Source organism: Diplotaxodon limnothrissa, linkage group LG14 (genome assembly GCF_057381915.1).
Source record: "Diplotaxodon limnothrissa isolate DT_005_m linkage group LG14, D_limnothrissa_male_GT1.1, whole genome shotgun sequence".
Lineage (NCBI taxonomy): Eukaryota > Metazoa > Chordata > Actinopteri > Cichliformes > Cichlidae > Diplotaxodon > Diplotaxodon limnothrissa.
In genome coordinates this window covers 18376752-18499940 of record NC_140609.1, presented here as the reverse complement: position 1 = coordinate 18499940, position 123189 = coordinate 18376752, and the positions used below count along the sequence as shown (strand labels likewise).

Genomic DNA, 123189 nt, shown 5'->3' with positions numbered 1-123189 from the left:
ATTAATACATAATTTATTCATTAATGTGATTTTTATCATAATAATAATAATAATAATAATAATAATAATAATAATAATAATAATAAAAAGGACACGTTGAGATATATTTTTTCATTCCCAAAATATAATTTATCTAAAGCAATTAAGTGGGTTATATACTAAACTTAGAGGTTACAAACAACATAACACTAGCGTCAATCCCATACCAACGACAGCACTGGTATAATACCAGCGATCCACCCATCTCTTATGTATCTGGGGGGATGTTCTCTGGAGCAAAGTGGAATGAAAGCCAGTAGAAGCAAGACAGATTACATGTCCGAATGAGAATGAGGCGAGTGTAACTGTGAAGCTGTAGGAATAGAGATACTGAAGGCAGATGAGTTCTAATTCCTGGGGTCAACCATCTAAAACAACAGACAGTGCATAAGAGAGGTCAAGAAAAGTACAGGAAATGTGGAATGGGTGGAGACAAGTGTCAGTGGAGATTTGTGGCAAGAGGATTTCAGCAAGCGAGGAAAGTAAAGGTTTGTAAATTGGAAGTGAGACCTGCTATGATGTATGGTTTGGAGATGGGGGTACTGACAAAAAGTTGATGTTAAGACTTTCATTGGGCGTGACCAGGGCGGACAGGATTAGAAATGAGTTCATCAGAGGAACAGCTCAGGCTGGAAGCTTTGGAGACAATGTGAAAAAAAGCTAGGCTGAGGTAGTTTGGACATATACAGAGATAGTGGAGGTAAGAGCTGAAATGGAGGCAGATGAACCAACCTGCCATTTATTAAAAATGTAATAAAAACAAGCATATATATATATATATATATATATATATATATATATATAAATTCCCTGCTCACCCCCTTCAAGCTCAGGTCCTCTATCAGAGGCCTGGGAGCTTGAGGGTCCTGCGCAGTATCTTAGCTGTTCCTAGGACTGCGCTCTTCTGGACAGAGATCCCCGTATAATTGGTCTAATCCCTGCCTATAGGGTGAAAAAGAGTGACAAGCTGTGACATCTGCATGTCTGTCTCTCTCTCTCTCTCTCTCTCTCTCTCTCTATATATATATATATATATATATAATAAAAAAAAACACCCAGCACGCCCCTGCGGGCGGTTTATCCTTCAAGCTCGGGTCCTCTACCAGAGGCCTGGGAGCTTGAGGGTCCTGCGCAGTATCTTAGCTGTTCCCAGGACTGCGCTCTTCTGGACAGAGATTTCCGATGTTGTTCCCGGGATCTGCTGGAGCCACTCGCCTAGCTTGGGAGTCACCGCACCTAGTGCTCCGATTACCACGGGGACCACCGTTACCTTCACCCTCCACATCCTCTCGAGCTCTTCTCTGAGCCCTTGGTATTTCTCCAGCTTCTCGTGTTCCTTCTTCCTGATATTGCTGTCATTCGGAACCGCTACATCGATCACTACGGCCGCCTTCTTCTGTTTGTCTACCACCACTATGTCCGGTTGGTTAGCCACCACCATTTTGTCCGTCTGTATCTGGAAGTCCCACAGGATCTTAGCTCGGTCATTCTCCACCACCCTTGGGGGCATCTCCCATTTTGACCTCGGGACTTCCAGGTTGTACTCAGCACAGATGTTCCTGTACACTATGCCGGCCACTTGGTTATGGCGTTCCATGTATGCCTTGCCTGCTAGCATCTTGCACCCTGCTGTTATGTGCTGGATTGTCTCTGGGGCATCTTTACACAGCCTGCACCTGGGGTCTTGCCTGGTGTGATAGACCCCAGCCTCTATGGATCTTGTGCTCAGAGCTTGTTCTTGTGCTGCCATGATTAGTGCCTCTGTGCTGTCTTTCAGTCCAGCTTTGTCCAGCCACTGGTAGGATTTCTGGATATCAGCCACCTCCTCTATCTGCCGGTGGTACATACCGTGCAGGGGCCTGTCCTTCCATGATGGTTCCTCGTCTCCCTCCTCTTTCTTGGGTTTCTGCTGCCTGAGGTATTCACTGAGCACTCGGTCAGTTGAGGCCATCTTCCCAATGTATTCTTGGATGTTCCTTGTCTCATCCTGGACTGTGGTGCTGACACTCACCAGTCCCCGGCCCCCTTCCTTCCGCTTATCGTACAGCCTCAGGGTGCTGGACTTGGGGTGAAACCCTCCATGCATGGTAAGGAGCTTTCTTGTCTTTATGTCAGTGGTTTCTATCTCCTCCTTTGGCCAGCTTATTACCCCAGCAGGGTACCTGATCACGGGCAGGGCGTATGTGTTGATGGCCCGGATCTTGTTCTTACCATTCAGCTGACTCCTCAGGACTTGCCTGACCCTCTGCAGGTACTTGGTGGTTGCAGCCTTTCTAGCGGCCTCTTCATGATTCCCATTTGCCTGCGGGATCCCCAGGTACTTGTAACTGTCCTCTATGTCTGCAATGTTGCCTTCTGGTAGTTCAATCCCCTCAGTTCTGACTACCTTCCCTCTCTTTGTTACCATCCGACTACACTTCTCCAGTCCGAACGACATTCCAATGTCATTGCTGTATAGCCTGGTAGTGTGGATCAGTGAATCGATGTCTCGTTCACTCTTGGCATACAGCTTGATGTCATCCATGTACAGGAGGTGGCTGACAACTGCTCCGTTCCGTAGTCGGTATCCGTAGCCAGTCTTGTTAATGATCTCACTGAGGGGGTTCAGGCCTATGCAGAACAGCAGTGGGGACAGAGCATCTCCTATATATATATATATATATATATATATATATATATATATATATATATATATTAGGGGTGCAACGATATTCGTATCGATATTGAACCGTTCGATACAGTGCTTTCGGTTCGGTACGCATATGTATCGAACAATACAACATTTGTAATTTATTTTATCAACTTTCCTTCTGACGATGCTGTCTGTGTGGAGCGCTCAGTGAATCTGTGTTCGACTACTCCGCCTAGGCTGCACTGTCGAGCGCAGATCCACTGAGCGCTCAACACAGACAGCATAGTCAGAAGGAAGAGCACAGGGCAAGCTAGCGAGACAGAAGTTAAGCTCTCCTTACAACAGGCAAATTGAACGTCATTCAGATCTGGCGTTTGGAATTATTTTGGTTTTCATGTGACGTATGACCCTGAAGGTAAGCGAGTCATGGACTAAAGTAAAACAGTATGTTGGATGTGCCATGCAATGCTCAATTACATTGGTGTGAACTAGTGTGTTAGCGCAGTTAGCTCGTTAACGTGTTGGCCGTCTAGCCCCATGCACGGAGCGATCGGCGGTAGCTCGTTAACGGAGATTTGCCGTGTTGTGGCGTTAAGGTCATTTCAACGAGATTAACCTGAAAGCACTAGCGGGAACACAACGAATATGACTGCACATTTACGCCGACATCATCGTAGTGCAAAGACAAGTGGAAGCAGACAAAAAAAAGCAAGCATGCTACTAACTTTAGCCGAGTCATTTAGACAGCTGTTAGCACATGATTCTCCTTATGCTGCTGAGAATATAGCCCAGAAGAAGCGGATAGTATAGCTTTTATTTTGGAAAGAGACATTTCTCTGTAATAAACTCTCTTTTCCAAAGATGAGTGATTCCTCAATCAGATACAGGGCTTGCAATATCGCTAGCCCGACGTCCCGGAGCTAGCGATTTTTTCAGTCGGGCTACCAAAATCTATCTCTGCCCTGCCCGTCGGGCTATTGTAGGAAGGAAAAATATATGTCAATGCTTTTGCATTCTTTCGGAAATGTAGCTGGGTAATTATGTCATTGGCATCGGTGAGCCACTGTCAATATGTGACATATTGAAGTCGCGTTTGAATTTGCGCTTGTTTTTTTGCTTTCACTTTGCAATCGTGTGAACTGTGTATAGAGAGCGACAGCACTGATCTGTGAGTGATGATAATTTGTGCACCAATTCCTCTGACATCGTCTTATTAATCGTTAGCTTACTATGCAAACATGACAAGTGAAATCTCCCGCAGCTTACACATGTGAGAGGTTGATCGCGCAGAGAATCGCTGAGCTTATGTGAGTGAGCGTGTAAAAGCATTTCAGTTCTGCTGAGCCAAATAAGACAGGTCAGGGTGAAGAAGTGACAGCCAAAGAAAAGCTTACCACAAAACGGAGAAGTTATGACAAATCAGACTATAAGGCAAAAAGAAAGTGCAGCTTTATGGTTTCATGGACAAAAGAATTTCTGTGGCTGCAATATGATGAGCTAAATAACCAGGGCTGCACATAAGTGGTCCGCAGGTGCGCATTCGCTGTCAAAATAAAAAACACGCACAAGGGTTAGGGTTAAATTTAAAAACTGTACTTTTGAGTTAAAATATATATTTATAATTTTAATAAATGACAAATTAAAAAGGCATGAACATTTTTTTTTGTATCGAAAAAATATCGAACCGTGACACCAAAGTATCGAACCGAACCGAACCGTGAATTTTGTGTATCGTTGCACCCCTAATATATACTTACCACCCAGCACGCCCCTGCGGGCGGTTTATCCTTCAAGCTCGGGTCCTCTACCAGAGGCCTGGGAGCTTGAGGGTCCTGCGCAGTATCTTAGCTGTTCCCAGGACTGCGCTCTTCTGGACAGAGATCTCCGATGTTGTTCCCGGGATCTGCTGGAGCCACTCGCCTATCTTGGGAGTCACCGCACCTAGTGCTCCGATTACCACGGGGACCACCGTTACCTTCACCCTCCACATCCTCTCGAGCTCTTCTCTGAGCCCTTGGTATTTCTCCAGCTTCTCGTGTTCCTTCTTCCTGATATTGCTGTCATTCGGAACCGCTACATCGATCACTACGGCCGTCTTCTTCTGTTTGTCTACCACCACTATGTCCGGTTGGTTAGCCACCACCATTTTGTCCGTCTGTATCTGGAAGTCCCACAGGATCTTAGCTCGGTCATTCTCCACCACCCTTGGGGGCATCTCCCATTTTGACCTCGGGACTTCCAGGTTATACTCCGCACAGATGTTCCTGTACACTATGCCGGCCACTTGGTTATGGCGTTCCATGTATGCCTTGCCTGCTAGCATCTTGCACCCTGCTGTTATGTGCTGGATTGTCTCTGGGGCATCTTTACACAGCCTGCACCTGGGGTCTTGCCTGGTGTGATAGACCCCAGCCTCTATGGATCTTGTGCTCAGAGCTTGTTCTTGTGCTGCCATGATTAGTGCCTCTGTGCTGTCTTTCAGTCCAGCTTTGTCCAGCCACTGGTAGGATTTCTGGATATCAGCCACCTCCTCTATCTGCCGGTGGTACATACCGTGCAGGGCTCTGTCCTTCCATGATGGTTCCTCGTCTCCCTCCTCTTTCTTGGGTTTCTGCTGCCTGAGGTATTCACTGAGCACTCGGTCAGTTGGGGCCATCTTCCCAATGTATTCTTGGATGTTCCTTGTCTCATCCTGGACTGTGGTGCTGACACTCACCAGTCCCCGGCCCCCTTCCTTCCGCTTAGCGTACAGCCTCAGGGTGCTGGACTTGGGGTGAAACCCTCCATGCATGGTAAGGAGCTTTCTTGTCTTTATGTCAGTGGCTTCTATCTCCTCCTTTGGCCAGCCTATTACCCCAGCAGGGTACCTGATCACGGGCAGGGCGTACGTGTTGATGGCCCGGATCTTGTTCTTACCATTCAGCTGACTCCTCAGGACTTGCCTGACCCTCTGCAGGTACTTGGTGGTTGCAGCTTTTCTAGCGGCCTCTTCATGGTTCCCATTCGCCTGCGGGATCCCCAAGTACTTGTAACTGTCCTCTATGTCTGCAATGTTGCCTTCTGGTAGTTCAATCCCCTCAGTTCTGACTACCTTCCCTCTCTTTGTTACCATCCGACTACACTTCTCCAGTCCGAACGACATTCCAATGTCATTGCTGTATAGCCTGGTAGTGTGGATCAGTGAATCGATGTCTCGTTCACTCTTGGCATACAGCTTGATGTCATCCATGTACAGGAGGTGGCTGACAACTGCTCCGTTCCGTAGTCTGTATCCGTAGCCAGTCTTGTTAATGATCTCACTGAGGGGGTTCAGGCCTATGCAGAACAGCAGTGGGGACAGAGCATCTCCTTGGTAGATCCCGCACTTGATGGTGACTTGTGCTATGGGCTTGGAGTTGGCCTCTAGTGTTGTACGCCACATCCCCATTGAGTTCCTGATGAAGGCTCTTAGGGTCCCATTGATCTTGTACAATTCTAGGCATTCCAGTATCCAGCTGTGGGGCATTGAGTCATAGGCCTTCTTGTAATCAATCCAGGCAGTGCACAGGTTGGTCAGTCTGGTCTTGCAGTCTCGGCTGACTGTTCTGTCTACCAGTAGCTGGTGTTTTGCGCCTCTGGTATTCTTGCCAATTCCTTTCTGTGTCCCGCTCATGTATTGACCCATGTGCCTGTTCATCTTAGCCGATATGATGCCTGACAGGAGCTTCCATGTAGTACTGAGGCAGGTTATTGGTCGGTATATATATATATATGTATGTATATATATATATATATATATATATATATATATATATATATATATATATATATATATATATATATATATATATATATATATATATCAGCTGGATAGCAAGTTCGATTCCTGCCTGGGGCGTCTGTATCCAGTAAGGGTCCTAAGGCTAGACCCCCTATGCTAAGCAAGCCTACCGCAGACATGAGCGAGACAGATAAATATGAAGGCATGCCGGCTCGGACGTCGCCCGGATCAACAAGGTCCGCGTCAGGTGTTGAGGAACCAGGGCACCCTGACGAAAAGTGGGCTACTGGAACAAGAAGGCATCGGTGGGCAAGGGACGAAAACAGGGCGTTGTTGGAATGCTACTACGCAAGTAACCCCGGCGGAAGGGGCTACATGAATAGGATGAGGGACCTATGGATTCTTCGATACCCAACATCCACAATGACGGCGAAACAACTAGTAGCTCAGTGTTCCAACATTCGAAAGAAGGGACTGCTCTCACAGCTAGAGATTGACGAGGTACAACACAAATGCTACGGCAAGGAGGAGTCAGGACGCCAGGTCAGGGGGGAGATATCATCACCCCCACCCGAGATTGGGTACATAGCCCCAAGTGCGATAGGAGAAGGATCGTTGAGTGCGAGAGGAACTGACCTGAAAAATAGGATCATAGCCAAGCTTGAAACCTGGATCCCGCGTAGCCGGTTACCAAGATTACGTGAAGTTCCCTCAGAAGGTCTGCTAGATGATGTTAATGCAGCACTACGGACAATACCTACAACCACGATTACCGACACTAACAAGCTGATCTACAATACGGCAACAGTGATCAGTGAGATGCTTGGCTACAAGTTGAACAGCGACAAGGGGCAGTACCCTCCATGGAGAAGGAGGCTAGAGGGCAAGATCAAAGTAGCACGGAGGGAGGTTAGCCAACTAACGGAGTTGCAGAAAGGTGCGACAAATAAGGTGCCTAAGAAATACAGCAAGCTGTCCATACCTGAGGCCTTGGAAACTGCCAAGCAAAGACTCACAGCCTTGGCCAGCCGCTTGAGGAGGTACACCAGAGAGATAGAAGGCAGGAGAATAAACCAGCTGTTCTCCACAGAACCAGCAAAGGTGTACTCTCAGTGGCAAGGGAACAATAAGAGAACAGCACCACCAAGGCTGGAGACGGAGCAATACTGGAAGAGCATATGGGAGAAGGATGCAACCCATAACGGCAATGCTCAGTGGCTAGAGGATCTGAGGGCTGACCACAGCGACCTCCCTGAACAGGGTCCAGTAACCATCACAGTGGCAGATATCCAAGAAAGGGTCTCCAGTATGAAGAGTTGGACAGCACCAGGGCCCGACATGGTTCACGCCTACTGGCTGAAGAAGCTGACTGCACTCCACGAGCGTCTGGCAGCACAAATGAACCAGCTGCTAGTTAACGAGAGACACCCGGAATGGCTAACTGAAGGCCGGACGGTCCTGATCCCCAAGGACCCCAAGAAGGGACCGGTCCCCTCCAACTACCGACCAATAACCTGCCTCAGTACTACATGGAAGCTCCTGTCAGGCATCATATCGGCTAAGATGAACAGGCACATGGGTCAATACATGAGCGGGACACAGAAAGGAATTGGCAAGAATACCAGAGGCGCAAAACACCAGCTACTGGTAGACAGAACAGTCAGCCGAGACTGCAAGACCAGACTGACCAACCTGTGCACTGCCTGGATTGATTACAAGAAGGCCTATGACTCAATGCCCCACAGCTGGATACTGGAATGCCTAGAATTGTACAAGATCAATGGGACCCTAAGAGCCTTCATCAGGAACTCAATGGGGATGTGGCGTACAACACTAGAGGCCAACTCCAAGCCCATAGCACAAGTCACCATCAAGTGCGGGATCTACCAAGGAGATGCTCTGTCCCCACTGCTGTTCTGCATAGGCCTGAACCCCCTCAGTGAGATCATTAACAAGACTGGCTACGGATACAGACTACGGAACGGAGCAGTTGTCAGCCACCTCCTGTACATGGATGACATCAAGCTGTATGCCAAGAGTGAACGAGACATCGATTCACTGATCCACACTACCAGGCTATACAGCAATGACATTGGAATGTCGTTCGGACTGGAGAAGTGTAGTCGGATGGTAACAAAGAGAGGGAAGGTAGTCAGAACTGAGGGGATTGAACTACCAGAAGGCAACATTGCAGACATAGAGGACAGTTACAAGTACTTGGGGATCCCGCAGGCGAATGGGAACCATGAAGAGGCCGCTAGAAAAGCTGCAACCACCAAGTACCTGCAGAGGGTCAGGCAAGTCCTGAGGAGTCAGCTGAATGGTAAGAACAAGATCCGGGCCATCAACACGTACGCCCTGCCCGTGATCAGGTACCCTGCTGGGGTAATAGGCTGGCCAAAGGAGGAGATAGAAGCCACTGACATAAAGACAAGAAAGCTCCTTACCATGCATGGAGGGTTTCACCCCAAGTCCAGCACCCTGAGGCTGTACGCTAAGCGGAAGGAAGGGGGCCGGGGACTGGTGAGTGTCAGCACCACAGTCCAGGATGAGACAAGGAACATCCAAGAATACATTGGGAAGATGGCCCCAACTGACCGAGTGCTCAGTGAATACCTCAGGCAGCAGAAACCCAAGAAAGAGGAGGGAGACGAGGAACCATCATGGAAGGACAGAGCCCTGCACGGTATGTACCACCGGCAGATAGAGGAGGTGGCTGATATCCAGAAATCCTACCAGTGGCTGGACAAAGCTGGACTGAAAGACAGCACAGAGGCACTAATCATGGCAGCACAAGAACAAGCTCTGAGCACAAGATCCATAGAGGCTGGGGTCTATCACACCAGGCAAGACCCCAGGTGCAGGCTGTGTAAAGATGCCCCAGAGACAATCCAGCACATAACAGCAGGGTGCAAGATGCTAGCAGGCAAGGCATACATGGAACGCCATAACCAAGTGGCCGGCATAGTGTACAGGAACATCTGTGCGGAGTATAACCTGGAAGTCCCGAGGTCAAAATGGGAGATGCCCCCAAGGGTGGTGGAGAATGACCGAGCTAAGATCCTGTGGGACTTCCAGATACAGACGGACAAAATGGTGGTGGCTAACCAACCGGACATAGTGGTGGTAGACAAACAGAAGAAGACGGCCGTAGTGATCGATGTAGCGGTTCCGAATGACAGCAATATCAGGAAGAAGGAACACGAGAAGCTGGAGAAATACCAAGGGCTCAGAGAAGAGCTCGAGAGGATGTGGAGGGTGAAGGTAACGGTGGTCCCCGTGGTAATCGGAGCACTAGGTGCGGTGACTCCCAAGATAGGCGAGTGGCTCCAGCAGATCCCGGGAACAACATCGGAGATCTCTGTCCAGAAGAGCGCAGTCCTGGGAACAGCTAAGATACTGCGCAGGACCCTCAAGCTCCCAGGCCTCTGGTAGAGGACCCGAGCTTGAAGGATAAACCGCCCGCAGGGGCGTGCTGGGTGGTAAGTATATATTAGGGGTGCAACGATACACAAAATTCACGGTTCGGTTCGGTTCGATACTTTGGTGTCACGGTTCGATATTTTTTCGATACAAAAAAAAATGTTCATGCCTTTTTAATTTGTCATTTATTAAAATTATAAATATATATTTTAACTCAAAAGTACAGTTTTTAAATTTAACCCTAACCCTTGTGCGTGTTTTTTATTTTGACAGCGAATGCGCACCTGCGGACCACTTATGTGCAGCCCTGGTTATTTAGCTCATCATATTGCAGCCACAGAAATTCTTTTGTCCATGAAACCATAAAGCTGCACTTTCTTTTTGCCTTATAGTCTGATTTGTCATAACTTCTCCGTTTTGTGGTAAGCTTTTCTTTGGCTGTCACTTCTTCACCCTGACCTGTCTTATTTGGCTCAGCAGAACTGAAATGCTTTTACACGCTCACTCACATAAGCTCAGCGATTCTCTGCGCGATCAACCTCTCACATGTGTAAGCTGCGGGAGATTTCACTTGTCATGTTTGCATAGTAAGCTAACGATTAATAAGACGATGTCAGAGGAATTGGTGCACAAATTATCATCACTCACAGATCAGTGCTGTCGCTCTCTATACACAGTTCACACGATTGCAAAGTGAAAGCAAAAAAACAAGCGCAAATTCAAACGCGACTTCAATATGTCACATATTGACAGTGGCTCACCGATGCCAATGACATAATTACCCAGCTACATTTCCGAAAGAATGCAAAAGCATTGACATATATTTTTCCTTCCTACAATAGCCCGACGGGCAGGGCAGAGATAGATTTTGGTAGCCCGACTGAAAAAATCGCTAGCTCCGGGACGTCGGGCTAGCGATATTGCAAGCCCTGTATCTGATTGAGGAATCACTCATCTTTGGAAAAGAGAGTTTATTACAGAGAAATGTCTCTTTCCAAAATAAAAGCTATACTATCCGCTTCTTCTGGGCTATATTCTCAGCAGCATAAGGAGAATCATGTGCTAACAGCTGTCTAAATGACTCGGCTAAAGTTAGTAGCATGCTTGCTTTTTTTTGTCTGCTTCCACTTGTCTTTGCACTACGATGATGTCGGCGTAAATGTGCAGTCATATTCGTTGTGTTCCCGCTAGTGCTTTCAGGTTAATCTCGTTGAAATGACCTTAACGCCACAACACGGCAAATCTCCGTTAACGAGCTACCGCCGATCGCTCCGTGCATGGGGCTAGACGGCCAACACGTTAACGAGCTAACTGCGCTAACACACTAGTTCACACCAATGTAATTGAGCATTGCATGGCACATCCAACATACTGTTTTACTTTAGTCCATGACTCGCTTACCTTCAGGGTCATACGTCACATGAAAACCAAAATAATTCCAAACGCCAGATCTGAATGACGTTCAATTTGCCTGTTGTAAGGAGAGCTTAACTTCTGTCTCGCTAGCTTGCCCTGTGCTCTTCCTTCTGACTATGCTGTCTGTGTTGAGCGCTCAGTGGATCTGCGCTCGACAGTGCAGCCTAGGCGGAGTAGTCGAACACAGATTCACTGAGCGCTCCACACAGACAGCATCGTCAGAAGGAAAGTTGATAAAATAAATTACAAATGTTGTATTGTTCGATACATATGCGTACCGAACCGAAAGCACTGTATCGAACGGTTCAATATCGATACGAATATCGTTGCACCCCTAATATATATATATATATATATATATATATATATATATATATATATATATATATATATATATATATATATATATATATATAGGAGATGCTCTGTCCCCACTGCTGTTCTGCATAGGCCTGAACCCCCTCAGTGAGATCATTAACAAGACTGGCTACGGATACCGACTACGGAACGGAGCAGTTGTCAGCCACCTCCTGTACATGGATGACATCAAGCTGTATGCCAAGAGTGAACGAGACATCGATTCACTGATCCACACTACCAGGCTATACAGCAATGACATTGGAATGTCGTTCGGACTGGAGAAGTGTAGTCGGATGGTAACAAAGAGAGGGAAGGTAGTCAGAACTGAGGGGATTGAACTACCAGAAGGCAACATTGCAGACATAGAGGACAGTTACAAGTACCTGGGGATCCCGCAGGCAAATGGGAATCATGAAGAGGCCGCTAGAAAGGCTGCAACCACCAAGTACCTGCAGAGGGTCAGGCAAGTCCTGAGGAGTCAGCTGAATGGTAAGAACAAGATCCGGGCCATCAACACATACGCCCTGCCCGTGATCAGGTACCCTGCTGGGGTAATAAGCTGGCCAAAGGAGGAGATAGAAACCACTGACATAAAGACAAGAAAGCTCCTTACCATGCATGGAGGGTTTCACCCCAAGTCCAGCACCCTGAGGCTGTACGATAAGCGGAAGGAAGGGGGCCGGGGACTGGTGAGTGTCAGCACCACAGTCCAGGATGAGACAAGGAACATCCAAGAATACATTGGGAAGATGGCCCCAACTGACCGAGTGCTCAGTGAATACCTCAGGCAGCAGAAACCCAAGAAAGAGGAGGGAGACGAGGAACCATCATGGAAGGACAGGCCCCTGCACGGTATGTACCACCGGCAGATAGAGGAGGTGGCTGATATCCAGAAATCCTACCAGTGGCTGGACAAAGCTGGACTGAAAGACAGCACAGAGGCACTAATCATGGCAGCACAAGAACAAGCTCTGAGCACAAGATCCATAGAGGCTGGGGTCTATCACACCAGGCAAGACCCCAGGTGCAGGCTGTGTAAAGATGCCCCAGAGACAATCCAGCACATAACAGCAGGGTGCAAGATGCTAGCAGGCAAGGCATACATGGAACGCCATAACCAAGTGGCCGGCATAGTGTACAGGAACATCTGTGCTGAGTACAACCTGGAAGTCCCGAGGTCAAAATGGGAGATGCCCCCAAGGGTGGTGGAGAATGACCGAGCTAAGATCCTGTGGGACTTCCAGATACAGACGGACAAAATGGTGGTGGCTAACCAACCGGACATAGTGGTGGTAGACAAACAGAAGAAGGCGGCCGTAGTGATCGATGTAGCGGTTCCGAATGACAGCAATATCAGGAAGAAGGAACACGAGAAGCTGGAGAAATACCAAGGGCTCAGAGAAGAGCTCGAGAGGATGTGGAGGGTGAAGGTAACGGTGGTCCCCGTGGTAATCGGAGCACTAGGTGCGGTGACTCCCAAGCTAGGCGAGTGGCTCCAGCAGATCCCGGGAACAACATCGGAAATCTCTGTCCAGAAGAGCGCAGTCCTGGGAACAGCTAAGATACTGCGCAGGACCCTCAAGCTCCCAGGCCTCTGGTAGAGGACCCGAGCTTGAAGGATAAACCGTCCGCAGGGGCGTGCTGGGTGTTAGATTTATATATATATATATATATATATATATATATATATATATATATATATATGAACAACTGATGGTACAGACAAGCAGACATACGACAAAAAGAGAAACAAAAAAAGTAAATATGAAACCACCAAGAGGAAACAGCTGGGTTAAGTTAACCAGCAAAAATTCCCCTACAGTTCCCTGAGTACTCAGTATAAGCTACTACCTAAAGAGAAATTTCAGGTAAATAATTGTGTTATTTGATAGTAATAATATAGGCCGAAGACAGGACAATTAAAATCTAAGCTAATCTAAGTCCAATTAAAGAAAAAGTCCTCAAATTAAGGTCCAGAAGTATTATTGTTTTATAATATTTTCGGTTATTACAAAGTAACACATAATTCAATATAATATATATTGAGGTAGCCTAATAGTTGTATCAGTGTCTGTATGTAGTCAAACAACAGGCTCTCAAATAAAAGAAAAAACATTCAGTTAAATAATACTTTGCACTATGCTTATTATTTCACCATGAACTCGAGAATTCTATAATAATAGAATAATAATAAAATTGAACAATGTTCTTTTACATTCAAAATTAAAATAAATGAGCTTTTGTCATAAAAAATGTTTCATTTAAAAAGGGAAAGAGAAGTTTCTTCATCTTCTTTATCCTCAGTCACATCAAGAATTATTAAGAACAGCTTTTACCGACCGCTTTTCTCTCTCTGTTGCTTTTACTTTTGTCTTTGGACTTCTGCGTTTCATCTCCTCTCAGACTTCTCTGTTTGCACACACACGTGTTCGCAGGGTTGCACTGAAGAAACTAAATGATTGGCTGAGTAGCTTCATGTGTGATGAGTTACAATGCACGTGATTGGTCTGTATGTTTCCTATGTGCATACATGTAGTACTACAAACTGTACTGTAAATATACAAGAAAACTGTTTCTCTACAGGTTCTAGGGCCTAGGAAATTATATGCTGTTGATGGCGATAGAAATTAAACCTTCACCCATTTCCCAGTTTAACACAGTGTAGTAAAAATACTAAATAGACAAGATAGTGCTGGCTCATCCTTTTTATCTGTCTTTCTTCTCCTTATTCTTTATCTCTTCTATCTATCAGTGTGGGTGTTTGTGAGATACCAACACTTGTGATTCAGTCCATCACACTACTTTTTTTTTTGGCCTTACCTGTTTTCGCTGTTTCCAGATTCCTGGATCTCCTGATGTGCATAACTAATAAAGAGAGTTTTATCTGTGGAGATAAATTTTCTGGATTTGGAAAAATTGTGAGTAATACAAAATTTTTGCTGATTTTCACATTAGGTGTGAACTTGACCAGATTTCAACAAAAATTAAATCAGGTGGAACTGTTATTGGTATCTACCATCAAAGAAAAAAAAAAGAAAATAATGAAAATAATGGATGCTAGACTGCTAACAGACAGACAGAACTGATTACAAACTCCATTTCCAGGGGAGATTAACCAAACCAAAGCAACTATTTTACTGACTGAAACTCTGAAACATGTATAGATGTGTAATGATGAGTTACTTTGCTTTTTAAAATCTTTAAAATCTTTTTTCTTTTTAGTTTTTACTGGCTAGCTATTACCATATTTTTTCAGTTACTTTAAATGATTAGAGAATTCATGTTCTGGGACTTGAGACAACCCAAAAATGCCAATATCCTTAAAGTGTAACAAAAGGTGGCATAGCAGAAGGGAAAAAAGTGTGAAAGCTCATGCCTCTGAGGGGCAAAAAAGTACATGGTATCATTTTGCAGTGGTTGCTATGCGGGCAGATGCACGAAACCCGCCCACCTCTGGTGCACTCATATGGACCCTGCTACTCAAATTTTAATAGACCAATTATACTGAAATTTTCCCACACTTCAAAAATGCTGAAATGTGGGAAAAGCCCAAATGAGGGTTCCCCCCCACCACAATTAACATAGTACAGGACTTTTTTTCATAAATAACGTGTGTGTGTTGGGGGGGGGGGGGGGGGGGGTTGAGGCTTACTGTCACCCCAAACTTCCTCTTGTTTAAATATATAACAGTGGTTTTATTAACTTCCTTCATGGTGAAGCTGGAAATGCAAACCATAGTAACACATGGATTACAGAAATAGATTTGTGGACATGGTTAGGCCTATTAACATTTCCCACCTTGTCTTCATGCTTCCCACTTCATTTTGTTCTTTATGAGATCAGTTTTTTCTATCATATTGTTTAAAAAAAAGCAAAATATTTTTTTTTGACAAATGTCAGTTTACAGCGATGAATAAGGTGATCAGTGAAGTCTGACAGTTTTTGCATTTGAAATTCGACTGCACATGCAGAGACATCCCTTCCAGCAGTCTCTAACTTCCTCATTTTATGGTGATATCAGTGACTTTCTCTTTGCTGCTATTGTGTGAGTTAGCTTTTCGGCTACAGCCTCGGGTTGCGATGTTTTTAAAGAGTGGAGAAATTGGATTTTTAGAAGCTCCCACCGATGGAATTCAACACTATCTATTTATCTATCACTATCTATATCTATTTGTCAGAAGTACTTTGGATACGATTTGAACAACCATGACGACCTCAGCAACATGCACGGTAAGTAAAAAGTTCTGGTCACTTCTTTCAGTGTAAATCTGATCAGAATCCTTTTGAGGATTTGTTTGTGCACGTGTGACAAAAATATCTACTGTTATTCACACGATTTTTCATAAGTTGTGTGGAATGTCAGGAAATCTTTATACTTAAAAAGAAAAACAAATCGACCTTAAAATCTTTTTGTTTCCTTTAGGTTGGTTCCAGAAACTCTTGAAATCGAGAGGATCTTTATCAAAGCAACACAATAAAGAAGCCACAAAAGGTTCAGTGTCTTCTGTTAGTGGTGCATTAACATCATCCTCATCTACATTACCATCGTGCTCTTCGTCGTCGCTGTCATCATCACCCGGGGGGACCCCCTCGAAACCACGGCAGCTGCCTACTGTTCTCAGTTGTGAGTTGAGATGGAAAAGAAAGTATGACCTATTTGTTTGTCACAGCAGCGCCCAAAGTGACATTGAAGAGGCCACACGCCTGGTCTCCTTCCTTGAGGATTCGCCCCGCAGCCTCAGATGCTTTCTGTGGCAGAGGGACGCCTGTCCAGGAGGTGCAGTTTGCACCGAGTTTTGTCAGGCAGTGGAGAACAGTCACTTACGAGCTCTGCTTATCACTCCTAATTTTGTTCAGGATGATTGGTGTAATTATATGATGCACCAGGTACTGACAGAGGGACCCATGTCCAATAGGATGATTCCTCTGCTTCACAGCCTGTCCCACTCTCAGTACCCTAAGGAGCTGAAGTTCTACTACTACATTGACCTGAGCAGGAACCCCATCCAAGCCTATACGCTTGTCAACAGGACGGTACTCCAGTGTAAGTAATGAGAAGAGAGTGATATGAACACGAGCTGAGATCAGTCATGCCATTTTTAAAATGATATTTGTTTAAATCAGCTGGGAATCACAGACTGATTTAACACATCACAAATCAAAGTGATGTGCTGTGATAAACTCCTCATCCTGATTCTCATACTTAAATGTTTCAGATCATCAAATATTAGATAAAGATAATCCAAATTAATAGAAAATACAATTCTTAAGTGATTCTGTCATTTATCAAAGGTACAGCGATGACCTTTTCTAGGTTATTATTTAGAAAAAATGTTCTCCTCATAAATATATATTGATTAGTGTTTGACTACAGCTTCTAAAAGATTGATGCGTTTTCATAAACTTCAAATGAATTTATTAAAAATGCACAGGAGCGTGCTCAAGTTTGTGGAAGCCTTCATGTTTGTTTTACCCAACACTTTACTTGTAAATCTTCTTTTATATCCAACTAGCAAAAAAAGAGAAAAGAAATAAAAGGGTCATCTGCATGAATCAGTTCTCTGGGTGAGATAATATCTTTAAAAACATTCCTTTGTTCTTTCTTCAGACCTGGAGGACCTGGTTAAAAAAGAGGTGACTCATAATTTCCAGATGAGTGGCTCTAGCAGTGGATTAGATGGAGCAGACAGCTCAAAAGAAGACAAGCTGATGTCCCAGCACAGCCCTGCTGGGACTGCTATTCCACTGGAAGTGATGCGAAAGAGCCATAAACACTTTAGTGGCATTTCCTGTGATCATCATCAGCAGCAATTAAAGAATATGACGCAGGAAGGGAGAAACTTAGCTACTGACTGACCTCCGTTTTAGTGTTCCTTTTATCACAGCGTGCGGTTATTGCTTTTTTAACACTGGATATGTGGCAGAACAATAAAAATGATCAGCATGGGAATTCAATTTTCCTGTCACAGCTTGTGAACTATAGTGTGAGTGCGCAAGATATTTAAATGTAAACATTAAAGGCGTTTGTGTTTGTAGTCTCAGCTTTGTAATGAGAGGAGGTTGTCTTTTCCACTAGGTGGTGTATTCTACTGCAAATTCCAACAATAGAGAGTACCAGTGAGGAAACATGAATGGGTCATATCATGAGGTCTGTGTGTGGGTTGTGTATGAGAAAGGGAAATACCCACCCATTACAAACTGCTGACAGTGGTATGACATTTGAACTGGGCTTCGAGTGATAACACAGGGAATGTAATTCCTTTTTAGGAAAAAAAAAACACACTTCTTTCTTCATTTTAAATTAAATATTTCTTTAGACTTATCATCTTTTGCTGTTAGTATTTCTGCCAACCATTGTTTCTTGTTTGGAATTGCAGTGCATGGGTGTATTTGAACGTGTGTTGTCCAGACTGTATCTTCCTGACACTTGGACAGTGTCAGACAGCACCAGGTCCGGTCCAACTATAACTAATGAATAAATAGTTGAAACAAAGTCTGATCAAGTTGAAAATTTGTTGTGAACCCCTATCGTCCTTCCAAGGGAGCTTTCACTTCTCCTTGGCAGACTTCACTATTCATTAAGCATAGTAACAAACAACAGGTTTTAGATAGCTGACATTAAGTTTAGTCCACTCATCGTGGAATATGAAGTATTCACAGTATCAAGTGGAGAACAATGTGTGATGTTTTTTTTTTTTTTTTCCAAAAAGCAGACAGGGCTTATATTCCCTTTACAAGGAATCGTTTGCACTGAAGATGTACTACTGTGTTCTGTTCCTCACTCTTCCCCAACCTCCTAAACAACAGCAGACATTTAGCGCTGCAAACAGAGATCCCTTATAATCGGCTATTTCGTGCCAAGCCAACGTTGCAACATAAAAATTGAGACTAATCTCTAAAAGGAACAGATGTTCTATGAAGCCTTTGTTGTTACCAAATCCTTGAGCATGCGCATGTGTACGCACACACACACACACACACATTCAGATGTAGTTATGTGAATGGCTGTTAACGTCAGACAAAACACGTGTCACATTTCACATACGTAATGTAAAAAGCAAGCTAAACTAACGAACTGTGGCCCTATAAATGGTCTGATCACGATCGCTAATGAATGCCAGCAAATTGCAGAATGTAAGCTGAATTCTGTTTTCTCATGCTGTGCTCTGCTGTGCCGTGTTAGCTAACGTTAAGGCACAGCATTGTTGGACTTGGACATGAATTCTCAATTAATGTGAGAATTTAATCAAGCTGTTTATCAGAGAGGAAGCATATTTGAGCGCTAGCCTAACATTAGCTGCCATAATGTTAGCTTATAGCCACCTGTTGCTGTTTAGCTGCTTCATTGTCAGGATTCCAGATGTCTAATCTTCTGACACTAAGTAATTGTGACAATATTCTGAATACATAAGCATTTTAATGTATCCTTTTGTGTGTAAGAGCCCTGACTTCGGTTCAGGTAATGGCACTTGAAGCGAGTAGTATATTTATGAGTACAGTATTCTTTTTTTTTTTCAGCTCAGGAGGCAGAGCAGATCATCTACCAATCGGTTGGTGGTTTGATCCCTGCCTGCTCCTGTCTACATGCCAAATATCATTGGGCAAGATAATAAACCGAAGTAGCTCTGTGATGCATCCATCAGGGTATGAATGTGTGTGAATGTTAGATAGCAAGCAGTTCTGCATAGAAATAGTGCTTGTATAACTGGCTGTGAATAGGTGAATTAAGCATGTTGTTTATAAAGCACCTTGCTTCAGGACAGTATAAATGTTCCATATATCAATCAGTGTTAGACTAAAATCTGCCAAAATATAAAAGGTTTCCTTTGTTTATAAAGACAAAACATGATTTGATTAGATTGACATGTGACACTGCAAGGCAGTGGTTTATATTGTTGCCTCACAGATATGTGTACCCTGTGTTCTAATCCACTAGACCTATTTTAGGCTCACTAAAATTTGACAGCTTAAAATAGGATCATATTTGCCTGTGTGTTCTTACTGGGAGTGTGCATGGTTTCACTGTGCCTTTGTGAGTTTATAGGTGCGATTGTGAGTGGAAACAGTTATCTGTGTTAGCCCCACACAGGATGTACCCCATCTCTTTCATGATTAGAGCTGGGATAGATTCAACATGTCATATCCCTCACCTCGAACTGACCTTGAATTGGGTAAGTGGAAGGAAATGTTTTTGGTTTTCGATGAATAATACTGATAAATGACTAAAATGCTCATCCACTTGTCTAAAGACTAAAACTGAAAACAGTGACTGTGGTTTGGTGTGGAAAAGCCCCCGAACATGCAAGTTGAGTGTCATCATCCCACAAATTTCAACACCAAGAAAGATGTAAAGGAGAGCGCAGAGTTTAGGTCTCTTAATAGCAAGCAGTGTGTTTTAGATCACTATCGTTGGGAGAGCGTTGAGCTTTAAGTCCCCTTGGTGGTCTGTACAGTGTGCGGTGGCACTGACCTGGATCTTTCTGCCTGTGATGAGTGAGTTCAGCTGGCTGTGCTACAGCGATGAAGCAGCTGGGTTACAGATAAACATTTTCGTGGTTTCAGTGAGACTGGTGAGCATACTGAGCCATAAGAAATGAGAATCACTTACAGTACAGTAGCTTTATAGACAAAATAAAAGACGGAAGTCTTTCCTTCCTTACCATTGTTGCCAAGATGCCTGCTCAAAGGGGGAAGGGGGACGTATGATTTTTGGAGTTTACTGTGGAGTCTTTACCACCATGAGGCAACTGTTGTGATTTGATGCTACATAAAAAATGTTATTGAATTGAATTAAAGCCACATAATAAACACCGTTATTCATTAACTTATCTGCCACTGTTTTTTTAATTGTTTTACCAGCAGCATTAAGTTTATAACATGAACATCTAGTTTTATTGCACTTTGGCCTATTTCTGTGTTTATGATTTCACTATACCCTCTCCCCAGTGTGAAACAAGGAAGAAAGATAAAGCTTCTTTGCAGCTACTTCTACATAACATTTAAAAGTCTAATTCAGGATCCCGTTTGCTATTGTATTCTTGGGCATTGTTGGGAAAATAATTCTGACATCCACTTAAGAAAGACTGCACACAATCTATCTTATACTGAGTCAGACATGATTAATGACGAGCTAAACTTGATGATGGAACTGGACAAATAAAGTCGTAAAGGAGCGACGCTTTCGTTTAAAGAACCCAATGAATGTTCGTTGCCAAGAGATATAGAAGATGTTCAGACTGTGGTTTCTCAAATCTACATAATTAAACATCTATGTTCTAAAATCAAACAAAGAATTATGAGTTTTCTAAGGAAAAACTAGTATAAACCAACCAGTAACCGTCGTGGGGCGACCGTGGTTTGTGGGGCGACCGTGGTTCAGGGGGTTGGGAAGCTCATCTTGTAACTGGAAGGTTACTGGTTTGATCCTCTGCTCTGTCTGTCTTGGTCTTTGTGTCCTTGGGCAAAACACTTCACCTACCGATGGCGTGATATGGCAGCCTCGCTTCTGTCAGTTTGCCCCAGGGCAGCTGTGGCTACGACTATAGCTTGCCTCCACCAGTGTGTGAATGCAAGAGTGAATGAATAGCGGAATTGTAAAGCGCTTTGAGTGTTTCGAAAAGCGCTATATAAATGCAATCCATTATTATTAACCCAACAGAAGCGCTGATCTTTTCTTTTTTATGTTTTAGTCTGTTACTTATGGCAGACTACACCATGCTGTTACTTACAGATAAAAAATATGTCTCTCTAAATGTTGGTACCTGTACAAAAAATGTAAAGACGAGTTCATCAGGTACCCTTCAACAGTAACTCCATCTAATTCACCCCACAGGCGGGATCAACCTGTATAGAATATATGAGGCTATTTCAGCTTCTTTTGGTGAGAGTGAGAATCAAATGTCCTACTACTTGAACAAAACAATTTCAAAAGATAGTGGCTGTCATTGTATTATGTAATATTTCCCCAGTATTTGCTTGGTATCTCTTTCAAGGAAACAACAAATATCTGGCATCAGATCTTTGACTCATCTGAGTTATGTCTAGCTGATATAAGATTATTTGTGTTACTAATTAACTTATTTCCAGATGTTGTTGTGAGAACAAGAAGCGCAGAGGAAGGGACATTGCAACATAAGAAACATTATTTGTCTTGCCACAGAGTAACCTCCCTTGGTGACTCTGTATCTGGGTGTGTCTTTTGTCGCTACTAAACAACTTCCTAGGAATACATGGTACAAGGGATAGGTTATTCTCCATGAATGATTACCATTACGAACTCTAGCTTCTGCCAGTACAGTTTCACGTGAAATTGTATTTCATATCACAAAGTAGTTAACAATGTCTCATAAAAAGTGTGTTTATAACTGTGTGCAGTGTGCGTCAGCATAGAGGGTTGGAAATATTGAATTGAATCATTGGGCATTCATGAATCCGTGGTATTTGGATGTGTCTGAAACTGCCTGGATTAATGCTCATTATTAATGAACTGCAAAGGCAGCCAAGACTCAAAACTTTCCACTGACACGCTCCTGATTGTGTTAAAAAAAGAAACAAGACGATGCTCACTGAAAGCAGAAATGTAGGCTTAAGGACAAAGCTTGACACAAACTGGTGTTTCTTGCTCTGATAGTAAAGATGGGAAAAGTGAACTGAAATTTAAGTTTGGTCAGAATACACTATTATGTAGTGTGACTGAGAGCAACATGCTAATTATCCAAAACCAAGAGTTAATGTTTGACAGATCAAAGTAAAACTCATTATGATTTGATGAGACATCTATAGAATAAGCTAAGCTAAGCTAAGCTAAGCTAAGCTAAACTAAGCTAAGCTAAGATAAGATAAGACTTTATTGATCCCACGACGGGGAAATTTTTTGCGTTACAGATATCAGAAGGAAATACAAAAATACAAAAAAGTACAATCAATGAAAAAAAAAGTAAGATAATACACTGTATACAATGGTAGCATACACAGTATGTGATGATGGATATGGTTGGAAATATGCAAGACATAAACTATATAGCTTGACATAGAATAGAATAGCCTTTATTGTCATTGTACAGAGTACAACGAAATTGGAGTGCCACTCCCTTGGTGCAAGTTTCAATAATAAATATAAATGTTTTTGTTTGGTTTTTTTTGTTTTTTTTGCCTGTCCCGTTTGGCTCTTTTGCCATCAGAATTGTTGTCTAAAGGCAAAGAAAGATGCCCAACGGATTTACTTTACCAAATTGACCATCCCAGCCTTGCCATAATGGTCCATTTGATTCACCTTTTATTGTTTATTTTATTTTCACTTACTGAATATAGGACAGACTTGACTGGGGGAAAGAAGGGGAGAAAGAAAGAGGGAAAGAGAAACAGCTGAGAAGAGGGACGGGGGAGAAGGGCAAAAACCAAAAACCAACAGAATGAGCAGAAAAAGAAAAAAAGAAGAAAAAAAGAAAAAAAATGCATATATCAATCACCTGGGTCACCTGCTGAGAAAGAAAAAAGAAAACAAGCAGAAGAGAACAAGAGTAATAGAATAAACAACATCACAATGAGGTCATCAGATATCTGCACGCCCAGAAACCTCATGGAGTGTACCCTCTCCACACAGTTCCCGTGAATGTAAAGTGGGGCCGGGTCTGCTCTGCCCTTCCTGAAGTCCAAGATAAGTTCTTTAGCTTTCGTGGTGTTCAGTTGGAGGTTGTTAACTGAACACCACTCAGTCAGTCTGTTGACCTCATCTCTGTAGTCCGACTCATCCCCCCCTTGAGATGAGTCCAACCACTGTGGTGTCATCCGCGAACTTTATGATGGTGTTTGAGAGATGGGTAGGGGAGCAGTCGGATGTGTAGAGCGTAAACAGGAGGGGACTCAAAACACATCCTTGTGGAGATCCGGTGCTGAGTGTGATGGTGCTGGACAGGTGGGGGCCGAGTCTGACAGACTGTGGTCTATTTGTCAGGAAGTCCTTGATCCAGAGGCAGATGGGGGTGGAGAGTCCCAGGTGAGACAGTTTCTGGACCAGGATCTCCGGGATGATATGATTGAATGCTGAGCTGTGAAGTCCAGAAAGAGCATTCTCACATAGCTTCCTCGGTGCTCCAGGTGACTCAGCGCAGTGTGGAGCGCTATGGTGATAGCGTCCTCGGTGGATCGATTTGTCCTGTAGGCAAATTGGTGGGGGTCCAGAGTGGGAGGCAGACCGGCCCTGATGTGCTGACAGACCAGTCTCTCAAAACACTTCATCACTACAGGCGTAAGTGCAACAGGCCTGTAGTCATTTGGGCTGGCCACAGCTGTCTTCTTGGCGATGGGGATGATGGTGGAGGTTTTGAGGCAGGGCGGGACGGTGTTTGATGACAAGGAAAGGTTGAAGATTTTAGTGAAGACTCCGGTCAGTTTGTCAGCACATGCTCTGAGAACCTAGCTATTGTACCACTACTATTCCTATGTATAGACATGTACACACTAAATATACATATGTATACATATACATACATATATACCTTCACATGTCCATACACATGGAAGGTCCATTATGCATGAAGTGGTGACCGTGGATGTTCACACAGTGTCCAGTGACTTATGACATCGTGAATGAGAAGTTATAGAGTCTAACTGCTGTTAGGATGAATGATCTGCGAAAGCGCTCCTTCCTGCAGCGAAGGTGTTTCAGTCTCTGACTAAAGGAGCTGCTCAGCCCACTCACATACTCATGCAGTGGGTGATGTGGGTTGATCATGATGGATGTCAGCTTTACTAACATCCTCCTCTCGCCAACCACCTCCACAGACTCCAGGGGACATCCCAGCACGGAGCTAGACCTCGGCACCAGTTTGTCAATCCTGCTCCTGTCCCTGTCCGTGCATCCACTCCCCCAGCAGGCCACTGCATAGAAAAGGGCAGATGCTACCACAGTGTCATAGAATGTCCTTAACAGAGTCCTGCAGACTCCGAAGGACCTCAGTCTCCTCAGCAGGTGGAGTCGACTCTGGCCCTTCTTATACAGGACGTCTGCATTTGTAGTCCAGTCCAGTTTATTGTTGAGGTGAACACCCAGGTACTTATAAGAGTCCACTATCTCAATGTGGACTCTTATGTGCACATGAGCAAAGTTTTGATGTTGGAGCCTACTTTTACCTCGGTAATTCAATTTTTTGTAAACTACCTGATAGTCTATCTAGTGCATTTATAGCACCTATTTTCTTTTAAAATTCGTTCCTAAAAGACTGCGCAAAGAATCAGTGCCATTAATTAATTATTGAGAGACTCTCTCTACTTGTAAGGTTAGGCTTTCATAGGGTTCATCATTAGAGCTGGATTAGGTGACCCTGAACCATCCCTTAGTTACACTGTAATAAGTTTCAGCCGGTGGGAAATTCCCATGATGCACTGAGCACCTTTTTCAGCCATTTCCTTAAACCTTCTGTGTGCGTATACATCAATAATGCAATTAATCATTATACATAATTAAATATTGATCCTCCCTGAGCCTGCTGTGGGAGGTTTGTCCTAAGAGGGAGCTCTTCTTCCCCACTGTCGCCAAACGCTTGCTTATTGTAGGGTCTTGACAGCATAAAGTGCCTTGTGGCAGCTGTTGTTGTGAATTAGCCCTATCAATAAAAGTGAAATATCTCCGAAGACAAATGAGTTGAATATTTGTGAAGAATTTAACTCTACCGAAAGCAGCTATCCTTTGTAATTTACGTTTTTTTTTACATTTTCAATATTTCAAGAAAAGAAAAAAAAAACAGCTCAGAATTCACTTCATGTGTCAGCTGCATTTAGAGTTTTCTTTTTGTTTTTTTTAATCTCAGCCAGCTGCAAAGCCTTTCCAGATGTTGCTCCGTCTGCAATATAGTCCAGTTTGAGCCGGATTTATGAGGCATAGGTCAAATGATCGTGATGAGCTGTAGATTTTGAACGGGGCACTTTGAGAAGTCCTGCTTGCTGCTACGCCCGTACACAAGTTTTAACTTGCCCGGTTTTCGCAGTCAGTGAAACCTCTCTAGCGGCCAGTGCGCATACCCCACATTGCGCATGCGTTGCTGCACAGTGTGTGTGTGTGGGGGGAGGGGGGGAAGAAGGGGTGTCCGCTGTTAAAAGCGCTATGTTAACCGCTATGTCAGAGCGACTTCATAGCAGGCAGAAGAGATAAACTCTGTGGTATTGCGCGTCCGGTGGAGCGTTACATCGTCACATGAGCGTTAACGCCCTCATTGCTTCTGTCGGCGTGCCTTAGCGGTGGGCTGACAGGGTTTGTTGGTTTCAAATGCACGGAATGGCACCAAAAGCAACGTGAACTTGGTTGCAGTTCTGAACAGAGTCGCTCCCCGCCGATTTAACGTCATCTGTCCGACAGCGCTGCTGGTAAGTGAGGCCGTTTAGGCCCCCCTTTTGGGCAAGCGAGCTATGTGTGTGTATTTGTGTGAATTTTGTTAGTCTTAAAAATACCCCAGACCTATTGGAGCCGAGTTATTATGGATCACAAGATTTAATTTGGCTGGCACAAGTCATCTCTGTGTGATGCTGTCCTTTTAGTGCTGGCAGCACGCTAGATGTAGACAGGAAACCCTTGAGTGCACGAGAATGACATGTCTCACATATATTCCCTGCAATCAGTGACATTGAATCTAACTTGAAATGGAATTTAAGTTTGGCAAGTATATCAAGAGCCCTGATTCTTGGTGGAAAAAACAAAAGCAGGCAGCGACAGATATACTTTTGGTCGGAGCTGATAAATTCAGATCGTGGAGATCGACGTCTCCTGATTATCTGCCTCCCTGTTTGAGCTTGTTTTAGACGTGTAGCTCCACAGTAATATTACAGCCATGCAAACTTTCAAAGCAAAGTCGTAGTGTGTGTTTTTTTGTTCTTGTCTGTTTCACTCATTGATGACACGTAATCTTTTTTTTAGATGCGAATGCCTGTTTTGTCCTTTGTGGTGATCACTCTGGTCACTTAGTCATTGACTGGGACAACAAACAGACTTTTGTGATGATCAGCGTGATCAAAGTCCTATTGACCTATTTTTTGGGTTGCTGATGTGAAGAGGCCGCTTGTGGATTTTGGATCAGTAGCAAAAAAGAAGAACACACTGGAAAATATTTTAAGAATCGGCATTAATATAAGAGCAATTAGCACGACTGTGTTGAACTGGAAGATGTAAGTAAGTAAGAACGTAAAATAGATTCTTATAACACTTTTCAAACAGCATGCAACAAATAAATATACAAATACAAAAAGACAACGGTAATATCCGCTGGTTGAGAGCAGGCCTAAACAAATACAGTGGGGCAAAAAAGTATTTAGTCAGCCACCGATTGTGCAAGTTCCCCCACTTAAAATGATGACAGAGGTCAGTAATTTGCACCAGAGGTACACTTCAACTGTGAGAGACAGAATGTGAAAAAAAAATCCATGAATTCACATGGTAGGATTTGTAAAGAATTTATTCGTAAATTAGGGTGGAAAATAAGTATTTGGTCACCTCAAACAAGGAAAATCTCTGGCTCTCACAGACCTGTAACGTCTTCTGTAAGAAGCTTTTCCGTCCCCCACTCGTTACCTGTATGAATGGCACCTGTTTGAACTCATCATCTGTATAAAAGACACCTGTCCACAGCCTCAAACAGTCAGACTCCAAACTCTGCCATGGCCAAGACCAAAGAGCTTTCGAAGGACACCAGGAAAAGTATTGTAGACCTGCACCAGACTGGGAAGAGTGAATCTACAATAGGCAAGCAGCTTGGTGTGAAAAAATCAACTGTGGGAGCAATCATCAGAAAATGGAAGACATACAAGACCACTGATAATCTCCCTCGATCTGGGGCTCCACGCAAGATCTCATCCCGTGGGGTCAAAATGATCATGAGAACGGTGAGCAAAGATCCCAGAACCACACGGGGGGACCTGGTGAATGACCTGCAGAGAGCTGGGACCAAAGTAACAAAGGTCACCATCAGTAACACACTACAACGGCAGGGAATCAAATCCCGCAGTGCCAGACGTGTTCCGCTGCTGAAGCCAGTGCATGTCCAGGCCCGTCTGAAGTTTGCCAGAGAGCACATGGATGATGCAGCAGAGGATTGGGAGAATGTCATGTGGTCAGATGAAACCAAAGTAGAACTTTTTGGTATAAACTCAACTCGTCGTGTTTGGAGGAAGAAGAATACTGAGTTGCATCCCAAGAACACCATACCTACTGTGAAGCATGGGGGTGGAAACATCATGCTATGGGGCTGTTTTTCTGCCAAGGGGACAGGACGACTGATCCGTGTTAAGGACAGAATGAATGGGGCCATGTATCGTGAGATTTTGAGCCAAAACCTCCTTCTCATCAGTGAGAACTTTGAAGATGAAACGAGGCTGGGTCTTCCAACATGACAATGATCCAAAACACACCGCCCGGGCAACAAAGGAGTGGCTCCGTAAGAAGCATTTGAAAGTCCTGGAGTGGCCTAGCCAGTCTCCAGACCTCAACCCCATAGAAAATCTGTGGCGGGAGTTGAAAGTCCGTGTTACTCGGCGACAGCCCCAAAACATCACTGCTCTCGAGAAGATCTGCATGGAGGAATGGGCCAAAATACCAGCTACTGTGTGTGCAAACCTGGTAAAGACCTATAGTAAACGTTTGACCTCTGTTATTGCCAACAAAGGTTATGTTACAAAGTATTGAGTTGTATTTTTGTTATTGACCAAATACTTATTTTCCACCCTGATTTACGAATAAATTCTTTACAAATCCTACCATGTGGATTCATGGATTTTTTTTCCACATTCTGTCTCTCACAGTTGAAGTGTACCTCTGGTGCAAATTACTGACCTCTGTCATCATTTTAGGTGGGGGAACTTGCACAATCGGTGGCTGACTAAATACTTTTTTGCCCCACTGTAAGTCTTGAGCTTCCCCGTTTAAAAGAGCCGCTCATGATGACTCAAGTAGAGTACAAATTCTCCTGAAATCTTAACATCAGAATATCAGTCTGCATTAGAGTTGCACACCTCTCTTTTGACGACATCCTTGTTCCCACTTGCTGTTGTCCAGGGCAGTAAATGTCATGCTGTAAAAGTTGCAATGATGAATGAATGAATGATTGAAAGACGCTTTTGAAGATGTACCTGCATTCATACTCCTTAATATTTGCCATAATAACCTTGGACTCTAAGGTTTATTATACACTTATATGGGATTTTACGAACTAAATTCCCTTGGAGCTTGCGTCATGTTGAGCTACACACCTTTGCAACTTCTGTGACTAAGAGAACAGGCGAGAGTAGCTTTAAATGGATTACTAATCCATTCCTGTTACACTTCCCTTTTTCATTTTTTCCCTGTTCTGTTTCCTTGGTAGTTTAGGCATGGCTGAATTTTAGATCAGGATGGCTGTGGAGTCTCCAATGTCAACCATCTGAAAGAGTATGTAGGATTAGATGGGAATGGAAAATGTATTTACAAAGCATATTTTATTATATGCAAACTCAAAGTGCAGTGTCCTTTTTCTGTGTTTAGTCTCCTTCATGGCAGTGACTTTAGTTTTTTCTTCTTCTACAGATATCATATATAATCGAGATTAATGATATGAAGTGTGTGGCAACTTGAAGGTAATCATTAAATATGGTCTCTGCAGTACTGACTCATTTCTGCTTGAATCAATTAGCTGGGCTCAAAGCTGGGCTCAAAAAATATTATAAACACACATCTGTCCCCAAAACATTGATGTCAGGCAAACCTAATCATTCCCTGACCCTGCAAGCACACTGGAAAGCTTGAGGAGCTTTTCACAGATTTTATTTTATTTTTTATTCACAACGGAACAAAATGAAGCTGGGATGGAACTGGGAAAAGCCTGTGTAAGCAGTGCCCACAGGACTCTTGTGTACTTTGGTCAATTGCGCGTTAGATATGTCTCTGTTAAAAAAGCCGTACCAGAGACGATAGAGAAGGACGTTCGCAGAACACTTGTTTTACTTTGGGGTTTTTTTTTTAATGTTGCTTCTTTATTCCAGTGGTTGTAGGAGAAACATCAGATTAAATACCTCATTAATTACAGCATATCTTGGTTCGCTTTCAGATCGAATATTTTCCATTTACTCCTCAACACTCAGATTAAGTCTCCCACGTTGCCCTTCCAAACACTGTACACTATCCCAGGGTCAACACACGAAAAACGTAAACAAATCAGACATGAATTTAGAGCTCCGAGCTTATGAAATTTTGTAAGTCATTCTTATGCAAGTCTAAATGAAGGCCTACTTTTACGCAGCTGCTTCCTTTTGTCTGATCTGGTATCTCTTTACCTTCTTGATGGAATTAATTTTGTTGTTTGTGTACGACACTTAGTAGCCATGTCACCATGGAAATCCTTTTTTTTTTGTATACGTGCAGAAGGGTGCAGCGTGCAGATGCCTTCATGTCTGTTCTTCACACGGTGGAGATAATATGTGTAGATAATTGCCTGCAGATGTCAAACTGTGTAGTGAATGAGAGATTGGATGGTCAATGAGGCTGGAAATGGACAGCTGCTGCCAGAAATAAAACTTAAACAAATTGGATCTTTTAATAAAACAATAAAAACCTAATTCATTTCCAAAAGTACACACACAAACACACGCACACACATACATGGTGTTTACAGCATATCGATTACTCTAATTTTGAGCAATGTGTCAGTTTTTTCGTGTCATAACCCATAATTGTTTTTTTTTTCTGTGTGAGGAAGTTAAGAAGACTGTCTTGTGGCATCGTTAAGTACTGCAAATTTGTATTTTGTATAATTAAGATTTGATTTCCTCGATGTGAGCCATCATGCAGCCTTGAAGAAGTTCCTGTTATGGAGGTACTTCCTCATGTTCCAAGAGTACAACACACTGACAAACATGGGAAAACACCCAAGTATTTACTTCCAATATTCCTTTATGCCATTGCTGTTATAGCAACAGATTGAAACTGAATACTTTAGGTCTTTTGAAATATGTTGCCACTTGAAACAACTAGAAAAAAAGATGTACACAGCAAAATCTCCAGTGTTAAATTAACACTGGAGAGTGTCTATATGGGTCCACACCTCTGAGTGTTAAATACAACACTGTTGAGTGTTAAATTAACACTTTTGACAGTGTTATATGTTTAAAAGTAACCTAGTCAGTTTTGAAGATTAACAATGGCTAACACTGAGCAGTGCTGATTTTCTAACGCTGGAAAATAACTCAAAATGTTAGAAATATTCCAGTGTTAGAAAATCAGCACTGTTCCTTGGGTGTTCGTCTTGTAATCGGAAGGTTGCCGGTTCGAGCCCTGGCTCGGACAGTCTCGGTCGTTGTGTCCTTGGGCAAGACACTCCATCTACCGCCTACTGGTGATGGCCAGAGGGGCCGATGGCGCGATATGGCAGCCTCGCCTCTGTCAGTCTGCCTCAGGGCAGCTGTGGCTACAACTGTAGCTTGCCTTCACCAGTGTATGAATGTGAGAGTGAATGAATAGTGGTATTATAAAGCACTTTGAGGGGTCCTGAAAAGCGCTATATAAATGCAATCCATTACGGTATTATTAGAGGTTGAGGGAAACAACCTGTTATTTGAAAAGGATTTTAGAGGAAAAAGGCCATTTTGGACAATTTTTTATCTTCCCGCTGACCGTGTTGGTCCCATAATTACCATAAATATTGCGTCAGGGAGGCCTGGTATTCAAGAATTACTGTTAAATTGTCCATTTCGCATAATATATAGTTACAATTTACTGTCTTGTAATTTATGCATATGATTAGGTCTAGCAGCCAAGCTACTGAAATTGAAACTTTAAAATGGAAGCTTGCAACTCTTTAATTTTGGGTTTGCCTAACAATGTGCCAACCTAGGGCGTCACCAGCTGGAGGGGTGGCAAAGAGGAGGAAGATGAAGAAATGTTTTATTTTCTTTCCTGCATATATTCTCTAGTCTGTTACTAATATTCACTGAATCTCATATATTTTTTAAAGACTTTGCTCAAGCTGCTGTAAACATAAAATCAAGGGAGTGTATGGAGAGGCTAGAGAGGCTATGTTTACAAGGCTATAAGAGCTGACTCTCACATAATAATTTTTACAAGCACAGGGGAGATGATAAAAATTTGAGGCAACAATGGTAACCATGAAAACAGAGCCACCACAGGAAAGGGCAACAAAGATCTCAGTGATTCTTGAGGGACAAAACATGTCCGCCAGATAAAACCCAATTTTGGGGTAAAAAATATGCATATAAGTGTTAACTCAACTGACTAAAAGACAAACCAAGGCAATGAGTATAAAACAAAAGTATGATTTTGCATTTTATCATACATATATATTTATTTTTAATGGTACAATACATTACCAGTACCTTAAAAATCCATTGTCCAGAAGCAGGTGTGATCATATTAAAATACAGAAAAAAAACTAAAAGTTATGTAAAATTAAACATCATGGCTCTCGTCACGAAGTATTTAAGTCAATAACTTATATAATATCAAAATATGCAATTGAAAATTTGTTTTTACATATTTTTTAAGTGATTAAAATTGTGTCCAGAGTTTTTGTCAACACCATCAGATTTTTTTAAAAGTACAAAAAAATCAGGAATTATTGTGGGTAGCTTACACTCTGAGGACCCCTTTACCACTTCCTGTTTGATACACATGCCATGAGGTCACTGCTGTGATAAGTTTTTTAAATTTTTATTTCATTTATGGCATACCTTTCTGTAACAACAATGCGTCAACACCAAAGTCGATGAAATGCAAGATTTAATTTTTTTTTTTTGTAAAAAAAGCTTCATTTAGGTGGATTGTAGAGGTCATAAGCAACTGATGAAAAACAAGATGGCTTCTGTCAGAAAAAGATGTGTTATGAGCAGTGTTGGGTAAGTTACTTTAAAATAGTAACTTAGTTACATTACTAGTTACTTCTCTCAAAAGTAACTCAGTTACTTCAAGTTACTCGTTACTTTCAAAGTAACTAGTTACTAGGGAAAGTAACTTTGGTTTTACTCAGAATTTTCTTGTTAATGTGTTGCTTCCATAACTTTGCCAGTCTTCTAGCTTGCTTACTTGCCACAAGTGCACTGTGCCACCGACAAATAGAAAGGAAAAGATAATGTGCATATTTCCACGAGAGAAATCCCACGCCTGGACCGTCATTGACTGCTGCCATGATTCTAGCCTACGTCACAGCGTCATGTGCGCCTTTTACATCCAACACAAAAACTGCAGTCGTGGTGCTTTGATTGTACTCAGAACTCGGAAATTCTGCCTTCTGAATAGGAAGATGTAGGCAACACCAGACTGCAGATGAGCTGCATACAGAGCTGGACTGGGACAAAAAAATCGTCCTGGGCATTTTGACTAGAGACCGCCCACCATTATAGGAAAAATCATAAAGCCTTTGAATGAAAACAAACGCTGTTGTGACAGTGATGTACACTGTTTTGATGGTATATATGCATCAATCTATCAATCGTTTGTTGTAAGATTCAGATAATTATTTTTTAAAAGCTAGACATTTTAAATGAGAATAAGAAAGAAAAGTATTTCTTTGTGCCCCCCTTTCCCTGTTAATGCCCTACCTGGCCCCCCTGGCAACACTTTGCTAGATCCGCCCCTGCACAGTTACCAGCTGTCAGCTACCTAAAAAGGGATCCTGGGGTTATTTGTCTCTCAGAAACAGTTCATAACTTCCCTTCAACTCATTCATGTCACCTAAAAGGTAAACCTGTTTCTCCATCACCTGTTCAGCTCTGATGATCCAGTAAGGACATCTCCTGGTTTCATCTTCATGTTTCCCTCTCACCAGATAACCAAACCATATCATGACCAGCAGCTTTTTTGCAGCTGTGGCTCCAGCAAACATCAGCTGATACTAGAAATTAATATTAAATAAATTCTAACGATAGCTGATCAAGCTTAAACGTGCTGCTGTTGTTTAGCGCAACATCCGCTGGTTTCCTCTTTCGGCGCAAAGTGAGCGATAAACAAACAAGAGAGAAAAGCCGATCAGCTGATCATTGATCAGGTTTCATGATTGAAGTAGAAACGGGAGAGGGAGGGGGAGAGAATGAGAGGCAGCTGTGCAGCGTAAACACAGAATAACTCCAGCTTTGTGCCTTTTTCATTGTAGCTGAAGTCCGGGACAAACTGTTCCTTTTCACCTCAATAAGAAACGCGTAATATTTTCTCTGAATACCAGACGGGACAGTTGGCAACTCTAATAACTTATGAACAAAATAAAGTTCAACATCATTAACTTCATAGCACCACCCAGCTGTATAGAAACTCCGTCATGCTAGCTAGCACGCAGTACGGAAAAAGTCAGAATAACGAAAATAAACTCCACCTAAACTTGGTTCATATCTGACCCAGAGAGACTGCAGGTCATAACTTCTTACCTGAAGTTCAGTTCACACTTGGACCGGCGGCCGCCTCGGGTCTCTTTTCCTTCTGCGTCCCTTTTCCTTCATCCACCCGCTGGCCTCCACCACTTGCTAATGTTATTGAATCTGTGGAAGCTCCGCGATGCCACCACACGAAGTAACGAGTAACGACCCTATCTAAATCCCAGTAACGAGTAACGCGTTCCTAGTTTTGGCATAATAACTAGTTACCGTGCTCGTTACCACAATAATAACGTAGTTACTGTAACGCATTACTTAATAACGCGTTAGTCCCAACACTGGTTATGAGAGAAAGTAGGGTATTTTGTCAGCACCATCGGATGTCAACACCATCAGGATTTTTGTCTGACGGTGTTGACCCTTTTTCTAATGGTGTTGACAAATGCCACAAAAGTGTGCTATTCATCAATTAAATTAAGTTATTTTTTATTAATATTTCAGTCATATTACTTCCTGTGTATTTTACTGATATTTCTGCTTTACAGGTGTGTCGAATATTATCGAATTTGCCTTATCTTGAATCTCATTGTTTATGTATACATTATTAATCCTGTAGGAAAATGCTTAGTCCTCTGCATTTAACCCACTCACTCAGTGATGCAGTAGGCAGCTACAAATCCAGGATAACCGCTGTTCTTTGGATTTGAACGCCCAACCTTCCGATTATGTGGCGTCTACTGAGCTATCTCTGCCCCGAGAGCTGGGCCCTGTTTCAGGAAGCCGGTTTAGAAAACTCAGAGTGAAAAACGATACGCAGGGTTGAGTAACCCCGAACTGTCCAACTCGGAATATTCGGTTTCAGAAAGGCTGATAACAAGTAGTTCAGTCAACGCGGAGTTGCTTTAACCCCAAGTGAAGCGCGCGGACGAGGATACATAAAGCCCTGATCAGTGGAGCACAGATTAAGCGAGTCACCATGGAGACGGAGGGAAAGAAGGCGCGGTCAATGTATTTTACAGCGCTTGAGGCCGAAATTCTGATGGCAGCATATGCCGATAACATGCAAATTCCGCGGAAAAAAGTAACACAGCGACAGCTGCAAAAGAAAGTGAGCATGCATGGCAAAACATAGCCGACAGAGTCAATGCGTGAGTGTTAATTTAAACATTGATCTAGGGATTTCCACCCATTTAACACGTTATTTTATCATATGTTATTTTATCATATGTTATTTTATTTGTTATTTTATACATTTTATTTTGTGACGTGATGTGAGCGCAGGTGCAACCCAACAGGCCCCAAACGTTCCTGGCAGCAAGTAAAAATGAAATATAAAAATATAGTCCAAACAGGTAAGGTGTAATTGTATTATGAGCCATAGTGCTTGGTCTGTTTGTCCGATGTAAATCAATTGCAGTTAGAGGCTACATTAATTTTCTGTCTGTAAGCACTTATTGAAATTATCTGAGCACATTACAAGTACATATTTGCTTACTCTGTATGCTCAAATGTGACCCGTTATAGCCAACAGAAAAAAAGCGGAGGCCCGAAAAACAGGTGGGGGTCCTCCACCACCACCACCACTCACAGAGGCTGAGCAGTTGGCCCTCAGCCAAAACAGTGGGCGCCCTGTGGCCGAAGGCATCTCTGCGGGGACATCCTCTGAGTCAATAACCCCGCAAGACACAAGTGCCTACATAGGGGGTAAATTCAAAATAATACATGATGTGCATACATCCTTTCTTCACAGTCACCTTTGCAGTGCTACTCATTCATTTGATAAACTCTTTACCATAATGGATTATTTTGTAGTGAAGTTATTTTCCTACTGATTTTGCCTTCCCTCAGTCTTGGTTGTCTTTGAGAGCATAATGACAATGAAGTGTAAGGTGATTGGTATGTTTGTTAATTGCCATTTGGTCCCTTGTAAGTTATAAGTGACCTGTATAAACCTCATATTCTATCAGTTGATGGTGATGGTGTACTGCATCTGGTGCAGCCTCCTGTTGAGCCAGACCAACATGCAGTTGTGAGTAATACTCCACAGATTATATGAGTTTACAGTAGAACAGCAATGTTGTTTATTTCTTTACTACAGGAAAATAATGAAGAAACATTGACAGCTGTTACAGAGGAGGAAGCAACAGAGACACTTTATGAGGTTTACATCTTTTAATACTTTGTGTACAGAAAATACAGGTGACCAATAAAGCCAGTTGAACAAAAAATCTGTTTATTCTTCTTTCAACATGTTGAGGTGATGGGTCAAAAGAAATGATTGTGACATATGGTGTCTCTGACTGCTCTTCCATCTTGTATGTCCGTGGGAGGGTCAGGATGTTCATGGTTTGGATCACTGCTGTTTGGTTCAGAAGGACAGTGTTCTCCTCTAATTGTGGCAATGTTGTGAAGAATCACACATGCCACAATAATGTCACATGCCCTTTCTGGGGTGACCCTGAGTCTTTGCAGGCACTGGAACCGGGCCTTAAGCATTCCGATAGTCATTTCAACTCTGGCTCTTGTCCTGCAATTAGCCAGATTATATCGCTGCTGTGGGCCCGGTTCAGGGTCAGAGTAAGGGGTAAGCAAATAGGGTAAACATGGATACCCCCTATCACCAAGCAAGTAGCCAGTGAACTCTCCTAAGACAGAAGGATACACTTCAGTTCAAATGTCCCTGAAGCAATTGGTCTTTATATATTTTAAAGTATTTTCAACTCACCATGTCCAAATTTTGTGCTCAGTGTACATTCACGGAATATTTGTGAGTCATGGACAGAGCCTGGCCACTTGGCTTCCACATTTGTGATAATGTTGGCAGCATCACATATGATCTTCACAGTGCAGAGAACACAAATTAGCATCCATTACTATGATGAAATAATTTGTTAGTTTGAAATGCTACAGGGAACTATGTACCTGTACATTAATGCTGTGGAAAGACTTCCTGTTCACATAGTCTCCTTCATTTACTGAAGGAGCAATGATTGGAATGTGAGTACCATCTATACAGCCAATCACGCCTGGGAACCCTGAAAATAAATGTAAAATTTAAGTAGTAGTTCAAGTATCACCACATCATAAATTAAGTTTTGGTCATCCTGATACCTGCAATTTTGTGGCATCCCTCTTTGATGAATCTTGTGGGTCTATGACCGGGTGTTGGGGGAAAACTCTGTAAAAGACCCAGGAGAAATAAAGACACAATGAGACAAAGTTACTTTCTTTATCAAACGTGTACACGGGTGAGCTGCTAAGAACAACTCACACCATGCACAGTGGCTTGGTAATTTTTATAGGAAAGACAGTGAGAACAGGATAAGAAAATACAAAACAAATAAAATAAACAACTCCATATGTGGCGCTAGTCTCGTCAGCAGAGAGCTGGGAGAAGGCTGTGAGAGATAAAACAATCTAAAACAATATGTCCCAAAACAGTATGTCTTTGCTGAGAAAGCCTAAAAAGATAATTCTAAACTAATCTAACCATAGACAAAAGGGCATGCTTGCACATTTAAAAGAAGGTAAAGAAACATAGAATCATTTTTCCTGTAACATTCCCTCCTGTTTTAACTTGTTTTAAATGTATACAACAATTGTCTGTGAAGGTTATTTATTAAGTATCTTAAACAATTTTTTAATTTTTCAAAATGTCAGCATAGCAGAAATGGCAGTCATTTGGTCTAAAGAATAAAACAAAAGAAAATAATACAAAGAAAAACATAGTAAATGAAATAAAAAAAATAATAAAACTAAAACTACAAAAAATAAAAGGGTGAAAAGTAAAATGAAAACTTTATATTTAAAAATGATGAAAACCTAATATGTAAAATAATGAAAACTTCAAAAAAAATACAAGGATGGAAACCTTATATTATAAAATGAAAACTTCAAAAAAACAAGCATGAAACCTTATACTTAAAACGATGCAAACCTTAAATTGAAAACTTTATATTTAAAACTGAAGACTTCAAAAAAATAAAAGCATAAAAACTTTATATTTAAAATGAAAAACTTTGTTTAAAACTCAAGACTTCAAAAAAATAAAAGCATGAAAACTTGCATAACCTACTAATGTTTTAATCAGTGCATGATCACTTGACAAGTCATTTTTAATCACCACGTCATTTATTAGCAGCTATTACAAGTTCTCCTCTAACAGAATTGCAACGGGATGTTGTTCTTCTTCAGGCACGGCAACATAAGCAGTCATTGTAGTTGTTATCATCTTTGAAATCATTACTCTTAGGCATGGCAACACACACAACACTAATATGAGCAGTGCTATCATGATGAGACCTAGAAGGAAAAATGGCTTTGCTACAGCAGCCAGCCATGAACCGCTGAACAGCCAGTCCAGCCAGCTTTGTGCTGTAGCTGCTCCAGGTGTGTGGTCAGTGACATATTTTTGCAGAGCGGTCAAATTCTGCAAAGCTTCATAAATGTCTCCTCCAGTTTCGTATCCATCAGGGATAAAAGTGCAACATGTTTCCCCGATCAGCTTGCAAACTCCTCCTTGTGATGCTGTTAGCAGGTCTAGTGTCAGTCTGTTCTGCAGCACCATCGTTCTGATGGCCTGCTGTTCTCCTGCTAAGGCCGTTCCCAGGGCCTTAGTTAAGTTGATGTGTCGTAGCAGAGCATATCGGTTGATTTCCACGTGATCCCGCACCTCGGCAACTCCAATGCCGGGGATCAAGCTCTGTAAGAATTTCACTCCTCCTCAGATGCGAAACTCTGGTTCCTTTACTGCTTGGTGCCGTCCGTGCACATCCTGTCTGGTAATGAGTCTTTGTTTGTAGTATCATTCGGTAGCTGTAGTTGGAGCGACAGTTGAGGCTCATCAGTGTCGCGTTACTGGCACAGGTTTCGTTGAGTGAACAGTCCATACACTTCCTCTCGTTCCTTGGTGGGCAGAAAGTGTATATGTATTTGCATAGCAGTCAGTTTTATTATTCAAGTAAGCTGTAGTGTTCATAAACTGCCACCAGAAATTAGTGGCATAGCCATGGGGAAACTTGGTGTACTTTCCTTTGTCATACAGTGTCTGCCTTTTCTCCATATAGCGTGACTTATTGTCCCTCACGGAAGCAAAGATGAGGAGCCCGGCCATGGTCAGGGCCGCTGCAGTTATTAAGAGCCACCACCTCATGACGACGGGACACACCCTCCTGTCGCGAGTAGACCCCCCGGCCAGGAAAGCTGACCCCTCCACCGGGCGAGATCACAACAAGTAGGCAAGCCTGCCGTCAGCTGTGTTTAGATGGCTTCACTGACTCGCCTGCAGTGACTCTGATGGATCCAGGATGGTCGTTCCGCAATTTTGCAAGCTCCAGTTTTTCCTTTGGAGCACTTTGATCAGAACCCAGTCACCGGGCTGTGATCTGCAAGACACTTGATAGACATCATTACATTCTTCGTCATTTACAATCATCTCTTTATTTTCCTACAACTTAGACATACATTTTGCTACTGAAATTGTATCTGCCTTTTTCACTGGGTAGATTTCTGGCCACTTTGAGAATACATCTATAACCACTAGGGCGTATTTTTACCCTTGGCATTCATTTAGCTCAATAAAGTCCATGTGGATTGTGTGGTCTCAGGTTTTCCTGAGCATTATATTTTTGACACGTCATGCACGTTCTGACAAATTGTTTTGCTGAGGTTTCAAAATTTACAGTGTAGAATTTACCTGTTTTCCTGTAACACCGGGGAACACCACAAACGTGTACAGGAGACGTTTCAGTGCAACTGTAACATTCCTGACTGCCCGACAGACGGTAGCCTTGGAAACGTGCTCAGCGTCACCAATATTATACAGAAAGCTCGCGTTTGCAAAAAACCGAAGTGCAATACAAATAATATGTACAGAACTGGGACAATGTCCACGATGTGTCACATGCGTAATATATGGCCTGAGGATGTTATCCAAATAAATTATAGATTGTGCTGAGAAACGGTAACGTTTGCACAGACAATCATCAGGAAATGATAAAATGTCCAAACGCGCTCTGATCACTCTCTCCCGGCGGAGAGCTCTGCGGAGAATTTGGGCTTCACGATCTACTGGCTCTTCAAGGAAGGGACACGCCATGTCTGACACTTCCTACTGTCAGGTTTCCGACAAAGGGGCGGAGACAGTCAGGGTTAGTTGTAGTAAACCTGCTAGGGGGCAGGTTAGCTTCACGGCGTGTGTCGTCATAGTGTCTCACTCAGGCTTCAGCTGAACTCGCTTTGTGAAACCGAAAACCCAGAGTTTTCGTTAACTCAGGGTATACTTACTCAGTTTTTCCACTAAACCGGCTTCCTGAAACAGGGCCCTGGGGCCTGTTCTTCGTACCTCGCTAAGTAAGTTAGCTGGATTAGATTGTTGACGATTTTGCGTGATCCTGGATCGTTCGGTTCCCCGAAGCTCATCCGGGACTTGCTGTCATAGCAACAGAGCCGTAAGCGTAAACCTGCTCTGGAGCAGGTTTACTTTATGTAAACAGGATTAGATCGCGGCCACGCAGGTATGTCCACTTCATTTATACGAAAGCAACAGCGATATTCCACCACTGTTTCACCATAAATAAATAACATCAATGTAACTAAAGATAATGCAGCACTTGATCCTTTTATTGATGTCACACAGATACATACAGGTCATTTCCTAAAAAAGGGAAATGTACTATTAACATTCTATTACATGTATGTGATTATTACAGATGTAATTCATATTTCAGAGTAGTAATTGTAAATTACTTCGTGTAATCAAGATGAGAGACCACGGCTATAAAAGCGAAGGTGGATTTGGGAAGCCTGTCGCAGCCATGTCCTGTCCGTATACGCGAGCCACCCATTGCGGAAGGTGCAAGATTGATAAGGAGAGTCCTCAGAATTCAGCGTATATTACAGGATAGACAGGATCCTTTAGCTCAGCGCGACAGTGTGCTCATTGAGAGATATCGATATTCCCGTGAGGGTATTATTTACATAACCAACTTGTTGACGAGGGGGTGCAGGACCACCACCTGTCTTTTTTTCCTCTGCCCTTTTCTTGGTTGCTGTTATGAACAAACTAACAGAGTATTACAGGCCAGTATTACCTTGCCAAGAGACGAAAAGCAATCTAAGAGATAAATATTACCATTCTGTAGAATACTCCTGTATTCCACTTTTACTTGTTCCCATGTTCTTGTGGGTCCTGCTGTGGCTCTAATGTGAAAGGGGATATAATATAACATATTATAATATAATATAATGCCATATGATATTGGACAATATAGTGTCATATGATAGATCTACCCTACCGCCTACTGGTGTTGGCCAGAGGGGCCGATGGCGCGATATGGCAGCCTGGCTACAACCGTAGCTGCCTCCACCAGTGTGTGAATGTGGGAGTGAATGAATAGTGGTATCGTAAAGCGCTTTGGGTGCCTTGGAAAGCGCTATATGAACCCAATCCATTATTATTAGTATTATTATTAAATTACCTACGAGTTTGATTTGTCAGCAACTTTCTGCCAGCCCTCTCTCCTTGCTTCTGCAGCCTTTGCAGTTTTCTCTTGCGTTTTAATTAAACTCTGAAACTCCTGAAATCCCTCACTCATGAGTTCTTGCTCTGCTGCCGGAAAATACCGAGCGCGCCCCTTCGACATTTTCGCCGACCAATCAGCGGGTTGCCGATCAATGTTTCTACTATCGATGCGTAGCCCCTTTTACGACACCCAGTGATGTCACATTACTGCGTCCAGCTGTACTAATCGTCAACAGCAGGCGTGTTCGGGGAACCGGATTAGCGAGCTCACGGTTAGCGCGATGGTTTGGTCTTGGATGTGTCATTTGATCTTGGATGTAGTAAGCGACGTACGAAGAACGGGCCCTTGGTCTTTAAGTGATGATGTCGACTTTTGTTTTTCTCCCTCCCTCACGCTCACACACACACAGCGGGAGGGGCGGTCCCACACGTTTTCCCTGCAGCAAGGACTACACCGCCCATGAGGCTACAGTCTTAAAGGGCCATGCCTGTAACACTATGCTGTCGTTTAAATCATTTTTCGTATAACAATTTAAAAAAAATATTTCTTCACATCAATATGCGGCCGCAAATAGAGGTGATGTGGGCCACAAATGGTCTGCGGGCCGCGAGTTTGAGGCCCCTGGTTTAGAGCAGGGCGATATGGCCAAAAATATTTATCACGATATATTAGAGCTGGGCGATAGAACGATAACGATATGTATCGCGATATAACTTTGACTCGATAGAGAAATTAAGCTATCGCGATAGACCTCGCCGCTCTTGTCCTCAAGAAAAAAGAAAAAAAAAAAGGTCAGCCAATCCAAATTAAGTAGCGCAGAGCCGAACCAATCACAGCCGCAGCATCACGTCGCGTGACTTGTTACGTACAGCACAAGTGCCAAGCCGCACGTGTGTTTGTTTGGGAAGCAGCCAGCGGGTAATGGAGCCAGCGCGTAATGGAGGAAATGAGTGTGCCGACTAGAAAAATCAACCGAGCGTGACCGAAGAGAAAACAGATGATGGTTCCAATGCCGGAGAGATTGTCGAACGGAAGAGCCATAGAAGTTCCGTAGTGTGAAGGTATTTCGGCTATTTCAAGTCTGACAAAAAACAGAGTAGCGTGCACTGTAAATTGTGCCGAAAGCAAGTCGGGAAATACAATAAACTGGTGCATGCGTCACACTGTGCGCCACGTTATTGTTTCGGTGAAATGAATTTCTACAATACTGTTACTGTTAATTCTACTCTCTGCAGTGTTTAAATGCTTACATATACACAAAGTTACTGTCCCTCCACACATACGACTCGGTTCTGCTTCTATGCCCCAGCTTTGTTTACTTTTTCCCACCGAGGCTTCTAGACTTCTGATTGGCCAACATTTCGGCACGGTTAGGAATCTAGCGCCACCTGCTGCTTTGGCATGTTCATAGCAGCGTTTTCCTTCATTTCTGCCTTTATGTGTGGACGGGATTATTTTTTAAAACGAAAACGGAAAATCTCCGTTTTCAAAAATACCCGTGTACGTGTGGACGTAGCCTCAGTCTCTGACTGGAAGCGCTAATTCGTCATTCGGCTTTTGTCAGACTAAAGTAACTGTTAAAACTGTTTGAAAAGCTAAGCTATACAACAAGGAGAGATTGAGAATTTCCTTTTAGTTCTCAGTTTATTTGATATTGACAAAAGTTAGTCAGTTTTGTCTGTTCTTCTGTAAAACAAACTAAGATTTATTTTTAGAATTAATATTTTGTTTCTAAGTGGAATTGACAATTTAGTCTGTTTCGTTTGTTCTATTTTGAAACTTAAACGCTTTAGTGGCTGCCTTTTGTGTAGTTTGCAATATTTGCCTTTATTTATCTGAAAAAGTCTCATGTTCCTTAAGTACATCTACCCTGTTGAACTTATTATGGGAAATAAATATTTAAATAAAAACAAGCTGCTGATTATTTCACATTTTACTTGTGAGCAACGGCACATTTAAATCTTACAAATATAGTTATTTGGCTTATATCGTGATAGATATCGTTATCGCCTGAAATGAAAAAAACATATCGTGATATGAAAAAATCTCATATCGCCCAGCTCTACGATATATATTTGAAAATTTGCGATAACGATATAACTGACAATATAATTGATGCGAGACAAAATACAACTCCACAACATTACTAGCGCAAAAAGACAACCTTCCATTTATTTTCACTTAAACAAGAAGCTGGTTTTTATGTACATTAAAGCTTTATAAAAATGTAACAATGCAAATGCAAATTCCTTGCTGAAAGTTTAACCAAAAGGCATTTCCAGTAGAAATGGGCTGACATATCCTGAGCATAACTATGTATAATATCCACTGAAGTTAAAAAGAGGTGCTTTGCAACATTAAACTGCAGTGTGCAGTACGTATTTTTTGGTGCACGGGATTATAACGCACATTAAGCGAAACAAAGCAGTCAGATAAATCAAACTTTATTAAACTCATTCTTCTTGCTTCCTCCACTTCTGTACCATTGATTCATTAATGTTGAATTCTCTGGCAGCTGCTCTATTCCCATGTTGTTGCAGTATATTAATGACTAACCTTGTATTGTGGATGGATTATCTTAGTTGTTCTCCTGACTGAAGTTTGGTCCGTTTACAGCATCCTGCCATGCGATTGCATTTGTCTCTAACCATGAGGAACCTTCGCGTTAACTTTTATAAGTGGAAAAGTGTTAGTGTTCGTCCTCCAGCTTCACTGTTTATGTTATGCTAACATAGCTGTGTCGCCAGCGATCACGTAGCACATCATTATATACCAGCTAGCCCAACTTCAGTAACCCTACAAACGTCACTGCTGTTTAGTTTCCTGTCTTCATTTATGTTGGAAGTGATAGCAGAGCTGTACGTTTGAATTTTTTCAGAAATCTCTGTCAGAACATGCTATATCATGCTTAGGTAACTAGCGAAACTAGCGAGCTAACTTCCGCTAGCTTCCTGCTAACTTCTAACTTCGTTAAATGTAATAAATTTTGTTTTCATGGATGCCTGGAAGTTAAACTTCATAGTTACACCTGGTAAAGCAGCAATGCTGATCGTTTTATTAAAGATGAAAGAATTTAGACAGTTTTGAACACTCAGTGATGCTGCAGTGTTCGTTTGACCTGAAGTATACGGAGTTTAGGACCCAGATTACTCCAAGACTTAAGAGCATCTTAGTCCGACAAATACGACAATAACGATAGCCGCTTGCATGTTCTGCAAAAACATGTGCTTTGTCGTGTATCTGACGGACAAACACCAAACCAGTTCCACATCACTGAAGTTGCACCATTTTTACAAACCAATTCTGGTTCATCTGTTTCACTCAACAATCGGCCATGTGCGTATGAAAACAAAGGCACTGCGCATGCGCGTTTTACTCATATTCTATCGCGATATTTCATTTTCCTATCGTTGCCTAACATTATACCGGTATTACTGTGAACGGTATAATATGGCCCAGCCCTACCCTGGTTTATGTTACGCTAACATAGCTGTGTCGCTAGCGATCAACTAGCACATCATTATATACCAGCTAGTCCAACTTCAGTAACCTGACAAAAGTCACTGCTGTTTAGTTTTCTGTCTTCATTTATGTTGGAATGTAGGTGGAAACCAGCTAGCTAACTTCTAACTCAGCCACACTGATCGTTTTATTAAAGATGAAAGAATTTAGATAGTTTGTAACTCGCAGTGATGCTGCTGAGTTCCTTTGACTTTGGGATATGCAGCGGAGTTTGGACCTGGAAACGGCTAATGACATCAGACTTAAAGACCGGATAGCATTTCTATTGCTTAATACATAATTGTGTTGTGAATATTGATCCTTAATCTGTATAAATGCATATGGTTCAGAAAAATTATAGTAATTACAAAATGGTACATTTCAGGCTAGAATGGCTAAGGGGAACCTGTCAGTAATGGAATGAAAGAGGAGGAGCAGGGAGTATCAAAAAAGGAGAAAAAAAATTAACAGCCACCCTGAGTTGAAGGAAGAGTTTTTCATAAAGGAAAGGCACAAAAGCCCTGTACTTCTCCAGCAAAAACCATAAATTATTAAAAAATGTTACACCTGGGAGATTGGACCAAAACTTGGTGAGACAGCCAAACTTTGTACAACAATTATATTTAAATATATTTTTGAAAAATCAAAAAATATATTTTAGAAAATTAAAGCCTGTTTTGTCCCTAATCTCAGGAATCACTGATCTACTGTACATTCTGAAATTATGATAATGTCACTGATGTGGCAACTTAGCCAATCCAGACAATTTGATATTTTATCATCTATCACTCAAAATGCTTACTCTACAGTGAGCATAAAAGACCCTTAAGTATGCTTATTGCTGCCAGAGGTATACAGATAGCGTGCTTCTAGCTGTTTGTAGGAGTCTTTCCTCAGGGTGTTTTAAAATACTTGTTGACTTTTGTGGATTCCAACTATTGCATTAAAAACTGTTGCTCTCTGTTTTTTGCCTAACAGTTTGACACGACATGATGGTAAAATTACAATATTTATTTTAATTGTCAGATCCAGTTACATTATGTAAGTTTACTGTAGTTATTGTGATCTGTTTGCTAAAGTATGAAAATGACAAACCCAATTGAATCTGCCCGGGGTACAAGGATATCATGGTGATGTCTGTACGAAGACATGTTCTCACACTGGTTCAAAATGAATGAACAGGGCAAACACGAGTGAGTGAAATTACCATTGATCATATTCTTACTCACAAGGCCTGTAACACAGTAATATAAAAATAATAATGGATTGCATTTATATAGCGCTTTTCTAGACACTCAAAGCGCTTTACAGTTCCACTATTCATTCACTCTCACATTCACACACTGGTGGAGGCAAACCACAGCTGTAGCCACAGCTGCCCTGGGGCAGACTGACAGAAGCAAGGCTGCCATATCGCACCATCGGCCCCTCAGGCCAACACCAGTAGGCGGTAGGGTGAAGTGTCTTGCCCAAGGACACAACGACCAGGACAGACAGACCCGGGGATCAAACCGGCAACCTTCTGGTTACAAGATGAGCTTCCCAACCCCTTGAATACCTTAACTAACCTTAAATACAGAGCACATATGTTGCAGTTATCTTAACCAGTGATCACATTAGCTTAAGTATTAATGATAAGTATTGCTTTGCCAGCCCTGACTTTCCTTGAGAATTTTGGTGGAAACAGTTTAAACCAATACATCACTGACAACAAATTTCCCATGGAGTACTGTTGCTGGAATTACTTCCCCTGTGCTTTTCCGTGGTAGCTGCCTGACTCATCTATAATCACTGCAGTCTGTGACTGGCCTCTTAAGTGGTCTGTCTGGATTTCTTTCCTGATCCATGATTAGACTTACAGTGATACTTTAAGGAGCATCTGTGGTGAAGGGCATTTCTGATAGGACTAAACCTTCATCTGGCTCTGCTCTGTTTGCCCTTAACATCCTGTGGAAGTTTTATTTCAGTACCAGTCAGCCTATTTCTCCACTCTGCCATCGCTCCACCCTTCCTCTAGACTGTATCTCACGCAGACAGCTATTGTGCATCTATAGTTCATTCATCCCACAGCAATACAGTAATTTGCTATCCATGTTTCTTATTTAGTTTGCTTACTTTCTCTTCATAGCTGGAATTTTGACATGGTTCTTTAGTTAGTTTGGAGACGAGGAGAAAAGGATATCAAAGTTAATATGTTTACTGTGCAGGCTTTCTCTGTTTGCCTTTATATGACTGATCGCAGTTTCATTTTACTGCAGGGAAAATCCCAGACTGATTACATAGGAACAACTGAGGACCCAGCCTTTTGAAATGAAAGAAGAAAAAGGTAAGATGTCCTGTTTGTTTGTTTTAAACCACTGGTTGGTTCCTGAGGAGCTTTGTTTCATTTAGTGATCAGTGTGCAAGTGTTAATAAAGACGTTTGTTAGGAGAATGTGTAATTATGGTGCATTAAAAAGTCTTAAAACGGTCTTGCATACCCAACCAAATTTCTGTTAATGTTCCGTACAGCAGTATTTCCATTTTTGAATGTAGAAGTGTGAAAAATGTCACTGTATCACTGAAAATGTCACTTAAGTGGCAATTTAGCTGATCTGGACAATTTGATCTCAAGAAATTATCAATAAAAATGTTTCATTTGCGGTGAGCACAAAAGTAGCATGATTCTAGCTGTTTGTAGGAGTTTTTAAGAGAGTTTTGTGGATTTTTTAAGATTGCACAAAAGCTGTACGTCTCTGTTTTGAGCACCAGAACATACCATTAGCCAGAACATAACAGTAAATCACAATATGTATTCCATCCTCTTGTAGTGGCGGGTGAGGCTCCAGTAATGCTCACTACCCACAGCAGTTGCTTGCGGCAAGATACGTTGCAGTTGCCGTGTCAGATAGTGATGTAGCTGGCCTGAATGCTCTTGATGGTGCTTGTGTAGGATGTGGTGAGGTTGGGAGAAGGGAAGCTTCCTTCCTTCAGCTGTATCACAAAGTTCACTCTCTGCTGAGATATCTTTGATAAGGAGTTCTTCAGTTATGTGCAAGGAAGTTGGTGGTCCAAACCATCTCCACAGCAGAGCCGTTGATGATGAGCGAGGGTGGGATGTATGCTGACTCATCATTGCTGCTTATCATGTCCTGCACAGTTGTGTCATCAGCGTACTTCATGATGTGGTTGAGGTTGTGTGACTTAGCACAGTCATGAGTCAGCAGAGTGAAAAGCAGAGGTGTTAACACACGGCCCTGTGGAGCGCTCTGTCAGAAAGTCCACAGTGAACGTAACACATAGGGCTCTTACAGTTACAGTTATCTCCTCTCTGTCTGCGATGTCAACAGCAAAAACTCAGGAATGGCATCACATAAACATCAGGTTAATCAGCTTAGTAGGATAGTGCAGAGCCCAAAAGTGTGAGGTTGTGAGTTGAACGCTTTAGTTTGTCTCCTTTTATGCTAAAACAATTCTTGAACTTTGTATTGCTAGAAAGTCTAACAGTGACATCCGGGCAGTGTTTAGGAAGTACTTCGATCTGACATCATTGTAATGTCTGCAAGATCTGTTCAATTTTAACTCTTAAGTCTTTTTTTTTTTAAACTATGGCTCGACTGCCAAACAAACTGTTGAAATAGTTGCAGGGTTAGCAAAGGAAACGGGGAAGCAGCTTTTAGTTCATGTCTGAACTAACAAATCAATTTGTTCAGAGAGTAACTGAGTTTATTTAAGTGAAACATCTGAAGCAAACAAATGGCTCCACAACAGTCCAGCACAACAATGAGTACAAGCGTAGAACATGTTCATCCTGTAATTCTGTGGACAGCAGGAGACCACAGTGAGGTGGAGAGGAGAAAACAAAATAACTGTGTTTTATCAAAGAAAATACAGTTGCGTTACAAGCGTGCGCCTGTCCACATTCTTCAGTTCTTTTGTGTTTTCCTGAACAATAACACAGGATCTGGAGCTGGATAGGAAGCTGGCTTCATATCCCCACACACACACACACACACACACACACACACACACACACACACACACACACACACACACACACACACACACACACACACACACGGCGTTACCCATATATAACTCGTCCCTGATTCAGTTGGCAGCAGCATTATATTAAATTTCATGTTGGGAGATAACCATTTTTTTTACTGTAGGTGCCCTGACTGGCCTACAGTCTATTCCAGAAGTACAATCTGCAGAGCAACCCTGTGGTAGTGTTAAGAAATTTGTACCAGTATTATATTACTGTTAATGTAGCAAATGCATGTGCACTCATGTGTATCCTAAAATAGACGTTCTGCTTTGCACTCCTTCCGCTGATTCTGAAGCATGGGCAGGCATGCTAAACTGTTTCTGAAGGACTCTGGCTTCTGTCACAAATCAGATAATAGATAAGATGTGCATTACTGAACCAAGCACAGAGTGCTAAAAATGACACTATATCCTTTCGTTCAGTGACCAGTTTATTATGAATCCGACATGGTCCAATTATAGTTTTTACTAGTTTTGTATACTTTCTTATCTTGGTTGTGTGCTTCAAGTCATTGTCCTATTGCAAAATGAACCTTTATCACACTCTGAGATCCAGAGCACTGTAGAGCAGGTTATCATCAAGGATGTCTCTGTACATTGTTGCATTCATTTTTCCATTTACCCCCACTATTGTCCTAGTTCCTGGTGCTGCAAAACATCCCCAGAGCATGATGCTATGCTTTACTGTAGGGATGGCATTTCCGCAGTGATGAACAGTGCCTGGTTTTCCCCAGACCCGAGCATTCTCTTTCCTAGCGTGTGACATACCGGCAATTTGTCATGTCCCGAGGCATCTCATAGCAATGCGAAAGGTACCCTTTGGCGTCCTTATGATACGCTCCAGATTCTCAGTTGAATCCAATAGAATGCTGCTCGCAGCGGTAACACACGCTCCAGCCCTTACCCTAACCTTAACCCTAACCATAACCTTAACCCAGTCAGATAGTGTTTTCCAAAGCAATTCATGATCAGAGAGTAAAACACATTTGCATGTATAGATTCATTCCAAACGGCTCTCATGCCTCTGAATGCGTAACATCCTGACGATTTATCTTATCGCATGGGTATGTGACGAGTTGGGATGAGAACATGTTGTCTAGACATGATGCTTGGCATCCAGACCAAAGACTTTAATCTTTGTTTCATCAAACCAAAGAATTTTGTTTCTCATGGTCTGAAAGTCCTTCAGATGCCTTTTAATAAAAGTATAAAAAAAATTGTAAAAATGCTTAACTGTATAACTTTCAGAACTGCTTGGAGAGTGGTGAGAATGACGTTTCTGATGTAAGAAATTACATCTAAACATTACTAAAGCAACTGAGAAAAAATGCAAGGAAATAAAGTATCTACAGTTCTGACTGACAAAAGTACAAGCTGTTTTGATGAGTTGTGAGATTCAAGTAAGAAGTGCATCAGCATAATTACAAATATATTTAGTTGTGAAGTATATGTAGATAAAAATAATGAGAAATGCAATTGAGTGGGGAGAAAAGTGTTTCTGATTTGAGAACTGCATTAAGAGTAGTGAGACAACTTCTGGATGTGAGAACTGCATCAAAGTGATTGACGTTATGTAATTTTTCACAGCCTCTTCTTTGGTTTTAGGCAAGGCAAGGCAAGGCAAGTTTATTTGTATAGCACAATTCAACAACAAGGTGATTCAAAGTGCTTTACAGAGACATTAGAAACAAGAACAAATAAAAAGCATGATTTAAAATTGAATAAAACAAGCAAATAAACTAACTAACTAATTAACAAACAAACAAACAACAGTATATAAAATCAAAACAGATAAAATCAGAACAGTAGATAAAATCAGTAGTTAAATGTAAGTTTTGAAATTTAAGCTTAAAGTGTGGATTTGGTGCTTTATTCAAATGCAGCTGAGAACAGGTGAGTCTTCAACCTGGATTTAAATAAACTGAGTGTTTCAGCTGATCTGAGGCTTTCTGGGAGTTTGTTCCAGATATAAGGAGCATAAAAGCTGAATGCAGCTTCTCCGTGTCTGGTTCTGACTCTGGGAACTGATAAAAGACCGGATCCAGATGACCTGAGGGATCTGGATGGTTCATACTGGGTCAGGAGGTCATTGATGTATTTTGGTCCTAAACCATTCAGAGCTTTATAGGCCAGCATCAGAACTTTAAAGTCTATCCTCTGACGGACAGGCAGCCAGTGTAAGGACCTCAGAGCTGGACTGATGTGGTCCACTTTTTTGGTCTTAGTGAGGACTCGAGCAGCAGAGTTCTGAATGAGCTGTAGTTGTCTGACTGATTTTTTTAGGTAGACCTGTAAAGATGCTGTTACAGTAATCAAGCCTACTAAAGATGAATGCATGGACTAGTTTTTCCAGGTCCTGTTGAGACATCAGATCTTTTATCCTTGATATATTCTTGAGGTGATAGTAAGCTGACTTTGTTATTGTCTTAATGTGTTTTTCTAAGTTTAGGTCTGCATCCATCACTACACCCAAATTTCTCGCCTGGTTTGTGGTTTTTAGATGTATAGATTGAAGTTCTCTGGTGACCTGTAATCGTTTTTCTTTGGCGCCAAAGACTATTACCTCAGTTTTGTTTTTGTTTAGCTGGAGAAAATTGTGGCACAACCAGTCATTGATTTCCTCAATGCATTTACCAAGAGCCTGTACAGGGCCTCGGTCTCCTGGTGACATTGTGATATATATTTGTGTGTCATCTGCATAGCTGTGATAGTTTATTTTGTTGTTGTTTATAATCTGTGCCAGTGGGAGCATGTAGATGTTAAACAGAAGGGGTCCCAAGATGGAACCTTGGGGAACTCCACATGTGATACTTGTCTGCTCAGATGTGAAGTTACCTATTGATACAAAGTATTTCCTGTTTTCTAAGTATGTTTTGAACCAGTTTAGTACAGTTCCTGAAAGACCTGTCCAGTTCTCCAGTCGTTTGAGTAATATGTTGTGGTCAACTGTATCAAATGCTGCACTGAGATCCAGTAAAACTAGGACTGACATTTTTCCACTGTCTGTATTCAGACATATGTCATTAAACACTTTTGTCAGAGCGGTTTCAGTGCTGTGGTTCTGTCTAAAACCTGACTGGAAGGCATCGTAGCAATTATTCTGTTTTAAGAAGTAACTGAGCTGTTGGGAAACTGCTTTTTCAATGATCTTACTTAAAAACGGGAGATTTGAGATCGGCCTGTAGTTGTTCATTTGTGTCTTGTCAAGATTGTCCTTTTTCAGTATAGGTTTGATTACAGCAGTTTTTAGTGATTCTGGAAACACACCTGATAATAAAGAAAAGTTGACGATCTGTAACAGGTCTGACTCTAAAGTCTTTGAGACCTTTTTGAAAAAACTTGTTGGCAGGACATCTAAACAGCAGGAGGAGGAGTTCAGTTGACCTAAGATGTCCTCCAGGTCTTTGCTGTTAATAGGTTGAAACTGTTTCATGGTGTTTAAACAGTTTTTTGGTGGACACAGTACATATCCTGGATCTGCTGTTGATGTACCAATTGCTTGTCTAATTTTTTGGATTTTTTCAGTGAAGAATTTGGCAAAGTCATTGCAGGCCATGGTCGAATGAAGTTCAGCTGCCACTGACACAGGAGGGTTTGTTAGCCTGTCAACTGTAGAAAATAAGACCCGAGCATTATGGCTGTTTTTAGTGATGATGTCAGAGAAGTAGGACCTCCTTGCATTCCTCAGTTGTAAATTATAATTGTGAAGTTTCTCTTTATAAATGTCATAATGAACCTGGAGGTTTGTTTTTCTCCATCTGCGCTCAGCTTTCCTACACTCTCTTTTTTCATTTTTCACCAGTGTGGAGTTTCTCCATGGAGACTTTTTCCTTCCAGAGATAACCTTCACCTTAATGGGAGCAATAGTGTCCATTACATTTAACATGTTAGCATTGAAGCTATTGACGAGCTCATTGACTGACCCTCTGGGCAGGTCAGGTGTTAATGGGAAGACCTGGTTAAAAATTGCACTACTGTGTTCAGTTATACACCGTTTTGTGATCACTGTTGTTGATATATTTATGTGGGCTGAGATTTTACTTTCAAAGAAAACACAGTAATGATCAGACACGCCCACATCAGACACAGTAACCTTTGAAATGCTCAGGCCTTTGGAGATCAGTAGGTCAAGAGTGTGTCCTCTATTATGTGTGGCCTCTGTTACATGCTGAGTCAGCCCAAAGTTGCCCAGAGTGTTACTCAGGTCTTTAGTCCCTTTGTCCTGAGGGTTGTCCACATGAATGTTAAAATCCCCAGCAATAATTACACAGTCAAAATCAACACAGATCACAGACAGCAGTTCACTGAGGTCATTAAAAAAGTCTGTGCAGTATTTGGGAGGCCTGTAAACATTAAGAAACACAACTTTGGATGGGGCCTTCAGCTGTAAAGCCACATATTCAAAAGACTGAAAACTTCCAGGAGATAGCTGCTTACATTGAAATGATTCATTAAATAAGACAGCAACCCCTCCTCCTCTCCTGCTCGCCCTGACCTCACTGATAAAACTGTAGTTAGGAGGGGTCGTCTCGATGAGAACAGCTCCACTGTTACTTTGGTCCAACCAAGTTTCAGTTAAAAACATAAAATCAAGGCTGTGCTCAGTGATTAAATCATTAATTAAAAATGTTTTCCCAGCTAGAGATCTAATGTTTAATAAAGCCAACTTAAGTGTTTTAGAGGTATTACTTGTCCCCTCATGTTTGGGAGCAGTCTGTGGCACACAAGGTATGTTTACTATGTTTAAAGATCTTTTAGAGTGCAGCTCTCTGTGTTTTGACCAGGCCACATGTCTCCTGTCACCTAAAAGTACAGAAATTTTAAAACCTTCTAGTAAACAGGGTCCCAGCTTCTCCTGGGAAAAGTCATCACTGCCATAATCCTCACAGCCCGGACCCTTCACACATCACGCATCAGACTGCGGAGACAGGGCATGAAGAGGAACTAAGGGGGGCGAGGCTGGGCAATGTGACTTCGATTGCTCTGTTGAGGGTGGGGCTCGATGGCGAACCTTTGGCCGCTCTGGTGGGGGGTTTATGGGGGACAAAAAGGGATTGGGACGGGGGGTAGATCTGAGCCCAGCATTGACCCGCTCCATCATCTCCTCAGTGAATTTCAGGTGTGGGGAGGAGGGAGAAAGGGAGGGGGAGGAGGGTGATGGCCTGTCAGGGGTTTGGGGGACTGGGGAAGGTCGTGGTCCCTTGTCCTGGTCGTTGGTGTTGTTGAGAGAGTTGGAGGCAAATAGGGACCCCTCTTCTTGCCTTAGATGTCTCTCCTTTCTGAGGCTCTTCCTCAGATGCCATGGATGTCTCTCCTTTCTGAGGCTCTTCCCGGGTGGGGGCAAATGGAGCTCCTCCTCAAGGTTTCTGCTGGGCTTTGTCTGTTCTTATCAAAACCTTTGTAACTCCTACATCCATACAGTACATACAGGTCATTTTGGTCTTTCACCCTAAACCTCTTGGTGGTTCACTTTGTTCTAGACTGAAAACTAAAACAGATTATGAGCTTTGAGCTTGTGAACTACGGAATGCACTATTAGAGTTATTAAAGTTTTATATTTTCTAACGAGTCTTTCCAAGGTCTAATTTTATACTTATTTTAGTGAATTAAAATGGTTTTTTTGTGATTAGTTTTTAGTTTAGTTTCAGCTAATTACAATAACCTTGTGCACTACTAATACATTTGAAATCTCTGGACTTTATTGAAAGTTTTAAAGAGCGCTTCAAGGCTTATTTGTATAGGTTTGCTTTTAGCTAGTGCACACTGTTGTGTGTTTTAATTTTAACTTAGAGTATTTTTAGCTGTTGCTTGTAGTTGTGAAACGCGTTGTGATCCTTCTTTTTTTAAATGCTTTGAACACATTTACATATGTGTGCAAAATGCTCTACATCTTAGTTTTCATGTCATTTGACTTTCAGATCACATTTTCAGTTGTTTTTTGTTTTGTTTTTTTACAGTAAAGGCAGTGTCATATGTGCAAATATTTGAGCTTTCTTATTCCTGTACCTACTATCAGGGTGACCACATATTGTGAAGTCATGAGAGGCTCAGCGAGCATGTGAAGATGTCCCAGAAGGCAACTAAAAGTAAGCCTTTTTGCTGTCTGTGATTGTTTTTTTTTTTTTTTGATGCTGTTGTTGTATTTTCATTGCATTTTTTTAACTTATTGTCTTAAGATCTTTTTTATGATTTTCTCTGTGTGAACAGCAAATTTGAGGATTGGGATTTTTAACATGCCCTAAATTCACTGTTGTTTAATGTGAGATACTGAGAGGTCAAACTGGACTTCTTGAATATTGTAGAACTTATCAGTACTATCACTTATCATCAGAACAATTTGGTTACCAGTGAGTCTTTGTCAAACAGTAACCATAATTCTGTTTAAGCCAGCATACAGATCGTGTTAGTTAAAGCAGTCCAGGCCTTGTTATTTGAATGATTCAACAGGTCTGCCAGTAATCAGGCCTGAGTGTGTTTAGTGAAACTGAACTCAGCTTTACAAAAAACCTGTTTAATCACAGTTAATTCATGATTTAACAAGGGGGCAGGGTTAATTACTTTTTCACACAAGACCAGATAGGTTTTGATAACTTTTTTCACTTAAAAACTACATTTTGTTTTGACTCAGCTTATCTTATATTATCTAATATTACCGTTTGTTTAATTATCTGAAACATATAAGTGTGTGACAAATATGCAAAAAAATAGGGAATTTAAGACGGGGGGGAAACACTTTTTCGAACCACTGTAAAATGTTACCAAAGGCTGTTGCTGGCTTTTCTCTTTACACTTTAAAAACTTTAGCGTTAAATGAATTTTGTAGCAATTTCCATGTATTCCGTGTATAATTTATTGCATGTATTTTTGCACATAAACCACTCATAACACTACAACGTATTCTTTTAAACTTGCATCAGGCTAAGTCAGGCTAAGTATATTTATCTGTTTTCAAACACCGTGCAGCACTTACTGGCTGTAATTTATTATTGAATGGAGTCCTTATCTAACTGTCAGAAAGACAGTGGTTAAAATTACCTTCCAAACTCTCTTTTTAATGGTCCTTGGGTTTATTGTTCAATGCCTTGTTATAGATGAAGCTTAAAATATTTAATCACACCTTAAATTGCCCCAAACTTCCCGCTATTAGTCCAGTTAGCAGGAAAAAACCTTTATTTACTGTACAGTGTAGCTTTACCACTGAACCTGATGAGAAGAAAGTCCAAGCACAGCAATCTTTGGAGCAGGGGTAGGCAACCTTTTTGATGGCGAGTGCCATTTAAAATTTCCTCAGAAGTCAGTGTACCATATGATTGTATTAGCAATAAATTTAATAATGCTCTATATTAACAGTTACACACTATATAGAACCACTTTATAGAATTATATTTGTTTGCAGATGTTGGCAGCTATCAGCGAATAGTTATCAGCTATTTTGAAACAAAAAAAGACACTTTTTATCCATAACAAGAACTCTATAACAGCAAATTAACTGTACAACAAAAAATACAAATGCTATTTATGGTCTCCTCACAACAATGATAAGAAAAATAAACTGGGCCAATATGGCATGTTTGTTAATACACATATTAATCTGATCTCTGGTCTCCCACTCAGAGACACAGGTCTCCGAGTGTCCAGCATTCAGACAGCTACCCGAGGACACTCATTAGAGATGGACCGATCCAATATTACGTATCGGTATCGGTCCGATACTGACGTAAATTACTGGATCGGATATCGGAGAGAAATAAAAAATGTAATCCGATCCATTAAATATCAAAAAAGCACCTCACAAAACTTGCGACACGGCGTAACTCGGCCCATAACCGTTGCACTTCGGAGCAGTGTGCTCACATGATAGAGCGGCTGTGTGTATTTGGAGCCTCACTACCAAACTCAGAGGAAGTTATCCAAGAGAGAAGTTAAGCAAGTGTGTAAGTTCATCTCTGAATGTTTGTAAAGCATTCCTGCGTTAAGCTTAACAACCAATATATGGAGCGACTGCCTCTCTCTCCTTCTCTCTCCTGCTGCTACTTCAAACGTGAAACTGATTAATGATCAGCTGATCGGCTTTCCTGTCGCGACTCCGTCTCTCTTGTTTGTTTTTGGCACACATTCGCGCCAGAAAGAGGAAACCAGCAGCTGAACAACAGCAGCACGTTTAAGCTTGATAAGCTGTTGTTAGAATTTATTTAATATTACTTTCTACACCAGGATCTTTTTCTACGTAGCTGACGGCTGGTAACTGTGCAGGGGCGGATCTAGCAAAGTTTAGCCAGGGGGGCCGATAGGGCATTAACAGGGAAAATGGGGCACAAAGACATACTTTTCTTTCTTATTCTCATTTAAAATGTGTAGCTTTTAATAAATAATTATCTGAATCTTACACCCAAAGTTTTAATCTGATGTAAAATGTATAGAAGTCCATTACTGTATATAGTAACTGTTAAGTCTAATATACCCTAGTAAGCTATAGTACTTTTTCCTTTGGGAAGATACCATCTGTGCAGTCTGCAGTTCTGTTGAAGAAAGATGTTGAATCTATTTAATTATTCTTGAAAAATAATTTAATTCTGTGCATTTTTGTTTTCACACTGCATCAAATTAAAGTTGATTACGTTGATTAAGCATCATGAGGTGGAGGGTGGGGGGTGGTTTCCTTTTTTTTTTTTGCTGGGAGTTTGCAACCCTATTAGTTAGGTTGCTTAATATTTCTGCTAAGTGCTCTTTAAAATACCAGAATAGGAAGGATTGTGTAGGTTTAAGTTTATTAGATTTATCAGTATTGCTGAACTATGAAATATTTTGGATGCAGTGTATTTTTTACATACAGGTATAACGGAATAGCTTTAGTGTTGTTGTTTATTTAAACTTGAGTATGAACTTATAAAAAATGCAGCAAGATATTAAAAAACAGTTTTATTGATTAAAAAATACACTATATCGGATTCATATCGGTATTGGCAGATATACAAATTTATGATATCGGTAGCGGACATAAAAAAGTGGTATCGTGCCATCTCTAACACTCATGTGAGAGAAAATCTGCTCACACAGATATGTGGAGCCAAATACTGTCAATAAGGCCTCTGCAATGTTGTGAAGACAGTTAAACTTGTCAGGTAGTGATGTCCAGCTGGTGAAAATGCAAGCTCCATGAACACGCGCAGCTGTGGATTCCAGCTGCTTCGATGTTGCATTAACTGGTATTAACTCAGCCAGTTAATGCGAGACAAATCCAGCTGCTCATTAAAGATTTCTGGTTTGATCAGAAAAGAAAACATTGGTCCATACACCTGAAAGTCCCAAAAACGCATTGTGTCTCGAGTCTACGGATGTATCCGTGTATTTCCATGGTGCTGACGCTGCGCTGAGCGGACAGCTCCTCAGTTTCCTCTTTCTGGCGCAAAGTGGGCGATAAACAAACAAGAGAGAAAAGCCAATCAGCTGATCATTGATCAGTTTCATGATTAAAGTAGCAACAGGAGAGAGAGAATGAGAGAAGAGGCAGCTGTGCAGCGTAAAGACAGAATAACTCCACCTTTGTGTCTTTTTCCATTCTAGCTGAAGTCCGGGACAAACTGCGTCCCTTCTCAGCTCAACACGAAATGCGTAATAATTTCTCTGAATGCGGGACAGTTGGCAACTCTACTAACTAACCTTATAAATAAAATAAAGTTCACTATCAGTAACATCATAGCACCCACCCAGCTGTATAGAAACTCCGTCATGCTAGCTAGCACGCAGTACGAGTTATTGTAACTGACTGTAAAAAGTCAGCACAATGAAAATAAACTCCACCTAAACTTGGTTTATATCTGACCCAGATGGACTGTAGTCATAACTTCTTACCTGAAGTTCAGTTCACACTCAGACCAGTGGCCGCCTCGGGTTTCTCCTCCTCCTGCCTCCCCTCTCCCTCGTCCACCTGCCAGCCTCCACCACTTGTTAATTTTACTGAATCTGTGGAAGCTACGCCATAGCCACCACCAAACAACTGAGTTATTTTTACACACCGGCCAGCAACTGGCCAATCCACCACCTTTCATTTATACCGTTACAAAAAAAAAATCATCGGCCCACCGAGCAAATGCCTGGTATGCCTGATGGCCAGTCCAGCTATGGTCGTGCCATCAGTTAACCCTTCACGTGACACAGTTGGCACGCGTGCCTAGGGTTGCCGACCCCTGCTTTAGAGTAATTTCATGGAGATGTTGTTAAAAAAAAAAGAAAAAGAAAACTTTTGATGCTCCCAAATGCACATTAACATAAGTCCAGTATATCAAATGATACTCATATACAACCCTCATTCCATACATGTGCTATGTAAAATTTAAATAAAAAGAGAATGCAATGAACCCATATTTCATTCACAATAGAACATAGAAAACATATTGAATGTTGAAACTTAGAAATTTGCCATTTTATGAACAAAATAAGTCATTTTGAATTTGGTGGCAGCAGCACGTTCAAAAAAGTTGGGTAACAGCTGTGTTTACCACTGTGTAGTATCCTTGTTTCTCTTCTTCTTTGACTTCGTTGTATTTTTGGTTTCATGATGTATCAACTGTTTTCAGTTGATGAAAGGTTTGGAGTGCTGTTCAGCACATGGTCAAAGGAGCTTGCAAAGAAAAGCGTCTGGACTTCTTTAAGTTACTTGAAGACGTTTCACCTCTCATCCGAGAAGCTTCTTCAGTTCTAAGGTCAAATGGTGGGGAGTCCCTGATTTAAACCTAGTGGGAGTGTCCCCCCGCAGAGGGACAAAAGGACCCCCTGATGATCCTCTAATCGCCTGAGCCAAGGTGTGAAACTGGGTGTGGGTCCCAATCAGCCAGGGTTTCGGGTGAGCTCATTGTGAAACCTGGCCCCACCTTATCATGCGAATTCCTGAGGTCAGATGGCCCAGGGTGTGAGTGGGCGTTAAGGCGTCTGGGGAGGTAACTCAAAACTGGATTATAGATGGCAGACACCGCCTCTGTTCAAAGATGGTCGCTCACAGTGGACATAGATGGCTTCTTTCACTCCTCTTTCAAACCATCTGTCCTCTCTGTCCAAAATTTGAACATTGACATCCTCAAAAGGGGATGCCAATGTTCACATGTTTGACCTTAGAACTGAAGAAGCTTCTCGGATGAGAGGTGAAATGTCTTCAAGCAACTTAAAGAAGTCCAGACTCTTTTCTTTGCAAGCTCCTTTGACTACAGTGACCTGGATGACTGAGAACCTTCACAGACATACTGTTCAGCACATGTACTTTTCTGCTATGAAACTGCTGTAACAGAGGTGGTATGTGGTTTAGCATCGTCTTGCTAAAATATGTGCAACCTTTCCTGAAAGACACATTTTCTGGATTGGAGCATATGTTGATCTTAAACCTGTATTTACACTTTCAAATTTCAGAAATGGTTTGTAGACAGATTTGTTTGCAGATTGATGAACCTCTGCCCAGCTTTACTTCTGTCAAACTGCCTCTCTAAGGTGCTCTTGTTATTCCCAATCATGTAACTAACATGTAGTCAACTAACCAAATTAGTTGCAAAATGTTCCCCTAGCTGTTTCTTTTTAGCACCACTGACTTTTTGAGCCCTTTGTTGCCATCGTTTTCTAATATTTTTCATGAAAAAGTAGAATATCTCAGTTTAAACATTTGTTATGTGTTCTGTTGTGAATAAAATATGTGTTTATGAGATTTGCAAGTTTTTTCAGTGTATTTAAAGAATTCAAACCATTTTTGAGAACATCGTATCGTAATTTGTGATCTTCACTCTTTGCTGTTAAAAATAAATCCTAGCAGATGGACAGTTTCCTATAAGCCTTTGCATTTGTCTTAATTTGGAAAGTGATATTTGAATGAAAATCAGTTTCATTGGCATTGCCCGTACACCTGTTTCAAAATGGCACGTCAGAAAAAGCAAACATCATAATTTGCATAGAAGAAGACTGAGCATTGTCTCTCAGGTGACTCTACTTTTATACCCTGATATGTTTGCTTCTGTTTTTGTCTTTGTCTGCTCCAGTATGGTGGCCTAGGCTTCTCCCAGTTCTCCTGTTCTTCGTCACCTTTGTCATGTTCTACTGTTCGTATGCCTTGATTCAGAGGTAATCTCACACAAAGACACACTCTAACACAAACATGTCTGTCTTTCTTTCTTTCTTTCTTTCTTTCTTTCTTTCTTTCTTTCTTTCTTTCTTTCTTTCTTTCTTAATTTCTCTGGTATTGAGTCACAGAATCACAGTAATACCCATTTCGCAGGATTTCTGGCCAGCGCTGAGTCACTAAAATCTGAGAAGACAGCCTATTCACAAAGTGGTCTGAGCTGCTAGTCAACCAAAGCCTCACACATAGCAATTTTTGCACTTTTTGAGCATTTTGGACTAAATTACTGGCACTTTCCATTTTCACTGATTCAGCAGTAGTTTTCATGCCATCTGTGGCAACTGTCTTTCAGCTATGGAGGCACCAGCAAGTCTCCCAGCAGTAGCAAGTCGCTGTGTGGTGGCTGGCTAACCCAGAAGAAATGGGAGAGCCTTAACTTTAAGTGAGTAATGGCATGTCTGTGTGTTCTTTTTTCTTTTTTTCTTTTTTTTGGGGAAACTGACTTATTAAAGGAGTGGTGTATAGCAGTGTTTTTATTTGAACATAAAGTGCCGAGTTCCTTGAAACTGGACTGCTCTGTACCAGTCATGACAGAAAAGCATATTTTACAGAGAAGAAGAGTTATGTTTAAAAGAAGAGTTTCCATCTAAATAATGGTTACAGTAAGTTTCAGTCATTCCAGTGGAATGTCTTGATAAAAAGCCAGAGAGGGGGAGTTAATGTGAAAAACTAATTTTGGCTAACAATGTCTTCATGACATATACATATTTTTTTTATAACTTGATAATGTCTAGCCCGTTTTGTTAACTAATCCCTGTTTCACATTCTCTAACATGCTCACAGTTATCTATCTTTTAGTCTCTTTATCAGTTTATCGACCTGTATATTTACTCACCTTTATTCTTGGCTCTGCTCTATTAGTAAAAGGGAATGTGTGGTTTGGCCAAACCTCATCCAAGGTCACTGTTTATTTATTTAGCCCAGTTGACCTTCCACCGCCTGCCCTTTAACATTTGCAACAGTTAAGATGTGTAGCTGAAAAAGAGTTCAGTTCAGAGTTACCAGTCCGTTGTTCTTGGATTTTTAACATGAGTCAGTCACAGGGAAGCCTGCGAGGCAGTTACAATGACATTTCTCTAATTAGACTCCCTGCCCGGAGATTTATCCTGATCTCCTACAGAGGGCTAGCTGGCACACAAGAGTAATAAATGCCTGAGAGACTTACTGTCAAAGACAGTAGGTTATAAACAGCTGGAGTGAGTGAGCACAGAAGAGCAACTGTTTCACATATTACAACCTGCCACATTTGTCTCACTCCACAGGCTCTGTGAGCATTATTGTTTTCTTTCCCCTCTCCATGGCGAGGGAATGTCAGCGGAGAATTTTAATGAAGGAAATTGCTATTGAATGGCATCATATAAATAGGTGATTTTCTTATAACGAGGTTGGCTTACCTGCTTAATGGGTACCAGAACATTTGGTAACGCTAGTGCATCAGTTAAGATTACAAAGCAGTTTTTTTTTCTTTTTTATGTGCTAGCTTGAACACTGTACTGCTTGGCAGAACAGATGGTATTGTCTATTGTGTGGGTTGATTATTTTAGACAAAAAACTTGAAGCAGTTTTCTTTGCTCTCCCGGCCACAAAGCCTCTGGCAGCATAACTCATCTGTACACTGAAACTGTGTGGTATCATCTTATAAACCCTGCTTTGACATTTCTCATGCAGCATTAGCAGACGGACGCAGCTCTTTATGAAAATGGAGGATTTCTTTTGGCGGCAGCATCTGTCAGATCTGGCATTACCTTATGGCATTAAGGGCAGTGGTATGTTGACCTTGCATTTTAAATTAATCCCCACTCTTCCCACTCACTTTTAGCAAATTTGTCTCATTTTGACTGGGACCAGGACTGGGGATTAAATAGATGACATCTTAAACTGTTAATACAGCTGAAACCCAGGACTGTAGCTTTTTCACCAATTCAAGCTCTGTGTTCGGCGTGAACTTTTGAACTTCTCCATTTCTCACTTTTCATCCCAGAGCTGCTGCTACTGAAAGTGCTTGCTGTAACTACAAATTATCACGTGCCAGCCAACATTGAAAAGTAAGTTTGAGCACACTTTAGCAAACTTGGCCAACAGTAGTAAAGCGAATTAGTTTAATATTGCAATCATGGATAACGATTTGCTTTTTTAGACCATCTTACAATTTATTTATTTACAAGAATATTAATCTGCACTTTTCTAATTATTCTAAATATTCTTAACTATTTAAAAATTTTTCAGTATCCTGCTCTGTTTACCAATTCAAGCCATCATGCTCAAAATAGAGTAGGCCAAGATCGGTGCCAACAAATACACACTATGCAGTCCTGTGAAAAACACCCTATGATTCAACAGCTTGTTGCGCCGCCTTTAGCAGCAATAACTTGAAATCTGTCACATCGTTGTGGAGGAATTTTGGTCCATTTTTCTTTACAACATGGAGGTTTGCAGGCACTGGTTTTTGCCAAATGTAGCACTCTGCATTATGGCCAAACATCTCCACGTTGTTCTCGTCTGCCCATAGGATTGTTCCAGAGCTCCTGTGGTTGTTTAAATGCAGCTTTGCAAACCTAAGCTGTGCTGCCACGTTCTTTTTAGAAAGACGAGGCCTTCTCTTGGCAAACGTTCCAAACAAGCCACACTTGTTCCATCTTTTTTTAATTGTGCTGTCACGAACTTTAACGTTTAACATGCTAACTGTGGCCTTGTACTTGATTTTTAACATGGTTGCAAAGAGTTCTGTGAAAACGCTCTCTGTAACTGTTCCCTATAACTGTTCCCTATGTCCTCGCGTGCTGTTCCAGTAGTGATGATAGGTTTTTGCCTCCAGAGAGCCATTTTGTTTGTAACTGAACAAAACATGTTCATTTTAAGACCGATGAGAAACCTTGATAAAGAAAAATTTGCCACATTTAATTCATAATGTGAACCTGTGTTGTTTTTCTCCACAGCCTTGAGTGCAGAACTTGTGTAGTCATAGGTAATGGCTTTGCCATTAAAAACAGCTCCCTGGGAAGCATCATCAATAAATACGATGTGGTCATTCGGTAAGCAATAATCATACTCCACACAACAGTGAAATCATTTTTCCTGATTATGGTATTAAAATGAAATGATATGCTCTACTGTGCAATAATAGTGGGGTTAAAGTGTGTTTGAAAGTGTCTGCCATATATTTAAATCCAATTATTTAGATGGATGCTTGGATTTAAAATGTTCAAAGTTGCAAACAATGAAGTCAGTATATGGCTTAAATGTCTTTAAGCCAGAAGCTCAGACTTCAGACTGCTCTAAATAGTTGATTGCTGACAGTCTTCAGCCCCTCAGCCTGAAAGGCTTGGGGTAATGTCATCACCTCGCCTGGTGGACAGCCAGGTTGGGTGGATACCCAAGTTTGCGAGCGCAATAACTCGTGAATTAAGGGATGTAGGACTTTCAAATATAGGTGCATGTACAAGCAGGTTGAGGGATAGAGCTGTTGGCGATATCATTAGTGAGGTCATCTACACTTTTTGTTGTAGGGATTGAAACCCAACCAACCTGCTGTTCTGCCCTTCTGTTTATCAAGCACAGCCAATCAGAAAAAATCATGTCCAAGGTTGATTTAAAAGGAGAGCAGTTAAACTTCCATGTTTCAAGGCAGTTAGGACTCATTGCTATTGCATTTTAAAAAAGAGAATGTGTTGATTTCTTTTACCCTCAGCCTCTCTAAATAGGGTTTAATTCACTTAGCTGTAGACTGTATAAGCATGTGACTCTGACACAGAGCCGTCCTCTCAGGCTAAGTTTGGGTCAAATCAGGTTCTTTAAAAGCAGAAAAGAAAGCATTGAGTTTACTCAGGGACAAAGGCATCTAGCAGATCTGACTCTACAGCCTTGGAATGAGCGACCGCATTCTGAGTTTTTTTAAGCCTCTTTCAAACAGCCAGAATTAGGCCTGGCAGCAATGCACCCCCCCCCCCCCCCCCAACCCCCCTCTTTCCCTCCCCTCACGTCTCTCGCTCTCTTCTAATTATTTTCCAGCCAAGTCAGGTTATTGACACTCAGAATTCAATGCATGCCTGAGATTTTGACGTCATCTGGCTTTTTTCCTGCCATGGAAACACTGCTTGACTTCTTAAAAGCCTGTTGAGAATTAAGTTCTCAAAGTGCTTGCTAATAATTTAATGTTCTCAGTCTGTGCTATTGAATTTGTCAACTATAGAGTTATATTGTATTTTTTTGTTAAGTGATGAAACACAGATGTTTTTTTATTTCACAGAGTGAACAAGGTTTCGAATTTCAGGCTGTGTACAGCGTAGTGTGAGTTAGTCATCCTGTTCTGAGGCAACTTTTTAACTTTTATTAATTTTTTCCCCCCAGCTCTTAATCGTGTGATAGATAATATCTGTCAGTAGACGACATATCTGGGTGCAACTTTACACATACACCAAAATTAATGCTGCTGCAACTTCTTAGTATTCATAAGACTGATTGCGGTGTGACATGTTGGTAAATCGTGTTTTATTTGCCATCACAGAAGTGCGTTTTCTCCAGTTTTATTTTTACAGTGATTGCATCTCTGCTGAGTAAACCTTGACCAGAAAAAGAGTGTTGCAAGTTGTCCTTGTTGCACATTAATGTGTCAGAAACTAAAGAGATGGTCATGGACTATCTGTGCAATAAAGGATGTAGCTGTTGAGTTTGTGCATCAGCATAAAGTTCTGTAAAAAAAACATATGCATACTTGAGTTCATTGCACCACCCCTCCCCTGCAGCTCAGCCAGGGACCACAACTCTGCCACATGTACTTATTCAGGTTGTCCGTGTATAGTTTATTGATCTGCAACATGTAAGTGTGAAAAATCTGCAAAAACACAAGAAATCAAGAATTGTCAACTTCGGGCTGAAGGACCCATGAGCTTATGTGATTTACAAGAATTGTTACTCCTCTTAGAGTATTATCAGATTTCAGTGAACATTGCATGCAAAGATCACCTAATGGATCTTTACCTAAACTATGCTCAAGGCCGAGGTCATGTTACCTCCAGTGTCTTTAAGCATGCGATCAGACCTTAAATCATTTATGTAAAAACTGAATCGGTTGAAGCCCCAGGTCTTGTATGGAAGCCCCAGGTCTTGTAGCTTGGCCACCAGTCCTTCCACACAAACTGGTGGCCAAGCTACAAGACCTGGGGCTTCCAGACAGCACCTGCATGTGGATCAACAGCTTCCTCTCGGGCCGTAGACAGAGAGTCAGAGTTGGCCATCACACATCCTCAGCCCTGAGTCTCAGCACTGGCTCACCCCAGGGCTGTGTGCTCAGTCCACTGCTCTACTCTCTCTACACACACGACTGCACTCCTCGCCACCACAGCAACATCTTTGTGAAATTTGCAGATGACACCACAGTGGTGGGGCTCATTTCCAAGGGAGACGAGTCTACGTACAGAGACGAGGTGGAGCAGCTGACGTCATGGTGTAAGGCCAATAACCTCCTCCTCAACACTTCAAAAACCAAAGAACTCATAATAGACTTCAGAAGGAAAAAGGCAGAGATCCAACCACTATTCATAAATGGGGACTGTGTAGAAAGGGTGGCAAGCTTCCGCTTCCTGGGAGTCAATATAGAGGAGAACCTTTCCTGGAGTGTGAACACCTCCGAGCTGCTGAAAAAGGCCCAACAGAGACTGTACTTCCTGAGAATTCTCAGGAGGAATAACATCACACAGAGACTGCTGGTGTCCTTCTACAGAGCCACCATTGAGAGTGTTCTAACTTACTGCATATGCATCTGGTACACTAGCTGCACAGGGGCTCAGAGGAAAGCACTCCAAGGGATCATTAACACCGCCCAAAAGATCACTGGCTGCCCTCTCCCCACACTGGAAGTTCTACACAACGCCCACTGTTTTAAAAAGGCCCAAAACATCATAAAAGACACCTCACATCCTGGCCACTCCCTGTTCGAACTGTTGCCCTCAGGCAGACGGTACAGGGCAATCAGAGCAAGGACTAATAGACTCAAACACAGCTGTTATCCAACTGCAATAACACATCTGAATACTACAAAAAAAATGTCCATCACGCCACTCTTGTGTTAATCTATGCACGGTCTGAAGCATGTGTGTGGGAATGTATGTGAATGTTTTACTGTTATATCTTATTAGTATTTTAAGTATTCTATCTATTTTATTTATTGAATTTTATTGTTTTATTTATATTTTGATATTGCTAGGGATGATGCAATGATCGGGGACCATTCTTCATTTCGTTGTTCTCATGACAATGACAATAAAGTTTTCTGATCTGATCTGATGAAGCTCTGAGAGGCTAGCTGCAGGTGGGGAGTGCAGTATTTCACGATCCACTGAATAATGGTTATTCAATGCTCATTTACATCAACTTTTTTCTAATTGCAAAAATTGAAATCCTGACTAAAACAGCTCTGAAAATCCTTTTTTAAATTTCTTTACATATTTTATTCCTGCCTCAGGTTGAATGATGCCCCGGTAAGAGGCTATGAGGAAGACGTGGGGAACAAGACCACCATGAGGTTCTTCTACCCTGAGTCAGCCTTCTACAACCCTGGACTGGACAATGAGCCTGACACCCTTATGGTCCTGGTGCCTTTCAAACAGCAAGATCTACGGTGGCTCAAAGAGATCCTCTACAATGAGAAGAGGGTACTGGATGTGTGTGAGAATGCACTCTCCCACATGCAAACACAGACTCTCTTATGCACACACAGTCATCTCCCTTTCTTTCGTTCTTTCCTCTCTCTGCCTCAACTGAACACATTCTCTTTACTTTTCAAGCTTGTCTGTCTTGCATATCAGGAACAACTACTTAAGAGGTTCCACTTGAGCAGTGCCAGCACTCTCCAGAGTTAAATGTTGTTTCCATTGCAGGCATCGTTCACTCCGTATCCCACGGCACCTCCGGCCTCCTGCTGCTAATAGTTGCAGGGTCATTACCCGCTAATTTGCACATCGATTTAGTGTCCTCCAAACATGGAGATTTACATGCGTCTCTCCTTGCATGCATCCATTCTGCCAAATAAAGGGCAATTCGTGGCCGTTTTCACTCTCAGTCTGTAAACACCCTGTCTGTTTTTTTGTCTTTGCCAGGTCAGGAAAGGCTTTTGGAAGCCCCCTCCTCAAATTTGGTTGGGTGATGCCAGTAAAGTTAGAGTGCTGGACCCACACTTCTTGCATCAGACTGCAGTCAAGCTGCTAAAGATCAATTTTCACCCCAAGAGCAAACAGGTGAGTGATCACTTTCACTTAAGTGTTTTTTGTTTGGTTTTTTTGCAGTCGTGACTGTGTGATCTCAATTTGTGGTAGTAGAAGTTTCAGTTCAGATCGAAACCAAACTGTCTTTATTCCTTATTCAAATCAGTCCCATTTCTTACTTAATCATAAGTTTTTGCTCTGTAATTGTGGTGGGGATGTTGCAATACCAAGAATTTCTGGCATCCTCTGCAGCAGACTTTTCTTCCTCTTCTGTGCTCTTTTTCCTATGTTTCTGTTCTTCTTTTCTGGCCTTTCACTGCTTCCCACATGAATGTTAACAAGGGTGGACGGAGCCTCTGCTGATTAGGCACTGCTCCTCAGAATGATCCGTCATGACCTTTGTGGTAAACAGTTTATTGTAAGAGGCGTTTCTGCTGAAATCTAGTTGGTGATTACTGTGAATTTGGTGACAATTAGCTTCTGCTTGGCGTCCTGGTATCTCACTGTAAGATAACTGTCTCATGTCTTTAACGATAAATCGGTGGTTCCCTGGGAAATAATTGGCTTATTTCATTTTTTGGGGATAAGAAAAGCCAAAATATTGTTTTCTTATTGTATGTCTTTAAAGGTAAAAGGCAGTTCCCAGTGTGCTTATCTGTGATGCGGATTATTGCTTTTGTACTGTGGCCTTCACTAACTTTTAACTCGATTTTAATGTTTAGTTGGTTTTCACTGAGCATATCCTTTGACATTTTAAAGTAGAAGGCAAATGAAACGCAAGATGGCTGAATCAAAACACGAAAAGTAAAAGTGAAAGCATTGCTCTAAACCCATAAACTCGAGGAAAAACAGCAGTTGCGCAATGAAGATCCAGAGTGCATGACATTTCTTTTTTTTCCCCTGCTGATCAGATTTTGAAACACCACGAGATCCCTCTTGGACTGAAACTGGTGTATTACAGCATTTTTTATTGGCCCATAGCATCTCATCTTCCAAGTGTGGCTTTCTGTGTGTTTGGTGGGGATCGTCGTCGATGTGGATCTTCAGCCAAGTTTTGTTTTGGTTCTGCTTGTTCCCACTGAGACCTTTTTGTCAAAGACTTGACAATGGGTGTAACCATTTCAGATTGCGGTATAAACACAGTTGGTTCACTGCAAGACGAGAGTGAGGAGCGGGAAGGCAGAGATCCTGCAGGCAATCAGCGGGCTCACTCGACAGGAGCTCTGTACCATCTGTGCAGCTTGTACGGGAATGGCTGGGGGGCAGCAGTAGGAGAGGTGGGATGAAGTGGTGGGAGAACTGGGGCCTGCAGGCAGTAAAGTTTTCAAGTAACACCTGAATTATGTTTATTCGGGGCTGTAAGCATGACATTTTTTACACATTACTGAACACGATGGAAATGTGCATCTGGCACGCCCTCACTCTGTGTTGTTGTTGGATACATTTTGTCTCATTTTGGAACTCCTGTGCTTTGGCATCATCAGTTTCCCTCAGGTTACCGATTATGCTCTGTGCAGCGGCAAAAACTCTGTTTCAGATTCTTGACAAGGCTACTCAAACAAATTGTTATCTCTGTTGCTATAACCAACTGCACATTTGTTTAGACACACATTTTGCAAAAAATTAACCCTGAGGATACAAAAGCTCAACGACTCACGCAAATGAACACTTACTGTCATCTACATGCCGGTGTGTTGTGTGTAGGCTTTCTTTTAAACATCTCCTGAAAAAGGCAGAAGTAGAGTTATCAGCACACATTGAGGAGCTGTGCTGATCATTCACTGAGTACCGGATGCCAGCCTGACCTGTTGCTAAACTATAAAAAAAACCACACTTGAGCCCTACTGTACCTCTGAATAAACTTTTAAAATAGCACTTCCCCTGAGGTTTCACACTTCAACGTGGGTTTCAAAAACCTCCACTGAGACAACGTCCACACCAGCCCAGATAAATTTGAAAACGGCGTTTTCATCTGAAACTGAAAGCAACAGCTAGTTTCACAGGCTGTGCTGCCAGATCTGTTATTCAAATATAGATGTGTGGCATCACTGAAATATCAGAATCTTAGCTAAAGCTCACAAAACCATTTCCATGACCACCAAACACAGCTAAAACAACAAATCTGACAGCATGTACACGGACAATGTCTCTGTTGAAAGCACAGATCTCACCGAGTCCAAAAGTGCAAGTTTCATCACGACCCAACCAAAAATTCACTAAGCCAGCAGCAAAAGGAGACCAAAATTTCGCTTCAAGTGTGACAAACATTAGCATCAGTTCTGTCTTACCTGTGCTGTATTGTTACCAAAAAAATCCACTTTGATGCAATCACATTTCCTGCACAGCTCCATTTCGCAGTGTGTTTCAACAGCAGTTTCCTGTCATAAATTCCTACTTTCTGCCTTATTTGATTCTTTACGCGCGGATGCATTACGCACCAGTCCATAATATTTTAGAGTATGTTTATTGATTTGTTTTGCGAAATTGACCTCCAGCAAGAAAGCCAAATTTCTGCTTTTCAATGCTGAAGAAATATCAGCTCTCACAGATGGTGCCAAATTTTTTTAATTTGCAAAATCAAACCTCTGTAACTTTGCTCTGTTTCACTTCAGCAGCATTGATCTTTCCACGGGTAATGTCCATCTGTTGACTCATGGTTTTCTTCAGTTTTTGATCTACTGCAGCACAGGTTCATGCTGTAAAAGACACACAAAAAATTAGGCCAAGAAAAAAATCTGTGTTCCATCCTCAGTTACTTTGACACAATGACGTCTGTTGTGATACTTACACCTGTGATGTGATTAAGGCTCACTTATATGTTAACTTTATTTTGATATCAGGATCTTTTACACAGAGTTTTTTCCAAAACAAGAGGTTGCAGATGCTGTGTTGACATTTCACTAAATAAGTTTAAATACTTTTTCATTGTTAACATTTGATGAGGAACAGTGGGGTGTTAACTTTTTCTGACTCCTGAAGGGAGGCACGCCAGAAAAAAAGTTTGAGATCTATTGGTTTTGACATTCAGTAAGCCCCGTAACTAGAAGAGAACATACTGGAAGTAGGCTAATATAAACACCGGTGCATTTACCGATGGAGCATTGCACAGGAAAAAAACACAAAACACAGATGATGATTTGGAAAGATGAAGAATAAAAGGTTTTTGTTAAAGTGGGTTTTAATTTGAAAAGTGAATGAGAGTTTCTTTTGTCTTCAGGTCATATGGAAATAATTCTTCTTCTTGCCTATGTGAGCACGCGTAATCATAATCAGTCATATAGGGAGTGGCAAACAGCACAGGGGAATTTCTGTGGACAGAAAGAGCCAGCCAGGAATAACACAACAAACATGTCTCCTCTCATTAAATCTCACATTACCTTGAGTTCTAGTTTTTCCTTAAAGAAGCAAAAATAAAATATCAGCCAGAAGGTTTTGCTTCCTGCATGTTCTTTTGTCATTGTTTTTAGGCAGAAGCCAATTAAGGAATGTGACATGCACAAAATGTGAAGGGAAATGTATATCACCGCTGTTTGTGGGCTGTTTTTCCCTCGGGATATACAGGAAAAATTGTAGTGTGGAATCGAATTGTAGGAATTAGTCTGTGTCCTCTTTACAGACGTAGTCCACCTGGATTTCATCACACCAGACCAGCTTTCAGCCAAATCTTGAGTTTTTTATGTCTCTGTAACTAACTTGCAGCCACACTAAAACCTTTGCAGGTTAGTGTGTGTGCACCTGTACATTAGTGATAAGGCCAGCATTTTCACTTGCAGGACTACGTATGTATCTGTCACAATGACTTTAGACAATAAACTCATCCTTTACCATGGCACACCCATTTTTACTCTGCTTACATGGTGCACCCATGCTTACTCTGCATATGTCCACTTTTTTTTAACAACATAATTGCTAACCATACCATTAAGTCATGGCAGAGGCTTTATATGTGTAGTAACCATCAATTTTTCACACACCTTTCCTTTCCTTCCTCTCGATTACTGTGAAAAAGACTAATTTACTGTAATCGAGGGGAAGGAAAGGAAAGGCAGAGGGCTTAAATGCTTTGAATCACTGTGTTTGAAAAAGCAGCTGTACTTTGCTTGAGAACAGCAGTCTCAGAGCTGCAAATGAATTTCAAAATAAAATGTCAAAATACTCAAGTTTTTCTGTTTTTAAGAGTTTAAGTTAATTGTTGTTCACAACGTTTAAATTCTGTTGGAACAGTAGGTGGTTGAAATAAAAAGCATAGAAACAAAACTGTGTTTGCATAAGCCATGTGGGTGAGGTTATGAGAGCGAATACTGCAGATAGAAATGCTTGTGCAAATGAACCGCATATAAAGCTGCAGTTTTCCTCTATCGCCATCTAGTGGTGAAATGAGGGGCTTCTTTTAGGGTTTCAGTTCCAAAGCCATCTGGAGATTGTTTTTACATCATAAGCTCTTTTGCACAACCAGCAAAGCTCAGCATGTACATTTTTAAGTAACTCTCCTTCTATAAAGTTAATTTGATTTATACAAACCTTTTTTTGTTTGTTTTTTTTTTTTTTATCTGTTTTTACTCAGGTGTGCAAGGTAAAAATCTTTCAGTTCTTTATTTGGGGGTATCTACTAATATTTGCTAATTTTAGAAATAATAAATCATGAAAACAAGAAGAAGTGCAGTGGGCTGTCATGATCTCTTGCTTGTTGCAGATCCCAGTGCATCCCACCACGGGTATACTTGCCATTTTTGTTGCTCTCAACTACTGTGACGTGGTCCACGTTGCTGGATTCGGATACCCTCGCTCAAAGAGCCAACAGCAGCAGCCGATCCATTACTATGGATATGCCACCATGAAGTCTATGAAGGTGCGCGGCCACCTGTAGTGATGTACTTTTTGTTTTAACACGCTCACTGGCAAAGCTTCATATTCCTTGAATACTAATGCTCCTCCACTCTGTTACAGAATTCTTACCACGACCTTAATCATGAAGCTGAAGCCTTAAAAAGACTGGAGGATTCGGGAGCCATTCTCTACCTGCATCCACATTTATGATACAGATCCATCTCCATTTTTCGTGGGGTCATCTGTCTCAGCTCTTAATGTGCCTTCTGTGGTTGGATATTTGATTTTTTCTGAACGTGACAATCCTGGCACCTTATGTGTGTTTTTTTCCTAAAGTGAAATAATAGAGCGATTTAACCGCTTTTCAAATGTTTTTCTTTGGCGATGTGGTTCAGCATTTTTTTCTAAAGAATCTTCAACTCTGTAGATAAAGAAATTAATTAATAAAATTCTGAAATAGAAAAAATGTTGGGCATCAATGCTAAGTGTAGCGACCCAGCTGTTTGTGACAAGATAGCTGCAGTAAACTGGTTTCATCAGTAGATGTCCAGTCTTGGTGCTTGTTGTTTTTCGGTTCTTGTGATGAACTGAGTTGATGGAATGAAAACATCTGACATGCGCAGTTTTCACTTGTCTGGACTTTTCACGTATATCGTTAAGATGTAAGCCTGATGCGAGTGGTTTATCGAGTTTAGAATGAAATTTGTTAATTCTTTTGAACTCTGATTCTTTATCTTTAAAGTATGGAACTGTGTTCAAGTTAATGTTTTTTTAAAAAAATCTAATGACAATTTTGCTCATTTGTTATACTTTGACTACGGTGATTGTTTCATTATTTATTTCATGGTTTTTTTTCAGATACAAATGGTACCACTGGATATTTTGTAATGTACAGAATAAAATACATTCGTAAATTAAAGGTGATCAAAACTGATCATAATTGATTTTACAGTTGCTTTGCCCTTTCTTAATGTTTTATTTTATTTGAATATTGCTGTTGTTACCACTAGATGGCAGTATGTCTCCATTGCATGCATAATATACAGTATATCCAGTCTACTGCACTGCACATGGTGCAATCATGCAGCAGCCCCCCCACCCCACGTGCCCCAAAGTGCCTGGAGTAATGGAAACACTAAACCTAGCATTAGTGCATGTGCTAGTGAACGTGTGCGGTATGAACGTCTGGGAAACCAAAAACCTAAAAACTTGGAAGGACTAAGATACAATTGCTGCAGGTGACATACCAGCGATGATGGTCTGCTCTCTGCTCTCTGTAGACACCAAACCTTCTATTAATGTTAACGTGAATGGAGCCTGGCCCTTGGCGCTTGAGCTGTGCTCATTCACAGAGTGGTACATCCTCAGCAGTGACAGTGACTGCCTCATCTGCTTATGTCAGTTTAATGGCAGACATATGCTGCGTTTTCAATTACCCCAGCAAATGCTGTGATACAGCCACTGCTACAACTTTGACTAATAGTAAAAGCACACTCACACTGTAGTTTCTCCAGATGTGAATGTGGTCTGTGGAGCTAGAGCGATATCACACCTGAGTGTAGTGTTGTGCCTTCTGAGCAGCAATGCAGACATTCTCCTGAAGGTCACACTGGAAGCGGGATACCTTTAAGCTGCAAATATGATTTACTGCGCCTGCATAATAGCAGAACCCACCACATGACCATGAATGGATACTACAAACTCGGTATATTTGCTGTGTGGCTCACGTCCACATGTTTTGCCTGCATATCACCCGTAAGGAGGACAGTCCTTTTTTTCAATAGAGTAGAAACAAACGTCATACACCCCTTACACTCAAATTGACAGTTGCTAACTGACACATTTGCAAATGAATCTAAAAGCAAAAACACATTTACAGTATAATCAGATTTGACTCATCCATTGTTTTGTGGATGGCTTTAACTTGCAAGGTAAACAAACATCTACCACCGGCTCATTTCATATGTGCACTGTTGCCATAATTAAGAACATCCTGTCTCAGGATGATGCAGAAAAACTAGTCTGTGCATTTATGTATTTTATGCTAGACTGCTCTCATTCCTTACAATTGGGTTTTCCTAAAAGCTCACTGAAAAGCTTGATCCAAAATGCTAATGCATGAGTACAAACAGGAACAAGAAAGGGAGGTTATATTTGTCTAACATTAGCTTCTCTTCGACTTCAGTAAATTTAGAATTCAGTTTAAAATTCTCTATTCTCACATATAAAACCTTGAATGATCAGGCCCCATTATATCTTAAAAAAACTCATAGAGCACTTCTCTGTCAGACAGCGTGCTTGCGGTTCTTAGTTACCAAAAGAAGAATGGGAGACAGACTCCTGTCCTGTGGAGCATGCTCACAGTTTGGGTTTTGGAGACAGACATCTTCTTTACTTTCAAAATTAAAGTTAAAACTTTCCTCTTCTTATAAAACTTTTATCAGCAATTTATCAGCTGACCCTGAATCATCCCTTAGCTTCCATGGTTCCATGATCACGATGCTTTTACATTCCAGTATGTCAACAACCATTCTCCTCTCTCTTCTGTAGTTTTCCTTGTGAATGGTGCTACTTGCTGTTTGTTATCTCCCTTTGCTCCACTTTTTTTTTTAAAAATCTCCTCTTTCCTCCCTCTGTCCAACTACTTGTGACAGATGGCTACCCTTTCCTGAGCTCAGGACTTTGAGTGTTTAAAGGAAGCCCTTCTTTCCCATCACTGACAAGTGTTTTTCCTCATAGGTTATCATCAGAAGTTACAGAGTGAATAGAGCACATCATCCTTCATCCTTCACCCTTAGATTTGCTCAAACCAACTCACATTCATGATTGTTTACATAATTACACACCATATGTTTAATCTCAAATGCAGAAGAACTTTTTCACATGTAACTGCTTCACATGGATCTGTTTATTTTGAGAATAAACAGATATCTGTTTGAATTAATGCTTTTCACAGAATTTCAGAGTTCATTAAAGAATGAGCCCCATCACACTCGATGGGGTATGCATGCTTACACAACAGGGGGTTACATAACTGAACAAGGTTTGTGTGACTCCTTGTGTGCGGGCTGTTTATATGACAGCTGCAAATCAGGTCAGACTTTTCATGAGACTGTATACGATGAACACTTTTAAACATCCGGTGCCACAGTGTATTACACATACAGTGAGTTAGTAAACTTTTTTGCATGACGTAAACTCCTAACCCTGTTACTAATGACACTGCGCCGCACCAACTGAGCCCTGCAAGCTCACCTGTGCATGTAATGTTGACCTAATGAACCCAAAAGTTGTACTAAACTAACAAAATGCATGTACAATGCACAGCTTTGAACTTTCATGCAGACTCCCAGGACATCTTGATCACAAATGCATTAACTTGTAGTTCACAATGCATCTGTTTCGGAATAAAGACGCGGTGGGGGATGATTGCTATGCCACTGTCTAAGCACGGTCTCATACAGGCCAACGCGCTGACAGTGTGGTTATTACCATATATCTCATTACACCATCTGCTCAAGTCACTGTGCTTTCAGCCTGCACAAGCAACATCTTACTTTAGCGCAGTTGTTTTCTAATTAGATGTCCTTAAACAAAAAATTTTGCACATGCTGCACACTAGCAGTATAACACAAATTGTTTGTTTTTTTTTACATTTTAGAAGTAAGCAATGTGATTAAAAAAAAAAAAACAAGAGAGAGAGAAAAGCAGATTTTAGTGTTTTATGCTTGTGAGTTTTAAGGGTTGGAAATTTGTACCAAACTATAAAAAACACACTAGACTTAATGTGAGGTACATAGTAGCCTACTGAAGACTCCTATGGCCTACATTTTTCTCAGCATTGTTGCAAAATGAACGCACACACAAAAAAGAAGAAAAAAAAAAACACTGCAGAACTCTAATTCTTACTTGTGTATTGCATATTTAGTGTGGGATGGTATAACCTGCGATATGTCGTCTATATTCTATTTATTATATGGACTGTTAAGGGGAAAGGAAAATGAAGTATTTGTCAAAAAGTCACTTGAAAATGACGTTAACCATTTAAAGCTCTCTGCACAGCTGACCATGAAAAAAGATGAAATGAAGCTTGTGTGTAATTTCAGTAAGGAAGATTTACCATCGCTCATCTGCATCCTGGGTATTTGGCTGCTTTTCTGTTCTTTACATGACTTTACATGACTACTGCTTTTCCACTCTGTCAATACTGACACCAGTGTTTTACTGTCTGTTGAACAGCAGGTATCACTACCAAGAAAAAAAATGGAGTTCAGCAGTATGTGATATTTTCCTTTTTTTCCTATTTCACAAACAGTAAGGCACAGCATCGATGCACAATGTGTCTGTGTGAGGAGGCCAGTGGACCGTTAAAGTGGGAAGAGGTGGAAGATGTACAGTATGTAGCTGGCTACCTAGTGAGAGGGCATCTGGCTTGGCTTGGTGATCCTGTAACACCCCCACAGCCCGGAGAGCTGCCGTGAGTCAGGTGCTCAAACATTACACTACCATGGGAACTGCGAGAATGAGCAGGAAATAAGACGAGTGAGGTAGAAAAAAAAAAAAGATAAGCAGCTTTTCTACAGCGTCAGTTTTGCTATTTGTTCATCTTTTTTCAAAAAGCTCCATTTCCTGTTTTCAAATGACCCCAAACCAACTGATTTCCCTTCCTACAGAAAGGCAATGCACAGTTTTCTTAGGTAACTGACAACAACAGATCTCAAAAATTGCAAACAGACTGAGAAAGCGATAAAAAAAAATAGAAATAGACTCATTCACAACACTTTATGCTAAGTGTTTCCTTGTATCTGCTGCACAGCCCGAAAGGTCAGCCAGCTCAGCTGATTTAAAGGCTAACACGGTGTCATTGTTTCCTAACAGGCAGCCAGAAAGAGCATTTTATGTTCGTGCCTCTTTTGTTTTTATCTCATTATAAATTATGCAATATTATGAGTTCAGTGCAAAAGCTCTGCAGATAAGCAAGTTTGAAAGAAAATAAATTCATGGATGGTAAAATATCTGTGAAGGTCATCTTGTACTCCAAAGAGCTGATCATGCACTGATCAGCTGCGGGATATTAGGATTTTTTTTGTTGTTGCACAAAACACATTCAGGTCTTTTTTTTTTAAAAACTATTTTAATACTTTGTATATTCAATGTGTATTACATATAAACATAACTGAGGAGGTTTCATGATAATATCCTGTTGTGAAATGTTTTCACTATAAAATTGGGTGACCATATTTTGATTTCCAAAAAGGAGGACACTTTGCCCAGTCATGTAGAACTTTAATAATACTGTTTGCTTAAAGAAAATCTTAACATATTTAAACGATGCCTCTCTGTGCGGTTAATGAAAAAAATGTGATATAGGCTTTTACAAGTCAACAAGGGGAAAAAAATAACTTCAAAACCTCTGGAATTAAATAATGGTACAGAAATAAGGCCTCAACTGTATAAGAAAAATTACGGGGGAATTTTTTTTTCGCAGTTTGTCTGAAAAGCTGCAGTTGTGCTTTGGCATCTTTTAAACATCACTAGGCGCTGCTGCACGCTATCTGTCCCGTCTGTGAGCGCAGAACAACCACTCACAAAGCAGCTGCTCGGGGATGAAGTCACACATATGGGTCCACTGTACGAAAATCCAGACATTTTCATTAATCTCGAAAATCCCCCCGGACGCCCCGGACAGAACGTGAAAAGTGGACATGTCCGGGGAAAAGAGGATGGTTGGTCACCCTACTATAAAAGGTCATTGGGGCAACGCTAATAGAATTTTTCATCGATTTAAAAAAGAAAAATGTTGTTCTTCAATGTGACATCTCTAATGGAAGGATGTCAAGCTCATATACAACCCACTTTGATTTTAAGGGGGGTGAGCTATTGCTATTAAAAAAAGCTGTTAAACATATAAAAATAAAGTTAAAAGTCCAGTTTATGCCCCCTTTACCATTTTTCTAAAGCAACCCAGTGAGCCAGATCACAGTCTTTGCCCCCCCCCTCCATAAGGGGGTCGTATGTTTGACACCCCCTTAATGTATATTAATGGACTTTTACTTTTTAAATTTGCACCTGAGATACAAATAATAATCACGTATCTACAGCTTTTCCTAGGAAAATGAATCAGCTCCAGTACCTTCTTCTAAAAAGGCCAACAGCTGAAAGCTGGAAGATATTACATGTGCACTGCTTAAGAACACACAATGGTTTATATAATATATCTAGAAAAAATACACAGTGTTTGTTCTTTTCACAAGATCTTGCTTCTCAGATTTGTGTATTGGCGTGACGAGGCAAAATAAACCCGTAGGCTCAGCCATCTCTGCTTCAGCAGGGAAATAGTCGGAATGTGGCTCGGATATACACAGTTGTAAGATGGTTATCTTATATGATGGCTTTGTCTTAGATCATTTTACAAGTAATGGAACATTAACCATAAATAACAAGAAACTATTTAGGCAACAGATAAAATAAATAAACATCGCCTGTCTCGTTCTAAAACTTGGCTGAATAGGCAGAATAGGGCAAGTAAGGCAGCCCCTATGTGTCTTTAAACAACTGCCAGAATAGGCTTTTTTCTGAATGACCTTCACATCCAAACTGTGTGTTTGGATGCACCAGTGTGCTCTGGCTCCATTTCCATGTTTTCTATGTTATCCCAATCTGCACATTGAGTGTGGCTTCAGCAATCCTGTTCTCCTGTTATTGTGCCAAAGAAGGTGGAGTTTTTATCCTGGCACCACTCTGTCTGACAGTCTGCTGGTACATCTGTCTGCTGGTCCCGGAGCACTGAAGGCATCAGGGTGTGCTTCTCGTCCATAAAGTAGGACCTATTTTGTTTCATCAGACAGAGCCTCACATGTGCTGCATGACCTGAAAGCTGCAGCGGGCAACCTTGCACTGCAGTGGCAGAGTAGAGTGGGAATATTTTTGGGGTGAGTGCTCTGAGTACTCACCCCCTCCAATACTGAAAATCTAAAAAGTGCATGAACAGAATGTGAAACAGAATGCAGCCTGTACTGTTAATCTATCCTTTAACTCTATTTCAAATCTTTTGCATATTTCAATGATGGTTAGTATTCAGCTATTCCTGTGGCTATTTATGGCATGCCCCACATTTGCTGAGCAAATATTAGCAGTTCAGAGTTTAAAATATGCACCAACGACAAAAGCGAAGGCAGATGGAAGCTCTGCTCTCCTAAGGCAGCTGAAGAACTTGGGTAATGCTATCAGTTACAGTAACAACCAAACTTGCAGCAAACATCAGAGAAATGAGAAAAAAGAAGAGTCCAGAGCTAACCCGTGGAGAGTAAAAACAACAGACGCTCTTGTGATGGTACAGGATTTTTCTCACCACTTCACAGAAGCTGATTCAGTGCAGGGTGAGGCCTGTGGAGATCAGTGAGCTTACTGTTCACCACCTCTGGGCTTGAGTCTACTGAAACCCTCAAAGACCACCTAACCATTTGGTGATAGTGTTCCAGTGCACTGTGATCTTATCCAGAAGATGGTGTAAGAAACTGTGCATGTAAAATTCTTAATGCCAAGAAATATCACTCAAAAGACCTTTGAACAAGTTGTTTCATAATATCCATCCATCCATCCATCCAGCTTCCGTCTCTTCCAGGATTCACACTTATGCATCTATAGTTTCTATAGTTCACTAAAGAGTTTACGTTTTTGGTTTTGTTTGCGTGCATCTGTGCGTGCCTTTCTGTCTGTAAATCTGCTAAGTCTTAATGTAGTGAATAAATTTCTTGTAAAACTTTATTGGTCAAAAATGGACAAAAAGCCAAATAACTCTGGCTTTTTTTTTCAATTGGTGTTTAAAAAGTGCCATATAAAGATTTAAAACATCAAGTCACATTTGACCTCCGACCTCTCCTTCATGGTCAATAGAATGATCTGAAGGTCCAAGTGATAATAATGCTATATAGAGCTATTAAAAATGATAGTTCTTACTGGTTCTCACCACCACCCAGTGGTGGCAGAAGGCTGCCCTTACCTGAGCCTAGTTCTGGTGGAGGTTTTCCAGTTAAAGGGGAGTTTTTCTTCCTATTGTTGCCAAGTATTGGCTCATATAGGGTTCATCTGAATGTTGTAGGTTTCTCTGTATTATTGTTTTTATTTGGCGCAATATAAATAAAACTAAATTGAACTGAATTCTTACTCCCATTGTTTGTATTGGCAACATACAGGTATACAGGGTTTCATATATGGGGATTCACATTACTTTGGACCTTTGACCTTGAAAGCCCTTTAAATACATACACATTTATATACATATATAATGTTGATGAAGTATAATTTTTGTTTGGAAAGCAAATAAACTTTTTTCACTTGATACTTATTACTAAACAGTTAAACAGATATTAATAAACAGTGAAATGCATGTTTAACATGTACTATATGAACATAAATAAAAATAATAAAAACAATAATACTCCAAAGTATGTCAAATATAAAATAAGTTTCAAATAGCAAAAGTCTGAACTTGTTTTTACTGCACTACAAACTTCCTAAAGTAATTTGAAAAAAACAAAGAAAACAAAGTGTATATGCTAAAACAAACTTAATACAAAGAGTGAACTGCTTTGGTGGAGGTTTACACTCTCGGAGTGTTTCATGATTATAGTGAAAGATTCCTCCTGCATTAGTAAAAACTATGGCTTTTATGGATGACTTGCTACATCATTTCTGTACTCATATTATTACTTGTTGGCAAATTTCTAATGCAAAAGCCTCACAGACAGAGCCTCACATGTGCTGCACGGCCATATTTAATCTTAAGAAAAGTGGTTCTGGTGAATCTCTAATTTGTACCAGCTATTAATCATCAAGTGCCATGTGCCCACACCGTGTAGTATTAGCATTCTTTCATGAACCCCAGTCAACTGTTGAGTCAAAAGAAATGGGTGACCTTTTCTTCTGGAACTAGCCTCTTCAAATGAGTGAGATAAGCACAGAGAAAATAGAAACACAAAAATCTCTCACATGAAGCAACCAAACAAAGGATGAGTGTGTCTGAATGGGTTACACTGTTGTCCATTCAGATGAAAAAAACTAAAGAGGATCAATGAATGAAAAAATGAATGGCTGTTCAGAAGTGCAGAAAACTTTTAAACTTTCGTCTGCAGCGATAAACTGGCAATAAAACCAGACATTTAAAGATCTAAGACATACCCAGATAATTCAGAGCTTTCAGCGTATAGACCCGACACCTCCATGGTAAAAAAAATTCTCATTAGATCTGCTGCAGAACACCTGGCACGTTGTGGGACAGATGTTACCTGTAAAAAAGAAAAATGGAGAAAGACAGTGATGGGAACACACGGTTTGATTTGCACTCGTAATTTATCATATCTAGTTTAATACAGGACCTCATTATAGCTCATCAGATTTGACAGCAGAGTAGCTATTTTAAAAGATCAGACATTTTTAGGGATTATCCACCTTTCTTCCCTCCCCACTCCCTAATATATATATATGCATATATATATATATTTTGTTTTACCACTGAATACTTCTGCAATATAACTGTACACATAATGACTATGTTTTGGATGTGACATTACCAGCACTACATGGCAGAGATAGTTATTTATGTTTCTTGTTCTTTTATGGCACACTAAGAGTATCTGTTATTGAATAAAAATATTTGCAGACACATGGGAGCATTTCAGTCATCAGTCCTTGTTGACTGTAAATCAAGACGAATGGTTTGAGGATACTGCTCATGGGATGTGTCACGTGGTGCCTGATCTTACTGTTATTATAATATACAGATAAATAAAAGTCTGCATCTGTGCAAATGTTGTTAGCTTTTCAGTTTTTTTTCCAACTTTTCTCTCTCTGTGTTTCTCTCTAAACCACTCTCAGACTTGCTATCTATAATTGCACTGCCCGTTATGCTTATGGGGATTTGTCTCGTAATATGCACTTACATAAGAATGTGATGTCTCTTTTTCGACATTCAATAGACTTTTTTGGAGTGAACTGAAGCCTTTGTTACCTGTCAACCACCTCTCAACGCGGTAATGCCCTCCCACGATATCAAGAGGTCAATTCTCGCTTTCTCCTCTCCCTGTCTGTTTGACTAATGACCGTACGAAACAATGTAAAAATACAACCAGAAGTGGAGTGTTTCATAATGCCTTAAATCCGCCCTCCTGTCTAAATGATATTCACAAGCCAATCCGCTGACTTCTGTAAAAGAGGTACTTTGGAGAAGCCACTCTGTTACGTTAAAGGGTGTGTGTCTATTTTGCAAACGGGTTTTTCAGCTGTTTTAAAGTGTGAAAGTGAAAAAGTCAAATGTCACAACACTTTTTTGTTCCAGTTTTAACTGATGCCACGTTAAAAAAGCGAGTATTCGCAAGACTGCTCAAAAAGCACATAATGAAAATTTAGTAATGCTGAAATGTGGTAAGCTTTCCACTTTTGAGCAACTGAGATTTCAGCAGACTATTTTCCATATTCCTGTATTTTTTTTGCCCTATATGCACACGAGAGCAAAACTCTGTCAGAACTGTAAGCCCAGCTTCTGCCATCTGGGGCTAACTTGAGAAGGGTTCAAGCTTTTTTCCTCCCCGAGCTTTCGAATGACAGTGATGGATGATTCTGTCATTAGAAGCTGTGGAGCTCATCTACTGACCCTATTTGCTGACTTCTGTTAACCGCTTGTTTTCAGCCTACCCACAAAAGGTGCTATCATTTGTGAAGAAGAGGTCAAGGTCAATCTATCTTTTCTTTTATTCCAGTGCTGCGTCACAATTGGAATACATATTTTTTGTTGAACGTCTTAGCCAGACCATAAAATAAAACCAAGGGTGCAGCGGGTGAAATTCAAGCTGGAAACCACTGCAATGAAATAATGAAGCCCATGTTAAAATGTCTGACTTTCCAGCATGGTATGAGTGATGGTGGATAAACATAATTCCTCTTGCAATGCATCACATTTTAGTTGCTCCTTTGACTTAAAAAAAAAAAATACAAACGAACAAAAGATGTTTGTTTAAAATGCAAATCCAGAGAATGGTAATGCCATGATGACCATGCCCATCCTTTATTTACACTACAGTGTCTGGTTGGCCTAAACATATGCGAAAGAGCGATGGCCACGTATGTTAAGCTTGGGCAAGCAGTTCTTTGTCTTTTCAGTAGCTCATTCTACCATTGCACATGGTATTCAGAGAGAGAGATCATATCTGACACACCTTATTTTATTTAGTCCTGATCACTGCAGAGAGGAAGTGCTGTACTAAGCAGAGGAGATGACCTTGATTAGCTGGCCCTATGCCAAAACCTGCTTGCCCTTTTGAAAAGGACCTCTGTGAGTGATCACCCCTCCCCTTTTTATAAAGGGAAACTACCTGTAGATGAGAGAGAGTTGGGGCGGGGGTTGCGGTGGTGGTGGTGGTGGTACTGGGGGTTCCTAAAAGAAACTTTGCGAACCCTCAGTATGTTAATACAATCTGAAAGCTCTCTAATGCTATGTACTGTGTCAAGGAAACAACAATAATGCATGCCATGTTTATCGACAAAATAGCTTTTGCTTACAGTGTGATTCTGGGTCATGTCATGATGCACATGAAGGATAACTTTCTCTTGTCAGTGCACATGTATTTTGACCTAACACTACACTGTATTGTCCTCCATAAATACATATTTTACATTTGACAAATGTCTGTTTGATAAAAGCCTGTCTCCAAAACATACTTTTCTCTGTAATATTTTCCCTCACTGTTTTGTATAATATGTATGCCATGTATCAGAGAGTATAAAAACAGTGGGTATCCTGCTCTTGCCATGTATTTCCTTCCCTGAATGAAAAAGAAAATGAGCAACTGAGATTGTGCAGACTAGCATGTTTAACCACTCTAAAGGCAGAAACAAACTCGCCTGGACTCAATTTCTTCCATATCCAGTTGTCAAAAAATGCCTTCAGGTGTCATCTGTTAGTCCCGCCATTATCACAGTAATATCAGTTTCAAAAGACATTTTTAAAGTCACTAGAACAGTGGGGCTGAATTACAACCTCCAAAGAGGCTCCATGCAGGAAGCAGGCTTATGCAAATTACAGTGTGTGGCAGCTGTAGGTATTTTATCTATTTTATAACGAAGACTTCAATATATAAATATATACAAATATAAGAAAAACTTTCTGATGAGCACCTTGCAACAGGAGATGAGGAACTGGGGGGATTTAGGGTAGAGAAAAAGAAATGCTTAGAGTCTTGTGGAAAAGAAAGTACACAATTTTTAAATTGTATGACTTTACCAGGTCATAATAACAAGTCATCTGGTCCCTACCAGGTCTTAAAATTAGGTAAGTGCCTGAGTTGGACATTACACCATTTCATTATTTATGTAACAAATATCAAGCCAAAATGCTGAAACAGTGTAGGGAGCACAACGGAAACTCTAGCTTACACAGGATTTTGGAAGGATAAGTAATAAGGATTGACGTGGCTAATTACATCCATTTGAGTAACTGATCATCATTAAGGGTGAGCACATGTATAAAAGGATAAGTTTTGACTATTTACTGGTCCAAAGCATTCAGGAGTTAGAACAATTCTGTTGTGGTAAAGTTGTGCTAAAACGATGTTATGCTAACACTTAATATGCTAACAAAGGTACAAATGGAAAAAGAATAAAGAGTTATGCATTGTTTGGAAGGATTGCCAAGAGAACCACAAGACATCTGGAACATGTCCTTTGGACCGAGTTGACCTGTTTGGCCATAAAACAAAGCATATGAGCACAGACGCCTCATACCAACTGTTAAGCACGGTGGTGGAAGGGTGATGAGCTTTCCACCCACAGGTCCTGGAAACCTTGCAGTGATTGAGTTGACCATGAACTCTGTATGCCAGAGTTTCCAGAGTCAGTGTGAGATCATCAGTCCGATGATGTGAAGTTTCACCGAAACTGGGTCACGCAACATGACAAGAAGGTTTGCTAATAAAACCACACAAGATCAGAAACTATTTAATAATCAGTCTGGCAGAATATCTCTAATTCTGATCTCTTTTACTAATAGAAAATTACAGTTTCACAAAACGATCAGCAACATAAACAAGAAAGAACAACTTTTTTTTATTAAATAAAAACAAATAAACAAAAAACAAACAAATAACTGTAACCCTCAATGATTTAACAAGAGTGAAAACATGTCTAGTGTGATGCTATGTCTTATGTTACCATGACTGGGTGCAAGGAAACGATAAATCATGCCGTGTTTGTCGACAAAATAGCTTTTGCTTACAGTGCGATTCTGTGTTACGTCCTGATGGACATGAAGGGTGACTTTCTCTTGTCAGTGGACATGTCTTTGCGTTTTGACCTGCCACTAGAATAACAACATTGTCCTACAGGGGTCTAAATACATATTTTACAGTTCGGGAAATGAGTAAAACATCAAAAGCCCATCTCTGCGAAAAATCTTTGTGCTTAATTTGTGTTACTGTTAAATGTACAACGTTATACATTAAAAATATGAAATGCAAATCCAGAACACCTCATGTCAGATATCTACTGGAGGAGGTTTCTGGGTGAGAATTGTGAGTTTTACAGTTCAGCTGTCAGTAAAAGAAAAACCCCAAAAACATTCTTACCAAAGTGTCAGGCCTGTCACTGTTAACGTCAGTCGTAACGTTATCATCAGTGTCAGCGCTGACAGTATTACAATTCTTTTACAACAAGGACCTGTGTCCTGTCTGTGTTTTCTAAATCAGAGGAGAAGAAGCTCAGATTGAGCATGTTCTGCACTTACACTTGTATCACTCAGGTTGCTGTCACTTGGGTTTGGTTTTTTCATTAAAAGATCAATAATTCACATCACAAAAACAAATAAATATGTCTCAGTATACATGAATGTCTCAGTATACAAATGTATTTTCATGGTCCTTGTAGTTAATGGTATTGAAAAGTATCTTACTTCAGTTTAATGGGTTGCAGCTTTGCTGCTGATTAGACAGTAGCCCTGGGAGCTCAGTTGCCTTCCAATGAATCAAATGCAAAACAAAAAAGAAGCTTATTAAGAAGCCAAAATCCTTAGCAAACATAATATAGCACAAGCAGCATGTTTAGAAAAGTATGCTTTAGCTTGTTCACCTTCATTGAAGGTGTAAGACAACATGTGTATTCACAGCTGGCAGTGTGTTGTTGTCTGTGCTGACAATATTAAAGCAGTGATGTCACTGCATTAAAAAAGATTATGAATATCAATGTATTTTTTTTCTGTTGCCTACGAACTCTGATATAAATATTCTGTTGAATTAATGCAAAAAGAAGATCATTTGCATTAGACCACGATGAAACCAAAGTTTGCAATAGTTTCTTTTCATTAGGGAGAAAGAAGAAAGAAGCAAAATTTTAATCCACGTTCTTAATTTGTTTTTGAAAAACAATAAAAAATATAATATATATGAGGACATTTTAAAGAGGAATTAGTGTGAAGTTGATGACATTCTTTTAAACTGTCATTTAGGCTCCCCTAAATGGCTTTCCTCTGGGACTTTCTCTTTTTCTCTTGTTATACGGTACATAAGATCTTGTGTGAGTATGTGTGACTAGTGTGTGCATGTGTATGCACTGGTCTCACAGGACTGAGTTAACCCAGGGGCACCGAGCTGGTGAGGAGCAGCTGGAGATACTCTTTCCCTTGGTCCCTGCCCCAATTAATTAGCTTGGACTTGGATGTATTCACGCTCACAGAGACACTCAGGTATGCAGGGTATAATTGCAGATTTTATGTTCTGACTCTAAAAGGTTTATTTTATTTTTTCAGCCTGACATATGGTCCCCTCACTTGCATGTCTTTGGTCCTCATATTGAGAGTTCTAGTGAACAGCACCTGCGATCAGCTGCAGATCTTTTATATGTTTAATGTCTTATGTAATTATAAGGAAACAGGCCCCACCAGGTCTCACCATGAAGCTTCTTCTATCTATCTATCTATCTATCTATCTATCTATCTATCTATCTATCTATCTATCTATCTATCTATCTATCTATCTATCTATCTATCTATCTATCTATCTATCTATCTATCTGTCTGTCTGTCTGTCTATCTATCTAAAAGCAAGTATTCACGTCAATGAAACTGCCAGTGTCATCAAAATGAGAAGTGTTGACACCATCTTGATGAACAAGATAGTCAAGTGGCTTTGTCACGTTTCCATTATGACAGTGTACAGTATTCTTTCAGTGTTTTCCAATGCAAAAAAAGGTCAGAACTCAGTGACACTACCTGAAAATGCTCAAGACAGCACTATACACTTTTTGTACAGTCGTGTACAGTAAAATTACAGTAATGTACACTAAACATGAGATATTATGAGATGTTGGATTACTGTCCAATACTATACATACCTGTTCTCCCTACGAAATGTTTGACTGATTGATTTCACAGTGTTCTTCCAACATTTGTTTGCAGCATCATCCATTGTGAGGCCGTAATTGACAACATGGTCGACAAGTGTTGCCCTAATTTCATTAGGGATCTGCCTATGTTTTTGCTGTCTTTTCCCTCTGCTGTTTTGCCCCCCCCCCCCGCATCCTCACCCCTCTTCCACAATGCTGACCTTGTAGAAATGGTACACACTATGTCCTGCTCGGTTCATATATGCTTGCCAATTGAGGGTTCATGGGATTAATCCATGAGTGACTGTGAACAAGTGGCTTGTCATTGGTTACAACTAATACTTCACACACCTCCTTGTCAGTGAAAGCTGAAGTTCACCTGAGAGAAATTGTTCAATTTGGGGGACATTTCCAGGAAAAAATAATAAAAAAGGTATAACATTTGCTGGACAGCATTTGAAAACTAATTCACCAGTTTTGTATGTGATGACTCGAGCAATGAAATGAAGGCTATTAGTTTTATTGGGAACGACTATTCAGCATCCAAAAGTATAGTTCATTTTGACTGACATGACATAAGCAAATGATAATGTTGTAGACGGTAGAGAATTGTATGAAAGCAACTGATACATGTCCAAGAGCATTTGCATTTGACGTCTAAAGTGGAGAAAATTGCAAAAACCCAAAGTTTCCTCTAGACCTCTAAATAATTATTCCAAAATAACAGTGAATGCTGTACATGTATTGTCTTCAAACAACATTACAAAACTTTTTTTCCATACTGCTCCACAAATGAGGACAGGCTGTTATTAGTAATAGTAACCCAGCACCAGTTCTACAGCCTGACTCGTTGTGTGAGCAGTGTTGGAAATGATGAGCACATCGGCTCATGCTATCTGCGTCATTTCTTCTTCTGTGCCATTTGTTTTGTTCTATATGTTTCTTTCCCTTTTATCTATCAAACAGCTCAGATGCCTGCCAGTGTGTATTACAGCAGTGTCCTAGTTTACTTTCCCCCAGCATTCTAGCCTTGGCACAGTCAGTGCTGTAAAAATCAGCCAGTGTATACAAAGCAGAAAGGATAAGTAAGGTATTTTCCTAGACTGTCCTCTAGCAGATAGGCCTGAAATGATTACTGCAGAAGGCAAACATGAATTTCAATTTTATGCTTGGGTCCAACTAAATATTGCCAACACGTTCATTTGAAGTCTTCAGATGAGAAAGATGTTTAAAATGTATTATCTTAAGGCAGCGTGTTTGATCATCTTATACTTTGCAGTAAATAACAGAGGATTAGTGCATAATATTCAGGATTAATATTGGTGTTGCATACATTTGCAACTGTGTTAGACTGACAGAAAAAAAGAGTTGTGTTCTTCTTACTTCAAATGCATTTTCTTTTTCTCCGTCTCAGTTACTTTCCAGGTTTATATAGCTATAGGATGCATTTAGAGGAAACCAAGTGTAACTGATGGGAAGAATTGGCAGTGATGCACAATTTCACTCCCATATTTCTGGCTCAATATAAACTGCCATCTGTCTGCATTTGACTGACAGCTGTCGCAGAAAGAACACACTACTGGGAGAGACAGAGAGAAGGGCTCAGGGTGTAATAAGACATACTACGGTAAAACCAGGCAGTAGATGAAAATAGGGAAAGTATATATTGACTATCAACTGGTGAGGTGTGTGAGATTTGGGTGGAGTGAAGGGTGGAATCAGAGCTATTAGACAGGCTATCCACGTTCAGCTTGCTAAATGAAAACGCTGGCTAATAAAAACTCAGCCACAGGGCCGTATTTTATTCTGCTAGCCTCACATCAAAAGGTGGCTGTCTAACTTTGTTAGAGGGTGATTGGTGTAGAAAAAGTGAATGAGTTAAAGCTCCAGTCCAGATAATGATGGTGTCACAGAGAGTTAGACTGTTCAGCACTACAGCTCAACTTTGGTAGCATGTTTGTTGGAAGGTATCCAAGTTGTAAATTATCTTTACACACACACACACACACACACACACACACACACACACACACACACACACACACACACACACACACACACACACACACACACACACGAAACAGGTACTTTCAGCTATCAAATTCATTGTTCAAACATTTGGACACATCTCAAACACAGCTGTCAGAGTAAAGGCAAGAGACTGACAGTTACTCTGAAATAGGAGCGTGCCACACTGTGCACAGGGAGCCACACAAGACTCACTGTGATTGCCAGTAGACACTTTACACAATAGTTCCTTCTGAAACATCTCTCCCCCCAACTTTTACCTAATATTTTAGTTAATTTGCATTTTTCACATTTTCTCAAGCACACACAAGCGGATAAAATGTACCTTCCATTAGGGGAAACTGTATTCAGGCTTTTATGTTTTAAGAAGAGAAAAAAGAGAAGAAAGAAAATTGCCTTACTGCAAGTAATCATCCTCATCTCAAGCACCACAGGTTCCCCAGAAAAGAAGGGAAAACGGGCTTAAGGCCAGTATATGAAATTTTTAATACTCACCCAGCATAATCTCTTTGCCACCTCTTACTCAAGTTGAGGCCTCAGCATGTGTCATAATAGGATGCAGGAACACTTGAGGCTGAAACCGCAAGGTGGGCAGTGCAGGCCAGTCCTCACAGATTATGGGCTTGGAGATGTTTTCTAAATTAGGCCTCTCATCTGCATCATTTCCACAACCACCCTTTCCCTTCCTTTACTCTCATACCATACCCTAAAAGGAGAATAAAACATTGGTACCACAAGGCAGTAAACCTTACATCAAATCCTGGGTGAGCAAATACATTTACTCTCCATCCATCAAATTCAGTCTTGACAGTTGCATTAATCAGAGTTTGGGCCAGCATTAATTAAAGGCTGTGTTACCTGTAGCTCCTCATCTTTGGCGTATTACTTTGCCTGTCATACCTGCTGCTTCACATATTTTCATTTGCTAATTTCCTCCCTGCTACCTTCATTTTCTTTGATGCAATTATGTTACTACAGTGTTATTCATCCACATCATTTTCACAGCGACATCCAGACGTAGGCCACAAGATGACAAGTTGAAATCTGTTTTCAATATATATGTAAATATGCATGTATGCATTGTATCGTCACCGATATCAGTCAGTGAGGCCAATAAGTTGTTGCACTCAATTTAAGGGTCAATTGGAAATCTTTGGTGTTTTAATGAGAATCAGTGATAATAACTGGTGTTGCCTCTCTGGTAGGTTATTAATCATTTGGTGCATGTAGATGTCATGTTTAAAAAACCTGGTACAATTTTTGTAGTCAGTGAAAGAAACATCTGAAAAAACTGGCTGGGAATTTGTATTTCTTGCACAGCTGATCTTAGCCAAAGCAGCTCACATAACTGCTGTAAGTGGGCAGGAATTTCAGCCATTTAGATCTGGCACGCTGAGCAAAACAGACTGCTCTGATGAAGAATATTACCTTTTCAGCTGGAAGGAGACGAGACAGTTATTTGGTCTGTGCCAGCAGGGAAGTGTCTAGTCGAGTCTCTGATCAGCTAAGAAACAGTTTACAAACACAAACCCACGGGAAGAGATTTATGTCATAATACTGAGTACTTGTTTAAACTATTTATGAATGGGTTTCATGTTGATTGCTGTTGAAAGCGCCACGATTATACACTGTGGTTGGCAGTAATTTTAGTACCATACTTTAAAAACAACACTTGCTGAGAGAAAAAGAAAAGCACTAACAGACAAATAAGTACAAGCATAAAAAACAACTGTGATCTAAATAAAGAAAACACAGGCGGAAACATTTCATTTAAACATTTCATTTCTCTGTTCCTTATAGAAGCTGCTTTTCACAGTACAGCACTGCACAGTACGTGTCACCAGGGTCTCATAGGAACTCATCAAGTCACATGACATTGTCCTGATTACGCTGTCACACTGCAGATGGCTGACATCTCCTTCACCCGTAACATCTACCCAGTGGGAATATGCGTGGATTTAGAATGACATTAACAGAAGCCATCAAAAGACATCTGTCAGATGGCACATTAGTGTTTTTCAAACTACCAAATCATGTGAAGCGATTGTTGCTTTGTCATCATTCTGAATGCCACCGCCATGGAGGACACAAGCTAAAGCAATTAAAGGCATTTGTGAGAGAGATTAGTTTTTAAATCTAGTTAAACAGCAAAAACACAACTTAACACCTAACATAAGTCCACACTATACAGCATAACAACAGAGATAAATATGAGACCTATTGTCTTTGATGAATAAATATAATGATGGCAGAAATATTAAAGAAAAAACAAAAACAAATAACTACCCCCCACCCAGTTGTCCATGTCTAATTTAGGGAACCTTTTCCCACTGGAGATCTGCCACTGTGATAACTAACAATAATGCATGAAGCCATCCAATCCTAATTAAAACCTTTTACAGCTGAGTCCTCACAAAAAACAGACATGCACAAACAAACACCAGTACACACATGCAAACACCAGCAAGAACAGTGCTGGCAGCCATGGGTGCCACACATCTGCAATGGCTAGAAATGGAAACACACAAAGACGAACACACGCAAAGACAAACCATAGTGAATTTTGTGTTTAGAGTTTAATATCTAAATTAATACTTTGACACATTTCTTGTCAAGAGTTAAGAGACAGCTTTAACAAAAACAGAAGATGCAGAGAAGACATGGCTAGCTCTGTCAAAAGGTAACAAACCCTGATTAATCAGCACCTCCAAAGGTCATCCAATAATAATTAGTATTATCTTTATTTTATTTTTTTAAACAAGCAGAAACCAAATTCTGATGGGATGGGATGGCAGTGCTGGAAATGATGAGCATGTCACTGCTGTGGTAGCCATGGTGGTTCAGTGTGCCTTCAGTTTTGAATAAATCCCTAACAGTGTCACCAGCAAAGCGCCCCCACACCATCACACCTCCTCCGTGCTCCATGGTGGGAACCATGCATTTAGAGACCATCCATTCACCTTTTCCACATTGCACAAAGAGACAGCGGGTGGAACCAAAAACCTCAAATTTAGACTGCTCAGACCAAAGTACAGATTTTCATTGGTCCAGTGTCCATTCCTAGACATTTGACCATAAAAGCCTCATTTGTGCAGTCTCCTCTGATCAGTTGATACAGAGATGTGTTGGAACTGTGGCATTCATCTGGGCTATAATCTGAGGTGCTGTTAACATGTGATTTCTGAGGCTGGTGATGCGATCGAATTCATCCTCAGCAGCAGAGGAGATTCTTGGTCTTCCTTTCCAGGTGCAGTCCTCATATGAGTTTTGTCGTAGCGCTTCATGGTTTCTGCAACTACACTTGGGGACACATTCAAAGTTTTAAAACTTCAGCTTTTAAATTAATGATGAACTGTCATTTCTCTTTACTTAGCTGACTGATTTTTGCCATTATATAAATTCTAACAGCTGTCAAATAGGGTTGTCAGATGTGCACCAACCTAACTTCTGCACAGGTTTCTGTTGGTGTGTGGGACTGTAGTATAGGTTTATATTTTAGATGGTAATTATGAGACAGTGCGTGCCAGGTAATGCAACGAGTAGTGTAATCAATTACTTTTTCCTGGGAGATAGTACTGCATTAATTGTAAGAAAGGTTTTCCCTGTATTATATATAATACATTGCTTTTTTTGAGTAATGACCCCAACATCACAACAAAGAGAGGAAATACTTCCATCATGCACAAGCATTTCACCTCACGACATGCAATTAATTTGCACAAATGTGATGTCTTTGATATGCTGCCTAGTGATGGTGGCGACCCTCATTCATTTCAAAGCGGAGCCAGTGAGATCCCAATGAGAATCAGTGAGCAGATCGAAAAGGAATCACACTGATAAGTGATATCAATAATGGAATCGGAATTGCTAAATTTGTATCAATTCTGAAAACTGCACATTTACGTGGATACTAAAAGACGACACAACTTTCAACATTTTGCTTTAGGTCAGACACTTTGACCCTCATATTGATATCAACGATAGAGGCTTTTGATGGCAAGAATAGAAATTAAGATTGAAATGATGGAAAAGGCAATGTAGTACTGTCATGCCAGTGTTTTGAGTTTTGGGCATGTTTGGAAGTTTTCTTGTTTGTTATCCGTTCACTGTATTTAGTCAGTCTGAGTGTGCCTGTGTTTTCAATGTGACCGTGATTTCTGTCTGTTTCCTGTTTTATTCTAATAGTCATTTGTCCTGTTTGCGTCATGTTGAGTTTTGCTTTGTGTCTTGTCAGTCAGAATATGTCCAGCCTTGTTCCCCAGGTGTTACCTCTCTGCCCTGATTCCCTGTGTGTATAAATTGGCTGCATTTCCCTCTGTTCCTTGTTGTGCTCTCCTTCGTCCTCTGGCTGTGTTCTGTCTGTTAAGTATATCTCAGTCTAGGTTCCTTGTGACTTCCTTGGTAAATGTATTCGATAATTCAGCAACAAAGGTGCATTTAAGTTTAGTTTTACCTGTAAGTCCTGCACCTATGGGTTCCTTCCTGCCTTACACAGAAATGACAAATACTTGGTAAGGCAAGGTGATATTTCATGGAATGAATGGCCACACCCACCTTTTATGTCAATCATGGTTCTTTGCATGTAGCATTCAAATGTCAGAGAAACTGCCCTTTCTCTGAATGTATTTTGACCATCTTTCAGCCTCAGTTAATGGTATAGAGGCATAACGGCATGCCCGATCAGGAATAAAAACATGCCCATTCTTAAAATGTGACAGACATGAGAATGTTATGTGGACAGTTATGTTCATTTATGTATGTAAAAATGGCATGCGTTCCAAATTGGCATCATTCAGGCATACAAACATATGATCATTGCAGTAGGACAATAACAAATAAGAGGTTTAATGCATATTTGCCGTTTCTCACAGTTTTCTTTAATGTTTTCAAATCTGAATTTGATTGTGCAGATAAATATGCTGTGAATGGATGCAATGATGAAAATCAGGTTAACATGAATTCAAAATGACCAACCACCAGCTTTATAGTTAAAATAGCGATTCTACAAGAAAACTTTAAATCATATTGCACCTTGACTCATCAGCAGTAGAGAGGTTAATCAAAACAGCAGCCCATTATAGTATCACAAGAAGCTGATTTCACAGCCCATCACAGTTTAGTAGCACGTTAATAAGAGGCACATCAGTGGACTGAAGGATTTACTAAACATTATTCATCATCTCCTGAGAGCCATCGAAAGTCTGCTATCATGGGATATCTGCTTGATTAGGTGATGTGGAGTGCGTGCACATGAGATACGAGGGATGAGGTTTTATTATGCAAATGATGAAAACTTCGAGCACCATGTCTTGATGAGCCAACATCCGCCTTAATCTGCTGAGCCACGGGGAAATGACCAGTGAGGATTTTTAAGAGCTTTAAAACATAAATTTGATCCATCCCGGTTAAGGTTCAGGAATATAAATTGCACTGCACCGCCATGGAGATTTTTAAAGTTGTCAGACTGCGTCCATCAAGAATCAATACCCAGATATCACTGCCTGCAGCGAAGAGCAATCTGTAAAACCACAGAAATCCCAAAGCGTCTCGTGGTGAAGGTTTATTTGTTAAACGAGTTGGTAAATTGCGTTAAGCTTTAAAATGTAACATATCTGGATGTATTCTGTGGTGTAAAACAAACAAACAAACAAAAACTAGTAACTTGGTATTTCATTATTTGTAAGGGAGAGTGTGATGAATCCAATTTACTAATATTTTCCCAGACAAGTCAATCAATTATAGCTTCAAAATTACAAACCTACGGATAAAAGACAGTTTTCAGAATTTGCACATGCTATAGATTTACTTGTCCACATAACTGTTTCAACATATACAGCATGGTTTTGGTAAATGGTTAATTAATCATTGTAACATAGAAAAGGTGTTTGCTGCTCGTTTTTGTAGTTTTTCCTAGACTTTTAATAGTTTACATTTCCCAAAATGTGTCTTCTAATATCAGTGCAGATGGCTACAAAAATCAATACATGTGGTTTAAAAGCTTCCTGAAAATAACTTCCATTGATTTCAAGAAAACCGAGTGCTGCTTAATTAGAAACAGTAAGCAGTGCTTTATTTCTTCCCTCAAACAACACTTCACATCAATATAAGATTTAAATCAATGATGTTTGTCGGGTTGATGATTGTCCTTGCTTTTTTGAGTGTATCTGTTAGTCTAGATAGCAAAATTAGCCTGATCATTTATTTTTTAAAATGAAACTGAAAAATAATTTGGGTTTGGTGAAGGCTGCAGTGTTACTTTTGTCTACTGGTGGATAACATGACCTGACAAGCTAATTTAGATCGCAAAATTAATATAAAAAGGTACACGTGTGTGTGTGTGTGATTCACCAGGCTACTCAGCTCTGGCTGGACAGGGGTCACAGTTCTAACTGCTATCTGAGAAAGCACAGTTACGCAACAGTTTTCTTTCCTCCTGTCCTGTCCAACAGTGTAGCAATCAGAATTGTTGTCTTAAGGCCAAAACATGCCAAACAGATTTACTTTCACAAGTGCAGTATTAAGGCACCTGCTATAATGATCCACTCGATAGTCGTATTTTATCAGAACTTTATGAGGATTTTTTTAAATTTTGGGTTATTACAGCCACAACAGAAAAGATTGAAGGGCAGAAAAGAAAAAATAAGTAAGAATGTGAAGCTGGTGAGAAAGTTAACAGAAACAAACACTGCGAATCTGCTTCAACACTTGCTGAGAAAATAAAAGAAAACAGCAAAGAAACATCAGCAACAACCAACATATGCATAAACAACAGTGAAGACCCAGGCCCCACCACCCCACCGACATCCAGGCCCTGCTGGGAGCTGGCTATGTCAGAGCAGACCGAGCTCCGGCCACGGAGACCTGAGACCCAAGGACACCCGACAGAGCCTGTGGGCCTGGGTCCCGCTATGGAGCCGCTGGGAGTAAGCCAGTACACACCCGAGCACCCAGCCCCTGACACTGGCAGATGGGGATACCAGCCACTGGCCACTGGTTTTCTTTCACAGGGGAGGTCTGCTGTCTGTCAAATTAAGATGAATTTCACCAACCAATAAACATCCTGCCACCCTGTGCACCCATGTCAACCTTATCTCATGCAAATGCTTAAGCATTTTAACAACAAGACGAGTGAAGAACAAAAAAAAGAAAAGAAAAGAAAAAAGAACAGTGATAAAGATTCTGGATTTGGCAGAGTGTGGTGGAAGCTGTCAGATATGCCTTCCAGAAACTAGGTGCTCATTAGCATACTTCATTGGGCTAAATATAGTCCTAATCCAATGCTGAAGGGCAAACAAACAAATCGCATACAGCATGCGAGTGTGTGTTTGGTGGGTGAGGCATTTAACAAATTCTTCACCCCTAAAGTATTTTGGCATGACAGCACAGTTTGTGTAAAAAAAGAAAAGAAAAGAAAATCACCTCTGATGGTTGACATACAGTTTATGACCCTTTTGGAAACGTTTACTATGCTGCCTATGACAGTGCACACTGCAAATGACTGCAGGCCTCAGTGATGCCAAGGGAATCTGTTAAAAGGTCACAGGCAAAACAAGTAGCTTGGCTGGAGGGAGGACATGCAGTGACAAGGAAGCACGTGTCGAAGATGCATAAAGCTTCTGGGACTTCAAGAGTTTTTGAGACTCATTGGCTTAGTTTGCACAAAAGGACTAAGATGTACGCAGCGTTTCCCTCAGCGGTGCGCTCTGAGTGGCATTCTGTCAGCGCATGTGAAACAGGAGCAAAGGATGTGTGGTGAGGTATATGCTTGATGTGATTATAGTGTGACTCACAGAGGGTGGCTGGCTTATGCGTGAAGAGATATATGACAGAGCAGTTCACAGATGCATGTTAATGCCAGGACCCAAAGGAGACAATAGGCCCGGTTGAAAATGCTTCAGTTTAGTACAATTTGCTGCAGCTTGGTTTTGTCACATCTATAAATATTTGATGTTTCTCTCCTAAACCGAAACCAACCCACAGCTGAAGTGACTTTGCACTACACAAGTGATGTTATTTGGTGGTGTGAGTAATAAATGAGCATGTTTTATAAGAGGCAAGGATTTGCCCAGCACACTCTCACACTGTCAGCTGGTTGAGTTGCATATTTGTGATACAGTCCTTAAGGAAAAGCATTAAGCAGAACTTTCTAGTGCTAATCTGGTAATTGAAAATTTTGTTGCAATCTTCTGCATCAGCCAAAACATATAAGCAATCATCTACAGGCAGGCAAAAACTGGACAGCTCTCTTTCCTGTTCTAGTACTATTTTGCTGCGTAGGAGGGAGAGGAATCATGAAGGTTACCAACTCAATGAGCAGGAGCAATGGATAAAGAGAGCGAGAGAAAGAACGAGGGAGAGAGAAATAGAAAGATAAATTTAGAATACAAGCTCATCTCTGCATGAGGTAATTCGGTTTCCCACAGTTGCCTCTTTCAGATGCTGGTGAACTGTGCATTATACAGTCAAGCATTATTTTACGATTTGCAGTGCTTGTTTTTCCAGCACTGCAAGTCTTTGACACACAGTGCCATCTTTATTGAGAGCACACAAAACTTTTTGCACTCTTGCGTTCTTGCAATGTTACTATTTTCTTAGGTAAAATCACACTTTGTTTTGTTGCTGCATAATGTACGGAGTATTGGACACATGAATAAGCTTGCTGTAATTTAATCTGTATGATTCACAGGAGGAGGCTTCTTCATTGGTTTAGGAATTTAATCAAACACTGTTTGTCACTAATTTGCTATCTGTTTTTATTGTCTTCTCTTATTTGCTTTCACAACACACATAAAGAGGTTTCACGTGAATGGCAGTCAGCCTACTACTTTAAACATGACTGCTTGAAGTCAAAAAAAGGGCTTTTTTTAAGGCTTGATATCCTTTTAAAACAAAGTGCTTCTTGGTAGCCGAGTTCTCAGGGAAAGACAACCCATGCATTCATTTGAAGCCATTGTGTGGAAGTATTGATGTTATCTCTATCACTGACGTGGGATATCTCACACACTTTCTCTCGCCTTTCTCCTACTCATTCAAAGCTTCTCAAGTGGGCTTAAATCCACCAAGAGTTCAAAAGCAAGCATCAGTTCCACACCATTTTTCCTATACTTACCACTGTGATATTGAGATAAGAGAGAAAAACAGGTTCTATGTCATAACTGAATAAAAATATAGTTCACAAAGTTAGAAGTTGTAAAAAAAATACTCTGAAGAGACTAGACAGTACTCCAGGAAAGTCTTGAGACACTCGAGTTCCTTTATATTTTTCTTCCAAGGAGCCACTCTTTCTTGTGACTTTTTAAAATTGGTCTCAAGGAACAGTTCCCTGGATTTCTGATGGCTTGTATCTTGCCACTTTCCAATTTTTAAATTTTATTTTCATAAGTGACCTAACAATGACCCGTGATTCATTCAGTGCAGTGCGCCGTTAAATATTTTGAGTAAATGAATGACAAAAGAAAAGGTGACAGGCCTAACTAAAAAAGATCTATTGCAGATGAACAGTATCTAAAGTCATGAACTTCAGAAATAAGGACAAATAATCAGCAAACACCTGACATAGATGCATCTGGCCCCTCAGTTGATCCATCTACTGCTCACTGAAGCCTCATAGAAAATGGTGGCTGTGAACAAGCCATTCGTAAGGAAGGAAAACGTATGCCAGATTACACAAGACGTTGGTTAAAATCAGTGGCAACAGATCTTATACAGTGATTTGAACCTAAAAACCTTGGTTCAAATATTAGTATGTACAGTGGAGGTCAAGGAGTGTTTACACCCATCTGTAAAACATTGTGGAGGCTCTGTCATGGTTTGGGCTTGCATTACAACAGTGCTGTTGGGGATCTTGTTAAAAATTGTGAATCCAGAAAAGTACATTTTTTTCCACCATGCAGTACCACCTGGAAAGCATCTGATTGGGAACGCCTTCATCAAAGTAAAGAAACCTCTCAGATAATCTGCCTGTTTTGTTAAAAATCTTAAGCATCTCAAGGTTTGCGGCATTGCTCTTATTTCCACTATCAGGATAAGCTTGCAAAGTGGTTACACTTTTCTAAGGCTTCTCTCCCACACATACAGTAAGTCTAAGTTCTGTTCGTGTATCACTGCAGTATTAATGTAGAAGCAATGTCTGACAATGACGCTAAAAGGTTACTGTTAATTAATCCAACAGTGTATGCTCCATTGGTTTGTACAATGGTGTTTAAAACAAGGCCTTGAGTGATAGAATTGGCTCACAGGGCATTAGGAACAAAAATGCTCCAGAAGTTTCCAACATGAAGCAATCCTTTGAATTTTCTTTTATGGTTTCTCTTCTATGGTTTGGAAAAACTAGTGCAGTGCTCACTATCACAGGCATTTTGGCATCATTAGATGTACGGTCACAGTCACAGTCTGGTAATTTATGAACTATGTGATCAGAACTGGTGACATCTTTATCAGGTCCCAGTCCCTCTAATGATGTTGCTTAGCAACAGGGAGATGACCCCAAAAATGAGACAACCACTCAAGCGTGAAACAGACAGAAATGGAGATCCCTTGGTTTATTATAGCGACATATGAACAGTACTGCTGTCGCAGGTCGATTCCCCCTGACCCCTCCCCTTTTGAGCCTTAACGTTGAGTTCTCCAACAGGAAGTAGCTAGACATAGTTTGTTCATCTTAGCTTTACTGTTTAGAATTATACAGAATTAGAATGTCATCGACATAATGTGAGCTATGAGCAAAAACAGTAGCCCACCATAAAAAAAAACTTCACCCAATTATTCTGAAAGATTTTCTGCATTAGAAAACTTTGTCAGCCAGGTGCTGGCTATCGCTTCATATTTACCTTACCACACAATCTTATCAGCATGAATTTTTTGGATTCTTAGTGTTGTACTAATGCTTTATTAACTTTAACACTGACTAGTTCCTTCAGTATGTTTGGTTCTTCCTGGTTGTCTGTTTTTCTTAGCAGGTAAATTTGAGGGAGCTCAATCTGCAGCCACACTCTACAGCCATAGAAATCCTCATCAAAGGCTGCCATCGACATCAAAGGGTAGACCTCTGTCTACTGGCTGGAAAAGGCAAAGGTTTCTCTGTCTCACTCTGTGCCTCCATCTGTCTGTATCATTCAAAACTCGGGGAAAAAGATCATTCCTCAACTCGCAGTGCTATCGATTTTCTCTTTTTATACATCTTTAAAAGTTTTTGTGTTGACTTAACGGTGGAGTGTGTGGTGATGATGCTGTCCTTAACACAAGGGTTGCAGCATATTTGTGCTCTAAGAACAACATAGCTGCTTTATGAAGTTCAGAAAACTTTTTTATGTGGATTTGCAACTACTTGAACCACAGACTGTATAACTGACTTGCAGCAGACAAATTTTCATCATGAACAAACAGCAGACTGAATTACGTCACCGCGTAAAGTGCAATTGGTTCCTTTCCTCCATCTGAAGCTGCATTACATAACGTTTTCTAACACGTTCACTGCTGGATTCAAGAGGATTTCAGCTTCTGTTCTGACTAACACTGCAGGGAAAGATTCCCAGGAAACCCAGCAGACCACGTGCACAGCTGTGTGTGCAAAAGTGCCTTCTGCTGATGTGTGTAGCACACGCAAGCGAAGGAGTTAAATTGCAGCCTTTCACGAAAGACAGAGACAAAGAGGGAGAGAAAAGATATAAGTGACACGAACCCGTCTTTTACCAGTGGGAGCTTCAAGGGAATGAAACGAGGGGAGTCATTACAGTATCATGTAAGACGAGATTTGAATGCTTAATAAGATATAATTGCAGCAGGGAGACATAGTTGCTAAAAATGGGACAATGGGGTTTAGGAGCTTGTCCTTTAGTCTCTGGATGGGTTCTGAAAGAAAGAAACGTCTGAAATCAGCACGGGCATAAAGTATTTGCTCGCTTTACTCGGCTCTGTCAGTTTGTCCGTGTTTGTTCTCGGTGGGAGATGTTTGACAGGGTCAGCTTGTTTGCAAAACAAAACATGATGGACAGAAAAAGAATATGGAAAAAACTCAAACAACTGCAGAAGTCATCCCCGCCTGCTGTCTCTCAGGGACTGTGATTCTTTCCCTCATGCAGGATGCTTTATTCTGACTACTGAGATGTTAATGGCCAACGTGCTTTCTTCTTCATTCAATACATGCATAATTTAACAGAAGGGGGAGCATTTTAGCTAGGCGTCTTAAGCAGACGAACAATAGCTAGTGTCTTGAAGTGGTGCCATTCATCTCTATCTTTAGAAATGTACCTGTCTTTGATTTCCTTTTGGCAGAAATAGCATGTGCAACTTGGCAAAATAATAAAAGAACATTTTGTGTGTTGTTTTGTTTGCATGTGTCATTGTAGGCACGAGGTTGTCATGACTGTGCAGTCTTGTCTGTCTCCTCTTTCTCTCTCTCTTTCTCGCAAACACACACACACACACACACACACACACACACACACACACACACACACACACACACACACACACACACACACGCTCATCCCCATGCACCTGCCTTGGGTATCTATTTCAATGCACCACTGAATGGATGCATTATATTCATCATCGTACATTATTCAGATTTGAATCAGGGTCTGTCAGCTTGCTGGCAATTCAACTTCCACATTTAATAGCTTGGACAAGAATAGCCTTGACAGCACATTGCTGTGATTCACTGAATTTCTATGGCACGCTGGCCACTGAATGTAACACCATGTTTCATTTTCCTAACTGGTTGTACTCTTTGAAATGTCATTACCCCTGTGACTTCTGCAGTGTTTTCTCTGTTGGTAGTTAATAGCTGCGGTGCCTTTCTTAATCAGTCTGCTGGCTGTTGTGCATGCAAATTCAATCGTAGTCACAGAAAACACAAAGCTGACTCAGGGAAACTGTTTAAGTCCTGAAGGTTCTAGCAGCCCCAGTAATGTTAATCCATTTTTTGAAATTCAGGCGTGCGGTAGGGGCAGGGGGTGTGTGGTGGAAACAAAGTTGCTCTAATCTTCCCACATTTGTTTTCCTTGCCTCAAGCTTAAATGCAAGACGAGATTGTTCTGCACTCATAATTGCTGGTTGCTAAAGTTCCCTTCTCATGATTTGATGCACAGCTAATCCAGTTTTCAGGTAGCATGTGTACGAGGCGCAGTCGTTTCACCCAGAGCCACTTGAGTTAAATGTGTCATTTTATCACACATCAGCTGATAGAGTTCAGAGTCACTCCACATCAAGGTACTTTTAAATCCTCAGTCGCAACGTCATGTGCGAAATGCCTACACATTCATAGACTCCCATACACTTGTTTGTGCATGTGCAGATTATCTAAAAGGAACATGTTGTTCTTTCGGCCATATTATGTTTATTCCCACAAGAACACACAGAAAACAGATGACATTCAAGGAATGAAAAAAATGACCTCACTTGAATGATAAATATACTAAGGTGCCAAAATGTCATAGTGAAAATCATTTTTAAAAAAAGGCATCAAATTAAATAAAAGAAATTACCCAAAAAATGGGGGGTTTTCTTTTGGTGATTTTAAAATTGCACATCATGTGACAGTATACTGTAGAATGAATGTAGAATTAATTAATGTATAATTTGGCTGACTAGAAAATACCCTGTTTTTCCTGTTACCTCATCCATGCAAGCTCAAGTGACCTTCAAGGACAAGTCTAAAGTTTAAAGGACCATAAAGTATATAATGTGAAACATCTAGGGCTTGTGTGATGGTGGTGAATTTGCAGACTGAATGTGTGTGCTCACTAAAAAAGTGCCAGATTATAGGGCAAAAGCTGAGGGTGACCTTCAAAGGGGGGAAAAAAGAACAGCAATAAGTTAGCCAGATGCTAAAGTCACGAAATAAGACATCCTGTTTATATCTTTAGTATATTTAGCTTTAATGCAGCTGAAAATATCAAGGTTGATTATCTGTAAGCTTTTAAAACAAACAAAAAAAAAACATAAAAAGGATACATGGAATATTACATTTTGCTTGAGGAGCATTTGAAATTGTCATATATAAAAATCAAGAGCATTTCAAATAGGATTTGAGCTTGAACATTACATATAAGTGTTGAAAGCTATATCTGGATGTTAGTTTTAACTAGAACTGACATGCATTAGCCAGTGGCGGTGGCTAGGTGGGAGGGTAGGGTAGGTCAGTGTGGAGTCCCCTTTATAAAGAAATTGTGCTTTATGTACCAGGGGCTTGAAATGAAAGCTTCATTTGCTGCAGTGGGCAGGTGAATTAAATCTTTAACCAACCATACCGTAGCACATTTATGCAGTTTTGCCAGCATTTGCCTTGTTGTTATTCTTAGTTTAAAAACCTGAAAATGGGTAGAAAATGAGGTACTAGCTGGTTTGTTTTGGGTCAAGGCTCCCAGTGTGTCGAGGACAGAATTAGACATCTATAACGAGAGACAGCACAGACGTGAGAAAAAGTGCGATCAAAGAAAATAACACTGGATTGTGGTTGCCGGCACACATTGCCTTCATAATGTTCTTATTTGTTTGTGCATACTTGAAGACTCTTTCCTTCTAGGTGAGTGAGATTTCTGACGCAGAAGAACAACAGTGACAGAGAAAGGATAATAATCTCCTATATTAAATCAAAAAAATTGCAGATAACAAGGTTCCATTACCACACAGAAGCTGCAGTCAGACACACGAGCTGAGTTATGAGATTATGCTTTAACGAAGCTGAATTAACACACTCTAAAATGAGAATACTGGATTCATAATAAGCCCATGGTAAGCTGTCATGGCTACCAGTTTCCGCTCAAGTTTACATTATACAACTTGAACTGTCAGAGTTATAGCAGTAAGTGGTCATTATTGTATATAAAAACACAATCTGAACCCCCCCACCTGTAAGTGTAGATATAGATACTGTACATGTGTTTCTCTGTATGTGGACTATTTGTCTACAAAACCAATCTATACTATAGATTGACACTCTAGTAGAGGAATATTGCATGAGTTGGTGGCGGGAGATATGTCTTTTATCTCTGAGTGCTGCAAAGGACCAAGCCGGCCATTGACCAAATGAAACCATATAATGTCATATGTCTTTATCCAAAGTTTTCTGGGCTTTTAGCTGTCAAACCCATCAGTCAGACAGTCTGTCAGCAAGTGGGAGCTCCTCTAAAGCAGCGGCTGAGCCATTGGTCTCCCCTCTGTCACCCCCTGAAACCCTCTCTTCAATCTCCTCATCTTGGCTCAGTGGATCCTGCTGTGACAGTCGGTTTAGGGGGTCAAACGTATGCATTTTGGGTTCAGGGCTGAGGAGGGAAAGCTGTGGCAATAACGGCTCCTCGCGAAGTTTAGCCGCCATCTCCTTGGCGCTGCAGGTGGGTGTGTTGGTCTCATAGACATCGTGGAAATTATTGTAATCTACCTCGTAGAAGCCCTTCTCTAAGGATAGCACTGGAGTGAAGCGGTAACCCCACAGGACCTCAGTGTCCAGGTACGAACTTCTTGCCTGACACGTCATCCCTGCCAAAAGGTAAAGACAGGTGTATGTACACACACAAACATTCACACAAAATCAAAGAGCACACACGACAGTCCGAGGGGTCCATACATGAGAAACCAGAGAGCCAAACACACACAACCAGAGTGGATAGGTAAGCACACAATGACATAGAAAGAGGCATAGGGAGAAAGAGCATCAGTTAATTATTCATGGTTACAAAAGAACAGCAAAGACGTGCATACTGTTTTCTCTACACTCCTATCATCAGTCTCCAATCATATAACTAGAGTATTTTTTTAAACACTGAAGTATTTGGCTAGTTTGTTGAGTTTACACATAAAAAAGACTGTATATATTCCATTAGTTGTGTTTTAATAGTAAGCAAATCTGAATAAAAATAGTACACGTCACATGCCAATATTGTGTGTGCACATGCTTTGATAGTCAAAAGGCAAAACAACTACGCATTGATTCATTTAAATGCTAAAGGCACATGTTAATTGCATGTTTGTAGCTTTTGCTCAGTAAAGTATTAAAGTATGGTTTAACACTGTGGCTTAACACAGGTGTGTTACTCAAATAGCAACAATAAAAGCTTGGTGTAAGTATAAGACTTGGGAGGCAGCATTCACAATAAATTTTATAACAGCATTTCTGCTTGCAAAAGTGTAACTGGTAACACTAACAATATATAAATAACGTCCTCATTTTATGTTTGACAGCGTTTTAGTAGGTAAAGGTGAATGGCTTGGACATGAATTGAGCTGTGGTTTGGGGAAGGCCTCGAAGGGGACTGAAGAGGAAGAATTGAAAAGGGGAGGGACGGTAGGGCACGTAAACAAGATTGAACAGCTTGTAGGACTGGGGGAACCTATATAGATGAGAACCAGAAGGAGCAGTATGGAGGCGTGGTCCGACTCGTGAAATTCCGATACTTAATCTCCAACTAAATAGCATTCCTTTTTGATGAGCTACATCCATGGTCTTGTTATTATACATGGTGGATGTGTGGCACAGCTACTGAAGCAGTGCAACTGTAAAAGTCCCTTTGCATGTTTTCTTTTATGACAAGTGCAAATGTCTGCTCATGTTTACATATCATTTGTAGGGCTGAGAAAACTGGCTAACCTAAGTCGAACTCTTGCTGTCGTTGTCATTAGTTATAACTGTGTTTTTCTTCCAGTGTAGGTAGCTGGTGTGAAATAGCCTTAAAAATGTGAGCTGCAGAAAGTTAGTGGTGCAGTTAATACGTTCTTGTTAATAAATTAAATATGACCTAAAGCTAAATAGCAGCTAGCATCAGAAACCACTGCATTTTTTTTATTGAGGAAAAAATAATAATAAAACAGTATTTCACCATACCTCCTCATTGATAACTTTAAAGCAATTTTAAAATGAAGCATTTCAATATTTAATCATATAAAGTTGGGCTCAGAGGCTTACATTATTCATCATGGGCATAAATGTCTTGCTAATCTTGGGCTTTTATTGATTTCTTTGAACTGTTCTTTTTCCTGGGTGGAATTTGAACAGCATACATCTTTAATGACTTTACAATACAAACATTAAGTGCACAAGTGTGAATTTTCTCTAATCCACACAGGGACAAAATTCTTCCTACAGGGAACCAAACTAATATTTGGCTAAATGTCCAAATATTGTTGCACTGGACATGAGCTTTTTGCATATTTCTGGCTGGATCTTTTAAGCCAAATTCTTTGCAGAATTATTAGAGATTACTTAATTCTTTAGTTTTCCTGGTACGTACCTGGCTTTTAAGCAAAGTCTACATATGTTCATGTGGTTGAGGTCAGGGCTTTAGAAAAATTAATTGAGTGTGGACAGTGACACTGATGTTCTAGTAGTTTCCAGTTCATGGCAAGCTTGAGACTTAATGGTTCCTGGGTTTATTATGAACATCCTAACCATTTCTCTGTGACAGTTTGGCTCTTCTTTTACGTCTTGGCAAAGGGGTGCCATACCCAAATAACTTATATTTACATAGATTTGTTTGAAATACTGCTCTTGGAATCTGCAGTTGTTTACTCAATATGCCTAAGGCTTATCAAGTTAAAAGGCATTATATAACCTTCAAGTGTTTGTATAGATTTGGGTCTGTATAGATGTGCTTTTGTCCTTGCATGGAACAAAGAATTCCAAATTGTATGGAAACCTGTCCACGCAATTTGTTTTTCAATAAAGATGTGTGCTGTACAATCATTCCACCCAGGAACAAAGAACAGTTCAAAGAAATCATTAAAACCCCAAATTACCATGGCATTCGTGCCCACAGTGAATGCATATAAACTTCTGACAGCAAAGTAAGTTTTCCCACTTCTCAGTATTCTGTCTGTTTTTATATCAGCAGCTTTGAAAAGTCTGCGTCAATTAGCTAATAAGACTTACAGCTTTTAAAATAGCCACAAAATAATCACTGCCACAACTTTCCAAGCTGGAGCAATCATTCACGCGCTCGATATGTAGCTGTATATCACTTTAAACTGCAAACATCTGACTTTCCATCGATAACCTTTGAAATAAATAATCTGTATGTATGTAACATCCCCAAAAACATCAAGCATGGGATGAAACTGATATGGTATCTAGTGTGAGAGGAGAGGCTTTTGCACATTTTCTTCAGCTTTCCCTCTGGATATGAGTGGCCTACTTTCCACATTTAACTTGTGAAATATAGCATCTTTCAGTTCCTAATGACAAGAGATTCTATAGTGTATTTTAAGGTTGTTGAAATAGTATTTGATGTGTTTGTTTTAAAGCCCTAGTTTAGTAGTCTAAATCCATTAAGCTGTTCAATGAAGATCCTTAGTACCTTCTCCTGTTGGCATGTAGTGGTGCACAGGCTTTGTCATGACTGTCACAAAACAATATTTGACTTTATATTGGCCTCGTGGAAGATAGAGACTTCACAGATATAATTACAGTATTTTGCTAATGAATTAATTTAGTCCCTATTGTTGTGATCAGATAGTACTCCCCCCCCCCCCCCCTTGTTTATTAGCCATTTTAATAAACAAAGACCCTCCTGATAGCCATGTGTAGATTGTTATTGTAAATTTCATTGTGATACATTATAAATATACAGTAAAAAAAACAACTGATGTTTCTTTTAGGATAATTTGGTCACTTCTGCAGAAGCAGTATCTGGAGATTTCTACAGCTTGTAAAGAGGACTCAGATTTGTTTCATCCATACAGTGAGTGCAACGAGTACATTTCCTCCAAAACAATGCCGCACAAATGTAGTAATCAGGGTGAATAAAAAAAAAAGGATTTTCCAAATGGAAACCATATATTTCATTGGTTTCCATTTGGAGGTGCAACTTTAAGTCTCATGGTATCATGCCTGCTGGAAAATGGAACAGATTCTTTTCCAAAGGAAAAAGGCTACCATGGAAAACTGCCGTCATGGAAAAAGATCATGACCTGTGAGCATACCATGACTTGAAATCCAGGTGGAAACGATTTGTTGAACTTGACATATCCTTACAGTAAGTGACAGTGATAGAGCCTAGAACATCATTGACACATAATGTATTAGTCTCTTCTAGGTGATTTTGTTTACTACCAATGTGTCCATCATGCAAATAGTTGTAGTAATCTTGCTAACGGATAAACCATATAAACAGTATCATCAAAAAAGTTAAATTGTAAAGGTCAAGTTGAAGGTTGTAACTTGACCATGTGTCTTGACTCTTTTGTTTTTGCCCTCAAGGGTTCCTGTCAGTACACACGTGTCCTCTGATGAACAAAGATGCTGAGGGCTTATCTTGTGACTTTCTTTCTACTTTTTGTTTGTGGGCCGAGGCAAAAACCTCGAGACAATCGACCATCCTTCTTCAATCTGAAAATCTGCTATTAAACATGCTCTAATGAACTTAACTGCTGATACATAGGCTGCAGGCTTTGTATTGTAAATCAAGAATCAGCCTCTATCAAAGAATCACAAATGATGACCAAACAAACAAACAAATAAACATAAACAATGAAAACCAACCAACTAAGTAAATAAAAAAATAAATAAGTAATGACTCCTGAAATGTCATTCTAAGCTTAGTTATTGTTTGTATTAAACTTTAATGGCCCCATCTCAGTGTTTGAAAAGATTGTTTGCTTTATATTAATTCTGGCAGCCTACAGTCATATTCACTTTTTTTCTTTTCATTTGTCTCTCTTTTCACCATTTGAAATCATATTTGTGGGTCCTGCTGCAGATATCGGTTTTATGAATTTTCTTGCAAAGTATAAAACAAAAAACAGCAGTGCAGACACCGTTGTTTTCACAAGCAACAATGATGATGATGTAATATTCTTTCTGTATTCTGAGAACTGGCATAAAAGAGGGTTTATTTTATATATAAATATTGTGAAGGACACAGGGGACAAACACACTATGTTCAGTTCAGTTTAGAAACACTTCTCATAATGACAGCAAAGTTTGTTGTTAGCAACATAGTGTATATGACTGGGCCTCCATCACAGCAAGTACTAAATAGAATGAAGCATGGTCACGTACAGTTTTAGTTTCCTAATATAAAACATCAAAACTGCATCTGCTGTATGTTGCTGACAACAAACCTCTAGTGGCTTTATTGTTTTAAAGTACCGCAGTGAGTGTTTTGTGAGTGAAGATGCTGTATGACTTTATCTCTTACATAGCTGTGGAGGAGTTTTGACCCACTCTTCTTTATAAAGGTGTATCAGTTCATCAAGGTTTGTGGGCCTGCATTTATGCTCAGCTTTCTTAAGTTCCTGCCACAGGATTTCAGTCAGGTTTAGGTCTTTTCTTTTTCAGCCATTCTGTTTGATTCTTTCTACTTGGGTTCATTGTCCTGTTGCATCACTCAGTTTGGGGCAAGCTTTCACTGTAGGACAGACTGACTCACATTTACCTCTAAAATACTTCGGTATGCAGTACAGTTCATGGTCTACTCAATGACTGCAAGGTGCTCAGGGACTATGAATGCAAAAAAAGCCCATATCATTAGCCCTACACCACCATGCATTACAGTTGGTATAAGGTGTACGTGTGGATATGTTGTGTTTGGTTTTTACCAACATGGTGCTATGCATTATATCCAAACAACTTGCTCTTCTTTTTTCAGTTTCTTTGAGCCTTGCACAATCTGACCTTGGAATTAATTTATTGGGATATCTACTCTTGGGAAGATTGGCAGCTGTCTTGAATGCTTTCCACTTGTGAATGATCTTTCTCACAGGAGATGATCAACTTTATGCCAAATTGACTAGATTTAGGATCATTGCTGTATTGTCGCAGGGCCATTACCTTACAATCTGAATCGCCTTGAGGCCACTGTTGTTTTAATTTGGTGCTATATAAGGAAAATCTAACTCAATTGAATGTATTTCCTCCAAACATTGTTTTAAACTGAGTGTTTCAGACCTGACAAATACCTAAAGCTCTACCTTTTAGGTACACACTTGCTGATGATCACTTTATCAAGTGCATTTAATTAGGAGCATCTAGCTGCTACTTATTCTCTGAGTTTATATGGAAACATCAAGGGTGTACCTTTTATATTAAAGTGTTTCAGAATTTTGGCCATTGTTTTGTTTGAATAAACTGTGTAATATATATTTCCTGCTTTGCAGTTCATCTAAGGCACTGTTATTATTTCTTATCATATCCCAATATGTAAAACTTTAGAATTTAAAGAGGGTGTACTTTCTTTTTACCGTGACCGTACATCTTAAATCTAGAGTCTGACTCAAAGTCACAGCCAGAGTGCAGCCAATGAGGAAATTACAAGCAAGGCACACTTTACTAAATTGAGTGCATAAAACGTAGTGCATGCACATGTAATACAATTTGCTCCCATGTTTTTAATAAATGTTGCCCCACATTTCCATAATTCTTGGCCACAGGATTCATTCCAGTGTTTTGATTCTCATTAAAGAAGCCACCCTCCAAAATGGATTATTGAATTGCACTGGACTGTGATGTAATTGAGAAGAGACTTTCCTCAAAAGTGCAACTTTGTAAAGGGATATTTTCCCAAAATCAGTCAAGACACCAACAGCGTCCTGTTTGTTACACCACAACATTTTGTAAAAGAAAAAGGAAAAAAAAGAAAAAAAGAAAGACGAATTTTACATCATTATTATTGTTATTAAGATAACTAAAACCTCCACTGCAAAGGAGGGTCAGCAAATTGCTGTTTGCAATCATTGAATGACTTCTCTCTCATGCTGTGTTGCAGCATAAAAGCTCAAACCAAGGCACCAGTATTCTCATGTCGGGTATGGCTATTTTGAGAAAGATAGATGGATATTTGTTAATTGAGTTAATACAATATGGATTGCATGTTTGAGTCTGCATGCCAATTAATGAAAGAAGACTGAATCATTTATTTGCACTTTGCACACAGTCTCTGTGTGCTCTTCTCATAGCTGACTGCACGGCAATGTTATTTGCCTACATATGGCGTACTTTCATAAAAACTTGATTGTACCTCATTGTCCCCCCTTTACAACAGGGCAGAGGTGTTTGTGCTGTTGACCAGGGAAGTTTGGATCTCTGCTCTTTGCAGCAAAATAGCTGGTGCGATGACCTCATTTTATGTGGGAGAAAGACTATCCTGTTGTGCTGGACTTCTCCATAAGCACTTATCACTTATATAGCATTTAACAGGCTCGTTAGTAGCTACATCTATGGATATGTAGGAAAGTTTTTCAATCAAATCACAACATTACCACTTTGGAATTTTCAAATAGGTGTCATAAAACTTTTTAAAAAAGGTTTTATTATTTTTATTAAATAGTATTATTAAAAAAGTATTAATAAGTACTAATAAGTACTACTACTACTACTACTACTACTAATAATAATAATAAGTATTAATAAGTAATTCCCATTAAGACTTTATAGAAAAGGGAGTGAGGGAAGCAGGGGTGGCCTATTTTTTTGTTTGTTTTTATTAAAGTAAAACCATTCCTTGCTTTCAATTAAATATGAAATTGATAGCTTTTGTTGCATCAGCTAAAGTGATCCAAAGTCTTGTGTAAGAATCTCATTCAGTTTAAACTTTATTTTAAACTCCAATTTAAATTTGGAATAAAAAGTGTGAACATGATTGCATAATTTTACTCATCTTATACTCATTAGACTCGGTTATTGTATCGTGACATTTTCCCACGATTTTAAGTTGACTAACTGTGAAGTGTATCATAAGCTGCTTTTATTTCAGAGAGCCGCTTTGTTATTGCAATTACACTTGAAAAGCAAAATTTGGTTTAATATGTCATGTTTGTGTTTTGCTTTTTTTTAAAAAACAAAAAACAACAACAAACAAATAATGTGGAAGCACCTCTTGTAAGTGATTTCCAGAGCCTTACTCACCATTATGCTGCACACCACAGGCTACACAGCTAACAAGTAATGGCTGCGAGAGCATGAAGCCAGTTTCACCACCCACGTATGTATCGCTTCCAAAATATACGTGACGACATCCACGTGAGGTCGTACGCAGGATATTTTGTTTATTAATGACTTTTTATTAACGACACGTAAAGCCTGGGCCTGAGGTAGCTTTCTGTCTGTCACTGTGTTCTTTCTCACGCACAGAATGAAAGTCTCACATACAAAAAAGGAAGTGGGGGAGGGCTGGTGGATGGTCAGATTAGTTTGTTGCCTAGCGGTCAAGGACAGTGACGACATAACCCCTGCATGATGCCATGGTCTCTGCCGGTGAAGCGAAAGGTGATTTAATGCCTGAGTCAAGTATCAAGCAGTGTGAGCAGGAAGTGGGATGACTGCTGGTGCTTTGCAGGAAAAAGGAAATAAATAAATAAATAAGATGAAATAGAGCAGAAATGTTCACACGAATGCAAAGCTGTGTCTGGTCATATTAGGTCATTTGATGGTTTGTTAGAATTTTCAAAAAGCCAACTGTGGCATCATCAGACCGCTAATCACTGTGTGTCTCCTTTACTCATGTGAAGTATGATGCAATCCAGTAAAGTAAATTAGTAGCATGTATAATTCAATTAATTTAAAATGAGTATATTGTAATAAGTCCTTCAACAAAGGCCATTAAAAAATGCAGGTTAGGCATATAAACAATACTTGATTTAGCCACAGGAACAAGTTAGATTGACAAATGACTTGTGTTGAACTTGTGGTCTTGACTGCAGTTTTAAGCTGGGAAATACTTTCTGGAACTTTACAGATACACCTGGTCATCTCTGCGCCATTAATGTAACCAGCCTGCAGCACTTTTCAGGACTGCTTGGTTTTTACCAAAAACACACGCCAACATTGCAGGTAGGTACGCTTCATTGAATTGAAAATAAACAGTATCAAAGGCAAAACTTTGAAGTAGCAACAGTAGAGATGCCGGTACAGATAAACATTTGTAAAGAGGTTTTAGAGTTTATTTGTCTGCCTCGGTTGAAGGAAGAAATATTTAGTTTTGCAGTTAAAGATTAAATAAAAGAACAGTCAACAACTGTTGTGGAATTAAGAAAATATACATTTCAAACAATTTATTGACTCTAAACTGACCCATATAGAATAGGAAAGATATAAAAAAATGTCTTCTATTTTTTAATGCATTATTATTAGGTTTTAATTAGTATCTCTGTCTTTCCATCATTTCCAGTAAGCAGCGCTTACTGGCAGGCTCACCTTTCCTCTTTCGCCTCTCCATCCATTAATCCATCCTAGCTCACTGCTTGCAACATTTCCTCATCTCTTTTTTTATTGACTTATCCTCATTTGTATGCCCTCCCATACTTCCTTTACCCCTTCCTGATAATCTTACCCCCTTCATACCTGTGGCCTCCACCATTCCCTCAAGAATAACCACAATCTCGAACTCCTCCTTTTCCATTTGCGCCAGGGACATTTCCCAGAAGGGGCTCTTCTCATTTATTTCATGAGAGATGATGAGTGGTGAGACCAAGAACAGCCGGTCATCCCCTGTGTCAAAGCCAATGTTGATGTCAGTCTGGTTGAGCGGGATGAACTCCCCCTCTTTGGTCTGCTGTGAGCGGATCAGCTTTGCTCGAATCGATGCCTCCACAATGTGAGAGTTCCTCAGGTCGCCCACCCGAAACATCAGGCACATCTTGTTATCTCGCACCGATATGACAGCGTTGTGTGAGAACATGAGGGTCTCAGCACGGTTCTTTGGCTGTGAAATCTTAACAAACATGCAGCCCACCATCATGGCATTGACAATGGAACCCAAGATGGCCTGCACCAAAAGTAGTATAATACCTTCAGGGCATTTTTCGGTAATTACACGATAACCATACCCAATGGTGGTCTCCGTTTCAATGGAGAAGAGGAAGGCTGAGACAAAACTATTAAGGTTCTCCACACAGGGGGTCCAGCCCTCCTCGTCACCATGCACTAGATCCCCACGGATGAGTGCGATCAGCCACCAAAGAAACCCAAAGAAGAGCCAGTTGACTACATAGACCAGTGTGAAAATAAAGAAACTAAGACGCCAGCGTAGGTCCACCAGCGTAGTGAACAAGTCACTGAGGTAACGGTAGGTCTCTTGCACGTTTCCATGATGAACGTTGCATTTACCATCCTTTTGCACGTAGCGCTGACGTGGCTTCTTCACTGGGTCGGCTATCAGGTGGGTTCGCTCTGTAGAGATCTGAGGCTCCCTCAAATGTTTGGGAAGCTTCTTCACCTATGTGAAAGAAAAAAGACAGAGTGCTAAAGTAAGGAAAAGAAAAACGGTCAAAGAAATTAGGCATGAAAAGACAGAATTAGAGAGATATTTTACCCGCATTGATTTGCTCTGAAGAATTTGTTAGGCATAGTGTGCTGGAAGATGTATGTGTTAACTATCACTGCAGTATGGGATTTTCTATCAGGTTTTGCTAAGCCACACTAGAGGTGAGGGAGAGAAGATAAGCGAGGCAAATCAAATTAAGAGCCGTTACAAAGTCACTTTGTAGATGTCTATGTATACACAGAGGGCAAAAAAGAAACAGAGAGTAAGGACACAACAAGAACACAAGGACACTCAAGCCTTTGTCTATGTTGGCCCAGCTCCAGCGAGGCAATCTGGCTCCACAACTGTGCCCTGCCTTCCTCCCTGTCCCTTGTGTTCTTTTGCACTCTATGGAACATTTGCAACCTCGGATAAGAACAGATCTACCACCATCCTTTAAAAGACCCTTTAAAAGACCCTAAAAAAACTGATGTATAACTAAAGAATCACCTTACACTTGTAGGCATTATTATAATATCATATTATAATATCATATTTTGTTGAGTTTATTTATGGTTAGAAAAGGCAATGCTTCACAATGTAGCTATAAATTCAAACATGATTTGGAAAAAAAAATGTTTTTTTGGCCTCCCTCTTACACAAATAAATACATAAAAGACCAACATACACCAAAGACAATGTTTTAAGGGACCTTTCAGAAAAGCACAGGGACTCTTTATTGAGACATTGACGCTGTCAGATCTCAGTTGGTAAATGAAATGATTGTGTCAAGACGAGACAACGATTGTGTCTCTTTCTGCTAATCTTACACCTGCAAACCATTTCTCCCCACAGCCACACGTTCATCAACAGGGAAGTTGCATCCATCATAGGGATGATCATTATCGTAGTTTAGTTGGAGAACAGCACAGTGTGAGCCACAAACAGTGTCCTTTTTGGTGCCTTTGATTGTAATGCCTGAAAAATAAAACCTGCCGGATTTTTATTTTAATTTTCAAATCGTTTTACTGTGTCAGCTGCTTTTTAACTGCAGCTGTGCTAGGTCACATCTATATACTATTGATTTTCTAGATATAGATTTAATGTAATCAGTTTTTAAGGACCATTTTGAAAAAGAAGAATTGAAAGACTATTCTTATTGATCTGCATTGCAATTAGTGGCTTGATGACCGTGCGTTCACTAAATGTCAATGCGGTTCCTTATTACAGACCATAGTCAGGGAAAATGCATCAAACAGTCATGCAGAATGCAGTCGGCACACCGCTTTTTAAGGTAATGCTTTAAGCGTTTCTTCTCTACTGACAAGATGACTTGACGTATGGCCGTGTTTTCTCGAGTTGTTAAACGCTACTACAGAGGTTTTCAATGAAAGACAGCCAAAACAGGCCTTTTCATTTCCACTCTTTGAGCTGGGTTAATTGAGTGATAGATGAAGACATCACAGCTAGTGCTGCCCAAACTCCAGCCTTTGTAGTCAATACTGTCCCTGGGGGTGATGGCCCTTAAAACAAATTCATTAGCTGTCTCTGTTTGGCACTAGTAAGTACTGGGAGTTTTCTCTCACTGAGCCTCGCCAGACAAGGTTGAGTAAGCTGCATAAGTTTCAATCAGCTTGGGAATTCAGGATGGATAACAACTCCACTAGTTATTTGGGATGGCTGTTTTTTTGGTCATTATCTTCACTGCCAGGTAAACTGAATTAAACACTTATTTAAACTACTAAAAAAATTACACTTTGGTAGCCTTAATTCATGTTCATAGTACTTATTTTATCTATTCAATAATTCTACAGCATATCTACTTTATAGGGTAGATAAATTCTTAAGTTCTTAAGCATTTCCATAATGCTTTCCACAATGCTTTGTTTTCAATGTCAGAGCTTTCCATATTATTCATTCTTATCTTCTCTCTATATATCTCTCATCTATTTTTCTACCCCTGCTTTCCCAAAAACGAGGTCTCACCTCCACTCTCTCATATAGTTTCTCTAGTATTTCACAGTTAATCTCTCCCAGTTGTTTAAATATAAAGTAATACAGATTGGGCAAAATACAGTGTGTGTACTGTGCGAATACCTGTGCAGGGGTGACGCCTATCTCCATGTTGTGGTCCATTAGGACTCGGGAATCTCCTGCCATCCTCAGCTGGAGCTAACCTGTCGAAAATGAAAAAGTGCTTCATGGGATTTGTTATACTAAACATATTTCCAGAATGGTCATTTGTTTTTTTTTAAATAAACCAATGCGACAAACAATAAAAGGTCATAGCTATGTTACTGAAAGAGTACATACTGCATTGTAGGTACAATCTCAGGCTTTTTACATTTCAACCCCTAGGTATTGCATAACAGATACAGGTATTGCGTGAACACATTGCATTTAGTTGCATCCATTACTGAAGCTGATTTGGTCCGTGTGCAACTGTAGCAAGATTTGGGTGCTTTGGAAAATATGTTGGTCATAACTTTTGCAGACAGGATTTGTAGGCGCAGCCAGTGGTTTAAGGCTGTCTGGTTTATGTTCACAGGATCTCGACTCTGCTTTTTGTGGATTGTTGACCTCCAGCTTACACTGCGGCAGTTTTCCTTAGCACCTCCAGATCTGAGGCAGTGGTTTTAAGCTAAAAAAAAATGGTAGGTTCCAGACTGGGAAGGAGTTGTTGCACCAATAAAGTATCTCAGGCCTGGTTCAAATGAGGGATGAGGGTCCAGCTTGAAATTAAGAGGTGGACTGGTGAGAATGAGAGGTGAGTTGAGTGAGTGTTGATTTGTTGTTTCTTCTTCACTCTTTTTTTTCTTCCCCCCACTAACTGTGTTTTTACACCATTCTGAATTTAATCATTAGTTATTATTAATCTCTGGCAGGGTCTTTACCTTGCAACATAAAGTACCTTGAGACAACTGTTGTTGTGGTTTGGCACTATATAAATAAAATCTAATTAAAACTGAATTAAACCACGCCTACAACATATAGGTAGAAAATGAAAGAATAACATCACCCATGAAAGTGCACTGTTTTACAAAATAGACTCAATAAAACAAACTTCAAATGGTTTCTAGGTTCACTCTTGGATCTCAGTAATTCAGGAAGTACTCAGAATAGAGATGGCACATTGAAAGAAGACAATTTGGGCAACAGCACGCTTCCTGGACACTTCTTAAGGCGAGGTGTTTTGAGCACCCAAAACACTTGGCCTGAAGAGGATACACTTAGGAGCTCATGTCTCATCTGGCCTGTGGCTGCATAGAAAGAAGGTGTGTCTCTGCTCAGACTGCTTCTCCAAGACCAGAACTCAGATAAGCAGAAAATGGATGAATGGCTTTGAAATCGCATGAATTTGTCATTATGTCAGGGTTTGCCAGATGGTATATTAAGAGATCACAGAAAGCTATAAGGTTAAAAAAGGTCAAGCCATTGCAGTTGTAATTGTTGCAATATATTTTTTCAAAAGTCTATATAAAGATTTCTTTCATGTAGGCATTTCCAGGGATGTACTTGTGGGGGGAAATTACTGTTATGGCAGCTTGACTTTGCTGCGTAGAAGCAAAAGTAAGCTTATTTTTGAAGAAAACAAAAGATATTCAAAATATAAAGGCACAAAATGTCTTTATTTTTTACCCCTGTTTAACTGCTTGTTAACCCAAATATCTAACCAACAAATCACAAGACAGCAGCTCAATGTATTTAGGAATGCAGACATGGCCCAGACATTCAGCTAAAGTTCTGTGTCAGAAATGAGGAAGAAAGGTGATTTATGTGAATCTGAACGTGAGACAGCTGCTGACCTGCTAGGATTTTTCCCATTTTTCCTGACCTTTTTGTTTTTATATTGGTCAGTAAAACACATAAAATATCCAGTTAGTGGCAGTTCACTGGCATAAAATGTCTTGCTGATAGTAGAGGTCAGTGGAGAATGACCAAATGCTGACAGGGAGACAACAACAACTGAAAAACAAAGCAAAAAAACAAACAAACCAAACACTCATTACAATTAAGTTATGGAGAAGAGCGTCTCTGAATGCACAACATGAAGCAGATTGGCTACAGCAGCAGAAGACCACACAGGTCCCAATTATGTCATCAAAATTAGAAAATGCGTCTAGTTGTACCAGTTAAGTAATGCAGCCCATCTGAGTATTGTTGCTGATCCTGTTATCCCTTTATGACCACAGTGCACCCATCTTCTGGTGCCACAAAACTCCAGTCACCTCAAACTGGTTTCTTGAATGACATTGAGTTGAGCTTTAATCAGTGAGAACACAGCCATATGTATTTATTAGTATTTAGCTCAAAAAACTGCTGTAGGTGATCACCGCCAAGAAGAGCTAGCATCATGGCCGCACGCTGCTAGTTAATGAACACAGCACACTGCCAAACTAGAGCACTGAACGTGCCAAAATGTTTGCTGACAGTGTAGTTTGCATGTTTTACCAATAACTGTACTGGCAATGCACTATCTGCATGTAGCAAGTCAAGCATGAATATTTTTTCACGGTTATGTTTTGGTATACACAGCGCAGGGAACATTTGAGGTCAAGACTGAATCACAAGACAGGATGTGAGCATTTGTTACATAAACCTAACCACACTGAGGATATCAGCTGTGAGGCTGAGCATTTCCATGAATTCAGTTTCTTGTAAACTAGGTTTGACAAAGCAAATCATTTGTGCATCATTTCATGCACAAAATAATGCACACAAATGGAGGACGTGAGGGCAAAAGTCAGCACCTGAACAACCCTGATGTGCTCGCTTAATTTTATTTCCAGTTCAGACTCATGAAGTAAATATTAAATATTTGACTATAACCACCTAACAAGACCTAAGTAAGGGATTAGCTGACCTCATCACGCTGGAGGTGACCCAGTGCCCAATGCTGACCAATTTGCCTGGATGATGAGGCTCAGCTGCACATTTTTATTTTAATGATGTCATTTTCCCAAACAGCAGGCTCCTCATCGCCATCGTTGCCAGTTCTTGTGACTGTGTGTACCCACTCGCACACACTGCTCTCTCGATAAAAAACGAAACAACAACAACAAAAAACCCCGAACACTGCTTTCACTCTATTCATCATCCTGCCCATTAAATTTAATGATTATTCTCTTAATCAGTTAGTGGCAGAGAAATAAGCACCTTCAGCTGTTTCCTTCCCTTTACATTCATTCCAATATAAAATGAGCATACATATTTTCTTTGTGGTTGTTTTTAGCACAACTGAAGCCAGTAGGTGATGTGCTGTGACAGCCTCCGGTGCAGTGTGATGCGGTTTTAAAGAGCTTTTCCTCTGCTGTTGAGTTGTATTACAAAACAGGTATTTTTAAACATCTGTTGTTTGAGGTCCAAAGTGACAGGGAAAGTAGAAAGGGAACACTTTGAACGTCTCCTGAATGATGTGGGATTTAATTACTGCCACTACTATAATTTTAGAGGGAAGTGGTGTGTATGTGGGGTTTCAGATGAAGCCCTAGTTTTGGAAGCAATCTTACTACACCTTTGGAGCCCCAAAAGAGGCAATTAATTTATAGAGCCCCTGGGTGTTATTTAAAAATCAGATACTTTTAATTTGCTCAAAGAACAAGGGATACACGGGGCCTTGAAAGTAACCAAGCAAAGGAACAGTAAATTACCTTTGTGGCTCGTTCTTGACCTTAACAACACCTGACATTTCTTTGCCATCTGTCTTTGATGTTACTTTATTTGATCACTGACAAACGAGGGGAGGGAATACAAAAGCGAGCACAGGGGAAGTGAGAGGACCACGTCACAAACCAGATCCACACAGGAATGTAGTGTTGACAATGTTCGTCCAAAGCAAAGGGCAGAGTGACGTGACAGGCATCTGAGCAGAGAAAACACAGACAGACAGACAGACAGACAGCAGAGGTGCGCACAAAGCTTTCAGCATAACTTGCTGAATACATTGCAGGGGTTGCAAGGTCTCACTTTCTGACTCGTTTTTTTTTAGGTTCTCCCATGAATTAAATATGATTCCCCAGAGATTTGTGAACTCCAGACCCATGTGCGCTTTCAGAAAGGCTGTAATTGCAGTGTCTGCTCGCAGTTGCAGATTCAACAAGCCCGAATGAGAAGTGTTCGAAATGGATACCAGCTGGGGTGTTTTATCTCAGCGCTTTAAGAGGGTAACAAGCATTTATCTTGTTACCCGAAGAGTGACTGGATGCTTTGGTTGAATTGTGTTTGTGTCCTGATAACAAGAGCACTCATCTATTGTGTTTAAAGCCAAGAGGTACTAGTAAACCAGGCAACTTGCCTCCTAAGGGATATCTACACTACATATATTTCCCTTATTTGCTGACACCGCATGCTATAAACAATTATCCATACAGAGCGCAGCAAAATGTGTTTTGTTCTTCGTCTAACCTGTAGCAAGCACTATAATTTCCCCTCAGGGGCTGACTGGTACTGAATAGAATTTGCTTTGTGATTTAATTTCCTATATTTTCCTGAACTTCAGAAACTTGTATTGTCAGCTTTGTGAAGTAAGAGCGAGCTTGTAACTGAGCTAAGAGAGGTTCACATCAATACTAATCACCAACATGCAAATAAAGCCCTTGAATCAGATCCAATCCTGAATTATAATTCTTACTTGATCAACTGTTTGGTTCAGTAATCCCCCAATTTCTTCTTTATTTCACATTATGTGGAGATTATCGATTGTGCTTTCCTTATTTCCTGTCTGAAAGCTTTGCAATTGTGCTTATTTTGGAAATGCTGACGCTCGCCCCAGTCAGGAATAACTTTCAGGATCCAAAATAAAAGATAAAATCTGCAGTATTTTTAATACAAATAAAACAGCATGCATTTTTAGTGACTTCACACTAGACTTTTACCTGACAGTGGTGCTTCATTTCACCATTCCTCATTGACCTTTCTGCTGAGCATGACAGGGTTACAAATGGCAGCAAGATATGCAGCAAACACAGCAGTATCCCTTAGTTCAACGGTAAAAACAGGACTATTGGAGGATCTCATCCATAGATTTTGAGCTCATGGATGAGTGTTTTCTGTTGTTTCATCAAAAAAAGAAAGACAAATGGTGCTGATAGTGAGAAAAATAAATAAAAACACAGGCTGAGGATGAAGAATAAGAAAAAATAGAATAAAAAGAGAAGAAAGGCAGATGTTGCTAATTTTGTGAAGATGTTTTTAGGATTATCTTAAGACATTAAGACGTCAGCTAGATTTAGGTTTACCAGTCCCTGCATGGTAAAGATATCTGCACTGGTAGAGTCTTTCTACAGGAGCACAAGAGCTTTGTATTTGCTTGACTGTCCACGCTTCTCCACTCCTCCCTTCAGTCATGGTTACTGGACCTGTCATGATTATCCAAGGCTAAGACTGGCCCATAAAATAACATGGCTTCATCCCTATCTCTGCTCAC

At 40.6% G+C, this 123189-nt stretch overlaps 3 protein-coding genes across 11 annotated transcripts; 2 read left to right on the top strand and 1 right to left on the bottom strand.

Annotated features, from left to right (window-relative positions):
* Positions 1-15853: 15853 nt before the first annotated feature.
* tirap (toll-interleukin 1 receptor (TIR) domain containing adaptor protein) lies at positions 15854-17486 on the top strand. Its single transcript, XM_085371270.1, has 3 exons — positions 15854-15860; positions 16054-16674; positions 17239-17486. Exons 1-3 carry the CDS (start codon positions 15854-15856, stop codon positions 17484-17486), a joined length of 876 nt encoding a protein of 291 aa, XP_085227396.1.
* Positions 17487-19740: 2254 nt separating this feature from the next.
* On the top strand, positions 19741-74070 carry st3gal4 (ST3 beta-galactoside alpha-2,3-sialyltransferase 4). Of its 9 annotated transcripts, none has more exons than XM_085371315.1 (15): positions 25721-25991; positions 26539-26786; positions 28976-29040; positions 29176-29225; positions 47245-47312; positions 55031-55100; positions 61032-61113; positions 61464-61553; positions 62840-62937; positions 63153-63216; positions 64108-64203; positions 67632-67821; positions 68266-68403; positions 73064-73219; positions 73318-74070. In XM_085371315.1, exons 6-15 carry the CDS (start codon positions 55079-55081, stop codon positions 73405-73407), a joined length of 1026 nt encoding a protein of 341 aa, XP_085227441.1. In that variant the 5' UTR covers positions 25721-25991; positions 26539-26786; positions 28976-29040; positions 29176-29225; positions 47245-47312; positions 55031-55078; the 3' UTR covers positions 73408-74070. The 9 variants fall into 9 exon arrangements, with proteins under 9 accessions (XP_085227437.1, XP_085227441.1, XP_085227432.1 ...); XM_085371306.1 differs by having other exon boundaries at positions 67632-67830; XM_085371309.1 differs by lacking the exons at positions 26539-26786; positions 28976-29040; positions 29176-29225 and adding an exon at positions 35487-35666 and having other exon boundaries at positions 67632-67830.
* Positions 74071-105685: 31615 nt separating this feature from the next.
* On the bottom strand, positions 105686-117923 carry kcnj5 (potassium inwardly rectifying channel subfamily J member 5). The gene is made up of 3 exons (XM_085371660.1): positions 117861-117923; positions 114863-115736; positions 105686-106071 (listed from the first exon to the last, which is right to left on the bottom strand). The coding sequence occupies exons 1-3, from the start codon at positions 117921-117923 to the stop codon at positions 105686-105688; spliced, it is 1323 nt and encodes a 440-aa protein (XP_085227786.1).
* Positions 117924-123189: the final 5266 nt, after the last annotated feature.

Excerpts from the sequence above, each read along its gene's own strand:
- kcnj5 (XM_085371660.1), bottom strand. The coding sequence starts at position 117,923 with ATGGCAGGAGATTCCCGAGTCCTAATGGACCACAACATGGAGATAGGC. Across the intron at positions 115,737-117,860 it reads TAGGCGTCACCCCTGCACAG|GTGAAGAAGCTTCCCAAACA; the intron begins GTATTCGCACAG and ends TCTTTCACATAG. Across the intron at positions 106,072-114,862 it reads GGGAATGGTGGAGGCCACAG|GGATGACGTGTCAGGCAAGA; the intron begins GTATGAAGGGGG and ends ACCTTTTGGCAG.
- tirap (XM_085371270.1), top strand. Across the intron at positions 16,675-17,238 it reads CAACAGGACGGTACTCCAGT|ACCTGGAGGACCTGGTTAAA; the intron begins GTAAGTAATGAG and ends TTCTTTCTTCAG.
- st3gal4 (XM_085371311.1), top strand. The coding sequence starts at position 55,079 with ATGTCCCAGAAGGCAACTAAAA. Across the intron at positions 62,938-63,152 it reads TTATGGCATTAAGGGCAGTG|AGCTGCTGCTACTGAAAGTG; the intron begins GTATGTTGACCT and ends TTTTCATCCCAG. Across the intron at positions 73,220-73,317 it reads CCACCATGAAGTCTATGAAG|AATTCTTACCACGACCTTAA; the intron begins GTGCGCGGCCAC and ends ACTCTGTTACAG.